General features: G+C 39.8%; 2 protein-coding genes and 2 pseudogenes across 3 annotated transcripts; 2 read left to right on the top strand and 2 right to left on the bottom strand.

Moving 5' to 3' along the window:
- The first annotated feature begins 220 nt into the window (after positions 1 to 220).
- Positions 221 to 76528, top strand: NUP153 (nucleoporin 153). Of its 2 annotated transcripts, XM_067006727.1 has the most exons (23): positions 221 to 875; positions 21375 to 21600; positions 31236 to 31484; positions 31624 to 31763; positions 31845 to 31973; positions 38182 to 38298; positions 38385 to 38429; positions 38537 to 38593; positions 40815 to 40961; positions 44035 to 44087; positions 44351 to 44477; positions 47739 to 47876; positions 48760 to 48858; positions 49937 to 50024; positions 59504 to 59629; positions 61504 to 62121; positions 64923 to 65117; positions 67061 to 67201; positions 67388 to 67942; positions 69866 to 70222; positions 70903 to 71175; positions 74430 to 74598; positions 75163 to 76528. In XM_067006727.1, the coding sequence occupies exons 1-23, from the start codon at positions 765 to 767 to the stop codon at positions 75245 to 75247; spliced, it is 4245 nt and encodes a 1414-aa protein (XP_066862828.1). In that variant the 5' UTR covers positions 221 to 764; the 3' UTR covers positions 75248 to 76528. The 2 variants fall into 2 exon arrangements, with proteins under 2 accessions (XP_066862828.1, XP_058932750.1); XM_059076767.2 differs by having other exon boundaries at positions 67061 to 67942.
- Positions 76529 to 80840: 4312 nt separating this feature from the next.
- Positions 80841 to 88901, bottom strand: FAM8A1 (family with sequence similarity 8 member A1). Its single transcript, XM_059076774.2, has 5 exons — positions 88098 to 88901; positions 86884 to 87004; positions 85101 to 85224; positions 84135 to 84274; positions 80841 to 82461 (listed from the first exon to the last, which is right to left on the bottom strand). Exons 1-5 carry the CDS (start codon positions 88810 to 88812, stop codon positions 82317 to 82319), a joined length of 1245 nt encoding a protein of 414 aa, XP_058932757.1. The 5' UTR covers positions 88813 to 88901; the 3' UTR covers positions 80841 to 82316.
- An 8536-nt stretch (positions 88902 to 97437) lies between these two features.
- Positions 97438 to 101287, top strand: LOC131763231 (small ribosomal subunit protein uS2-like; annotated as a pseudogene).
- LOC131763229 (actin-binding LIM protein 1 pseudogene) lies at positions 98791 to 100330 on the bottom strand (annotated as a pseudogene).
- Positions 101288 to 106908: the final 5621 nt, after the last annotated feature.

Below are 106908 nucleotides of genomic sequence, written 5' to 3' on the forward strand. Positions count from 1 at the left end.
CGCCTCTTTCGAAGTCTACGTTTGCAGCGACGAGCAATAAAGCGAACGGAACCCCTGGCTTTGTGCCTCTGCGGCGAACCGCCCATCTCCTTCCGCGTCCAGAGAATTCGCCTTCTTCCGCTGAACTACGTTTCCCAGCGGCCCGCGCAGCCGAGCGCGGGCTCGACCCGCCCTTCCTTCCTCCTTGCCTATCACCCGGTCGCAGCGTGATGATGCAAACTCGTCGGGCGCTGACGAGTGACGACCTTCTGGCTCACGACTGCAGCGGCGGCCTTAGCAGCGGCAATAGACGCAACAGCGGCGACTGCAGGGACGACGACGACGGCTGGGCGGGCGCTGTGCGCAAAGGGGAGGGGTAGGCGGGCGGCGCCGGCGGCTTCAACTGCGGCAGCTACGGCTAGGGCGACGGAAGAAGAATCCCCATCAGCCGGCGGTCGAGTTAGGCCTAAGCAGCGCCTGGAGCCGCTCGCACTGTCCTCTGCGGGGGAATCTCCATAGAGACGGTGACATACACAGAGGCGGGGGTCCGCGGGAGGCTGCCGGACCGGAGCCAGCTCCTCGGCCTCTGTCGCCGCCACCCCCTTCCCTGCCGCCAGCGCGCGTTCTCTCTCCGCTCCTGCTCGCAGCCCCGCGATTCCCGGTGTGCCTGTGCCCCGCTGTGTGGGCAGCGCGTGCGTACTTTTGGGCTGGGGCCGGGCGGGGGGGGCTCTAAGGCCGTCTCTGCCTCTCCCGCCCCGGAGGGGGAAGCCGCGGAGGCTCACGCCATGGCCTCGGGAGCTGGAGGCATAGGAGGGGGCGGTGGCGGCAAGATCCGGACTCGGCGTTGCCACCAGGGGCCAATTAAACCTTACCAGCAGGGGCGACAACAGCACCAGGTACGGGACCCCGGCGCCGTGGGGGCCTAGCGGGTCGGGAACTGGGCGGGAGTGGACGGGTGGCGAGGGGCCCCGGCGCCGCACGTGGAGCGGACGGGAGGGCCTGAGCGGAGGCCCAAGCGAGGCGGCGGGAGCTCTGGCCGCTGGGGCGGCGACGGGAAGTGGGCTGAGACGGGCCAATCCTGCGGCGCACACGTGTGGTTCGGCCGCCTTTCCTCAGCTCTCTCCGCCTGGGGCTTTCCCCCGACCGGCGCAGGGCGGGAACAGAAATCGTAGGCCACGCTGGGCCTAGAATTCTTACGTTTTTTGGCGGGGATTGGGGGTTTGGGGGTATTACTCACGTCCGCTCGAGGGAGAAGGAAAAAGATGTGGCTGGAGGCCCCTACGTCTGCTGTTTGCTGGTCTCCCGCGTCTTAGCGTGTGTGGGGAGGGGGCTGCCCGGAGGAATGTGCCTCCGGGGCACCCGAGGGTTGTCGGGGGCGCTGTTAGCGCGGAAAGTGGAATAACTTACAACGCGATTAATTAATTCTCTATCTCCCGGTGTGTCCCTCCCCGACCTGAGAACACTGGCCTCGATTTTGTTTTGTTTGTTTGTTTCTTAACCGGCTTATAGTTAGTGGCACTGGGGCATTTTGAAAGTCCCTCTCCACACTTACGTCTCTTTTCCGTCGCGAGACTCTTTCCTCCCCACTTTTGTCCAATCGCCCCCCCGCCACCCCACCCCCCCTTTTATTTTGGAAGCTGGAATTGGCCATTCTGCACAGCTGACCGGGACTCCAGGTCTGATCTCACGCACAAACTATTTTAATGTTACGGGGTGTATTCTAGAAGTTTAGGTACTTTTGACACTCCAGGAATGTTGGTGGTCTTATAATCTAAGCACCCTGTGCACTCGTGGGTGTTTGAAATTACGAAAAGGAGTTTATCCTAATTGTAACTGAGACTTTTGATTCTGAGACAACTCCGTTTTTAAAATTTTACTTGTTATGGGGATTGAGTAGGAATATGTTAAGAATATTCTAATAAAAGTCACCTGTAACTCTTTTCAGGGATACTAAGATAGAAGTAAGTGTGGGTCTTAAACCTATAAAAAGCACAAAGGTATAGCAAAAGGGTCTGATAACTTGTCGCTTACTGTTAAGGGTAGACTTCCTAGATTGCCTTATTTTGGATGATGATGAGTATTGAACACTTTCACATGTTTGTTTGGTGCTGGTGTTAAACTGTATCATTAAAAACAGAATTTTAAAAGATTTCAGAGAAATTTCTTAATAGTAAAAACTGTGGTTTATAATATTAGGTAGCTCTCTCCTTATGGTTACAGGTCTTGGCCTTACTTTTACCTTTTTTCCCCCGGATATATACCAAAAGAGCTTGGTTTTCAGATTCCTTTGTGAGGAGCAGGGGTACTTGCAGGCAGATTTAGGATGAGAATTCAGGTCACAAGCCTGGCCATTTAACCTAATCCTTTGGTTGAGTGGAAGTTAAACACACATGCTTTCTGTTTTTCCTGAAGAATAAATGTCTTTGAGTGCTTTCGTAGATCTCCTCAAAAGAAAGTTACTACATAAAGAAAATTGTAAATACAGATCATTGGATGGTCTGGAGAGTTTAGAAAGGAGCTCATATATTCTGAGTGGCAAAAGCCAAAAATTACACCTTATTTTTAAATGTACTTAGATAAAAATCTAATTTGGGGGAGATGATGCCTTAACGTAACACCTATGATCCAAATTGTCTTAGAGCTGGTATGATTTCAGACTGTGTGGTTTTGTTTTAAAACCTGATAGTTTATCATTTCCCCCTATCTAAAGTACTTTCAGCTTTTGGCCCCACCCATTTAATTGACAAAGAAAGTACATTTTTACCTTTTGAATTGGATCAAAGGTGTTTGGGGGTTTGTTAATCAACACTGCAGGTATTAATATTGGCAGATACTACCAAAGAAAAGTATCCAGGAATATGCAAAAGAATACTTTAAAGATTTTTTTTAAAAAAAATCTTAAAATAAGGACTTTCTTTAATCCTCACTGGAACTTCTGTGAACGTGTAGACTACCTGCTTGCTGTCAACTGTCCTAGGCTGCCACCACTCTGTTTTGCAGCAACTGCTGAGTCATCATGAATAGCAAGGAGCTTCATGACATGGCATGTTTTGTACTCATGTATTTTGATTAAATGTCCAGTGGTTTCTGGGCAAAAATGAAGTTTTGGGGTTGTGTAGTACAGGCTTGAAAGAAGAACGAGCGGTCTGGCGCTGTTGGTTAATGGATGTTTGCCATTGCTTGTCAGGCCAACTGGCTTGTGCAGTCACGCAGTACTTGCGACAGTACTTTCGCATGTGTTCAACTGACTTGTAATTTCCTGTTTTGACTTATTCTGGTTTAGCTCTGCTGAGGTATATCTAAAGTTCACATTTTTTTCCTATTAACTTTTGATCTTTAAAATGGCATCTTGCTTCAAGTTGTGGAGACAAAAATCCATTGTCTTATTCAACTAACTGAAGGGTAGTAACTTAAGAATTGTAGAAGCAAAAATGAAGAACAGCACCAAATGATTAAGCTGATCATTTTCACTTGCCTTCTTTGGTACCCCCTAACTCAGCCCAGATGCATTTAGGAAATGGTATCATTTTTCTAGTGGGAGTGAACAGGTCAGTAAAGAGGATGTGCTTAGTTCTTGTCACCTGTTCAGTCTCCTTTCCCCTTTCCTTTTTGTGCAGATTGTCAGGCCCAGAAAGTCAGCTCTGGAGAGGTCAAGCTGCTTTTCTTAATAGCCACCACAAAAATCTTGAGCCCATGGGCAAACCAGAACCTTGCCTCTGGAAGAATCTACTGCCACCTCCTGGTGAGAGGGGAACTACTTATTTTTGCCCTTTTTTGGGGGGTGTGCTTCAGAGGTTTTGTCTTCTGGTTTGGAGCTAAGGGAATCCACTCATTTTATCTTCCTAGATGCAGTTTGTCTTACAAGTCAGTTTCTGCATTTAGCTGTTTTTTTAAAAGCGGGGGAGGAAACCCCTTTATCTATTGAGTAGCTTAAATCAGGAGTCTGCAAACGTTTTCTGTAAAGGACCATATAGTAAATCTTTTAGGTTTTGTTGCTGCAGCTTCTTTGTTTTGTTTTTATAACCCTTTAAAAAATGTAAAAATGATTCTCGGCTTTGCCGCCTGTATGAAAACAGGCTGAGGGCTGAATTTGGCCCACAGACCATGGTTTGCCTAATCTTGGTTTATAGGATAGTGTAGTTTTTTTGTTGTTTTGGTAGCTTCTATATGATACTTTGTCCCAAATAACTATGTCCTTCTTGGATTCTGATGGCAAAAGAGTGTTCTCAGTTTTGAAAAGGAGGGATATTTAATGGCTGAATACTTAACTCATTCCACAAGTCGCTGAGTAGTTGTGACTTTTATTTTATCTTTATTTGCTTTATCCTAGATATTTAATTAATACTGTTAGTGAAAATAGAAATGGAAATAGTTGATAGGAAAAAAATGTGCTGTAATACAGTCAGAGCCTCTGGGTTTGAATCCCTGTTCTGCCAGAACTTGGACAAGTTCTCTCTGCTTAATTTACTCATCTGTAAAGTAGGAATTGTTGGGAGGGGTTAAATGAGATAATGTAAGGAAAGCTCTTAGAACAGAGCCTGGCATATAGAGTAAGGACTCATTTGAAATTGTTGTGATTAAGTAGAACCTTTTGATTTAAATGTTTTATTGTCTGAATTTTGCTGCCTCTTAGTAGAGGTATTTTTCTTTTACGTACCAAAGTTCAATCTTTTGTAGGTTTGTACTAGATTTAAAAACTTGTTTTCTGAGTGATGAGGCCAAACCTTTAAACTACCTTAAACTACATAAAAATAACATTATTTTTAACATGTTCCCCTTAGAAATGCCAGTCATTTAAGTGTATAGGAAAATAAATCCAAGTGTTAAATTATTTAATGCATAGTAGGTATTTTTGTTTGTGATGAGAGGCCCTTGTGTGTTATAGTTTATCAATTTACTCACCAGTTTTTCAGATAATGACAAAAAAGCCCAGGGGTTGTCTCCATTTCCTGGAAAGTCCTTTGATGAGTCAGTTACCTATTACTTGAAGCAGAATTGTCTGATGTCATTAACTAAAACCATTTCATTAGGCACAGAATATTATTGCAAAGATGTGATGACCTTGTATTTTCAAAAATGTTTTATTTGTAGCTACTTGGCTAATGGTCATGGTTGTTTTATATAATATATATATACACACACACACATATATTTCTTTTAAATATCTGTTTTTGTTTTTTTTAAAGATTTTTACTGGACTATATTTGCTTTACAATGTTGTGTTAGTTTCTGCTGTATAACAGGGTAAATCAGCTATATGTATACATATATCCCCATATCCCCTCCCTCTTGCGCCTCCCTCCCACACTTGCTATCCCACCCCTCTAGGTGGTCACAGAGTGATTTCCCTGTGCTATGTAGCTGCTTCCCACTAGCTGTCTATTTTACATTTGGTAATGTATATATGTCCATGCCACTCTCTCACTTTGTCGCAGCTTCCCCTTCCCCCTCCATGTGTCCTCAGTACATTCTCTACGTCTGCGGCTATATTCCTGTCCTGCCCCTAGGTTCATTAGAACCTTTTTTTTTTTTTTTTTAGATTTCATGTATATATTTAGCATACGGTATTTCTTTTTCTCTTTCTGACTTACTTCACTCTGTAAGACAGACTGTAGATCCATCCACCTCACTACAAATAACGCAATTTCATTTCTTTTTATGGCTTAGTAATAGTCCATCGTATATATGTGCCAAATCTTCTTTATCCATTCATCTGTCGATGGACAATTAGGTTGCTTCCATGTCCTGGCTATTGTAAATAGTGCTGCAATGAACATTGTGGTACATAACTCTTTTTGAATTACAGTTTTCTCAGGGTATATGCCCAGTAGTGGGATTGCGAGATCATGGTAGCTCTACTTTTAGTTTTTTAAGGAACCTCCATACTGTTCTCCATAGTGGCTGTATCAATTTACATTCTCACCAACAGTGCAAGAGGGTTGCCTTTTCTCCACACCCTCTGTAGCATTTATTGTTTGTAGATTTTTTGATGATGGCCATTCTGACTGGTGTGAGGTGCTACCTCATTGTAGTTTTGATTTGCATTTCTCTAATGATTAGTGATGTTGAGCATCTTTTCATGTATTTGTTGACAATCTGTATCTTCTTTGGAGAAATGTCTATTTAGGTCTTCTGCCCATTTTTGATTGGGTTTTTATTTTTTTGATACTGAGCTGCATGAGCTGCTTGTATATTTTGGAGATTAGTCCTTTGTCAGTTGCTTCATTTGCAAATATTTTCTCCCATTCTGAGGGCTGTCTTCATCTTGTTTATGGTTCCCTTTGCTGTGCAAAAGCTTTTAAGTTTCATTAGGTCCCATTTGTTTATTTTTGTTTTTATTTCCATTACTCTAGGAGGTGGGTCAAAAAGGATCTTGCTGTGATTTATGTCATAGAATGTTCTGCCTGTGTTTTCCCTTAACAGTTTTATAGTGTCTGGCCTTACATTTAGGTCTTTAATCCATTTTTAGTTTATTTTTGTGTATGATGTTAGGAAATGTTCTAATTTCATCCTTTTATATGTAGCTGTCCAGTGTTCTCAGCACCACTTATTGAAGAGGCTGTCTTTTCTCCACTGTATACTCTTGTCTACTTTATCAAAGATAAGGTGGCCATATGTGTGTGGGTTTATCTCTGGGCTTTCTATCCTGTTCCATCGATCTATATTTCTGTTTTTGTGCCAGTACCAGACTGTCTTGATTACTGTAGCTTTGTAGTATAGTCTGAAGTACAGGAGCCTGATCCTCCAGCTCCATTTTTCTTTCTCAAGATTGCTTTGGCTATTCAGGGTCTTTTATGTTTCCATATAAATTGTGAAATTTTTTGTTCTAGTTCTGTGAAAAATAGCAGTGGTAATTTGATAGGGATTGCATTGAATCTGTAGATTGCTTTGGGTAGTATAGTCATTTTCACAATGTTGATTCTTCCAATCCAAGTACATTGTATATCTCTCCATTTGTTTGTATCATCTTTAATTTCTTTCATCAGTGTCTTATAGTTTTCTGCATACAGGTGTTTTATCTCCTTAGGTAGGTTTATTCCTAGGTATTTTATTCTTTTTGTTGCAGTGGTAAATGGGAGTGTTTCCTTAATTTCCTTTTCAGATTTTTCAACATTAGTGTATAGGAATGCAAGAGATTCTGTGCATTAATTTTTAAAAATTAATTAATTTGTATTTTTGGCTGCTTTAGGTCTTCGTTACTGCACGTGGGCTTTCTCTGGTTGCAGCGAGTGGAGGCTACTCTTCGTTGTGGTGCACGGGCTTCTCATTGCTGTGGCTTCTCTTGTTGCAGAACATGGGCTCTAGATCACAGGCTCAGTAGTTGTGTCTCAGAGGCTTAGTTGGTCTGCAGCATGTGGGATCTTCCCGGACCAGGGCTTGAACCCGTGTCCCCTGCATTGGCGGGCAGGTTCTTAACCACTCTGCCACCAGGGAAGCCCCTGTGCTTTAATTTTGTATCATGCTACTCTACCGTATTCATTGATTAGCTCTAGTAGTTTTCTGTTAGCATCTTTAGGATTCTCTGTGTATAGTGTCATGTCATCTGCAAACAGTGACAGTTTTAATTTTTCTTTTCCGATTTGGATTTCTTTTATTTCTTTTTCCTCTCTGATTGCTGTGGCTAAAACTTCCAAAACTATGTTGCATAATAGTGGTGAGAGTGGGCAACCTTGTCTTGTTCCTGATCTTAGAGGAAATGGTTTCAGTGTTTCACCCTTAAGATCAGTGTTGGCTCTGGGTTTGTCATATATGGCATTTATTATGTTGACGTAGGTTCCCTCTATGCCTACTTTCTGGAGAGTTTTTTATCATAAATGGGTGTTGAATTTTGTCAAAAGCTTTTTCTGCATCTATTGAGGTGATCGTATGGTTTTTATCCTTCAGTTTGTTAATATGCTGTATCACATTGCGTATACTGAAGAATCCTTGCATTCCTGGGATAAACCCCACTTGATCATGGTGTATGATCCTTTTAATGTGCTGCTGGATTCTGTTTGCTAGTTTTTGTTGATGTTTGCATCTACATTCATCAGTGATATTGGCCTGTAGTTTTCTTTCTTTGTGACGTCTTTGCCTGGTTTTGGTATCAGGGTGATGGTGGCCTCATAGAATGAGTTTGGGAGTGTTCCTCCCTCTGCTATATTATGGAAGAGTTTGAGAAGGATAGGCGTTAGCTCTTCTCTAAATGTTTGATAGAATTTGCCTTTGAAGCCATCTGGTCCTGGGCTGTTGTTTGTTGGAAGATTTTAAATCACAGTTCCAATTTCAGTGCTTGTGCTTGGTTTGTTTATGTTTTCTATTTCTTCCTGGTTCAGTTTTGGAAGGTTGTGCTTTTCTAAGAATTCCAGGTTGTCCACTTTATTGGCATATAGTTGCTTGTAGTAATCTCTCATGATCCTTTGTATTTCTGCAGTGTCAGTTGTTACTTGCCTTTTTTCATTTCTAATTCTATTGATTTGAGTCTTCTCCCTTTTTCTTCTTGATGAGTCTGGCTAATGGTTTATCAATTTTGCTTATCTTCTCAAAGAACCAGCTTTTAGTTTTATTTATCTTTGCAATTGTTTCTTTCATTTCTTTTTCATTTATTTCTGATCTGATCTCTATGATTTCTTTCCTTCTGCCAACTTGGTGTTTTTGTTCTTCTTTCTCTAATTGCTCTAAGTGTAAGGTTAGGTTGTTTGAGATTTTTCTTGTTTTTTTTTTTTTTTTTTTTTTGCGGTACGTGGGCCTCTCACTGTTGTGGCCTCTCCCGTGACAGAGCACAGGCTCGGGATGCGCAGGCTCAGCGGCCATGGCTCACAGGCCCAGCCGCTCCGTGGCATGTGGGATCTTCCTGGACTGGGGCACGAACCTGTGTCCCCTGCATCGGCAGGCGGACTCTCAACCACTCCGCCACCAGGGAAGCCCTTTTCTTGTTTCTTGAGGTAGGATTGTATTGCTATAAACTTCCCTCTTAGAACTGTTTTTGCTGCATCCCATACGTTTTGGGTCATTGTGTTTTCCTTGTCATTTGTTTCTAGGTATTTTTTAATTTCCTCTTTGATTTCTTCAGTGATCTCTTGGTTATTTAGTATTGTGTTGTTTAGCCTCCACGTGTATGTGTTTTTTACAGTTTTTTTCCTTTTGTTGATAACTAGTCTCATAGCATTGTGGTCAGAAGAGAAACTTGATATGATTTCAGTTTTCTTAAATTTACCAAGGCTTGCTTTGCGACCCAAGATATGATCTCTCCTGGAGAATGTACCATGAGCACTTGAGAAGAAAGTGTATTCTATTGTTTTGGGATGGAATGTCCTATAAATATCGTTTTAAGTCCATCTTGGTTAATGTATCATTTGAAGCCTGTGTTTCCTTATTTTCATTTTGGTTGATCTATCCATTGGTGAAAGTGGGGTGTTAAAGTCCCCTACTGTTATTGTGTTACTGTCGATTTCCCCTTTTATGCTGTTAGCATTTGCCTTATGTATTGAGGTGCTCCTATGTTGGGTGCATAAATATTTACAGTTGTTATACCTTCTTCTTGAATCGATCCCTTGATCATTATGTCGTATCCTTCTTTGTGTCTTGTAATGGTATTTATTTTAGTCTATTTTGTCTGTTACGAGAATTGCTACTCCAGCTTTCTTTTGATTTCCATTTGCATGGAATATGTTTTTCCAAACACTCACTTTCAGTCTGTATGTGTCCCTAGGTCTGAAGTGGGTCTCTTGTAGACAGCAGATGTATGGGTCTTGTTTTTGTATCCATTCAGCCAATCTATGTCTTTTGGTTGCAGCATTTAATCCATTTACATTTAAGGAGATTATCGACATGTATGTTCCTATTACCATTTTCTTAATGTTTTGGGTTTGTTATAGTAGGTCTTTTCCTTCTCTTGTGATTCCTGCCTAGAGAAGTTCCTTTAGCATTTGTTGTAGAGCTCTTTTGGTGGTGGTGAATTCTCTTAACTTCTGCTTATCTGTAAAGGTTTTAATTTCTCCATCAAATCTGAATGAGATCCTTGCTGGGTAGAGTAATCTTGGTTGTAGGTTTTTCTCCTTCATCACTTTAAATATGTCCTGCCACTCCCTTCTGGCTTGCAGAGTTTCTGCTGAAAGATCAGCTGTTAACCTTATGGGGATTCCCTTGTATGTTATTTGTTGCTTTTCCCTTGCTGCTCTTAATATTTTTTCTTTGTATTTAATTTCTGATAGTTTGATTAATATGTGTCTTGGCATGCTGCTTCTTGGATTTATCCTGTATGGGACTCTGCGCTTCCTGGACTTGATTGACTATTTCCTTTCCCATGTTAGGGAAGTTTTCAACTATAATCTCTTCAAATATTTTCTCAGACCCTTTATTTTCTTCTTCTCGGACCCCTGTAGTTTGAATGTTGGTTTGTTTAGTGTTGTCCAAGAGGTCTCTGAGACTGTCCTCAATTCTTTTCTTTTTTTTTTATTCTGCACTGCAGTAGTCATTTCTGCTCTTTTATCTTCCAGGTCACTTATCCGTTCTTCTGCCTCAGTTATTCTGCTATTGGTTCCTTCTAGAGAATTTTAAATGAATTTCATTTATTGTGTTGTTCATCACTGTTTGTTTGCTCTTTAGTTCTTCTAGACCCTTGTTAAGTGTGTCTTGTATTTTCTCCATTCTGTTGCCAAGATCTTGGATCATCTTTACTGTCATTACTCTGAATTTTTTTTGGGGGGGGTAGGTTGCCTATTTTGTGTTCATAGGTTTTTACCTTGCTCCTTAGTCTGTAATGTATTTTTTAGTTGTTTCTTCTTTTGGGGGGTGGTGCTGTATTCCTGTCCTACTGGTTGTTTGGCCTGAGAAATCTAGCGGGTGAGTTTGCAGGCAGTTGGATAGAGGTAGTTCTTGATGCTGAGATGAGGACTTCCAGGAGGCCTCACCCCGATTGATATTCCCTGGTGTCTGAGGTTCTCTGTTGGTGGTTTGGACTCAGAGCTCCCACCACAGGAGCTCAGCCCTAATCTCTGGCCTGGGAACCAAGATCCTGCAAGCTTTGTGGCAGGGTAAAAAAAAAAAAAAAAAAGAAAGAAAGAAAAAAAAAAGCAGTACAGTATCAAAGAATAAAAAAGAAAATAAAATTAGAAAGATAAAAAATATATTAGGAAAAATAAAACTGTAGTTGAAACAACTGTAACAAGGTAAAATAAAACTACAAGAGAAAAAAAGAAAAAAAGGGGGGGGCAGAAACAAGCTAAAAGGAGAGAACAGTAAGGTATAAAGAATAAAATAAAATTGGAAGAATAAAAGATTTATTAGGGAAAATAAAAATATAAAAGAATCAGAACAATGCTTCAACAAGGTAAAACAGAACCCCAATCTAAAAGAGGAAAAATGAAAGTAAAAAAGCCTTGGCTATGGGAGTCAAAAAAAGCTTGGCGGAGTTTGGGGGTGGTGGGGTGGGGGTGGTGGTGGAACTGAGTCAGGAGCGTTTAGCGTTGGGCAGGGCCTAGGCAGGGTGACTGTTCAAGTGTGGGGCGGGGCCTCTGCTTAGGACCTGCTCGGAAGGGGAGAGGCAACATGTGCAAAGGAGGGCCTCCAGAGTGTGGAGTTCCTAGGGCCCTGGTTAATGGTGTGTGGGAGGGGTTTAGGCCCAGCACGTTGGAAGGGGTCTCAGAGGGGATCTCTGAGGGTAGAGGTGGGGCCCTGGGTGGGGGGGGCAGGGGTGGGGCTTGGGCTCTGTGCGGCAGGAGGGAGGCTCTGAGGGCAGATGATTAGCTCCAGGAGCCCAGCAGGCGTCCTGGTGCCCAAGTGGACAGGGAGAGCACGGCCCTGTTCCCTTCCATTCCTTTGCGCCTCTCCCCCAGCGTCTCCCCTGTCGTTGCTGGACCCCTAACTGTGTGTGGGTCCCGTTGCTGTAGGAGCCCCTCCCCTCCCTCAGCCACACCTCAGGGGTGCTGGTCCCAGAGTTCCGGCCTTTACTTTTGCTCCCCCTTCCCTCCCTCCCACTCCTTCAGGACCTGTGCTGCTGGAGGGGGCCTCGGTGGGCAGAGCATCAGGCCCAGGATCTCAGCAGGCTCCCGGGGGCCCAAGTGGGCAGGGGAAACCTGGCCACGCTTCTGTTTGATCCTCTGACCTCCCACTGGTTCCCCAATTTCCCTCTTCGGGTGTGGGATCCCTTCCCCTCCCCCAGCCGCCCCTCAGGGGCACCAGTCCTGTCCCACCTCTACTTCCCCTCCCCCTTCACTCCCCCCACACCCCCCCGTCCTACCTGGTTGCTGGGGGTTCCTCCCATCCCCTCAGGTGTCCATGGTCCCCCACCGGTGCCTGGTAGGTGCCCTAGTTGTGAGGAGACGCGAATTCTGCATCCTCCTAGTATGCCATCTTAACTCCGCCCTCTCTGTAATATATTTTTAAAGGATTCTGCTGTGTTGCTAAGCCCAGTTGAAAGTCTTGCCACCAGATACAATTTACTCTGTTTACTATTGGAAAAAGGATGGTAGAACACCTGTTTTGTCTAAAGATATTTCAGTTTCCCTGCCCCTTTGCTTGTGACTTAAAGAATAAACTTTTACACCCAGTTTTCAAACAGATTGTGAAAGGAAAGTGACAATATCTTGTAGATAACTTTTAGTGGATTAAATTGCTGTAGGCTTTTATTGTGTCTCCTATTGCTAGTTTGAAAGGTCTCTTAGGGACTCCTTTTCTTGTCCTTGTTGTTTGATTACTGTTAATTATCTATTAATACCATCTCTATAATGTAGATCTTTAAAAATAAGAGACTAAGCCAGGTCATGTTTCTCCTTTCTGAATTAGTGTTAGAGTCTTAAAGGACGTTGAAAATTGTGGCCAGTTGTAATTTAAAATTTTATTAGCTACAATAACTATTATGCTCATGTTTTTTAAAAATTAATTAATTAATTTTATTTTTGGCTGCGTTGGGTCTTTGTTGCAGCGAGTGGGGGCTACTGTTCATTGCGGTGGCTTCTCTTTGTTGCGGAGCGCGGGCTCAGTAGTTGTGCCTTGCGGGTTCTAGAGCACAGGCTCAGTAGTTGTGGCACATGGGCTTAGTTGTTCCACAGCATGTGGGATCTTCCCAGACTAGGACTCAAACCCGTGTCCCCTGCATTGGCAGGCGGGTTCTTAACCACTGCACCACCAGGGAAGTCCCTCTATGCTCATGTTTTTTGAGTTAATCTCTTGATGCTGAGAAGAGAAATGAAAAGTATAAGGAATGGATTTTGTGTGGCTAGAAAGATCTGGACTGGGTGGTTAGGAGAAAGTTGGCTGCTAAATGATTATCTGTAGGTTGTAAAATGTGACAAATAATAGCTTCGGTTAAATTCAGATTATTGAAACTAGATTCAGTATAACTGCAATAGAATTTGAATATTTTATAATAGAGATGCATTGTTAAAATAAGTAATGTTAGAATGGATATATTAAAAAGCTGGAACTAACTGAAAGATTAGAATAGCATCTAGGTTTTTACTATTTAGTGTTTAAGATTTTTTTATACTTAGATATTCTTTAAGTCTCATATGAAGTCTTGGGTTCTTAGCCCTTGTTCTTCACTTGGGCTTGGATGGAGCAGGGGGAAACTGATTAAGGAATCTATATGAAATGAGATTTCCAGAAAGTGTGGAGACACTAGTGACATGGGAGTTGAGTGGGTAAGGAGAGAGTTCACAGACCCCTGGAAGAAAACTAAGGGTCAGTGACAAGCTTCAACAAAATAAAGGCAGCCAAAAGAACAGACAGAAATCAACACAGCAGTGTATTCTGGGAGAATAGGACCTCAGAACCTTAAAACTGAAGATGGGTTATGTTTGATATTTATAGTTAGCAATCCGGTAAAGTTTACATGAGAAAAGAGATTTTATAATCTGAATACTACTATTTAGGAGAGGGTAATGTGAAGAGAGAGTTGGGGGAATTCCCTGGTGGTCTAGTCGTTAGGACTCTGCTTTCACGGCTGAGGGCCTGGGTTCAGTCCCTGTTTGGGTAACTAAGATCCTGCAAGCAACACAGTGTGGTGCAGCAAAAACAAACAAACAAACAAAAAGCAGCTGAATAGAACTGAAGTCAAAAGTCAAGTAAACTAATAGGAATAGAGAGCATTATATAAGAAGGAAGGCTATATAGTATTTATAAGGAGAGGTGTCTCTGGTTATTATGATATTACAAATTGGTGAGAAGATATATAGGAATTCTTTTTCCATTACAAATGAGTTCTGAGTTAGGATTGTAGAATTTGAAAAGCTAATTATATTCACAGTACCTTACAAATTGGATGTGCTTGATATGTGTATAGTATTGAATTGAATTTACTTTTGGCCCCCAAATTGAGTATGTATTCTAGATCTCAGTGACATTTTGATAGTGTTTTTGTTGTTATTGTGGGGTGTTTTGTTTTTGTTTCCTTTTTGCCATGTTTGCCAAATGAAGAACCGTTAGTTCTTGAGGAGAAAAAAAATCCAATCATTTTAACCAGTCCAGGTTTAAAGATTTACTCCTGTAATCCTTGAACTTAACTTCATTACTCAGGATCATCCAGTGTAGACTTTGCTTTGGCTACGAGGTGTTTTTTTTTTTTAATGGAAATGCATTTCTTTTATTTATTTATTTAATTTTACGGCTGTGTTGGGTCTTCGCCTCTGTGCGAGGGCTTTCTCCATTTGTGGTAAGCGGGGGCCGCTCTTCATCCGGTGCGCGGGCCTCTCACTTCTCGCGGCCTCTCTTGTTGCGGAGCACAGGCTCCAGACGCGCAGGCTCAGTAGTGTGGCTCACGGGCCCCGTTGCTCCGCGGCATGTGGGATCCTCCCAGACCAGGGCTCGAACCTCCTTCCCTTGCATTAGCAGGCAGCCTCCCAACCACTGCGCCACCAGTGAAGCCCCTATGAGGAGTATTTTAGAGATTTTAATGCCTCGTTTGTTTTGTTGCTTTTTCTAATAAGCCCTTCATTAATTTTTCTTTCTTTGACTACTTTTCTGCTTCTCTTCATTTAGTTGGCTTTGTGTTATTTATCATTCCAGAGGATGGTTCAGTTTTCCCATGCTCTTGGCTAACTTCACAAGTTGTTTTTTGGAGGAAGGACTATTAGTGTGGCAACAAAAATACTATTTGTTTAAGCTGAAGCTGTTATACCAAGCAAACGTATTATTTATTTTTTTGAATTCTAGGATTATTGATGTCCTTTTTTGAAACTTGCCACAGCATATTCGTATGTGGGAATAAAAAGCTGGTTGACTAGTGCAGCTGTAGAAAATTTAAAAATCATGCACCAGCTAATCTGCGCTGTACAGACCTGTTGCCTGCCTTCACAGAGCTGGTCCTCCAGGGGAGGTGATAAGACTGTAATTACCATCCCATATGACAGATTGCCTGTAGGAAGTACAGGGTGCTGTTGGTGCATGTAAGTGAGTGACTGTCCTAGACTTGGAGGATCAGAGAAGATTTTCTGTAGGAAAACTTTAACATCAAGTTATAATGATGGCAGTTATGCTTACCACTGAAGCCTGTGGAGTGGAGAGAAAGCTGTTCTGGTAAAGCAGGACTTGAGTATTCACTCCTTAGTAGACCTTTACTCAGTGTACCTCTTTCCCCCTCAAGGTTGGTTGGTTTGTTTGCTTGCTTATTTTTAATATCACAAAACATTCTTTCTTCAAGTCCATATAGGAAGCTGATTTGCCCCATTCCTGTAAAGACCTGAAGCATAATATCTTAATAACTCTTGAAAAGGTAGACCGTCTTTGGTGATTGTAAAAGGAACCTTATCTTCCATAAGAAAACTATTTTCCCCCTTTTCTAGCTTCCTTCACTTTTTCTCAGTTTTCCGTTAGTGGCTGAAGTACTTCGAAACTTAAAAATTGCCCGCCAGGGAAGTACTTCTCCAAATCTATATGATAGACAGGGTCCCTTACGTCTTCAGTCTACCCTATTCTGTGCATAATCAGGGGATTTCTTTTCCCTAACAGTTGTTTAAACTTCTAATATCTGGTAGTTGGTTATTTACTATAAATAAGCATGTTAAGTCTTTAACTGGAAATAAAAGAGATTCAAAGGTAGTCTTTTACGTTTTACTTCTGTTTACTTCTATATTTGATTTTCAGAATGCATATTATAAAGTAGGTATTTATGAAAGTTGGTGTAATGGTATGACATCTTTGATGAGATAATCTTGGAAACAGTTTATTTTGTAGTTAAGTTTATACTCAGGGTTATGTTTATCGTGGCCTTAATTGGGAAACTTGTCAGAGTTTATAGATGATTTTAGTACAGTGGTTCTCAAACTTTAATTGGCGTAAGAATCACCTCAAGAGCTTGTTAAAACAAATTTACATTTCTAACATGCTCTTAGGTGACACCAAGGCTGCTAGTCTGAAGATTCCAATTTGAGAACCACTTCTTTAGGCTTTTTTATAGTCACTAGATGAGCCACAGAACAAAAGGTTACACGTACATTCTCACACATACACGTACATGCACACACACATGATTAAACGGGAATTTTGAAGGATCAAAATAGTTATTTCAGGTCTATCAGATTTTGCATTTATTAACAACGTTACGAGAAGTTTGGATGGCACGTGCCAAGGACATTCCTACATTTGAGTCTTTTGCTTCCTCAGCCTATAATACTTCTCTGCTAGAAACGTGAATGCTCATTTCTCACTTTTTTCAGGTCTTTGCATATATAAAATGACTATCCCCATTTGCTTCCCTGCTTTATTGTGGCCCATAGCACTGAATCACCATATCATGTGTTACATGTTATACTAATTTGTCTCCCTAACTTAGAATCTAAACTCCAAGAGGGCAGGAACGTGTTCCCTGTTTTTTATCCCTAGTGTTCTTGCCTGACATGTAGTATGTGATCAATAAGCATAGATTAAATGAAGAAAAGCAATGTTTGCCTTTTACCTGTGTGAGCTAAATAAGATTTTAAAATATTCATCAGGGTAAGCCTCTTTCCTGGTCCGTTTATGTACTGTTTTACAGAGATAACAGTTGGATGTAACTTTTGGATAGTAAGTGCTTCCCCAAGTGTGGTATATGTGTTCCATTGTTGCTAAAGATGAATCTAACTGATACGTGGACTGACTTTATTTTTCATGTTAATTAGAAAACAAATTTAACAAGTACACTGAGGACCCAACAGGAAACAGGATAGATGGTTCAGCTGAAATATCTTTAAGAAAGAGTCTAGGGCTTCCCTGGTGGCGCAGTGGTTGAGAGTCTGCCTGCCGATGCGGGGGACGCAGGTTCATGCCCCGGTCCGGGAAGATCCCACAGGCCGCAGAGCAGCTGGGCCCGTGAGCCATGGCCACTGGGCCTGCGCGTCCGGAGCCTGTGCTCCGCAACGGGAGAGGCCACAACAGTGAGAGGCCCGCATACTACCAAAAAAAAAAGAAAGAGTGTACTCAAAGATATGGTGGTGATTAAAGGAATACAGGCGGGATGGCAGGATAGCCAGGGCCTAGCAGCAGTGGGAAGCTGCTGCCATGCCTAGGACTGGATGGATACAGGGAAGAAACTGTAATGGAGTGGAGGAAGGGCTGCCTGGCTGGAGCCGTGGTTTTAGAGAAGGGGCGCTTGAGCGGAGGGAGCGCAGAAAGAAAGGCCCTCTCCTCCACCCTCTACTGTCCGGTATCTGCCAGAATCTCTCCTGGGCCAATCCAGAAGCCAGGTGGTTGAGACAGCCAGTCAGAAACGGTGTCAGGGCGGCGCAAATGAAGACCAGTACAGCATCAGATTGGTGAGTTGGTAGATTTTATTGTGTAGGAAAAACTGTTTATTAAGAGAAGTAAAATAAATAGAAAGGAAACCATTAAATAACAACAGGTAAAAATCATGGCTAAAGTTTGGGAAACACTGGGGAAAAAGTTATTAGTCCACATGGTATTCAGCACAGTCCACTATAAAATTTGTTTTTCTGATTCATTAAATAGTATTTTAATATTGTGATATATTTTGATTATTGTCTGATTAGTACTCCACATGTGTGTTTTCCAGATAACTGAATATTAAGTATACATAATTTTATTCACGTCTTGTAGAGGGATTTTTTCCCTGAAATGTATTGTGATTTCCTGAAATGTATCTAATTTCCTAACCTTTTAAATTAGATTAGTGGTTCTCAAACTATAGCGTATACATCAGATTCAACTGGGAAGGTTTGTGAAAACAGGTGAGCCCTATCTCCTGAATTTAGTAGGGCTGGGATTGGGCCTTAGGTAATGCAGATATAAATGGTGAAGGGACCACATCTTGGGAACCACTAGTACTAGGGTATACTGAGTTTAATTTAACTTTTCTTGATGACTTAGGGTCATTTACCCTATAGAGGCATATTGAAGTAAGGGGATATTTCTTTTTTTTTTTTTTTCGGTACGCGGGCCTCTCACTGTTGTGGCCTCTCCCGTTGCGGAGCACAGGCTCCGGACGCGCAGGCCCAGCGGCCATGGCTCACAGGGCCCAGCCGCTCCGCGGCATGTGGGATCTTCCCGGACCGGGGCTCGAACCCACGTCCCCTGCATCGGCAGGCGGACTCTCAACCACTGCGCCAGCAGGGAAGCCCGATATTTCTTTTTAATAACGGTTCCAGGTCAATTTTAGCATCTGTATTTAATTTTGGTGTCAAGTGCATCATGCTGTCATTCATTGTGCCACTAGTAATTCCTCTCTCACTGTAATTTTTTTTAAATTTTATTTTATTTATTTATTTATTTTTGGCTGCATTGGGTCTTTGTTGCTGCCTGTGGGCTTTCTCTAGTTGAGGCAAGCGGGGGCCACCCTTTCCTGTGGTGCAGGGACTTCTCATTGTGGTGGCTTCTCTTGTGGCGGAGCACAGGCTCCAGATGCACAGGCTTCAGTAGTTGTGGCCCATGGGCTCAGTACTTGTAGTGCACAGGCCTAGTTGCTCCACGGCATGTGGGATCTTCCCGGACCAGGGCTCAAACCCATGTCCCCTGCCTTGGCAGGCGGATTCTTACCCACTGCGCCACCAGGGAAGCCCTCTCACTGTAATTTTGTACTAAGCTGCTCTGGGCTGAGACTAAATAAATTGGTTACATTGTAGTTTAGAAAAGAGAAGGTCTCCAAGCAAAGTTCATGAATTTCAACGAAGGAGCTTTTTTTTTTTTTTTTTTTTTTTTTTTAAATCCATTTGACTGTTCAATTTTTGCTGATTATTCTCCACAATACCTAATGCCACATAAGTGACCTTTGGTTAAGTACAGTGCTAATTTTAAGTTGTTCTGTACTTGCCTCCTTCAGTGAGTAGAGATCACAGGAATCTCTGATACTTTTAGTAGCTAAACACCTTAGAGGAAGTCTACGAAAGATTTATTTTACACTAAATTCTTGCTATAGTGCCTTAACATCGCTTTCTATCAAGTGTGTCTTTGTTTTTTTTTCCTATTTAAACTGTGTTATGTATTTTTTTTTTTTTTTTTTTTGCTGTATGCGGGCCTCTCACTGTTGTGGCCACTCCCGTTGCGGAGCACAGGCTCCGGACACGCAGGCTCAGCAGCCATGGCTCATGGGCCCAGCCGCTCCGCAGCATGTGGGATCTTCCCGGACCGGGGCACGAACCCGTGTTCCCTGCATCGGCAGGCAGATTCTCAACCACTGCGCCACCAGGGAAGCCCCTGTGTTATGTATTGAAGGCACTTTCAAGTCTTGGAATATGGGGAGAGGGTAAATAAATATTTAAATATAAGTAATTAGCAAAATAATAAACATGAATGTTTCTATAAATATTAAATCTTGGAGTAGGTATAGAATCTTTCTTTCCAAAGAAACTAATACTGTGTAACGTTGGCATAGAAAAGGGAAACAGTGAATTTGTGTTTTTCAGTAGTGAGTACTCTAGGGTTGCTGGCTTCATGTGTTAGAGATCTTACACAATGTAGATCTGTTCAAAGTTTCTGTTTGGAGGAAAAGTAATTTATTCCCAGTTGTTACCTACAGCTTTTCAGATAATCAGGAAAATACTATTCAAGTGCTCATATCAGAGGTGTCTTCCATCTTTCCTATTGACAGAATTTTTCAAGGCCTCTTTGTCTTGGGTTTGCTTTCAAGGTTTATGTGTTCTGCCTTAACTTTACTGTTTTTTTTTGTACCTGCTGATTCATTCTTTCCCTTCCATGACTTTCTGTCTGAAATCCTATTCTGTGAAGGGAATTGTTGCCTAAAACTGATTACCTCACCCCAGCTTGTTTCTAATTTTTTTTTCTCATTAGTAATAAAATTATCAGTGTATGTTTCTGTTAATATTTAGTAAATTGTGAAGTGCTTTCACATTACTTCATTTGATCTTCATTATAATTCCTATCAGGTAATAGTGGGAGAGAGTGTTTCTTATTTTACCTAGAGTAAATCATAGTACAGCCTACCAACCCTGAAGTCTATGCTTTTACTCTATCCTAGATATACCACAGCAGTTGTGTTTGTACCTGGGCAAGTTACTTAACTTCATTGTCTCTCTTCATCTGTAAAGTGGCACGGTTAAAACCAATTTCATAAAATTATTGTGAGGATTAAATTGAATAATATGTTTAAACTGCTGAGAACAGTGTCTGTTCTGTGATGAATGTTAATAATGCTGGTAGTTGTTATACCACATCTTTTTCTCCCTTTAAAAGTTACTGTAATAAAATTCTTGGTTTTCAGGCAACATTTGATATAACAAAATTTTACCATCAAAAAAAAAAAAATCTTAGGGCTTCCTTGGTGGCGCAGTGGTTGAGAGTCCGCCTGCAGATGCAAGGGACACGGGTTCGTGCCCCGGTCCGGGAGGATCCCACATGCCGTGCAGCGGCTGGGCCAGTGAGCCATGGCCGCTGAGCCTGCGCGTCCAGAGCCTGTGCTCTGCAACGGGAGAGGCCACAACAGTGAGAGGCCCGCGTACCGAAAAAAAAAAAAAATCTTAGATTATTTCTTGAGTTTATTACGTTGGATTAGTTGTCTTATTGCCTTTTTAAAATTTCTCATTTTTATTTGACTAAATTTTCTTAAAGAATGTGCAATAAAATATTTGAGGAAGCTGTTGAAGGTATTTATTGCCTCTTTTAATATGCTGGGATCAAGATGGATGCCTTTTGTCTGGAATTGTAACATTTTAGTGCATATCTTATTACTAAATCTAAAATTTATATTGCTTAGTTGAAGACCTGTGGGAGTTTTTTAAAGATTAGAATAATATGGCCATTTGGGACAATTATTGGCTCATGGACATATGCATATGAAAGAAAGAAAAAAGTAGGAATTTCATAAAGTTTAGAATTTGTAAAATACATTATGTCAACATTAACTCATGTAACTGAATTTTAGGAAACTTTGTTGGAAACAGTTGTGTTTTGCTTGGCATGGCTTTCTGTAAATAGGTACTTATTTAAAAGATAAATTTCTAAAACTGCCTTACATGTCTTCCCCCCAACAGGGCATTCTCAGCAGGGTTACAGAATCTGTTAAGAATATTGTGCCAGGATGGCTACAGAGATACTTCCACAAGAATGAAGATGTATGTAGCTGTTCAACAGACACAAGAGAGGTGGCACAGTGGCCGGAAAATAGGGAAGATGACCATATAGTATATGCTGGTGAGGAGAACCCTAACATTCATGATGGGAGACTCACTCCTGAGCCAACAGTCAGTAATACAGAAGGTAAATAGAATGTGGGTGTTTTGTTGTGAATGATAGGTTTTCATGCCTTAATTTAAAGTATGTTTATGTTACCTGGCTGTGGTAAATCTAATCATGTAGTACAGAAATGATGTTGGAGGAGGGTGGTGATCACCTTCAAATTAGAAATCTTTTTTATTTATCAGCTTTTCTGTTTATTAAGGGAGGCTGAAACACTGTATCAGTTGAGAGTGCCAGCTCTGCTGTTAGACTTTGGGTTTAAATTTTCACACCACCGATTGTTAGCCATGTGGCTTTGGTCAAGATAATCTTTGTTCTCCTCTGTACCCTCAGAAATGGTTTTGAAAAAAGTAAAGGTGAAGCCCTTTGAGTAGGTCATGGCACTAAGGAGCAGCGTGGCGGTGCTTCCCACAGCACACGGACTTGGGTACGGTGTCACTGCCGTTGTCTCCTGTCCTCTGCAGCTAGTGCAACTGGGCCACTTCATTAATCTTACCGCTGAGTGACCCCGCATTTTAAATGCTTGTTTGGATCCATTTATGGCATTTTTGTGGGTTTTACAAGTATTAAATAGCTTCAGTGTAACCCATGAATGTGACATATTTGGGACTATTACTCTGTCATTTCACTTTATATATTATTTACAGCTTTAGTGAGATGTACTTCACATAACAATAGGACTCACCCATTTAAATTGTATAGTTCAGTGGTTTTGGGTATATACAGAGTTGTTCAGTCACCACAGTCAGTCTTAGAACATTTTAATCACCATCCTTCCCTCCCCATCACCGCAGAATCCTATACCCATTAGTAGTCCCTCCCCGTCCCTACCCCTCCAGCCCTAGGCAACCACCAGTCTGTATACTGGACATTTCATATAAATGGAATCATAACATATGTGATCTTTTGTAACCGGCTTCTCTCACTTAGCATCATGTCTTCAGGGTTCATCCATGTCATAGCGTCTGTCAGAACTTCCTGTTTATTGACAGGTAATAGCTCATGGAATGGAGAAACTACATTTTATTTGTCCATTCATCCGTTGATGGACATTTGTGTTGTTTCTACTTTTGGGGTATTATGAACAGTGCCACTTTGAGTGTTCCTGTGCACGTTTTTGTGTGGATATGTTTTCTCTTGGGTATATACCTAGGAGGAGAATTGCTGGGTCATCTGGTAATTTTACATTTTGAGGAAAAAGTATTTTTCTAAAGTGGCTACACCATCTTACCTTCCCACCAGCGGTGTATGAAGAATGCAGCTTCTTTACAACCTCACAAATACTAATTTTCCTTTTTTCAAAAACATAAATTATACCTGTTTTGGTAGACGTGAAGTGGTATCTCATTGTGTTGATTCGCATCTCCCTGATGACTAATAATGAGCATCTTTTCATGCTTATTGGCCATTTATACATCTTTGGAGAAATGGCTATGCAGATCCTCCTTTTCCATTTTTAACTGGGTTATTTGTCTTTTTATAGTTGAATTGAAAGAGGTCTTCACATATTCTGGATATAAGCCCTTACCTATATATGATTTGCAAGTATTTTCTCCTATTCTGGCTTCTTGATGGTGTCCTTTGAAGCACAAAATTTTAAATTTTGATGAAGTCCACTTTATCCCTCAAGTATATGTTTCTTTCTGTTTATATATTTTTTCTTTCACTACATGTTTTGACTTACTTATAATTATAAAAAATTTTTTCAAACTCTGAAATCTTGTCTTGCCTAAATAATTGATGTGGATATGTGCCTATTAATTTTGGTATACTTAGTAACTTATTTTCCTGCCTGATTTGCTTATAAGGGAAAACTAGTGAGGGTGAAATGGGCTGAAAGAGTGATTCTTATTTGGGAGAAATGGCAAATCTAAGTTTTCTTAGTGATATTCAGTTTGGCTTAGTCTTCAAATCCTTGCTTATTTTTATTAGAGTAACTTAGGGAGTTTTAATATCTGTACTGTTCAAGGTTTCTTTCTAATACATTACCAGCAATCATCTTGAGTTTTTTTTTGGTAGATCTCTAAGGTGACTGCTTCTATATTGTTCTCTTTTCTGGACATCAGATGGGACCACAGCTTCTCTCTTTCTTTTGACTGGAGACTTTTAGTGTGCAGCAGCATATATCTACAGTGACTGAAACCTTCTTTTGCATCCTAATAAGTATGCTTGTGGGGATTAACTAACTTGAAGAATTTAATTCAGGTGTGAGATTAATGGCGTTACTCATTGTACATCTGTAAAGTTCTTTTTTGTTTGTATTTTCATTGAAATTATGGAATTAATTCAGTGGTCTGCCAAGGTTAATTCCAACTTGGATTTTATTCATTATATTATTAGGTTTGCAAGGTAGCTTTTCTGTTATGTGTATATTACACACACCTTTGTGAATAACTCCTAAATTTAAATTATTGTGGAAATTTTCAAACTACAAAAGTAAGGAGGATAGTCCAATGAACCTCCATGTACCTGTTACCCAGCTTCAAAGACAACCAGCTTATGGCTGACTTTGTTTTCTTTATCCCCACATCTATTCACCTACCTTCTCAGTCTAACTCCCCTGATTTTTTAGAAGCAAATTGTGAACAGCTTTCTGATACTAACTTCAAAAACTTGATGGCATTTTCCCTCTGTCTTGTCTAAGAGCTGACTTCTGCTCCTATCTTAAAATCGGTAAGTTCCAGGCAGTTCTCTTCTCACAATCTGCCTCCACCTTTCTCAAAGGATTTATTCAACAGTTGCGGTCACATAATGTGTGCCTACAGTACTGTTGATAACTCCCCAGTATGATGAATATAGATCTTACTAGATGTAGCAAATCAGTTTATGTTTACTCTGTGAAACATTACTCTTAAATTTGACAATGCATTCTCAGAACAACTTAGATATACTTGCTCTTACAGTAGTGTAAAATTATCAAAAGTTTAAAATAATTTAGATATAACAGTCCTGAGTGTTGTCTACTAAATAGTAATTTCACCACTGTAACTTCTGTGTTAATAGTAACTGGAGCTGGAGAGTATAGGACATTCTTCAAATAGCACAGTGCAGTACGACAGTTATAGAATCTGTGGCCCCTTTCAGATCTGTTGTCTGCAGCTGTCTGCTTATATGTACCTCCTTGTACTGACTGTCTTAATGATGGTGAGCCATTAGGTGTCTAGATTTCTTCTCCTAGGGTAATGAAATGGATCAATGAGGAGAACCTCAAATAATGTACATGTTAGATTTTTATGGATTCAGTAAGAGTTCAGGCCTCTGAGAGCCCCACAGTGACATATCTAATATGCTAGTCAGCAGTAGATTGAAGTTGTAGACTACATTGGCTGATTGATACTGTGTGATCATAAGTGTCCTCCTAGAAACTGGGCATTTATGGCTGATGTGAATCTGTGGATGATGTGGCCTTATTTAGTCTTATGATCCCAAAATGCGTCCTTTATTGAGCCTGATTTGGAGGCGTTAAGGAAGCTCTGTAAATATAAAAAACTGGCTTTGCTATTAGCAGCATACCTTCCAGTTGAAATATCATACTAGATTTCTTTTTTCTCCATAGCTTCTGTATATACTAGATTTAGTAAATGTCTGCCAATATCTAGAAAGTTGTCCTGTCACTTTTATCCTACAGGATAAACTGCTGTAGGGGTGAGAGAATGGGTAAGTAAAAAGCACTTTTAGGGGGCTTCCCTGGTGGCGCAGTGGTTGGGAATCCGCTTGCCAATGCAGGGGATACGGGTTCGTGCCCCGGTCCGGGAAGATCCCACATGCCGCGGAGCGGCTGGGCCCGTGAGCCATGGCCGCTGGGCCTGCGCATCCGGAGCCTGTGCCCCGCAACGGGAGAGGCCACAACAGTGAGAGGCCCGCATACCACAAAAAAAAAAAAAAAAAAAAAAAAAAAAAGCACTTTTAGGATATAACATACTACAAAATTAGAATATTTAATACTCTAAGAAACATTTCAGCCTGTATGTATATGAATCCTGACTGCAGAGAAATTGAAATATGATCATCTTGAGATGCCAGTAGGTTTAAATGCCAATGCCAGTAGATTTCGAAGCTCCAGACAGTTTCTGTCTTAACTTGAGCAAGCTTGATAAGAAATTATTACATATACATTAAATTCTAATTCCCCATTCCTGCTCCACCCCAGCCGCTGGCAAACACCATTGTAGTTTCTCTATGACTTTGACTACGTACCTCATATGAGTAGAATCATACAGTATTTAATCTTTTGGGACTGACTTATTTCACTCAGCAGAGTGTCTTCAAAGTTCATTCACATTATTGTAGCATATATCAGAATTTATTTCCTTTTTAAGGCCGAAGAATATTCACTGTATGTATTTACCACATTTATTTATTCATTCATCTGTTGATGGACACTTAACGTTACTTCCACCTTTGGCTCTTGTGAGTAATGCTGTTAGGAACATGGTTGTACGCATCTCTTTGAGACTCTGCTTTCAGTTCTTTTGGATATATACCCAGAAGTGGAATTGCTGGGTCATATGTTAATTCTATTTTTAATTTTTTGAGGAACCACCATACTGTTTTCCACAATGGCCGCACCCATTTTACATTTCCTCTCAACAGTGCACAAGGTTTCTAGCTTCTCCACATCCATGCCAACATTACTTCCTTTTTTCCTGATAGTAGCTGTCCTAATGAGTGTGAAGTGGTATCTCATTGTGGGTTTGATTTGCATTTTTCTGATGATTAGTGATGCTGAGCATCTTTTCATATGCTTGCTGGTTGTATATTATCTTTGGAGAAATGTTTGTTCAAGTCCTTTGCCCAGTTTTTAATCAGGTTATTTGATTTGTTGTTATTGTTGTTGAGTTGTAGGAGTCCTTTATATGTTCTAGATATTAACCCCTTATCATATATATGACTTTCAAACATTTTCTACCATTCTGTAAGTTGCCTTCTTACTCTTGATTGTGTCTTAGTGCACAAAAATTTTTAAGTTTTATATAGTCCCACATGTCTTTTTTCTTTTGTTGCCTGCCATATCTAAGAAATCACTGCCAAGAATAATGTCTTGAAGCTTTTCTCTGTTATTTTTCCTATAAGTTTTATAGTTTTGGGTCTTACGTTAGGTCTTTAAAACAGTTTGGGTTTATTTTTGTATATAGTGTAAGGTAAGGGTCCAGTTTCCCTCTTTTGCCTGTGGGTATCCAGTTTTCCCAAAATTATTTGTTGAAGAGACTGTCCTTTCCCCATTTATTGACTGGTCTTGGCACTGTGTCAAGGATCATTTGACCATGTATGCAAGGGTTTATTTCTGGGCTCTCTATTCTTTTCCATTGGTCTACCTGTCTGACTTTATGCCAGCAGCATACTTTTGATTACTGTTTTGTAATAAGTTTTTGAAATCAGGAAGTGTGAGATCTCCAGTGTTGTTCTTTTTCAAGATTATCTTGGTTATAAGTGGTCCCTAGAGATTCCATAGGAATTTTAGGGTGGATTTTCCTATTTTTGTCAAAAAAAAAGTCATTGGTTTTTTTTTTTTAAAGGAATTGCATTGAATCTGCAGATCACTTTGGGTAGTATTGACATTTTAACAGCATTAGGTCTTCCAACCTAAGAACATGGGATGTCTTTCTATTTATTTACATCTTCTTAAATTCCTTTCAGCAATGTTTTGTAGTTTTCATCATGCAAGTCTTTCACTTCCTTCCTTAGTTAATTCCTAAATGTTTTATTCTTTTTGAAGCAATTAATAATGGAATCATTTTCTTTATTTACTTTTTAGATTGTTCATTGTTAGTGTTTAGAAACAAACCTGATTTTTGTATGTTGATTTTGTATTCTGCCACTTTGCCGAATTTGTTTATTCTAACACTTTTTTTGGTGGAATATTTAGGGATTTATGCTTATAAGATATATCATTTGAAAACATAATTTTATTTCTTCCCTTCCAATTTGGATGAATTTAGTTTCTTGCCTTATTACTCTAGCTAGAGTTTCCAATCCTGTGTTAAATGGATGGGGAATGCAGTCATTCTTCTCTTATTCCTGGTCTTGGAGGAAAATCAGTCTTTTCACCATTAGGTATGATGTTAGCTGTTAGTTTTTCATATATATGGCTTTTGTTATGTTGATGTTTCCTTCTAGTCTTATTCGAGTGTTTTTGTCTGCACTTTTTTTTTTTTTAATGTAATAGCACTTTGAAACTAAATAATCCAGAATTATTTTGCATTGCTTAAGCTGGTAAATATTTTTGAAGACAAACTTTTAGAAAGATAGTATTGATACATAGAAGAAGATTACAGAGTAATTTCAAGTAGCAAATACAGTCAAGCACCACAGTAAAGAATAGCAGACTCTTCTTACTCTTACTAATTGGGGACAGTTAATGTAGGGATGCAAGGAATCATTAATCATTAGGGAATTATTAATATAATTTAGCATGTCAATAGGTGAAATGAGGTTGTAAATTGTTTCTTTCAGGTAGATACTAAATAGGCATTTGCTAAAACTTAAAAATCTATTGTTCTTTATTTCTACTTGGAATATGGAAACCACTGCTTAATATGTCAGTCATCCACAGGCCAGAAATCATGTGTCATGGTGAAACAATAGAAGCATTTTTTTAAATGTGATTTTTCAAGTGATTTTTGACTAAATTATTTTGTAGAATATGGGTGGAGATTCTGGGTTCCGTTGTCTTCCTCTGGGAAGTATTGATTCTTGTTTCAGGAAGCAGTTGTTACTGAATGATCATTTTGAACTCTTACATGGTTTTATGTTTTATTAATGTCCATCTGTGGAAAATCCAAGGTGTGTGTTAAGTCCCCTAAAGTGGTGGGATTTAGCCTCCAAACTCTGTCTCCTCTGTGGCTTTTTAGGTGGGTTTGCAGCAGGTCTTGTTCTAGGACATGGCCCTTAGTCTCAAGGGAAAGCTCTTCTGGTATCTCAGCTGAATGTCAGGGATTTAAGGAGGTGTTTATGGGATCTCTAAATTCTGGCAGTCTTGGAACTTCACTGTCCTCAGCACTGCTTTTTTCCCCTAGCACTGGTCAACCTTCTAGTAGCTGTTTTCTCAATTTCATAGCAGCTGCTATTTGGTAAGCCTTAGGTGGTCTTGCTCTGTGTATGTATAGCCCGTCCACGCTCTGGACACTCCTGTGTAGACTTCTGGAGGCCCCTTCCTGTGTAGTTTTCTACTGTCCAGTGCCCTTAATTCTGATTTGTGCCTACTGTATTTTGCTTTGACTCCATCTCTCTCTGCCAGGTCTGGAAATGTTCCTAGACAGCTGGGTAGTGATAGGGCTCACTGTAAGTTTTTCTTGTATGTTTTCTGTTGTCTGAAAGTTGTTACCTCATATATATTGTCCACTTTTATAGTTACTTACAGTAAGAAGGGCTAGTCTAGGGCCCCACTAATTCCAGCCTAACTGGAAGAGAGTCTTTTGGAAACTTGACAAATGATTCTAAAGTTCTTAAAAATACACCAGAAAATGAATAGAGAAATCCTGAAAAAGAGTAAGGGAAATGTGATGTAAGTCAGAGTAACTTTTATAGGCACTAAATGTGTTATAAAGCTATAGGATTTAAAACATTATGGTACTGGTATAGATATATATCGTTGGGGAAGGCCTCTTCGAATTTACTATGTGGTAGAGGTGGCTTCTCGATCAGTGAGGAAAAGATGGCTTACTTAAGAAGATTATTTTAGAATATAAACAGACTAACCATTTGGAAAACAATGAAGATAAATCATTCCCTCGCTACTTCATCATAACTAATTCCATATGGAGTCAAGATTAAACATTATATTGAAATAAAAGCAATACTACCAAAAAGAAGAGAGTAAAATTTTTTATTTCTTAGTCTTGGAATGGTAGAAGTCTCTGTTAAAATACATATTATTTTCTGTATTACAAAGGACACCATCAAAAAAATACTGGTTTCAACCAACAGTGAAAAAAATTAGTTGTGATATTTCAGGTCATGTCACACTAATCTTACTGATCAAAAAGAAACTAGATTGGACTAATTTTTTTTTAACATCTTTATTGGAGTATAATTGCTTTACAATGTGGACTAATTGTATTAGCAAGATAAACTATATTAATGAGTAGTTAACAGAAGAAATATAAATGACCAGTGAATAGGGAAGGGTGCTCAATATGTCATTTAAATAAATGCAGGTAGTAATGATGCCATTGGACACAGTAGATTGACAGAAATCAGAAAAGGTTATTATTATCCAGTATTGGAGAGCATGGGGGAAATATACATTGTCATTTACTGTTTATGCAGTAAAGCTTAACAGAAAACCTTTGGATCCACAGTATCTCTCATAAGCAAAAGTGAGCATGTACTCTGATCCAGTAAGACAGGGCAGTTCCACAAATTATTGTTTATCCATTGATTCGCAGGATACCTTGCACTACTTAGGCTGCTTTATGGGCCCAATTTCAGACTTACAGAGTCAGATTTTTTGTGGGTCACTTAGGCATATTTCTTAAATAATTTCTCCTCGTGTTTCTCTTACATATTTAAAGAACCATGGATTTATCCAAAAAGAATACAGTCTGCAAATATAAGTGTTTGTATGTTTGATAGAATATTGAGAAAACAATTACATAAATAATTATGCGAAATCAGTCAGATAAAATAGAATGTGGTCTTCACATGGAATGTGCTCTGTGTGTGGAGACAAAATTATACGATAAATGAAAAAAACAAGTCACAGAACATAATGCATAAGCATGATTATGTGATTAGGGAAAATGTATATGCATATAGAATGTCTGAGAGGATATACAAATTTTTTTGAGATATAATTGATTTACAGTATTATATGTTTCAGATGTACAGCATAGTGATTCACAGTTTTTAAAGATTATTCTCCCTTTATCATTATTGTAAAATATTGCTTATATTCCCTGTGCTATACAATAAATATGTCCTTGTAGTTTATACATTTTATATGTAGTAGTTTGTATCTCTTACTATCCCTACCCCTGTCTTGCGCCCACCCACTTCTCTCTCTCTCCACTGGTAACTACTAGTTTGTTCTCTGTATTTGTGAGTCTGTTTCTTTTTTGTAATATTCATTAGTTCTATTTTTTAGGTTCCTCATGTAAGTGATATCATACACTGTTTGCCATTTGCTGACTTATTTCACTAAGCATAATAATATAATACTCTCTAATACTCTCCATCTCCATCCATGTTGACGCAAAATGGCAAAATTTCATTCTTTTTTTATTAACTGAATAACATTCCATTGGAGGATATACAAATTTAATAGGGGTTGTTTCTGGAGGGATGGACTTACCTTTTTGTTTCATGACTTTCTTATATAGCTTCGTTGCTTTTATTTTTCCATGAGCAGATTTTATTGTTTTTTTTTCTTATTGAGCACATTTTATAATACCAATTTGAGAGAAGTCAAGAACCTTGTACTTTTAGAAGTTTATTTGATAATGAAGTATATTTTGACACTAGGTTAGGTAAATATCAGTTAGTTGAAACTTTGGCTAAAGAATATCTTAAATTGGGCTTATGGGAGGCTTCAGTGTTTTGAATTGAAGCTATATTTATCATACAGTATATTTTCTTGAAACAAACACTGTTTTGTTTTGACAGTGTATTGCTTTTTCTAAGTTGAGTATTCATAATATTAATGCTTTTCTTTTGAGAACCCTCAACAACTAGTACTGCTTCAAATTATCCAGATGTATTAACAAGGCCTTCTCTCCACCGGAGCCACCTGAATTTCTCCATGTTGGAATCTCCTGCATTGCACTGTCAGCCCTCCACATCTTCGGCATTCCCAATTGGCAGTTCTGGATTTTCCCTCGTAAAGGAAATTAAAGATTCTACCTCTCAGCATGATGATGATAACATCTCAACCACCAGTGGTTTTTCTTCAAGAGCTTCTGACAAAGGTATTCTTGGCATTTGGTAGTAAAAATAAATTTCGTGGGATAAGTTTTCCTCACTTGGTTGTCATTTTCATTTTCTATTTATAAAAATATAGGCCTTGTAATTAGGGGCGTTACTATGCATTGCATATTTTTGTTTCAGATATAGCTGTTTCAAAGAACACTTCAGTGCCACCTCTGTGGTCCCCAGAGGCTGAACGCTCTCATTCACTCTCACAGCACACTGCCACCAGCTCAAGAAAACCAGCATTCAATTTGTCTGTCTTTGGAACACTTTCTCCTGTGAGTAGTCATTTGATTTGATTTAACCACGTTAGTTTTGAGTGTTTATTGCTTATAATTTATCATTATGTTTTTGTGCAGTCACTTGGGCATTCTTCAGCTCTTAAAACAAGTCAGCTTGGAGATTCTCCTTTTTACCCTGGAAAAACGACATATGGTGGGGCAGCAGCTGCTGTAAGACAGTCTAAACTACAAAACACACCCTATCAGGTTGGTTTGAATAGGAGGAGGATTCGTAACCTTTTTTTTTTATATATATAATCAATAAGTAACTATTGGCACTCAGAGTTTTGGTTTAGTTATTCTTTGGTGAAATGATAGAACTCTGGATTACACTCTTTTCATTTAAGGGCTATATTAATATTATTTGAGACCCAAGGGAACATTTTATACATTATTTGTGATTTATTTATTCATTCACTCATTCATTCATTCATATATTTATTTATGGCTATGTTGGGTTTTTGTTGCTGCACACGGGCTTTCTCTAGTTGTGGTATGTGGGCTTCTCTTGTTGCGGAACATGGGTTCTAGGTGCGCGGGCTTCAGTAGTTGCAGCACACGGGCTCAATAATTGTGGCCTGTGGGCCCTAGAGTGCGCGGGTTTCTGTAGTTGTGGATACAGACTCAGTAGTTGTGGCTTGTGGGCTCTAGAGTGCAGGCTCAGTAGTTGTGGTGCATGGGCTTAGGTGCTCTGTGGCATGTGGGATCTTCCCCAGCCAGGGATTGAACCTGTGTCTGCCACATTGGCAGGTGGATTCTTTTTTTAAAATTTATGTATTTTTTGGCTGCGTTCGGTCTTTGTTGCTGAGCGCGGGCTTTCTCTAGTTGTGGCGAGTGGGGGCTACCCTTCGTTGCGGTGCGCAGGCTTCCCACTGCAGTGGCTTCTCTTGTTACAGACATGGGCTCTAGGCACACGGGCTCAGTAGTTGTGACTCGCAGGCTCTAGAGTGCAGGCTCTGTAGTTGTGGTGCACGGGCTTAGATGCTCCGTGGCATGTGGGATCTTCCCAGACCAGGGCTCAAACCTGTGTCGCCTGCCTTAGCAGGCAGATCCCTAACCACTGCACCACCAGGGAAGTCCCTGTGTGTGTGTGTTTTAGGAAGTATGATGATTAATTCCTTTTTTAAAAAAATTGAGGTATGGGCTTCCCTGGTAGCGCAGTGGTTGAGAGTCCGCCTGCTGATGCAGGGGACGCGGGTTCGTGCCCTGGTCTGGGAAGATCCCACATGCCGCGGAGTGGATGGGCCTGTGAGCCATGACCACTGAGCCTGTGTGTCTCCGCAACGGGAGAGGCCACAGCAGTGAGAGGCCTGCGTACCACCAAAAAAAAAAAAATTGAGGTATAATTTACATGTAGTAAAATTTACCCTTTCCACAGTATTTGAATTTTAACTAAACACATACAGTTGAGTAACCACTTCTGCAATCAAAATACTGAATAAGCATTTCCATCACCCCAGAATATAACCTTGTGCATCTCTGTAGTCAGCCCTTCTTCCTTCTTCTACCTCTTGGCAACCACTGATCTGTTTTCTTTCCCTGTAGTTTTGTTTTTTTCCCAGGATGTCGTAAATCTAATCACATACTGTGTAGTTTTCTGAATGTGGCTTATTCTGCTTAGCATAATGTATGTAAGATCAGTCTCAGTATTTGCATATATCAGTAGTTCCTTTTTATTGCTGAGTTATTGTTTATCTGCTCACCAGTGACAGGATGCTTGGGTTGTTTCTAATTTTTGTCCATTGTGAATGAAGCTGCTATAAACATTAATTTTCATTTCTCTTGGGTAAATACCTAAAAGTTGGACTGCTAAGTCACATGGTAAATATACATTAATTTTATAATAAACCATGAAAGTGTTTTCCAAAGTGGCTGCTACCACTTTGCATTCTCACCAGTATTATAAGTGTGTTCTGATCAGCACTTGTTATCGTTAGTGTTTTGTTTATTTCAGGCATTCTAGTGGGCGTGTAGTGATAACGCTAACTCACTGTGGTTTTGCATTTCCCTAATGACTAATGATGTTGGGGCATCTTTCCATGTGCTTATTTACCATCAATATATCTTAGGTGAAGTACGTGTTCAAATCTTACTGCCCATTAAAAAAAAAATCTAAAAACATTTTTCACTGAGTTATAATTAATATAGAATATTAGTTTTAGATGTGCAACGTAGTGATTTGATATTTTTATACATTATGAAACAACTGTATTAAGACCAGTTATCATCCATCACCATACAGAGTTGTTAAAATATTACTGACTATATTCTCTGTGTGTATGCTACATCCCTGTGACTTATTTATTTTATAGCTGAAGTGTACACCTATTAATCCCCTTCACTTTTTTTGTCTGTCCCTTTTGCCCATGAAAAAAAAATTTTTTTTTCTTATTAGTGAGTTTTGAGAGTTCATTATTCAAGATGTAAGTCCTTTATTAGATATATGTTTTGCAAATATTTTCTCCCATTCTCTGGCTTGTCTGAACAATATCTTGTCAAGAGCAGTTTTTACTTTTGATGACATTCAGCATATTGTTTTTTCTTCCTTTTATGGTTCACGTTTTTGGTGTCATATCTAAGAAATTTTTGCCTAACCCAAGGTCACAGAGACTTCCTTCTGTTTTCTTTTAGAAGCTTTATAGTTTGAGGTTTTAATTTGGATCTGTGATTCATTTTGAGGTAAAATGTTTGTGTGTGATATGATGTGTGGATCAAGATTCATTTTTTTAACATATGGATTTTCATTTTTTCTAGTCCTATTTGTTGATAAGACTGTACTTTCTCCATTGAATTGCCTTTGCACCTTTTATGAAAATTAGTTGACCATATATGTGGCTCTATTTCTGGACTTTCTGTTCTTTTCCATTGATGTGTGTGTGCGCGTGCACATATGTATGTGTGTGTATATATATATATATATACACACACACACACACACCTATCTTTTGTCAACACTATCCTTTTGGCTTGACTACTATATCTTTATGTTAAGTCTTTTTTTTTTTTTGGTGGTACACGGGCCTCTCACTGCTGTGGCCTCTCCCTTTGCGGAGCACAGGCTCCGGACACGCAGGCTCAGCGGCCATGGCTCACGGGCCCAGCCGCTCCGCGGCATGTGGGATCTTCCCGGACCGGGGCACGAACCCGTGTCCCCTGCATCCGCAGGTGGACTCTCAACCACTGCGCCACCAGGGAAGCCCTATGTTAAGTCTTGAAATCAAGTAATCTGAGTCTACCAAACCCCCCTGCCCCCGCCCAAGATTGTTTTGGCTTTTCTAGTTCCTTTACTTTTTCATAATTTTAGAATTACCTTATCAGTTTCCACAAATCTGGGATTCTGATTGTGATTGCATTGAATCTAAAGATCAATTTGGGGAGAATATACATCTTAACAAAATTGAGTCTTCCAATCAGTGAACACAGTATGTCTCTCCATTATATAGGTCTTTTTATTTCTTTCATCAGTGTTTTGTAGTATTCATCACACAGACCTTGCACATATTTTGTTGGATGTATACCTAAGTATTTTATGTTATTTGGTATTAGTCAACAATAAATAGCCTGAATAGTCTATTCAGTCAATTGAATTCATAGTTAAAGTACTTTCCACCCAAGAAAACTTCAAGCCCAGATAGCTTCCCTGGCAAATTCTACCAAACATTTAAGAGAAAAATATTACCAATTTCATACAAACTTTTCCATACAATAGGAAGGCATACTTCCCAACACATTTATGAGGCCAAATTACCCTGATATTAAGCCGGACAAAGACATTGCAAGAACTCTACAAACCAGTATTTCTCATGAATTACCTACACAAGCCTTTTCAACAGATATTTGCAAATTGCACCCAGTATATATAAAAAGGATACTACATTATGATGAAGTGAGGTTTATCCTGGGAATGCAAGGTTGGCTTAATATTTGAAAATTAATGTGATCTACTATGGAAACAAACTAAAGAAAAAAAACTGAATGAACATCTCCACAGATACATAAAACACATTTGACAAAATCGAACATCCATTCATGGTAAAAATTTTCAGTGACCTAGGAATAGATGGGAACCTACTCAACCTGATAAATTTTATCTACAGAAAGTCTTCGGCTAGCATCGTACTCATGGTGAAAGCTTAATATTTTCTTCCTAAGATCAGGAAGAGGGGCTTCCCTGGTGGCGCAGTGGTTGAGAATCCGCCTGCCGATGCAGGGGACGCGGGTTTGTGCCCCGGTCTGGGAAGATCCCACGTGCTGCGGAGCGGCTGGGCCCGTGAGCCATGGCCGGTGGGCCTGTGCGTCCGGAGCCTGCGCTCCGCAAAGGGAAAGGCCACAACAGTGAGAGGCCCGTGTACCACAAAAAAAAAAAAAAAAAAAAAAAAGATCAGGAAGAGAACAAGGTTGTCTGCTGTCACCGCTCCTGATCAGTGCTGTGCTGCAGGACCTAGCGAAAGCAAGAGCACAGAAATACAAGGCACCCTGATTAGAAAGGAAGAAGTAAAAATGACTCCTATTCGTAGACAACGTGCTTGTCTACATAGAAAAACTTAAGAAGCACCAAAAGTTGTCAGAACTTACAAATGAGTTTAGCAAGGTCACAGAATAAAGGTAAACATACAAAATCAGCTGTATTTACATGCGTATATTAACAGAACAATTGGAAATTGATAACTTTTTTAAAAACATCAATTTAAGGTAAATTGCATCATTCTGTGCTTTGTCCCAAGAGCTACTTGATCATAAAAGTCCGGTTTCATGTGTATGTTGTCATGGTGCTTACATTACAGGTTTTGACCTTTTAAAGATGGAGGTGTAATAATACTTTAAGCCTGTAGGCTTTTGGAGAGGGAGATCCTTTTGAGGATGATAATCCATGATATAGAAGTGACACAAAAGCAAGTATATATGAAGATTGTGTTTCGTCCTTAGGAGTAGTTTCTTTCTTAAGTAGAGGATGCTTCTATATGTAATTGACAGTAATTATGAGTCTTATTTCTGAGTGTGTTGTTCATGAAGGGCAATCTTTTGTTTCTTAAAGTGTTAACTGGATGTTGGAGTTACACAGGGAGTTTCTTCTAGAGCTTAAACTGGATCATATTACTCTTTTTCACAAAATTTTTACAGTTAAAATAGTTCAGCGTGTATTAGAAGATAAGATGAAGTATGCCTGTGATTCATGGAACAGTCCAAGTCAGAGTATATTTCTGCTGCTTCCTCCTCTGTTTCTCGTATCAAATCCTGTACATTTTAATGCTGAGTCCTGACGCACCCTTAGAATCCTTGTCAGCATGAGCTTCCAGCTGTTCATCATTGATATTTGGGGTTAAATCTACTTCCTGTTCCTTTCCTAGGGTGTTAGAGCTGGGAGGTATATTGAAGATTCTTTAATTCCGTTCCATTTTATTGATTTGTGAATTGAGGCCCTGAGAGACCACTGACCAGCAGAATCCAATGACAGACTGTCATGTTTTCCCCGAGGATTTTAATGTTGCCTCATGTTTGCCAAAGCCTCTGGCCTGAACAGCAGCCCTAAAACAGTGCACCAAGTTCTTAATAAAACTAACGTAGAATATTGCAGCTACTCTGAAAATAAAATGAATATTGGTATCAGAGAAATTTATTTAAAGTAGTTATTATGATTCAAGTTTTCAGACATTATGAGCTATTTATAGAGTTATATTTTGATTGTGAGCATATATATTTTTTATATTAAGCATTTCCACACTGCATTTGTGGTAGTCACTTGGGTGTTGGAATGTTATAATGCGTTCATGACAAAAGGAAATGTTTCTATTAGAATTTGTAAACATTGTGTGTTAAAGGATACATATTTATTCTTTATAAGGATTTTTCCTTAATTCCAATTTTAAGAATGTTTAAAAGTCATTTATTAAGAAATAGCCTGAGTATTTAAAATTTTTCTTATATTAAAATTTGAGAAAAGTCAGTTTAAAAATTTTAATTTCCATGTCAATAAAAGTTTATAGTCTTGTTTAGCTCTCTTGGATGTTACTATAGTTAGAAGTTATTTAATACCAAAAATAATTAATACTAATGCAGTTCTCATTAGTGTTCTTTGATTTAAATATCAGGGACAAATTGATCCAGGTGATACTATAACTTTTTACCAATTGTCTCATTTTTCACATTTAACATAGCTGACAGGTCTTTAGAGTAGCATGTGCTCTCTTATCATTTTTATCTGATTGTAATTTCTCAGAGAATTGAATTTTCAATAAAAGCATAAAGAAAAAACGTTGAACATGAGCTTAATGATACCACCCAGAGATAAGTTGCTGTTAACAGTTAATCCTATTTCACTTCTCACATTCATTCTATTTTGTAAATATTTTCGTTGCCTGAAATACGTGCTTTATGGTTTACGGTTCCAACAAATAACTCAAGGTTTACATTATAGGCACCAGTCAGAAGACAGATGAAAGCTAAGCAGCTGAACACACAATCCTATGGTGTGACTAGTTCAACAGCTCGGAGGATATTGCAGTCTTTAGAGAAGATGTCAAGCCCTCTAGTGGTAAATTTTTTAAATCACAAATTCAGGAGTGTAACAGAATTTGAGTTTAGTGAAAAATCTTAATTTTGTTATTTCAACATTAACAGGATGCAAAAAGAATTCCATCTGTTTTTTCTTCTCCTCTGAATTCTGTAAGTTGACTTTTAAATCTTTTTAGGAGATATATTTTTATATATTGGTGATGAGAGTCATATTTTTTCAGTTTCCCATCCATTCTAATAGTGTTTTATTTTTTCAGCCTCTTGATAGGAGTGGGATAGATACCACCACAGATTTTCAGGCCAGAAGGGAAAAGGTAAGACTTCTTTAGCATTTATTTAAGGTATTGGCAGTTTTGTTGTATTTATTTTTAAGTTGGCAGATATACAAATTACCTTTAGTTGATGGTCATTAGGGAACATGTTTGAAAAAAATAGATTTTTTTACTTGGACATTGTAGCCTCTTGTGAGGGCCTTACCACATGCTGTATATGTAGTAGATGCTCAGTGAATATTTCTTGGTTATTTGGCATTTCCATCTTCAGTATCCTGACAGTCATTTTTTTTTTTTTTTTTTTTTTACTTTATTAAAAAAAATTTTGGGGAGTGTATAGGTGATTTACAATGTTTTGTTAGTTTCAGGTGTATAGCAAAGTGAATCAGTTATACACATGTCCACTCATTTTTTAGATTTTTTTTCCCATATAGGCCATTACAGAGTATAGAGTAGAGTTCCCTGTGCTATACAGTAGGTTCTTATTAGTTATCTATTTTATATATTCCTGTCAGTCTTTATGAGTGACTCTTTTGATAAATGAAAATAGGAGTGAACAGAGTTTGATGTTTTTATTAATTAGAAGTTCAGTGAACTAAAGCCCTCATTGAACATAGTTATCTTTGTAAATTTTCCTCATAAACAAACATTATGTCAAATTTGTTATGTGTGATGGGATTTCTAGTTGGCATATCTTCCATCAGTCAGCCAATGTACTGTTCCAAGATAGCAGAGCTAATAAAAAAATACAATATAGATTATACATTGATAATCTTTTTTAGTGTGTTCTATTTGGTTTAAATTAGCTGTGGAGATTACTGTGGGGGGAAAAAAATGCTTGATAGTTAGAGTTAAAGAGATATATTTTTTGTCAGTTATATTTGTGGCTAGTTAAATATCCTTCAGGCGAAGCAGATTCCCAGATCATTACTTGTGAAAGCATTTATTATGACACCGAGTTCCCCCAGCAGTAATTGATTAAAATTATCATAAATCTCTGAATTAATTGTGGGAACTATATTCAAGATATTGGTAAATTATAATTATTGTTACTGAAATTCTGAAAGCTTAATTGAGTCTTTTCTTGGGATAGCATTGCTTCTCAGTTTTCCGTAGTACCCCAGACATTTGTAATAAGGCAAGAGAGAATTCATTATTGGCTGCTGTGATGGGATTAATTTAAGCCATTAGCTGCTTTTCTCAGACTCACTTATATCAGATTGCTTAGAAAGATATAACATTTAAAAATTGTGCCATAAGAGAAGTTCTCATCAATAAAAATTTTATTAATGGTTGAGTATAGTATCAGTAAAATTTTGGTAATGGGTGCTGGGAAGTATAAAGACCAGAATACTGTGTTGTAGTTCAGGTTCTATGGTTGTAATCAGAACAGTCTACAAAACAGACTTGTTCATTGAATTATAGGATCACATTTGTGATGAGGATTTAGGGAAGAGCTAGTAACTATACAGAGGCTTTGCCCTGGAAACCAATGTTGTTCACAGCTGCTGCTGGGGGGAAGGACTGTATTCATAGTATTACAGTCTTTGGACAGAGTAGAAGCTCTTGGCTTTATAGTTGTTTTACACCAACAGGATTTTTACTGTGTTTCAGTGTACCAAAAGAATGTTGACAAAACACTTGTATACTTAGATAATGAAGCCAGTTCATCTTAAGATTTTGAATTCTTCACAGTGCTTTACTAATTAAATTGTATGACTTTTGATTTGGTTTTTAAGTAACAATGGAAGAAAATTTACTTGGAGAGAGGTTTGCTCATTTTTTAGCAATTAAGGTATTTTCATAGCTAGTTAAAAAATATAGCTGAAGAGAATGTAGATAGTAATTTGGGGAAAATGTGGCAAAATCAGTTTTGGTTCATATGTTTGAAATTCATCCTGTAAAAGCTTAGATTATTCAGAATGCTCTGCAATAGTTTCCATTTTGTGTGTGTCACATGTGTGTGAAAAGGCAGTAAGTCTAGAATAAAATAGTCTGAAACTATTTTGAAATTATATGTGTATATGTAGGTATATGTCTAAATAAATAAATACATACATAAATTAACAATATAAATACACACACACCCTTGGTTCTTCACTTTCAGTTTTTCCTCCTAGTATTTGTTTGCACCCACTGGGTATTTCTCTAGGAAGTACTCATAGTCTCTGGGTTACATTAGCTATTGTCAAATAATTTTTAGATATGCATCGCTGATATATGAAAATAAAAGTTTGTCTTTTGATTTCTGCCTGTCTGTAAGGTGGACTCTCAACACCCGCCTGTTCAGAGACTCATGACCCCGAAGCCAGTTTCCATAGCAGCAAATCGAACTGTTTATTTTAAACCATCTCTGACCCCATCTGGTGAATTAAGGAAGACTAATCAAAGAATAGATAAAAAGCACAGTGTGAGTATGTGTTTATTTTCACTAGTCTTTGAATATCGGTTAAAATGAATAAGAATAAGTAAAGTACCAGTAACCTACTATTGCAGTCTAGCAACTAGAAAATGCGTAAAGTTTGTGAATTAGTGATGATTACGAATTGGTATGGCTTTAAATGTTTGGCACCTTGGTCAAATCCTAAATTAGTGTTTACTAGTAAACATTAGTGTATATTCATTGTTTAGATTAAATAATTTTGCGACACTAGCTTTATTTGTGTGTTTAGTTTATGTTGTTGAACTATTTGAAAATAAATTTTAGACACCGTGACTGTTCACCCCAAACTACTTTGGTATAGATCTCCTATGTTGTCATGTCTAAGCAAATTACTGTCAGTTCCTTCCTGATATTATCTAATATCTAGTTCATATTCATATGTTATTTATAGCTGTTTGGGTTTTTTTTTTTTGCCATGCCATGCATCTTGTGGGATCTTAGTTCCCCAACCAGAGATTTTTTGTGTGTGTGTGTGTGGTACGCGGGCCTCTCACTGCCATGGCCTCTCCCATTGCGGAGCACAGGCTCCGGACGCGCAGGCTCAGCGGCCATGGCTCACGGGCCCAGCCGCTCCGCGGCATGTGGGATCTTCCCGGATCGGGGCACAAACCCACGTCCCCTGTATCGGCAGGCGGACTCTCAACCACTGCGCCACCAGGGAAGCCCCCCAGCCAGAGATTGAACCCAGGGCCCAGGTAGTGAAAGCGCAGAGTCCTAACCACTGGACTGCAAGGGAATTAATTCCCTATGGCTACTTTTTTGAGCCAGAATCCAAACAGGTTTCACATATTATTTTTGGTTTTGTCTTTCTAGACCTCAAATCTTCATGCTCACCACATTGTTTTTGTTTTTAAATAACTTCCTTATTGAGATATAATTCACATACCTTGCCATTCACCTATTTATTTAAAGTTTACAGTTCAGTGGTTTCAGTATATTCACAGTTGTTCGTCTACCACTACAGTCAATTTTAGAACATTTTCATCACCGTCCCCTCACCCTCACCCAAATCTCACATCCGTTAGTAGTCACTTTTCACCTATACCCCTCAAGCCCTAGGCAACCACTAATCTATCTATAGGTTTGCTTATCTGGACATTTCATATAAATGAAATCTTAAAATAAGTGGTCCTTGGTGTTTGGCTTATTTCACTTACATTTTTGAGGTTCACATCATATATTAGAACTTCAGTCCTTTTTATGGCTGAATAATATTTCATTGTTTGGATATACCATGTTTATCCATTCATCAGTTGAGGGACATTTGGGTTGTTTTCACTTTTTAACTGTAATGAATAAATACTGCTGTGAACTTTTGTGTGCAAGTTTTTTTGTGGACATCGGTATTCATTTCTCTTGGGTCTTACAGCTTGGAGTAGAATTGTTAGGCACATTGGTATTTGAAAAGGCCAGGTCACTTGTCTTATATGATGTGTCTCGTATCCTGGGTTTGTCTGTTTTCCTGTGTCATTTAACTAAAGTGTATTTTTTTGTATTTACATAACATCTTCCTATTTGTGCCTTTGTTTATGTTTAATTTCATTCAATCTTCATAACAACTCAATTTCTTGAAAATTTTCATACTGAAGTTGAAAGAATAGTACAATATTTACCCATTTCCTTTAACTTGACCCACCAATCTTTAACATTTTGTCATGTTTGCTTTATCAAACTTTAAAAAAATGATTTGAGCATAGTTTTGGACTTGCAAGAAAACTCTTAAGAACTCCACATTTTACTACATTTCCTTCATGTTTTTCTGTGTTTTCTACAAACAAGGAATTCCCTCACATAACTGCAGAACAATTACCCAAACTGGAAAGAAACTTGACATCGGTGCAGTACTATTATTTACCGATTTTATTTAGATGCCAGTTATCCCCAAAGAAAGAAAATGCAAGACCGTGTCTTGCACTTAGTTGTCATATCTCTTTATCTCCTTTAGTCTAGAACAGGTTTTTAGGGTTTTTTTTATTTGTTTGTTCTTACTGGTATTTCATAACATTGATAGTTCTGAAGAGTAAAGTAAGCTGCGTGTTCAACGTCTCCTCATGATTAGACTCTGGTGTGGTACTTTTGGTAGTAATACCACAGAGTACAGTCTGAACTCTCCTCAGTGTGTCATATTAGGAGGCACTCTCTACCAGCTTGTCCCACTTGTGACACTGTGATAATTAGTTAAGGTGGCGTCAGTGGGATTTCTTCACTGTGAAGTTACTATTTTACCTTTCGTAATTTAATAAGATAACTTTGAGAGGATAAATATCTTTTTCACCCACCAGTGTTAACATTATTGATGATATTTGCCTGAATCTATTATTTGTAGATGCCAAATGGTGGTTTTCTAATTACACTATTTCTTTTACCTTTATGAAGTTGGTTTTCTACTGTAGGAAGTTTTCTTTTCTCTTTTTTTGTGTGTATTTCTCTATTTAAGTCAGAGAGAATTCTTATATTTCATAAGATTATCTTATTAGCATTATTTATTTTGATGCTCATATTGTCCCATATTTGGCCTTTGAACTGGCTCCTGTGTGTCCTTTTAATATTTCTCCATCATTTTTCAAGCACTTAGTTTCTTTTTGATACTATAAAACAACCCAGGCTCATCTTGTGAGTTTTCAGCCCCACCCCTGTAATAAGCCATTTCTCCAAGGAACCCTGATTCCTTTAGATGGAGGAATTCTTAAGCTGCAGAGAATCATTTCAAAAGGAATATCCTTGTAAATTTGATTGCACACTTAATAGGCCATAATGAGAGATAAGTAAAAGTATTTTTGTGGTTGGTAAGTGTATTAAATTTGTACGCTGCTGTTTTGTTGAGAGGACAGTTGTGCTTAGTGACAGTTTATGTGTATAGTCACACTGTAGCTCTTGGTCATCCTTCAGGAGACAGGGTATAGGCTGCAGATTTTAGGATTCATTAACTAAAAAATCATCAAATTCCTGATTCCAAATATTAAAATTCACAGAGAGAAGGGTGGTGTTAAGAAAATTAAATAAGCAAGCATGTAAATACATTGTGTTTATTCTTTTCTAGACTGGATATGAAAAAAATGTGACACCAGGACAAAATAGAGAACAACGAGAAAGGTAATGTCATCTTTATAGTGAAGCTTCTTTATACTCGTTTGTAAGGTCTGTATTTGATTTGTATCTGCCTTTTTGAAGATTAAGAAGGTTAAAAAAATAGAAACCACACACACACACACACATCTTAGCTTTTAAAATCACATTCAGCTGAACATTTATTTTCTCAGTTGTTAGCAGTTCTAATTTTTCGGTGTTCAATTAATTAACAAGTTATGGACCAGAGTAATACATCATTGGTTTTAATTTTCTTTTTCTTTGCCTAGCGGCTTTTCTTACCCAGATTTCAGTGTGTCTGCAGCCAATGGTTTGTCTTCTGGAGTAGGTGGTGGAGGTGGGAAGATGAGGCGAGAGAGGACGCGCTTTGTGGCATCTGAACCTCGAGAGGAGGAGGTAGGGTTGTACTCTTAACTTGTGTTCTGAAGCACCATAATACCTTGAAGTTTATGATTAAAAGCTTTGGTGTGGTGGTGAGGGGGAGACCTGGAGGTCCCCTGGAGGGGTGGGGTTTGGGGAGACCCAGCACAAGAATAATCTGCCATTGAAACAGTTCCTTAAAAGTGTGTGTGTGTTAAGCTGTCAGGCTTTTTTTTTTTTTTTTTTTTAATAATTTTTGGCTGCGTTGGGTCTTTGTTGCTGCGTAGGCTTTCTCTAGTTGTGGTGAGCAAGGGCTACTCTTCATTGCAGTGCGCTGGCTTCTCATTGTGGTGACTCCTCGTTGCGGAGCACGGCCTCTAGGCGTGCGGGCTTTGGTAGTTGTGGCGCGCGGGCTCAGTAGTTGTGGCTCGCGGGCGCTAGAGTGCAGGCTCAGTAGTTGCGGCGCACGGGCTTAGTTGCTCCATGGCATGTGGGATCTTGGTTTCCCCAACCAGGGATAGAACTGGCATCCCCTGCATTGCAAGATGGATTCTTAACCACTGGACCACCAGGGAAGTCTGGAGAAATGTTTCCACCTGTGTAACCCAAACCCCTATCAAGCTGTCAAACATTTCCATCACTCCAGAAAGTTCACTCATGCACCTTCCCTGTCAATGCGCATTGCCTCCAGCCCCAGGGACAGTCACTATTCTCATTTGTTCCATCATATATATGGTTTTGCTGGTTCTAGAACTTCATATGGATACAGTTAGTCAGTGTGTATTCTTCTGTTCCTGACTATTGTGAATAAAGCTGCTGTGAACATTCTTGAACCTTTTTGTAGACATAAGTTATTTCTCTTAAGATAAATACTTAGAAGTGGAGTTATGAGGTTATATGATATGTGTTTAACTTTTTAAGTAACTGACAAACTGTTTTCCCCAAAGTGATTGTAACATTTTACACTCCCACCAGCAGTGTGGGGCTTTTCTTACTCAATCAACTACTCTTTATCAGTAGTTGACTGTCATCCTTTAAATTTTAGCCATTCTGCTTTGTGTATGATGGTGTCTCATTGTAATTTTAATTTGCCTTTCCCTCTTGCTTAATAATGTGTTCTTCTTTATGTGTTTATTGGCCATAATATCTTCCTTTGTGAAGTGTCAGTTAGATCTTTTGCTCTTTTAAAAATTGGATTGTCTTACTATCGTCGAGTTGTAGGAACTCTATAAATTCTAGACCCAAGTACTTTGTCAGATACGTGTCTTACAAATATTTTCTCCCAATTTGACTTGCCTAATCCTTTTCTTAACAGTATCCTTTGATAAGCAGATGTTCTAACTTTATGAAGTCTGAACTTACCCATTTTTTCCCATTATTTTTTTACTGTTCTTTGTGTCCTAAGAAACCTATCCCCAGGCTGCCAGAAAAGTCTCCTATGTTTTCTTCTAGGAGATTTATAGTACTGCTTTTATGTTTTTCCTAATTTCCTTTTTGATTGCTTATATGATCCATGGATTATTAAGAAGTGGATTTAGTCATGATTTTAATGTTTTGAAGTGTATTGAGACTTGTTTTGTAGCCCAGCACATGGTCTGCTTGATGAGTCTTGACGAATGTATATTCTGTGGTTGTTGGGTATAGTATTCTCTAGATATCAGTTAGATAAGATGACTGATAGTATTTCTAAGATCTTTGTTCTTGCTGAATTTAGGAGGGAGTTGGGTGGGGAGATGTCTGTTTACTGTATTGTTGAGATATGAGTTAAAATTGTCAACTTTTATTAGGTGAATTTGTCTTTTTCCCATTTATAATGTCAATTTTTGCTTACTTATTTTGAGGCCCTCATTGGTGCATACACCTTATATCTATTGCAGCTTCTCAGTGATTTGCTCCTTTTAATGTTACTAACTGTCCTTTAAAAAAATCTTTGGAAATATTCGTCTTGAAACCTGCTTTAGCCAGTGTTTAATACAGCCACAGCCCCTTTATTACTGGGGTTAACCTTCTTCTGCTTACCAACTGCAAGTTATATCTTTTTCCATCCATTTACCTTCAATCTGTGCCTTTCCGTTTAACGTTAAGTCTCTTAGTAGACAGCATATAATCGAGGCTTGTCCTTTTATCTGTTTTCTGCCTTTTAATTGGAATGTTTACTTATATTATTGGTATGGTTGGATTAAGGTCTACCTTTTTAAAATTTTTCCAATTTTTACCACTTGTTTTTTGTTTCTCTCTTGTTCCTTTTGAAAGCTGTCTTCTTTTAGGTTAATTGGAAAAATTAAGAGGAAAAATGGATATTTACCTCACATATTCTCCACTTCTTCCAGAAATCTGAATTTCAATTTGGTATCATTTCCCTTCACCCTGAAGAACCTGTAGAGCAGGTTTTATGGCGACAGATTCTTAGTTTTGTTTTCTCCAAATGCCTTTATTACACACCTGTAGTTTACAGAGATTTGGTTTGCCAGAGGTTTAGACAGTTTATATGCAGACTTGGGACTCCCTTCTGTGGCTCTTCGTTCCTGCATCTCCCCTTATTTTCTACATACCGTGATCACCCGTGTGTGTCCTTTAAATGCCTCGACCAACAGATTTGCAGTTTTCTTTCTGAATTTGAACTGTCCAACTGACATCAAATCAAAGAGAGCAGGAAGCTCACTCAGAAGAAGCCCTTCTTCTAAGTATCTTCTTCCCTCCAGTATCTGCTTGCTTTGGGTTGATTTATAGTGTTTTCAGATGGATGTGTTTAATATATTGTCCAGCGTCTATAATTCTTATCTGTCAGAGCATTGGTCAGACACAAGCTCCTCCACCATTAGCAGAAGTGGAACTCTTTTTGTCTGTTCTAATCTGGGTCATTTGAGACTAGTGGTGGTCTTTGCTATATGGAGTTAAAAAACCAAGACAGTTCACCAGACTTACCAGTGCTGACATTTATTAAATGCTTGTTGTACATGCCAAGACCAAAAGTGACTTTCTTTCATATTAATACCACTATGGTATGTTAATTTTTTTTCTCATTTTCACCAGTTAGGAAATTGGTACTGAGGACAGCTGGGTTCACAAAGTCTCGTGGCTGACTGGTGGCACAGCTGGGATTCAAATCTTGTTTAGTTTTTTTTTTTTTTATTATTCAAGAGCTCACATTGTTAACACTGCATAGTGCTACCGTATCCCTGTGTATTTTAAACTTACCTGTAACTATTGATAGATTAGTTCTACCTGAAAATAAGTAGAGACAAAAGTATGACATGAAAGATGAAATATACCATTGTAAAACATGTTGTGTTTTAGGAAATGGAAGTCCCAGTATTACCGAAAATCTCTCTACCCATCACCAGTTCTTCACTGCCTACCTTCAGTTTTAGTTCTTCTGTGATCACAGCTTCCTCTCCATCACCCACTAGTCCTTCACAATCATTAACAAACCAGGTAAAAAACCATAGTACCAAGAGAGGTGATATTTGTTTTTTCTCATTCTTTATTTTTAAGAAAGCTAATCTGTTTAAAGCAATGATTAATTTTCACCATGGAAATTAACAACTCATTAAGATGAGAAAAATGGAAATAGTGTTTTGCTTTTTTTTTAATGTACATCATGATGGGAGCATTCTTCAATTCTTATGAATGCATTAGAGGAAGAGTTGATTATTAGTTTGTTTCCAAACAGTGTTTCCAGTTAAAATACTTTTTTTTTTCCAGTGAGAGTGGATTTATGTTTTTGTTTCTCAAGTAGTATTAACATTTTTAATCTGCTCCTGAAATTTTTATGCTTTTTTTCCTGACTTTTACATCTTCTGAACATATTCTTTTTTTTTTTTTTTTTTTTTTTTCTTTTTTTTTTTTCTTTTTTGGTACATGCGCCTCTCACTGTTGTGGCCTCTCCCGTTGCGGAGCACAGGCTCTGGACGCGCAGGCTCAGCGGCCGTGGCTCACGGGCCCAGCCGCTCCGCGGTGTGTGGGATCTTCCTGGACCGGGGCACGAACCCGCGTCCCCTGCATCGGCAGGCGGACTCTCAACCACTGCACCACCAGGGAAGCCCTGAACGTATTCTTATAGATGTTATTTTTTCCCCTTTAGATAAATATCTCCCTCTAAGGTAATGTATATTCCTCTTCCAAGAGGAAGCAAGATCTTATAGCAGTTAACTGTTAAGTAGTTTGCAGAAGTTAAAAAGTGATTTTTAAATTCAAAAGAGGAAAAAATTGCTTTTGACTTCTTTGTAATAATTAATTTTGCTTAGTCTATTTTATTGTCAATTTCTTTTCTAAAAAACTCTTTTTGTATTGTTTCTTTAATAATTTGGAAAACTAGGTACAAATGACCTCTCCAAACAGCACTGGCAGCCCCTTGTTTAGATTTTCATCTCCAATTGTAAAATCTACTGAGGCAGATGTACTACCTCCGTCATCTGTAAGTAGCAAGCAAGTAATATTTCATATTTATTGATTTCAAAGGCATACTGTATTTTTAAAATCAAATCTAAGATGCCATTGGTAGTAAGAAATACCACTTTTCTTACCAAAAAAATTCCAATATACAGAAAACTTTCAGTGAACATCTATATATTTTTCACTATATATGTGTGTGTGTGTGTGTGTGTGTGTGTGTATATATATATATATATATATATATATATATATGCATTTTATTATGTACCATTTGAAAGTTAGGATGCAGATATCTTGGTACCCTTAATACCTTTCCGTGTATCCCCTAAGAAAAAGGATATTCCTTTGCATACCCACAATACAGTTATCCTATCCAAGAAATGTAACATGATATAATAGTAATAGTGTTCATGTTCAGATCTACCCATCAGCCCCAGACTGTCCTTTAATTGCTGTTTGTTTCTCTTGGTCCTAGATCCAGTTACAATTAGGACTAATCTAAGTCATACTGAATTTAGTTAACATGTCTCTTGAATTGACTTTAATCTAGAAAAGTTGGAAGTATTTATGTCCCACAGTATGTATTTGTTTCTTCATAACTAAGAATAAATATTTTGACTAAGAATAATACATACGTTTAATGTTCAAATTGCCCAACCTGTATTTGGCATGTGTATCATTTTAACATGTTACCTTCTGTTTTTCACTGTGTCCTTGTTTTCTGTCACAACTAGATGTTCCAGATCATTTTGTAACTTCCCTGCCACATGCCTGAAATGCACTTGTTGGCCACAAAGTCTCACGCTGTTTATTAGGAAATGGCATTTAGAAATCCAGAACTGGGCATTAGGAACACATTATTTTATGTATTGCTTTAAATGAAAAAATGCTTCAGAAATTTAAAATGCTGTTGTTAAACTGTGACACACCATTCATTATAAGAAGCACACCAATTTTAGAGATTTAAAATAGGAGAAACTGTGAATCTTAAAATATGTGAAATTCAGTATATTTTTTTGACTTGGCATAAAATAGAGCTTTATATTTGATAATCATCTGAAGCTAAATGGACACTGAAAAGACACCTTCTCTTTCTACAGATTGGATTTACATTTAGTGTGCCCGTGGCGAAGACAGCAGAACGTTGTGGCCCTAGTAGTGACTCAGAGCCACTTACAAGGAGTTCAGGTAAGGAAACATTTCCATAATATTTCACATAAAAATACATTAGATTGATATTTTATAAATTTATTTTATTTATTTATTGTTTTTGGCTGCATTGGGTCTTCGTTGCTGTGCATGGGCTTTTCTCTGATTGTGGAGAGCGGGGGCTACTCTTTGTTGTGGCGCACAGGCCTCTCATTGCGGTGGCTTCTCGTTGCAGGGCATGGGCTCTAGGCATGTGGGCTTCAGTAGTAGTGGCACGTGGGCTCAGCAGTTGTGGCTCGCGGGCTCTAGAGCGCAGGCCCAGTACTTGTGGTGCACGGGATCAGCCGCTCCGTGGCACGTGGGATCCTCCTAGACCAGGGCTCAAACCCATGTCCCCTGCATTGGCAGGCGGATTCCCAACCACCGCGCCACCAGGGAAGCCCCAGGATTGATATTTTAAATTATCTTTTACCTTTGGCAGTTCTTGTAAATGGTTTTGTTTGAATACAGTTAGCTCTCTAAATGTGAATGGTTACAGTTTGGATGTGAAAGGGATGGTCACAATAACAAATTTATCCACTGTCTTTGTTTAGTCAAAATAAAGTGATAGTTTATTATAAATGAAATCATCCCTTTATTTTTTTAACATCTTTATTAGACTATAATTGCTTTACAATGGTGTGTTAGTTTCTGCTGTATAACAAAGTGAATCAGCTGTACGTATACATATATCCCCATGTCCACTCCCTCTTGCGTCTCCCTCCCACCCTCCCTACCCCACCCCTCTAGGTGGTCACAAAGTCCCAAGCTGATCTCTCTGTGCTATGCGGCTGCTTCCCACTAGCTATCTGTTTTACATTTGGTAGTGTATATATGGCCATGCCACTCTCTCAGTTTGTCCCAGCTTCCCCTTCCCTGTGTCCTCAAGTCCATTCTCTCTGCGTCTTCTTTCTTTATTCCAGTCCTGCCCGTAGGTTCTTCAGAACCTTTTTTTTTTTTTTTTAAGATTCCATATATATGTGTTAGCATATGATATTTGTTTTTCTCTTTCTGACTTACTTCACTCTATGACAGACTCTAGGTCCATCCACCTGACTACAGATAACTCAATTTCGTTTATTTTTATGGCTGAGTAATATTTCATTGTATATGTCGATGGACACTTAGGTTGCTTCCTGGCTATTGTAAATAGTGCTGCAGTGAACATTGTGGTACATGGCTCTGTTTGAATTATGGTTTTCTCAGCGTATATGCCCAGTAGTGGTATTGCTGGGTCGTACGGTAGTTCTATTTTTAGTTTTTTAAGGAACCTCCATACTGTTCTCCATAGTGGCTGTATCAATTTACATTCCCTCCACCAGTGCAGGAGGGTTCCCTTTTCTCCACACCCTCTCCAGCATTTATTGTTTGTAGATTTTTTGATGATGGCCATTCTGACAGGTGTGAGATGATGTCTCATTGTAGTTTTGATTTGCATTTCTTTAATGATTAGTAATGTTGAGCATCCTTTCATGTGTTTGTTGACAATCTGTATATCTTTGGAGAAATGTCTATTTAGGTCTTCCGCCCATTTTTGGATTGGGTTCTTGTTTGTTTGTTTGTTTGATATTGAGCTGCTTGTATATTTTGGAGATTAGTCCTTTGTCGGTTGCTTCGTTTGCAAATATTTTCTCCCATTCTGAGAGTTGTCTTTTCGTCTTTTTTTATGGTTGCCTTTGCTGTGCAAAAGCTTTTAAGTTTCATTAGGTCCCATTTGTTTGTTTTTGATTTTATTTCCATTTCTCTAGGTAATGGGTCAAAAAGGATCTTGCTGCTATTTATTAGAGTGTTCTGCCTATAGTTCAATAGTGTCTGGCCTTACATTTAGGTCTTTAATCCATTTTGAGTTTATTTTTGTGTATGCTGTTAGGGAGTGTTCTAATTTCATTCTTTTACATGTAGCTGTCCAGTTTTCCCAGCACCACTTATTGAAGAGGCTGTCTTTTCTCCATTGTATATTCTTGCCTCGTTTATCAAAGATAAGGTGATCATACGTGTGTAGGTTTATCTCTGGGCTTTCTACCCTGTTCCATTGATCTGTATTTCTGTTTTTGTGCCAGTACCAGACTGTCTTGATTACTGTAGCTTTGTAGTAATAGTCTGAAGTCTGGGAGCCTGATTCCTCCAGCTCTGTTTTTCGTTCTCAAGATTGCTTTGGCTATTTCAGGTCTTTTGTGTTTCCATACAAATTGTGAAATTTTTTTGGTTCTAGTTCTGTGGAAAATGCCATTGGTAGTTTGATAGGGATTGCATTGAATCTGTAGATTGCTTTGGGTGGTGTAGCCATTTTTACAATGTTGATTCTTCCAATCCAAGAATATGGTATATCTCTTCATCTATTTGTAACATGTTTAATTTCTTTCATCAGTGTCTTATAATTTTCTGCATACAGGTCTTTTGTCTCCTTAGGTAGGTTTATTTGTAGGTATTTTTATTCTTTTTGTTGCAGTGGAACATGGGAGTGTTTCCTTAATTTCTCTTTCAGATTTTTCATCATTAGTGTAGAGGAATGCCAGAGATTTCTGTGCATTAATTTTGTATCCTGCTACTTTACCAGATTCGTTGATTAGCTGTAGTAGTTTTCTGGTAGCATTTTTAGGATTCTGTATGTGTAGTATCATGTCATCTGCAAACAGTGACCGTTTTACTTTTTCTTTTCTGATTTGGATTCCTTTTATTTCTTTTTCTTCTCTGATTGCTGTGGCTAAAACTTCCAAAACTATGTTGAATAATAATGGTGAGAGTGGGCAACCTTGTCTTGTTCCTCAACTTAGTGGAAATGGTTTCACTTTCTCACCATTCAGAACATGCTGGCTGTGGGTTTGTCATATGTGGCCTTTATTATGTTGAGGTAGGTTCCCTCTATGCCCACTTTCTGGAGAGTTTTTATCATAAATGGGTGTTGAATTTTGTCAAAAGCTTTTTCTGCATCTATTGAGATGATAATATGGTGTTTATCCTTCAATATGTTAATATGATGTATAACATTGATTGATTTGCATATATTGAAGAATCCTTGCATTCCTGGGATAAACCCCACTTTTTATCATGGTGTGTGATCTTTTTAGTATGCTGCTGGATTCTGTTTGCTAGTATTTTGTTGAGGATTTTTGCATCTATGTTCATCAGTGATATTGGCCTGTAGTTTTCTTTTTTTATAACATCTTTGTCTGGTTTTGGTCAGGGTGATGGTAGCCTCGTAGAATGAGTTTGGGAGTTTTCTTCCCCCTGCTATATTTTGGAAGAGTTTGAGAAGGATACGTGTTAGCTCTTCTCTAAGTGTTTGATGCAATTTGCCTGTGAAGCCATCTGGTCCTGGGCTTTTGTTTGTTGGAAGATTTTTAATCACAGTTCCAATTTCAGTGCTTGTGATTGGTCTGTTTATATTTTCTATTTCTTCCTGGTTCCGTTTTGGAAGGTTGTGCTTTTCTAAGAATTCCAGGTTGTCCATTTTATTGGCATATAGTTGCTTGTAGTAATCTCTCTTGATCCTTTGTACTTCTGCAGTGTCAGTTGTTACTTACCTTTTTCATTTCTAATTCTATTGATTTGAGTCTTCTCCCTTTTTTCTTGATGAGTCTGGCTAATGGTTTATGAATTTTGTTTATCTTCTCCAAGAACCAGCTTTTAGTTTTATTCATCTTTGCTATTGTTTCCTTCATTTCTTTTTCATTTATTTCTGATCTCATCTTTATGATTTCTTTCCTTCTGCTAACTTTGGTGTTTTTTTATTTGTTCTTTCTCTAATTGCTTTAGGTGTAAGGTTAGGTTGTTGGAGATTTTTCTTGTTTCTTGAGTAGGATTGTATTGCTATAAACTTCTCTCTTAGAACTGCTTTTGCTGCTTCCCATAGGTTTTGGGCTGTCATATTTTCATTGTCATTTGCTTCTAGGAATTTTTTTGATTTCCTCTTTGATTTCTTCAGTAATCTTTTGGTTATTTAGTAGTGTATTGTTTAGCCTCCATGTGTTTGTATTTTTTACAGTTTTTTTTCCTGTAATTGATATCTAGTTGTATAGTGTTGTTGTTGGAAAAGATACTCGATATAATTTCAATTTTCTTAAATTTACCAAGGCTTGATTTGTGACCCAAGATATGATCTATCCTGGAGAATGTTTCATGAGCACTTGAGAATAAAGTGTACTCTGTCATTTTTGGATGGAATGTCCTATAAATACCAATTAAGTCCATCTTGGTTATGTGTCTTTTAAAGCTTGTATTTCCTTATTTATTTTCATTTTGGTTGATCTATCCATTGGCAAAAGTGGGGTGTTAAAGCCCCCTACTGTTATTGTGTTACTGTCGATTTCCCCTTTTATGGCTGTTAGCATTTGCCTTATGTATTGAGGTGCTCCTGTGTTGGTTTCATAAATATTTACAATTGTTATATCTTCTTAGATTGATCCCTTGATCATTATATAGTATCCTTCTTTGTGTCTTGTAATAGTCTTTATTTTAAAGTATATTTTGTCTGGTATGAGACTTGCTACTCCAGCTTTCTTTTCATTTCCATTTGCATAGAATATCTTTTTCCATCCCCTCACTTTCAGTCTGTATGTGTCCCTAAGTCTAAAGTGGGTCTCTTGTAGGCAGCATATATATATGGATCTTGTTTTTGTATCCATTCAGCCAATCTATGTCTTTTGGTTGGATCATTTAATCCATTTACATTTAAGGTAGTTATCGATATGTATGTTCCTGTTACCATTTTCTTAATTGTTTTGGGTTTGTTATAGTAGGTCTTTTCCTTCTCTTGTATTTCCTGCCTAGAGAAGTTCCTTTAGCATTTGTTGTAAAGCTGGTTTGGTGGTGCTGAGTTCTCTTAGCTTTTGCTTGTCTGTAAAGGTTTTAATTTCTCTGTCGAATCTGAATGAGATCCTTGCTGGGTAGAGTAATCTTGGTTGTAGGTTTTTTCCTTTCATCACTTTTTTTTTTGCGGTACGCGGGCCTCTCACTGTTGTGGCCTCTCCCGTTGCGGAGCACAGGCTCCGGACGCGCAGGCTCAGCGGCCATGGCTCATGGGCCCAACCGCTCCGCGGCATGTGGGATCTTCTCGGACCGGGGCACGAACCCGTGTCCCCTGCATCGGCAGGCGGAGTCTCAACCACTGCACCACTGGGGAAGCCCCCCTTTCATCACTTTTAATATGTCCTGCCACTCCCTTCTGGCTTGCAGAGTTTGTGCTGAAAGGTCAGCTGTTAACCTTAGGGGATTCCCTTGAATGTTTTTTGTTGCTTTTCCCTTGCTGCTGTTAATTTTTTTTCTTTGTATTTAATTTTTGATAGTTTGATTAATATGTGTCTTGGCATGTTTCTCCTTGGATTTATCCTGTATGGGACTCTGTGCTTCCTGGACTTGATTGAAAACTTCCCTAACATGGGAAAGGATATAGTCAACTATAATCTCTTCAAATATTTTCTCAGTCCCTTTCTTTTTCTCTTCTTCTGGGACCCCTATAATTCGAATATTGGTGTGTTTAATGTTGTCCCAGAGATCTCTGAGAGTCTCGTCAATTCTTTTCATTCTTTTTTCTTTATTCTGCTCTGTGGTAGTTATTTCCACTATTTTATCTTCCAGGTCACTTATCTGTTCTGCTGCCTCAGTTATTCTGCTATTGATCCCTTCTAGAGAATTTTTCATTTCATTTATTGTGTTGTTCATCATTGTTTGTTGGCTCTTATTTCTTCTAGGTCCTTGTTAAACGTCTTTTGTATTTTCTCCATTCTATTTCCAAGATTTTGGATCCTCTTTACTATCGTTACTCTGAATTGTTTTTCAAGTAGACTGCCTATTTCCTCTTCATTTGTTTGGTCTGCTGGGTTTTTACCTTGCTCCTTCATCTGCTGCATATTCTTCTGTCTTCTCATTTTACTTAACTTACTGCATTTGGGGTCTTCTTTTCGCAGGCTGCAGGTTCGTAGTTCCCGTTATTTTTGGTGTCTGCCCCCAGTGGGTAAGGTTGTTTCAGTGGGTTGCTTAGGCTTCCTGTTGGAGGGGACTGGTACCTGTGTTCTGGTGGATGAGGCTAGATCTTGTCTTTCTGGTGGGCAGGGTTGTGTCTGGTGGTGTGTTTTGGGGTGCCTGTGAACTTAGTATGGCTTTAGGAATCCTCTCTGCTGCTCATGGTTGGGATTGTGTTCCTGTATTGATAGTTGTTTGGCAGGGGGTGTCTAGCACTGGAGCGTGCTGGTCGTTGAGTGGAGCTGGGTCTTAGCGTTGAGATGAGGATCTCTGGGAGAGCTGTCGCCGATTGATATTACAAGGGGCCAGGAGGTCTCTGGTCGTCCAATGTCCTGAACTCGGCTCTCCCACTTCAGAGGCTCAGGCCTGACACCCGGCTGGAGCACCAAGAGCCTGTCGGCCACACGGCCAGGTATGTGGGGCGTTGCTAGCGTTTTGGGAGGCCTGAGGTCTTCTGCCAGCGTTCAGTGTGTGTTCTGTAGGAGTTGTTCCACGTGTAGATGTATTTTTGATGTATTTGTGGGGAAGACGGTGATCTTCACGTCTTACTCCTTCACCGTCTTGAAGGCCGCCCACTGTATTTACTTTTATTACACAGTTATTATTATTCTTCTCTTGGTAGCATATTTGATGTATTGTTTCAGGAATATCCTGATGGTTATAAACTTGTCCTCAGTTGGAGGAACCAAGCAACAGGGAGCTGTGCTGACGTTTGCTCCTGTCACTGGAACTACTCCTACTGCTGCAGCTTTCCTCCTAGGCCTCCACTCACCAGATCTAGGCAGCCTTCCAGGAGCCATGACTGCTGGTTACTGATCCCAGGCTGCCCACCAGGTCTCACAGAGGTGTCTGGTATTAACCTGTCTACCAGTGCTCTTGGTACCAGACTCGCCTCTGTGCTAAGCAGACATCCTCATCTGAGCAACAGGAGAGCTCCCTCAGCGGGTTTCTCGCCGTGGAAGCTCTATAAATGAAATGTTACAAGAAGTTCAAGGGTGGTCTACCTTGTAATTACAGTGGATTCCATCTGTAGGTTTACTCTTGAGTTCACAAGCATTTTTATGTGTAAGGGTTATGCCGGCCTCTGCAGATAGTGATATATAATTTCTAAACTCAAAAAAATGGGCATAATTGAGGGAAAGAAATGAATATTCAGATAATTAAATCATAGGCTTTTGCTGTGGTGGTGGTGGTTTTGTTTCAAGTATTGGGTGTTTGGGAAATGAAGAATCATCTGGGCTGAGTTACTCAGGTCAGGAATTCTGAGTAAGGGCATTTCTCACCCAAGAAACAGCCAAATGCAAGAGAACAAGAGGAAAATCATGGCATACTTGGAAAATCACAAATAATTTGTCACGAGATTGAGAGGTAACTTTAAATTCTAAAAATTCTCTGAATGCTATGCTCAGTAATTGGATTTTAATCTAATGTGGTAGGAAAACATTGGGTGGCTTTTATAGGGGGTGAGATGGTGCCTTGGAGTAACAGCAGTGTGTTGAGTGGGCGTGTGGGTGGGATTGGGGTGTCATATGCTGAGACACCAGTTAAGGGGCTGTTGGCTTATTCAGAAGTGTTTCGTTGACTATCTGCTGAGTTTGGGAATTTTTAAAAACTAGCTCCTCCCTCAAAAGATAGGTTTATAAAACTGTCAAAGACCCAGGACCTATTAGCTAAGAAAGTCTTTGTCTTTGGATGATCTGGAAGGCAAGAGCATGGGTTATGAGAGTGGCACAAAATAAGAATTTGACTGGTATGTTCTCAATCCTAATTTTTGTTGAATAAAACAGCCCTGTGTAAGAGAAAGTAATAAGCATATTTTCGGTGTACTTAACACATGATTTTTTTTTTTTCTTTAATGTTACTGTGAATTCAAGAAGAATCAACGGATTCAAATTTCATTTTCATGCCTGGTTATGAGGGAAGGGCATTAAAGGCCTTCAGTTTTTATTAATGCTTTACTAATGGTAACTGAATGAGTAATAGTTTGTTAAAACAACTTTTGTGTTTCATTACATCTGGGGAAATTATCCAGATTTTTCAGGAGTTTATTATGAGTGGCATATATAGAATTGTTCTTAAATTGAAATTGTTCTTAAACTGAAATTTTAGGTCATTGATTTGTTTGTCACACACACAAACACACCTATAATTTTGAAACAATCCCAAACATGTCATCTGTAAACAGAAATACAGTGACAAAATGATTATTGTACTCACAATATAGATCTCTTATTTTAAGTATAAGGATATGTTTGTTTTAGCAAGTTTGGGAACTATGAAAAGTAAAAAACATCACTCTTTAGATGTAAACAGTCAAAATCTTCTGGACTTTCTAACCTACTCTTTCCCATAACTATGCTTCTGAGAATGATTTTTTTGTGGCTGCATAGCATTCCATCATGTCAGTGTTCTGTAATTTATGTAACTAGTCCCTTTTATTAAGTATCATCCAGGTTTTCAGTATAATAACTGAAAGATATTTTCAATCATAGGATGAATTTCTAGAAATATCTGGTTTAATTAAACATTAATTTTTTTAAACATCTTTATTGGAGTGAAATTGCTTTACAATGATGTGTTACTTTCTGCTTTTCAACAAACTGAATCAGTTATACATATACATATGTTCCCGTATCTCCTCCCTCTTGCGTCTCCCTCCCTCCCACCCTCCCTCTCCCACCCCTCTAGGTGGTCACAAAGCACCGAGCTGATCTCCCTGTGCTATGCGGCTGCTTCCCACTAGCTATCTATTTTACGTTTGGTAGTGTATATATGTCCATGCCACTCTCTCACTTCGTCCCAGCTTACCCTTCCCCCTCCCTGTGTCCTCAAGTCCATTCTCTATGTCTGCATCTTTATTCCTGTCCTGCCCCTAGGTTCTTCAGAACCTTTTTTTTAAGATTCTATATTTATGTGTTAGCTTATGGTATTTGTTTTTCTCCTTCTGACTTACTCCACTCTGTATGACAGACTCTAGGTCCATCCACCTCACTACAAATAACTCAATTTCATTTCTTATGGCTGAGTAATATTCCATTGTATATATGTGCCACATCTTCTTTATCCATTCATCTGTCTATGGACGCTTAGGTTGCTTTCATAAACATTAATTTTTAAAGTTTTTTAAAAAATCAGTGTTGTAAATTGCTGTGTAATCAAATACATATTTCATACAGTGTTTGAACTCGCCCCTGTTGCCGTATCCTCTTCAGGGTTTCAGATTGATGAAACTGGTGAACTTACTGGATAACAATTATAGATTATATATAGTTTATATAGTTTTTTGTCCTTCTGGAGGAGAGAGATGTACAGTATGGGAAATAGTATTTTTTGCTTCCTTGTAATGGCAAGTTAACCCTGTACTTTAAGTCATTTGTTCATTATCTTTGAATTACAGTGACTTTTTTGGTGGTTTTTGTTTTTTTAAGATGTTGATTCAAATTGACTTTGAGAGATTTTTAATACTTGTAACTTGCTTTTTCTTAGCATAATGTCTCTTACAATTAAAAAAATTACAGCTCAAGATATCACTGCAGTGAACAGTCCAAGCTGTAAGAAGAAACCAGATGAAGATTGCAAGGGCCCTTTCAAACCTGCAAAAACCCTGAAGGAAGGAAGTGTCCTAGATGTTCTGAAGAACCCTGGTAAGATAGGCTGCCCTTGAGATAATCTAAAATCTTAATTGCAAAATCATGATCTCATCTTAATATCATTTGTTAATACTTTGTTGTACTTCAGGCTTTTAAAAAATGATGTCTAGTTTGATAGGAGATTGGCTTTTGAATATAGATGTCGTCAGATGTAACTTTTTGGGTGCAAGACCTTAGAAACTATTTCTTTAGAATTTAAGGACTCTGCACTAAAATGGACTCTCTAAGGGGCAAGTATAGAAGGAGAAAATGTGAATTGCCTGTTAATTAGAGATGGGCCAGTAACTGGAAAAAAGTAAACCTGATGATATACCTGGACATGTCTCTCTCTCTGAGAGCATTGAACTGTCTTGTTCTTCTCAGATTATTCCCCAGTTGTGGGATATATGTAACAAAGCCAAGTGGAATGGAAACATATGCTGACTGTAACACACACACACACACACACACACACACACACACACACACACACACACGATAGTACTCACTTCAAATAAATAAGATATGAATGTTAGTGGGTAAGAATTTGAAGATTAGTTCTCAAATATGAATAGGTTTTCAGTTTGAAAATCAAAGAGGATAGTTTAATTCCAACTGGGATGTATACTATAAGAATATAAAAGTGTTTATAAGATAAGCTAGTGGCTCAGAAAGAATTTAGATTTATCCAGTACATGTGTTCATGTATAACTGAATATGAGTTTCAATAATAAGGTTGGATGCTACAGCAAGATTTAGAGGGATTAGGTTTTTTTGGTGTAGCTCCCATTTTATAGATGAGTCTACTGCCTACTAGAGTCTCAATATAGACAGCTTTATGCAGTTACGGGCAGGACTCCAGAATGCCTGTGTTAGGGTGAACTGAGTGCTAGTCAGTCAGCATCAAATGCATATAGGTTTTCTTCATAGAAGTTACACTTTGCATTCATAATGCCCGCTCCTTCCCTCTTTTAAACTTTTTTTAAATAGCAAAAATTTGGAGAAGTTACATGTTCTCTTGAGGGAAATCAGGAAAATCCAAAAAAGTGGGAGGAAAAGAAAACTTGTAACACCTTGAAGTGGTTACTGTTAAAATTTTGCCAACCTTAGTGACTCAGGTTAATCGTTAACAAAATAGTACATTGTCCTCCTTTGGGAGTAGCTGAAGTATGTGGAGTTGTTTTATCTTTAGGCAAAAAATAGCTCTAGGCTGGATTATTTCTTCGTACCACTAGAAAACCTCTTTAACAACCTTCTGTACCATCTTTCCCTCTGATTTTCTTTTCCCTTCACGCTAAAGGCTAGAGAAATGGGTGTTTTTTTGGTGTATGTAAAATTAAAGTTAATTGGTCCAAAGTAAAGGATTGGAAGGTCATTTCTACAAATAAAGTGTAGTTTGAGTGAATCAACTCAATGTTTATCAGTTTGGGTAGCACAAAGGCTTTTCCTCGTGGTTTTTTTCCCTTATTTCCAAAGACTTTTCCTTATTTCATGGTTCTATGTGCATACCTTAATTAAGTCTCAAATTAGGTATTGGTTGAACTACAGTAAACAGATTCCTCGAGGAAGATGATATACTATAAACCAAACATCTTTTGTAGACTCTTAAGTAGGTCTGTCACTTATTAATTATGTGATTAGTACTAGAAATATAGCTTGGGTGAAAAACTACTTTTAAGTAGTCCATCTTGGATTGTAATAACTGTAATTAAGGTAAAAATGTTTTCTCCCAGGAATAATGTTTTTATTATTAACAGTTATTACTCTATAATTATTATTGTCTATATTAATATTTTAAATATTTATTAATGATTAATAAATAATAGGCTTTCCAATCAAAATACTGACTCATCTTTCCCTTCCCACTCCCCTCTTCCCCCGCATTGTAGGTTTCACATCACCAAAGGCAGATTCTCTTGCTGCTCAACCTACCACCACGAGCCTGGTAGTTTATTCAAGACCAGCAATAAGTAGCTTTTCTTCTAGTGGAATTGGGTTTGGGGAGAGTTTAAAAGCTGGGTCATCGTGGCACTGTGATACCTGTCTACTCCCGAACAAAGTTACAGACAGCAAATGCGTAGCCTGTCAAGCAGCAAAACTGCCACCAAAAGATACTGCTAAGCAGACGGGAACTGGGGCACCAAGTAAAGGTGGCAAAGCAGCTGTTTCTGCGCCAGAGACAGGCTTTGGAGACAGATTTAAACCAGCAGTAGGAACCTGGGATTGCGATACCTGTTTAGTGCAAAATAAACCTGAAGCGATAAAATGTGTAGCTTGTGAAACACCGAAACCGGGAACTGGTGTAAAGCGAGTCCTTACGTTGCCGGTGGCTTCAGAAAGCGCTGTTACTGTGGCTGCCTCCTCCTCCAGCTGCACTGTGACCACTGGTGCCTTAGGATTTACAGATAAATTCAAAAGGCCCGTGGGATCTTGGGAGTGTCCAGTGTGCTGTGTTTCTAATAATGCAGAAGACAATAAATGTGTGTCCTGTATGTCTCAGAAACCAGGTACGTTTATGGCTGTTTGGAATAATTTTGTTCATTTCTTTAATAGAACATTTTAATTTATTCTCTGTAAAACAGATAAGGATAACCTCCATATTTTAGATGTTTCAAGATGAGCATTTCCTCATACGTCTTAATTTTTCTGAACTGTCTTAAAATTAAAATGACTTGCTTGGGCCTGGAACTGCATGTTCTCTTAGGAGAGGCTGTGTGTTAAAATCAGTCCAGTATTTGCTCTGACCTCTTTTTTTGTATGTAATTTTATCAGAAGCTTCTGGCTCTTCAGGATCATTTTCAAAGTTGGCTAATATAGATGCAAAGGTCTTAGAACGGGACGATCTTTCTCAAACCTTTACACAGAATAAAATATTCCTTTGTCTCTTTTCCTCTAAGTAGAAGTGAGGATGGCTAGTGATCATTTACACAGCTGGTTTCATTGCATTATGAGACGGCTGTGGCTGAATGTTAATGGTGATACCTGTACCTGTATGTGCTATCTGCCAGAGATATTGCAATGATCATAAATTACTGAATCATTAATGAAAAGTTCTATTAGGTGACCAGAAAAATGAAGTTAGAGTTGAGTTTTTCCTGTTTCTGTTCAATTTTGAAAGAGTTACTGAAGATTTACATTGATTTTTAATTCATTTGGAATTAATTCGTTTGACTCTGCTGTGTTTGTAATGCTATTATATAACTATTTGGTACAGATATATGGTAACATGGATACTAAATAAAACATGTTATGAGTATCCTGGGAATTATACTTCCTATTTTTATTGCATCATCATGGATGTGTGATTTTGTGTCTGCAATGGAAAGCTCTTGAGTTAATAGCCCACATCCCTCTCTTAACACCAGGGGTGAGCCATATTTCTGATTCTTGCGAGACATCTCTACAAGAATAGGATTTCAGAATCTTTATTCTGAAATATTTTTCTCTTTCCGTCTGGCATTCTTCCTCTTCCCCTTAACAAAAAAAAGAAAGAGAGCTCTTGATGCGTGTAGGAATCCAAAATTGATTCTGAGTTGATGGGTCAAACTTATATTTTTGATAAATCACCTGGTGGCTTTTTGGAGGATAGATTTGAAGGCAACAAAATTTGGAAACCAGAGGACAGGTTAGGAAGTTGATCAATAATATAAGGAGAGGTAGTAGTGATATGTACTAATAAAATCAAATGGGGTATAGAATAATGTACTGTTGAAGATACGTTGATTTCAAGCTGCTGAAGTTGACAGATATGTGTGAGGCCTTTGGATATACTGATAATGGACCCTCTGGCCTGGAGATACAGACTTGGGAGTCATTAGCCCATAGTTTTCAAGGAAGTCATGGGAGTGGAGGGTGGTATAAGGTGAGTGAGCAGAGCAAATAGAGATGACAGCCTAAAACTGAACTCTGCCAACTTAAGAGAGTAGCAGGAATAGAACTTTGGAGCAGTTAATCTTTTAAATAAATAACCAGAGAGGAAAAACAAAAACCACGTGGTACTAGTTGCTTTTTGGAGGATGGATTTCAAGGGAATGAAACCAGAGGTCTCAATAACAAGGCTATATTAAGCAAGAGATGAGGGGGCTTGAACCAGAAGAGCAGTAGAAGGGTCAGAGAAAGAGAGTGAAATAGATTGGAGAGATATATAAGGGAAGAGTTGCCATCTAGCTAAGGTAACCAGGTGGATAGTGGAACTACCGACAAAGAGATACCACAGGGATGAAAGCCAGGTGGGTCTCAGGTATGGATGGGAAAGATTTTGTTGGTGATTCAAATCATCAGAGTAGATGAGAGCTCATGAGAAGGGCAGTGGACCAAAGATGGCACAATTTTATTGGCAAGATGGAAGAGAACATACCAGTAAAGCACAGATCAGGTAACTGGGAAAAGTGACAACAGCTGGAGGACATTTAGAGAAGTGGGGTTACCAGAATGAATGGCTCCACTCTCAGCACTGTATTTCTTCATGCAGCTGTGCCTTGCTGAGCCAGCCTTCCTGTGCTGCCGCATCTGCCCGCACAATTGCTAGTTCTGCTTAAAAATGTAAATACCACCCCTGTGAATCCTTCTCCCATCCCATAGTAATTTCTTCTCTGTACTCTTGTTTAGATCATTTGCCACTCTCCGTCTTAGTGATGGTGCTGCTATGCGTTTATGTTTGTTTTGCTTTCCCCCCTTTTAGACCAGAAGCACCTTTAGAAGTTAAGCAACATTTTATTCATCTTGATATCCCCAGAACCTAGTTATGGTGCTTAATAAATGTCTATTAAATGGCTACCTTATAACAGAAATGCCATGAACATAATAGGTGGTGTTGAGTTGAATTGCAAAGTGGATAAAAGAACACTTCTGTGCAAAAATAGTCATTTCAAAGTCAAGAGATCTGTGCTTTGAAATCTTGACATTAATATTGCCTGGGCTGTGTGTTTTTATGAGTCAGGCTGTTGCCTACAATTTAGAACTTATGTTTTATAATCTGTGATGTTTAACGAAATTTGACAGATTATTAAGGAAAATTTAGTCTTTTAGGCTCTGATTTGTGAGCATGATTCTTAAAAACCATGGCTGTTCAAACTGGGGATAAAAAGGGGGCTCATCACTGAGCAAGGTGAGTGTGAGTTGCTCTTTTGTAAGATTAAAAGAAAGCTGAGATGTCTGTACTGTTTTTTTAACAATGTGATGTTTAGATTTCTGGCATTTTCTCTTAATAGGAAACACATAAAAATTGTACATTTAGACTTAGTGGTGTCATTGAGATCTTGACATAATGTAAATCCGGATTTTCCTGTATTTCCCCATTATTTTTTAGGAAGTTCAGTACCTGCTTCAAGTAGCAGCACTGTCTCTGTCTCTCTGTTGTCTGGAGGCTGCCTAGGATTGGACAAGTTCAAGAAACCTGAGGGAAGCTGGGACTGTGAAGTGTGCCTAGTGGAGAATAAAGCAGATTCTACCAAATGCGTAGCGTGTGAGAGTGCAAAGCCAGGCACAAAGTCTGAGTTTACAGGTAAGGTGTTGGTAAAGTGCCTCCTTAGATTACCACTTTAAAGTGAAATATTTACAGACAGCTTTGGTTTTAAAACTATTCATTCTCTGTTGAAACTTCATGTAAAATGAGCTTTTGTCCTGGACTTTTAGCTCATATCTGTCTCTGAATTACTATGCAGTTGAATTGTTTGCTAGTTGGCAGTGAAAGTAAGTACATTTTCTATTTTATTTGTTTTCATTTGAGAAGGAAAATGCTGGTTGCAGCCACTGAATTAACATGGCTAAGGGGATACAACTGGTGTGAAAAACAGTGCACTTGGGTTTTGGAAGATCACTGGAGTGCCTTCTCTGGCTGCTACTTTATGGCCCCCTCCCGTAGTACAGTAATCACCATACCTTTAAACCTTTTGAGGCAGAAGGGCCTTTGAGATCCTTTGAGTCAGAGGTGATAACTAGTTAATTATTGTCTTTGGCACCTTTATTTTTAGCTTTCTGTCTTATATCACTTAAGGTATTTCAGAGACCGGGTGGATATCCATTTGCTTTTGAGATTTTTTTTTTGGGGGGGGGGTGCGTTGGGTCTTCGTTGCTGCGCGCGGGCTTTCTCTAGTTGCGGCGAGCAGGGCTACTCTTCGTTGCGGTGCACAGGCTTCTCACTGCGGTGGCCTCTCTTGTGGAGCACAGGCTCTAGGTGCGCAGGCTTCAATAGTTGGAGCACGCGGGCCCTAGAGCGCAGGCTCAGTAGTTGTGGCACTTCGGATTAGTGGCTCCTCAGCACATGGGATCTTCCCGGACCAGGGATCAAACCCATGTCCCCTTCACTGGCAGGCGGATTCTTAACCACTGCACCACCGGGGAAAGTCCTGCTTTTGAGATTCTGATATAATTTTTCAAATAAGTTTCTTATGGAAAGAAAGTGGGGTGGGTAATCATTAAAGGGGGAATCTGGAGACAAGCACTTTTTATAAGCCCTTGGCTGTCACTTGTCTTTATTTACATGTGGGTAAACAGAGTAATGGGTGAATACCTTGGCACCGTTTAATGATTTCTGTGTTGAGCCCGTCATTCCAGTGCTTCGTTTCTAGTTTATTCCACTACGGAGAAGAATTCTGAAACCAAGACTTTGACCTTGTCAGTATAGTATTTTTATTTTTTAAAATATTGCTTCCACTCATATAATTCTGGTTCTTTGGTGCTAAAAATTTTAATTCTTAAGTAGATAACACATGTACTCACAAGATTTAAAAAGCAAATTATGACAGGATTCACAGCGAAAAGTCCCTGTCTCGTCCCTATTGGCTCATTTTCCATCCTTGCTGCTCCAGCTGTCTGTGGTTAGTTTCCTGTAACTCTTTCAGTGTTTCTTTTTGCACATCACGAGCAAATATACTTCTCTTTTCTGTATTCTGACTTCTCTGTACCTCGTTAGAAAAGGTTGTATAGCACACCGCCCTTCTGCACCCTTGACATGACCACAGATGAGCTTGGCCTTTGTTCTTCTTTTACAGCTGCCTGGATTGCATATGGCATTCTGCATATCTTTGAGTTTATCATTCAAATAAAGACTCGGCTGTAGACTTGCTGGGTCAGAGGGTGCGTGTGTCTGTAATTTGGGGTAAATAGTGGCAAGTGGCCTTCCACAAATTTTGTGCTGATTTACACGCCCATCTGCCGTGTCTGGAGTGCCTGCTACTCCCTGGGCTCATCACCAGCATGTTTTCTCAGACTCCTGTGACCTCTGTCAGTCGGACAGATGAGACGTGGCCCGTCCGTGTAGTTGTGAGGGTCGAGATGCTGAATATGGGCGACCTGGTTCACGTTTACTGCCGTTGGTAAACTAATACTCTTCGGAGTAGGCCTTTGGAGCGTCGTCCCACGTCCCTTTACTTTTCAGCGTTGACATTCTGTTTGAGAGAGTAGTATTAATGCGTTGTCTTTGTGGTGTTTCTTATATTTTTGAAGGCTTCAGCCCATCCTCCTCAACTTCGAACCCAGCAGCCTCGTCCTTCAAATTTGGTATCCCATCGTCCTCTTCTGGGCCTTCTCAGACTTCAACAAACGCTGGAAATTTTAAATTTGGAGATCAAGGAGGCTTCAAAATAGGTGTGTCATTAGATTCTGGGTCTGTAACCCCTTTGAGTGAAGGCTTTAAATTTTCTAAACCAGTAGGAGATTTTAAATTTGGAGTTTCATCTGATTCTAAACCTGAAGAAGTTAAAAAAGATAGTAAAAATGATAATAATTTTAAGTCTGGACTTGCTTCTGGTTTAAGCAACCCGCCTTCTTTAGCTCCATTTCAGTTTGGGGTGTCTAGTCTTGGGCAGCACGAAAAGAAAGAAGAACCGCCTAAAGCTTCACCTGCGGGCTTTAGCTTCGGTTCAGGTGTCATTAACCCTCCCCCTGCTGCTGCTGACACCACAGCGACCTCTGAGAGCCAGAGCAGCTTCAGTTTTGGAACCACGGACACCAAGAGCGCCTCAGTGGCTCCTTTCACGTGTCAGACGTCAGAAGCAAAAAAAGAAGAATCCCCTGCCTCCAAAGGAGGGTTCCCTTTTGGCAGCGCGGACCCTGCCCCCCTGCCACCTGCCTCGTTTGTTCTGGGAAGGACAGAAGAGAAACAGCAAGAGCCTGTCACGTCTACATCTCTAGTGTTTGGGAAAAAAGCCGACAGTGAAGAGCCAAAGTGTCCACCAGTGTTTTCCTTTGGGAACTCAGAGCAAACCAAAGATGAGGGGTCTTCCAAGTCGACCTTTAGCTTCAGTTTGGCAAAACCACCTGAGAAGGAATCTGAACAGCCAACGAAGGCCACTTTTGCTTTTGGAGCTCAAACCAGTACTACGGCTGGTAAGTATTAAACATTGTTGGGTTTTGTTTTTTTTTTTACAAGATGTCAACAAATGTAGCAAGTCAAGGAATGGTTTATACTGGAAATAGTTGAGGGAGTACCAGTACTAGAAACTCTCTGGGAAGGAGCCACGGATTCCGCTCCTTCAGAACCCCCCGTGATGCTGACGAAGTTATATCTACGTGTCTGATTTTGAGAGATACAGCTCTAATGGAAAACCACAATATTTGCACATTTGTCCATGACTTTCTCCCTTCTGTTTGGGCTTTTATAATCAGAATTGACATATACTGTTCGGGAAAATAAGCATCTTTTCTTAAGCTCATGAAATATTTTTTAAACTAATAAAATCTTTATGTACAGGCCTTCATTTACAAATAGAGATAACCAGTCTTCATCTGGCATTTAAGGAACGTAGACAACAAATATGATAAACCCCTGAGAAATAGAGGTGATTATGAAAACTAAGATCTGGAAGAAAAAAATGCAATAGCATTTTTAAAAGTTAAACATGGTTTGTGAAATAAAATCATTGTGCGGACTGAGGAGGGTGGGGGAATAGCTGATAATTGGATTAGTGAACTGGAATTTCCCAGAACACAATGCAAAAGAACATGAACACTTCTGAATAATAAATTAGAAACACAAGGAAATGAAAAATTAACCTGAAAAAAAAGTTGTGTGGAATTCAACACATAGGTGTGAGCAATTTTTGTCTATAAAATTCTACTTAAATTTTAAAACACCCTTCAAAGGAAACAAAAACCAAATTCGACGTTATTATTTAGAAAGGAATAAAAATGAGATGGGGTCTAATCGAATTTAATCCTGGTATCACTATACTGTTTCCATTGAAATAAACATTTTTAACGTCCTATTAAACCACCTGAAAGTGAGCTAACATGCTCCATTTTCTGTAAATTATACCAGTGCCCATACCACAGCATGACCAGCCCTGTCTAGAAAATAGTGTTGGAACTGAGATATTATTAGAACAAGTTTTTTTTTAAAAGTCTTCTACTGAAGGTAGCTGGATCCATGGGTCACCATATAAAAAATCATTCTCTTTTCTCCAAATCAAGAAAAGATAGTTGGACAGCACTTCCCATTTGTATTTACTAACATTTCCAATTTGTATTTTATAATATCAGCAGAACCTGCAACATGCTAAAGAATTAAGGGAACATGAAAGGTGTGTTTTATACTTTGTTCCTGAGTGAGAATACCCTTTACTCGCCACCTCACTCCCAATGTAATTTCGGTTGTTAGAGGAGTTTTTGTGGAGCTCGACAAGTAAAATAATTCTAAAATTCACGTGGAAGGGAAAATGTATAAGAAATTTTGGGGAGAAGGGCACACATACAGTCAGGTAGGTTTGCCCTACTAATATCAAACAATACTACAACGCTACAATATTTAAAGTAGTCTAGTAACAGTGACTGTAGAGGTTTGGAAGTTCAATACGTTGTAAAGGTAGAGTTGCAAATTAGCAAAAGGGTACACCAGTCAATAAAGGCGGCAGAGAAAATTGGCCATTGTTCAGATAAACTGAAGTTACAATCCTGCTAACATAAATTGCGAAATCAAATTTATAAAAGTGTAGCTATATCCCATTGTCTAAATTTGTTATCTGGAGTGTCCAGTTAGATTTGGATTTAAGGAATATTTTTTATTTTTATTAATCTGAATGCCAAAGGTTTTGCTATGTTAGGCAAAATTCATAAGCCATAAAAGAAAAGATGGATGTGTTTGACTACATCAAAATTTAACATAACAGATGTCCATTCGATGAATGAATCTATATTAAAAACTTAATGATTCTGTTTTCTAATGGACTCTTAGACTTTAGGCTAGGAAGAAATGCTTTCTGGTATTACTTGTTCTTAAAGGTTCTTGTTTATTTCTTAATTTCTGTCTTATAGATCAAGGTACAGCAAAGCCAGTTTTTAGTTTCTTGAACAACAGTTCCTCTAATTCAAGCACACCAGCCACTTCAGCTGGTGGTGGCATATGTGGTAGTTCCACCTCGTCCTCCAGCGCGCCTGCGGCGGCCTTTGTGTTTGGACAGGCCAGCAGTCCTGTGAGCAGCTCTGCCTTTGGGAACCCTGCCGAACCCGGTACATCTCAGTCTTTGCTGTTTTCTCGAGAGAGCAAACCAGCAACCACGTCGAGCGCGGGCACAGCCGTTGCCCCGTTTGTCTTTGGTCCGGGTGCCAGCAGCAGCGACACTGCCGCCTCTGGTTTCAGCTTTGGAGCTCCCACCACATCGAGCTCTGCAGGTACGTCTAAAAAAGAGGAGACATGTTAGTTTGAATGGCTCTCATTGTAAGCAGATGAACTCTTAGCAAACAATAAATACCACAAAAGAGCATGGCCACTTTTAGGTCGTCTCTACCCAGGGTGTTGTAGTTATTCGCTATGTGGAGTGATGTGCATTGTGTGTATAGTGTAAGTAACTCTTGGAAGCAATATTTCGAATCTCATTAGGAGTATAATCTTTAGTTTTTTCAAGTGTTTTTTGTCTTTTTTGTTTTTTTTTTCTTTGCAATGTTAATTTGTAAATAGCCAGACACTGAAGATTATTTTAATAGACATTAGTCCGCATTATGCAGCGGATACACACATCGCAGCATTAGCTGATGTTTGCAGCGTGTCACACTTCTGATGGCAGATCAGTTGTCTTCTTAGATTTATATCTTTAAAGACCTAAAAATTGGGGCTGTTAAGATAGGAGTCTTGTTAATAGAAGTTTTTGTTTATTTGGATTTTATATGGTTTTACTAAATAATGGTAGAATTGTATTCTTAATCAGTATTCAAAACTTGTCTCGATAAGATCTGTTCAGCAAGGTAAGAGTCTGGAAAGAAGCTTGAAATTTGCTTCTTAGTTTATAGACCTTTCTTGAGGCTTATCTCATTTTAACCATCATGGTAATCTCAGTATTTCTTTGGGCCTCTAGGACCCTCCTTTGTGTTTGGCACTGGACCTCCGGCACCATCTGTCAGTCCAGCGTTCGGTGCTAACCAGACCCCAACGTTTGGACAGAGTCAGGGGGCCAGCCAGCCTCAGCCCCCAGGCTTTGGCTCTGTATCGTCTTCAGCAGCACTGTTCTCTGCCGGTGCCCAGCCTGCGCCACCCACTTTTGGGACAGTGTCAAGCAGTAGCCAGCCTCCCGTGTTTGGACAGCAGCCTGGTCAGTCTGCATTTGGCTCTGGGACAGCTCCTAATTCCAGTAAGTATGTAGTAGTGACGTCCTTTGTTTCCATACTTGGGTTCTCTATGTCTTAAATATAATTGTTTTCTTTGAACTTTGAAACCATGCATGTCTTTTTTTTTTTTTTTTTGGCTCTTGTACTTGGCAGAACAGAGATGTGTATGTTTAGATTTACCTATAAACAGCAATCCCAACTTTCACACAGTTAAGCACTTCTTTTTGGCTGCATTGGGTTTTCGTTGCTGTGTGCGGGCTTTCTCTAGTTGCGGAGAGCGAGGGCCACTGTTCGTTGTGTATGGGCTTCTCATCGTGGTGGCTTCTTTTGTTGCGGAGCACGGGCTCTAGGTGTGTGGGCTTCAGTAGTTGCAGCACGTGAGCTCAGTAGTTGTGGGACGTGGACCCTAGAGCGCGTGGGCTTCAGTAGTTGTGGCGCACGGGCTTAGCTGCTCCTCGGCACATGGGATCTTCCCGGACCGGGGCTCGAACCTGTGTCCCCTGCATCGGCAGGAGGATTCTCAACCACTGCGCCACCAGGGAAGTCCCCCTCAATTTACTTTTAAACACACCTGTTGAGATTTTACTTCCACTGTATTACTTTTTAATTTCTAAGTGGTCCTCTTTGTTCTGTGGACGTTTCATTTTTATATCCTTCTGCTTTTGTTTTAGAAGTGTTATCTGTTGATCTCCTGAAGATATTAATGATGCAGGGTTTTTTTTTCCCCCCTTCTTAAAGCGTTTGCTTAGTCAGTTTTCTCCAAATTGCTTTTCTTTATTATTGTGTTGGTCTTAGTGTTTCTTTTTTTCTTTTTTTCTTTTTTTTTTTTGCGGTACGCGGGCCTCTCACTGTTGCGGCCTCTCCCGTTGCGGAGCACAGGCTCCGGACGCGCAGGCTCAGCGGCCATGGCTCACGGGCCCAGCCGCTCCGCGGCACGTGGGATCCTCCCAGACCGGGGCGCGAACCCGCGTCCCCTGCATCGGCAGGCGGACTCTCAACCACTGCGCCTCCAGGGAAGCCCAGTCTTAGTGTTTCTTATGAAATACTTTCCTCATGTGTTTGGTGCTTCTTCCCTCTCTACTTGTAGTGTTTGGGTTTTTTTTTTTTTTTTTAATTGTAGTAAGAATGTTTAACGTGAGATCTGTCTACTCTTTCAACAAATTAAGTGTGCAGTGCAGTGTTGTTAACTCTGGGAACAGTATTGTGCAGCAGAGTTCTAGAATGTACTCATCTTGCATGACTGACACTTTATACCTTTTGAATAGCAGCTCCTCATTTCTTCCCACTCCCAAGCCCTCCTTTGCAGCCACCATTCTTGTAGCTTCTGTGAATTTGGTTATTTTCGATTCCTCATAGAAGTGAAGTCATGCAGTACTTGTTCTTCTGTGATTGGCTTATTTCACTTATGTCCTCCAGATGCATGCATGTTTTCCCATATTGCAAGATTAATATTCCATTTTATGTCTATATGTCATTTCCTTTATCTGTGCATCTGTCTGTGGATATTTAGGTTGTTTCTACATCTTGGTCATTGTGAATAATGCTGCAGTGAATGAGAGAGTCCAGCTATCTTTTTGAGAGCCTAGTTTCAAGTCTTTAGGGTAAATACCTAGAAAGGGATTGCTAGATCATGTGGTGGTTCTATCTTTAACTTTTTGAAGAACCTCCATACTGTTCTCCATGGTGGCTGCAGCGGTTTACATTCCCACCAGCGGTGCACGAGGGCTCCCTTCTCTCCAGTCCTTGCCAACACTCCTTACTTCTTATCTTTTTGATAATAGCCATTCTAAGAGGTGTGAGCTGATGTCTCCTAGTGGTTTTGATTTGCATTCCCCCCAATGATTAGTGAGGTTGAGCATCTTTATATATTTACCCATGTCTTGTCTCCGGGGAAATGTCTATTCAGGTTCTTTGCCCGTGTTTTTTTTTTTTTTTTTTTTTTTTTTTTGCAGTATGCGGGCCTCTCACTGTTGTGGCCTCTCCCGTTGCGGAGCACAGGCTCCGGATGCACAGGCTCAGCGGCCATAGCTCACGGGCTTAGTTGCTCCGCGGCACGTGGGATCTTCCCGGACCAGGGCACGAACCCGTGTCTCCTGCATCGGCAGGCGGACTCTCAACCACTGCGCCACCAGGGAAGCCCTGCCCGTTTTTTAATTAGGTTATTTGAGGGGTTTTTTGGTTTGGTTTTGGTTTTTGTTTGTTGGGCGGGGGGAGGTTTGCTCTTGAGTTGTAGGAGTTCCGTATGTATTTTGGATATCAGCCCTTTATCAAATATATGGTTTGCAGATATTTTCTTCCATTCTACTTATAACTTTATGAGTGCAGAACACCTAAATACCATTCGATAATTCATTGTATGTGGTTAGGGCTTGCAGATCTTGAATACCATTGTAGGTTTATCTAACTGGCTTGTTCTCTTGGGAAGGACTGGATGCTAGTACAGTATCTTTAGGTCTTTCCTTTCAGACTGCCAGATTCCCCGGAGAAGATTCTTCCAATCTCCTTCCTGAAGGGTATATATACCCCCGATGGCCAGTGTTCTGGGAGCCGAGTCGGGCCCGAAGGCTGCTGCTCTCAGTGTTCATGGTGTCAGCCTCCTCCGAATCCTTCTGTTTTCAGTATGGTATCCCGGCTTTTATGTGCGATGTCCCCTGGTCCAGAGGCCTCTCCAGAGACGAAAGTTCTATTCTCCTGCTGGGTACAGGAGATTTATTATCCTGTTTGGTGCTGGGGAGGGATTGATCTAGGTATCTGCTTCTTAAACAGATACTCTACCATTCTGCTGTGGTTTTTTTTTTCAGTCACACCTTCATTCTCACTTCCAGAAGTACCTGGAACCTAGACCTTCTGGGTATGTTTAGTGTAAACGGAAAGACTTCTGTGCTTTCTCTTGCTGCTAGTTTAGTGCTTGGCTCCAGTTAGCCTTCCAGATTCAGAATTTTGTTGTGTTGTCTCCTCTCTCCATTTATTGTAGAATTCCCTTTACTGTTACTTTAACGTAATTTTTAAAGGAGATACAGAGGTGAGTATGTTTGTCGACTCCACGGTCTTAGCGGAAAGTCCACTCTGCCCTTTTTTCCTTTTTTCATGGGTGAGTTGGGTCACTTGTTTGAGGGTGTCAGGTATATATTGTGTGAGTGGAGAAAATACTTAATTTTCTTTAAGTGACCATAAGAGCTTTAACCCTTTACAGGTTTTTGTATGTAAAGGTCAGAGTCATTACTAGAAGAACCATCATTTTTACCTTAATAAAGTTTTTCTGCTTCATCTATTGCAGGTTCTGTTTTCCAGTTTGGCAGCAGCGCTACAAATTTCAACTTCACAAACAATAATCCATCAGGAGTGTTCACGTTCGGTGCAAGTGCCAGCACACCTGCAGCCTCAGCCCAGCCCTCTGGCTCGGGGGGCTTTCAATTTAGCCAGTCTCCAGCGGCATTTACTGTGGGGTAAGAGAGCTTTTTGTTGAAATGGAGAATTTAACATAATGAAGGTGTGTGTGTGTGTGTGTGTGTGTGTGTGTGTGTGTGTGTGTGTGTGTTTAGAAATCACCAAGGTGCAGCATAGTTGAGGTAAAATCTATGTTCTCCATCAATTTACTGTATTACAATTTTGGAGGATCATAGCCTAAGAAAAGAAGCAGGAGGGAGAGAGGGAGAGAGGGGGAAAGAGAGAGAGAGAGAGTCTCGGGTATGAGGTGTAGCAGAAAGCAGGGTGTGTGTGTGTGTGTGTGTGTGTGTGTGTGTGTGTGTGTGTGTGTCTCGGGTATGAGGTGTAGCAGAAAGCAGGGTGTGTGTGTGTGTGTGTGTGTGTGTGTGTGTGTGTGTGTGTGTGTGTGTGTGTGTGTCGGGTATGAGGTGTAGCAGAAAGCAGGGTGTGTGTGTGTGTGTGTGTGTCGGGTATGAGGTGTAGCAGAAAGTGTCCCCCACCCCATCACCAGTCACATTTAGTGTTACGATTATGAACTTTCATCTGAGCATCATGTCACATTACAGAGTTTCCGTTTTCCACAGGTCAAATGGGAAAAACTCATTCTCTTCTTCTGGAACTTCAGTTTCTGGTCGCAAGATAAAGACTGCTGTTAGACGCAGGAAATAAAGGTCTTGATGGTGTTATACACACTGTTTTAACAGCAGCTGGTGCCCTACTTTCAGATTCTGGTTTGTACTATGTGCTGGGTTATCTGAAGTCAGATCTTTAATTTTGGAATTTTCCTCCTTTTTTCTTTACAGAAGCCCCAACTTCACCTCTCCCACTCCCTTTAAAAAAAATAATAGCTAGACTGGTGACTGATTCTTCAGCAAAAATGTTTTATGATCCGGCAAATTATTCACTGGTTTGGCATAGGCTGGCTGAACCCAGGCATCAAGCCCGCTCAAGAGAATGGCTTTGTACACAACCTCTTTGTCTGCACCACCATGTGCGTTGCTATGCGTTTTATGGAACGCAATGAAATTGTAATTATATCTGAGGAGTTCTGTATAGATTAGAGAATGTTGAAATGAATGGTTTCTATGCCGAGTTCGTGCTGGTGTATGTGTGAAGTGAGTGAGTTGGGTGTATTGTGCACTAAACTTTTCTGATAGAGGAAGCCTGATTAAAGAATGGTCCATGCTAAGGACTTGTTAGATCTAGTTCATTCTCCATTTAATAATTATATGCTATTTCTATATTGGCATTCTTCTGACTATCACCTGTCTTGCCTTTTTCATTATTTTATTATGAAACTTGTGTAAATACAGTTTTGTTTCTGTACTTTTTTGGCATAACACGAATCTGTGAACTTGAAATTTTAATTTTGTGTTAGAAAGGTTTTTTTGTTGTTTAGTCTTGTCTCAGATTTTATTATGTAAATCCCATTATTCAAAGTTGCCTAAATCCATTTGGAAATCTTTAAAAAAAAAAATTGGGGATTCTTAAAGTGAGTTTATTGGCTTTTCTGATCCAGTTTTTGTTTGGACCAAAAACCAGTATTGTACAAAGTATTAAGCATATATTTTTATATTTACTGAAATGGACTGTGGTGACTTTGGATAATAAGGAAAAGTTTAATATTAAAGCCATGTTTATTACAGTATAATTAACATGTTAAACCATGGGATAAATGCCATCAATAAAAAACTATGAAATACGTTTTGTTCTAGTGTTAAATCCTAGTGAAGGTATGAGTGTTAGTGGAAGGGAACCTTTTTATGAAGGTTAACAGTGGTCAGTTAGAAGGAAAATTCTGAAGAACACATTGAAGTGATTTGGACAACTCCTCAGTGAAGGGGAAGCGTCTGAAGGTAACCCTGCTTTATGTCTGGTGCTATAGGAATCACACCTACTTTGCATATAAATTGACATACCTTTTTAAAAGTTGAAACTAAACACAACGCAGCCATTTCTGTTCGTACTTGTATCTTCCTTGATAGGTGACTAGACAATGTTTTATTGATAGAGTTCTTGGAGATGCATGCCCAAAATAGCCCACAAAAACTTCAGTAGTCATTTTGTGGAATTTTTTGGATTATTTTAACAATTTTTTTAAACTAGCTTTCTTTCCTGTGGCCCATAAAAGTGCTCTGGGGACAGCGTTTGATAATTGTATTCTTGACTTTGTACATACGATTATTCTGTGGCGACTTATTTTGCTGAACTTGTGGTTAAATTCAGTACTTTAAAATGTTTAAGAGCTTTTCTGTGTTTCCAGTGACATGGTTTCTCTTACTGAAAATGTCTTAGCCCATCATCAAATGCTGGTTTCGGAGTAGGAATTTTGTATTTATAATTCTCACCTTATTAAACAGTACACATTTGACATGAACCTCTTTGGGGGCAGATGATGGTGAATGCTAAAAGAAGTAAACTGGAAACCTGTGGGGTGTTGATGCTGAGAACCTGATGCCTAACTAAACTGCATGTTCGTTCACTCTTAGCCATTCTTTAGGTCGATATGGATGGGACTATTAGGCTTTCTATTCTGGGAAAGATTTTTCATTAAAAATGTGCTGGAAATATTTCACTTTATTTAGTAATTTTTTTTTTAAAGCAAGTAACTGAAAACCAAACTTAGGGTGGCTTATCTTGTAAATGAAATCTCCTGGCCCCCAGAACTGAGATCTCTAGGGCTAGAGTATTTGGGACTTAGGTAGGACTTGTCTTTTCACCTCAACTGCTTTAACTCTCAGGCTGCACACGGCAGCTATAGAAAACATTCGTGGTAGCAGCTCCATCCTCAAATCAGTCCCTGCTTAAGCTCAGCAGAGGTATCTCTTCGTCGGACTGGTGCAGGCTGTAGACCCACTCCCTGTGGCTGTAATAGCAGCCTTGGGTTCCATGCTCCATACACAAATGAAAGTCAAGCGCTGTTTGTGGAAGAAGGGGAAACGTTATGGAAAGAAAACAATAAAAGCCCACTTCTCGTGCTGGATCAATGAGGAATTGTTTTTAACTGAAAATAATCTCTGAAGGTAAGAAAGGCATATGCAGAAAGATGGAATAATCAGGTATGTTTATATAATTTGGTTGATTTCCAAGAGGGTCCGTTGTTCTCAATGTACATCAACATGCTTGGTGAGGTGGGCCAAATATATATCCTGGGACCTGCTCACCAGAGACTGATGCATCACTGGGTCCAGGTAGGGCCCAAATCATTACATGAGCACCTGGAAGACTTCTGGTGCACGAGGTCCAGGCAGGCCACTCTCAAGTGGTGGGTTGTTTTTTCAGGAATGTACAGTTTGGGGCATTAAGAAAAAGAAGTACAATTCAGACAACTGAAATTAAGGCTTTAACTATTTGTTACAAATTTCTCTTGGAATTATTCATGGAATTAGGATTTTATTACTTGAAATAAGTGGACTAATTTTAGCAATTTGTAACCAGGCCATAAACTTCCTGCTTTAGCCTGGGGAAGAACTTATGTTTTCTTTAATTGTATCAGTATGTCATGTGCTGGGCCTGTTTGGAAACTGACAAATTTGGTACAGAAAAATTGAGAAAGATGGGTGTGTTGGGTCTAGCTACACACACCAGCTATATATACCATGTCAGAGCTTTCATTTCCTTGTAATATGGGGCAACTTTTATAAGCTTACCTCAGACATCCACTGTGGTTTCCAGGATGTGTAGTAGTTCATGGCTGAGGTCCTAACAGCACATTGTCTACAGGATTCAGACCATGCCACAGTTTAACTACATTTAAGTTTATCCTTTATTATCTTTGTGTTTCTCGAGGAACCTGTGGTGTGTCCTGTTCTAGTTTTGTTTGTAAAGGTCTGAATAGGGAATGCTTACAAGACCAGACTAGGATTAAATTGCCCAGCTCAGTCTTCTACTAGCTACGAGACTCTGACTTCTGGTTCCTCAAGTGTAATGTGGGTCCTTAGTATCTTGCACTGTGGTCGGAATGGTTAACAGCTTTAAGGAACAGACGGGATTAGTTTAACATTAAAAGCTTAGTCATCTACAGCCAACTTCTCAGTGACTTGCTAAAAGAATATATCTCAAAATGGATGATTTTTTTTTGATAGACCTCTATTTCTGAAAGCATTCATCTCCTGAAGGCAGAGAATGCTAGAGCAGCTGTATTTGGAAGCAAGAGATTCTGGAGCAAACCTCAAAGAAACAGGCAAAACACAAAAGCATTGGCGACCAGGTATTTATTGAGACAAAGAATACAAATTGGTGGCAGATTATTAAAAATAGAATGTTTAATTTTCATTTATAGGCAGGCCATCAGATACTGTTTGTGGATCAAGCCATACAATAATGAACTGCAAAGATACATGCACACAGCTTGAGATGAGGAACCTTACCCAGGCAAGCACGTATTGCAAAGACTTTGGCCTTTGGTATGGGGTGCGGGGGGGTGGGGGTGGGAAATGGCGAGTAACTGAAGTATTTGCCAGATTTTAGGAATACTGCTATTATTTAGGAATATTCTTTAAAAGGAACAGCAGCCTGTTTTCATAGGGATAAGTGTAGAATAAAAAAAGTTAATACATTCCCATCACAAAGCCCTTTATTCCCAAGTAGTTTAATTTTCAACTCCTGTCTTCCTTTTGCTGGAAATATTTTATGCCTAAGTGAAACGCCCAAACAAGTCACTTAAGGGAAAAAAATCCTTCTTTTAGAGTTAGAACAATTTTTACTGTCATTTGAAACATTAAAGACTTTAATAAATTTAGACAAAGCCCTCAAACATGTTTTTTCAATCCTAAATATTTGGGAGAAACTAGGTGACTGTTTAGGGAGAAGTCACTTCGGAAGCAGCGCCGCACGAGCACTACCCAGGTGCTGGCCTTCTGTCGTCACAGACTCCCCAAAAGCACACCTGCTCGCCGCCGCTCCCAGTCACCTAGCTCAGCCCAGCGTGCGTTCAGTAAGGCAGACTTTTCTCAAGGTGCAGGAGCCACGCAGGCTGCACATTTCGTAACAGGTAGAGTTTCTAGGTGCCTAAATTAACCGCATGACATGTGGTTTTATATACGGTATGTTCACTGAAATAGTATTCTCAGCATGACTCCTAATTTTTGTTCCCTTATTATCTTATAAAAGTGATGAAGAATATTAATACTATGAAGACAACTTTCTTTTTGCCTTCTTAGGCTGTAGAGCTTCAGTATGAGAACTCCGTCTTGACACAGAAAATTCAGCATTTCTGTAAGTGAAATATAATAAAGTACTGAAAACAGGGAGGCCCCGGCCCCAAGAGAAAAGTGTGGCTCCCCCTTCTTCCCCATTTTGTCATTTTCCCCCCCAACTTGGGAATCAAAAATCTCCCTAAGTGCTGAATTCATAAACAGACTTGGATTTTGTTGTAAAGGCAGACAAAGTAACACTTTTTACTTGATAGGGCTACATAGTGTAACGAATCCTGAGAAATACATCTACATAGATATTAAAGTATAAAACAAACTGGACTACATATTTCCTTTTGTTTTACTGTATAAAAATAGCCTAAGTGGTGAACCATCAAGGAAATTTTACATTAAAGGTGTATTCCAGAGCTACATGTCAAGGGTACATTTCAACTCCAATTCCCAATCAGGGGCAAAGGGGGTGTATACACTGATGCTAATGTATACACTACTAATTGGTAAGTTTATGTAACATTTCCTAATAATTTCTCCTCCAATTTAAGAAGTTAGCTGATGGTTTGGGTTTGTTTACTGTGAAGGGCCATAACACTTTATCTTCCCAGAAACAGGTGAATAATCTGTTTAGGTGTTTTTTTTTGTTTGTTTGTTTGTTTTTTTTTTTTTTTTTCAGTACGCGGGCCTCTCACTGTTGTGGCCTCTCCCATTGCGGAGCACAGGCTCCGGACGCGCAGGCTCAGTGGCCATGGCTCACGGGCCCAGCCACTCCGCGGCACGTGGGATCTTCCGGGACCGGGGCATGAACCCATGTCCCCTGCATCGGCAGGCGGACTCTCAACCACTGTGCCACCAGGGAAGCCCTGTTTAGTATTTTGACATTTAACTAATAGGCTTTCTGTGATGGATTTACTATAAAATTATTTTGTAAAACATTGTTTATGAAAACCATAAACCATGGCTCATGGTTTCATGAAATTATAAACCATGACTCATGGTTTATGAAATTTTACAATAAGAAAGGGCATTAAGGACACTGTTAAGGTTTCTATAAACAAATTGAAAATATTCACACCTTTTAAATGTTAAAAAAAAAAAACCACTGTAAAAACTGATACAGTAATAGCAAATGTATTTGCTGTTAAGACCAAAATAAAGCCTAGATTGATCCTGTAAGCACCCTAGTTACAAACTGTTCAACACAGTTTAGTGTTTTGGGGAAAATAACAGAGATGCAGAAAATGCCTAAGAAACAAAACTTTTAGTTCAGATATACCTCAGCACAGCTAACTGGGCCATCTAACAAAAGCACATACACACACTTAAAACTCTACAACTATGCAACTGATGAATAAATTAAAATGGCAATACACAAAGTGTTACTTAACATTTCCCTCAAAAACATCATCCCTGGCAGGCCCCAAATGAGCTGCTGGCCCACAGAACTGAAGAACTTGGAATAATGCCTGGAAATGCTACTCTTCCTTGTTACAGAGAGCAGTCCCTAAGGGGAAAACTGGTAAGTATTTCACAGGCTACTAGTATTTAATCATGAAATGCTATTATTTAATTCCTTGATGCTTCAAAAGTTATGGAACAATATAATATTATAAAAAGAAACTAGTATGTGAATATCCGTATATAAAGAGAAGTTATATTTAAAACATTGAAAAGCACTAGTACTTCATGCTGTGCACATACTGGGAACATTGTTTTACGGTAAATATGCAAGTTTGTTAGGACTGCTTTTCCCCACATATTTATGGTTTGATTTAGGGCACTGAAAACACTTGCACATGAGTTTCAATTTAAATTTACAGTGAAAACTTACCCTCCCCCTCAACCCCATTAAAAGCAATCACTAACTTACCTTTTTCTTCCAAAAAAAAAAATAGGATAAGATAGCAATATGACTTAATACTTTTTCATCATCATGCAAAATCTGCCCCCAAATACATGTTTAGGCATTAAGAATAGTTATAAAGTTACATCATTCCTGCAGTAAACTGCAGTACAGATTTAAAATTTTCAAGTCAGGGAACTGCTAGGCCCGCCTCACTTTCCCCTCTCTTGCAGCTAACTCACCAGCTCCTGGGATGGGCGCTAAGTGGCTTATCAAATGTGTGTCCCCACTCCCTCCCCCCAAAAAGCAAAGACAAAAGCTTCCTCAAGAAGTGTTAACTAAAAGATGAGTGTGTTCACAAAACACAACTGGACATTTTCCATCATTTTGGGATAAACCAAAATAAGTTTTTAAAGCTTCATTTGGAGATTTCAAAGCTGAAAATGCTTTCAGCAAGTTCTAATACCTTAGATCTTAAGTATATACTGTCCATTATTGACTATGACACCACTTGCCTTCGGTTCAATCTAAAAATTTTAACGCTTAACAGGTTTTTCTTCTGGAAAAGTTCTTTGACATTGAAGTAAAATCAATACTTTCAGCATAGTCACCTGCATCACAATGGAGCAGCTGCTTTAACTTCTAAATCATCAGTTAATGTAACCCAGGGATACTGATGGTCTTGATATATAATTTAGTCTTGTCATTATTCCAGAGAGTATGGAATTCAGGGTTTTTTGGGGCATCATCTGACCCCATTTCTTTTTACCACAATGGTTCCTGCTACAATGTCATAGGCTGTTCGATTATGCTGAAAAAACAGCAGTGTGATGAAAGCAGGGAAAAAAGAAGCAATAGAAAAATTCTTGATCAAAGCTCGTATAGTGGACCTAAAAAAATTAAAGCAAAAAAAAAAAAACCAGATAAGTCGTATACCAACTACATGTAGATTAATAGTATTCTATGAAGTTCAAGATGTATTTAAAACATATTCAAAGTATAATTAACAGAGTTTTAACCTTTGATAACCGAATTACTTTCAAGTAGCAAAGTATGATCAAACGACCTGGGCTAGTTCTAAAGACTTCATAACATAAAAGTTAGACTAGAACTTGCACATGAAAAGCAATAATATGTCTTAGAATGTGAACTAAAAGTTTACAGTATTTTCTAGTATTTTGACAGAAGACTAGAATAACTATTCCCTTTACTTACCCTTTCTATAGTCACATTACTTTTAGTACCTCTACACTTTTAGTGTGTTTTCACTATCTTCTAAACTGAGTACACTTAACGCAGCCCCATTTTCTACCTTCTATGAAGAGCACCAGCATTTCAATCAGATCTCTTCTTTCTTTGTGGGTGTCTGTGATTAAGGAAAGCTTTAAAAAGTTTTCAACAGTAGCTCAGAAGGGAGAATTGTCCTACTAACATTAGATTTCTGCCTTTCAGTGCACTGAACGGTTATAGGATAACACAGCAGCTGAGTGTGTGCTCTGAATCCAGACTGCTTGCTTTCAGATTCATTTTCTACCAACTACTAGTTGTGTTACACATCTGTAATAAGAGGATAATAGTACCTATAGTACCTATCTTAAATTAGTTAATACATATGCAATGTTTTTAAAACAGTGCCTGGTTAATGAGGTGCTCAATAAATATTAGCCATTATTGACTCTCATTAAAGGTAATAGCCAGGGCTTCCCTGATGGTGTAGTGGTTGACAGTCCACCTGCCGATGGCAGGGGACACGGGTTCGTGCCCTGGTCCGGGAGGATCCCACATGCCATGGAGCGGCTGGGCCCGTGAGCCATGGCCGCTGAGCCTGCGCGTCCGGAGCCTGTGCTCCGCAACGGGAGAGGCCACAGCAGTGAGAGGCCCGCGTACAGCAAAAAAATAAAAAATAAAGATGTGAGCAAATTCAAGGCTTTTTCTAGAGTCTCTTGTTTAAACAACCCAACTCTGAATCATTCTGGCAGCAATTCCAGCCAGTATCCTGTTTTGCTCAACTGATTACCACCTACTCACCTCCACAACTTCCATTATCACTATCTGTACCTTCCCCCAGAGCCAGATGCCAACAGCTAGCCATGAGTACTGGAAGTATTACAAGCTCTATCACTTAGGAGCAGGACGCACACATGTATAGCTGTCAAAATTCTTATTGCCTATTCAAGATGGGATAATGACAGGTATTACCGAATGGAAGCTTCAAGGCAGAGCAGTAACTAAACTCCAATATCCACAGATCTAGAGAATAATAAAGCTAGGCCTGGAGGAGTGATATAGAGAGCAGCCATGCCCAAATCCTCCTCTCATTGAGACCTACAGTTCATAAAATGCTTACCTTTGAAGATGTATACTGAAGGAGGAATCTATAATCATTGAAAACATTCAAACTTTGTTTTAAACTTAATAAATGTAAGCCTATTATATGCCATGAAGAACCAACATCCTAAAGATACTTTTATCAAATGGTATAACTTATGAAAATAATTTTTAAGTACAGTAATCAATACAATTCATAAGTACATAATACATTAAGCTAAAAAAAAGAACTTACGTTGTAATGCTAACATTGGAGGAAGGAATCACTAAAACCCGACTTGGTGCAATAAGCACTGATGTATCACATGTCACAACTCGAAGCCCTAGCAGGAACTTCCCTGGGGTGGCTCCACCTGCTCCCCAAATGCAAATTATCTAAGGAAAGAAGGATAATTTTGAAATAATTTACTGGCTCAACTATACCAATTTTAAAGGTAAATTTTCCTGCCATATGATTCATGTTTTAAATTTTTCAAGTTGGAAGAATTTCATAGAATACTTAAGGGTTAACCTTTTAATGCATTTCTGCAGGTCTCTAATCTTCAATACCACAAGATATCTACTGTAATATTTCTCTATGACCCATTATATTTTTTAGCAAGTTGCTTCTATGGAAAGATGCATTTCAAGTTCCACAACCAACTTACAATATATTTTTGGACAAGACTGAAATGTATTACAAAGAAACTGAAAAATGTCTCCATTCTGAAAGTTGTAACTTGGAAAGTATTATGTTAAAGGAAATTTAGAAAAAAATAAATACATGATTAAAAAAAAATTTCCACTACTTTTTTGTCTTGGGCTGATAATCTAAAATTAGATTGTTACAGACTTACTAGAGCATGGACTTGAGGATATGAGGAGGGGGAAGGGTAAGCTGGGACGAAGTGAGAGAGCGCCATGGACATATATACACTATCAAATGTAAATTAGATAGCTAGTGGGAAGCAGCCGCATAGCACAGGGAGATCACCTCTGTGCTCTGTGACCACCTAGAGGGGTGGGATAGGGAGGGTGGGAGAGAGGGTGATGCAAGAGGGAAGAGATATGGGAACATATGTATATGTATAACTGATTCACTTTGTTGTAAAGGAAAAACTAACACTAGTGTAAAACAGTTATACTCCAATAAAAATAATAAAAATAATAAAAATAAAAATAGATTGTTAAATATTAATATTTGCTGAAGTCAGTAGCTTACCTCATAAAAACAAACTAATAATCGGTATATAAGCGCCACAACCATCATTTTCTGCAAGTCTTCCATTGATGTGTCTTCATCTATTTCTTCTATTATATAATGCATAGCAAACTTAGAGATATCCCTACAAAAAAATAGTTTTTGGTTACAAAGAATTAGTTACCAGAGCAGTTGCACTGATTTCTTTTTCATCAGTGTAAATAAAAAACTTTAATTGAAATTATAAACTAATCTTTAGGTTTCCAACTGTCTAGTTTCACAAAACATTCATGAGCTTATTCGACAAATAAGTAGCACTACCATGAGCAGGCGCTGAACTAGCCCTGGGGATAAAATGGCACGTGAATTCAACATGGTCTCTGCTTTCACAGAGTTTCTAACCCAGCAGGTAAAGCAGAATAAATAATAATGAAGTGGGAAATGGGCTATAAAAGAGAACCATTGGGTACTTGGAGACATGTACCAGGCACACTTAACTTAGTGGAGGCTTCCCAAAAATGACATTGAAGGTGAGATCTGAAGGATGAAGAGAGGTTGGCCAGACTAAGAAGGGAGAAATTTCAGAGAGGGATTAATGAGAGAAAGCCTTTAAGCAAGAATATGATGGAAGCTGTAGGCAGGTCAGTGTGGGGCTCAAATAACTAAGTGTGAGAGGTGAGTGATTAGGAAATAAGGGTATCTGTTAAAATATATGAGGACGTTAATAAGACTTACCCTGATGGCAGTGAGAAACTACTGAAGGATTTTAAGGCAGGAGAGTGGCAGAATCAGAATTTATGATCTCTTTGGTTTTCTATCAGAGACTGAATTGAGATAAAACAGGAGACAGTAAACTGAGATACCAGTTAGAAGACTTGTGTTATAAGCCAAGCAAGTGATAGCAGTGACTGGACTAGGGAGAAGCAACGATGAAAAATGAAATTCTGACAGTGAAAAGGAAATGGTAGTGGTTGAAGGTTATTCAAGAGACTGAACAGAAAGGAGTCAGTTGGTACTTGATTGGATGTGTAGGGCGAAAGGGAGGGAGAGACAGGGAAGAATCAGTACATTCAGGCTCCTGGCAGGGGCCCTGAAATTTAATTACCAGGGTCTGAACTTGACTGTCACTTACTGCCTTTGTAAATTCTGGGCTTAACTTTTTTGTAAGCCCAAATTTCAATCTCTATAAAACGGAGATATTTTTTAAAAAATTAAAAAAATAAAATGGAGATATTAACCTCTACTTTATGGTGGTGGCAAGATTAAAACTCCATACAAAGCCTAGCACACGGAAAGTGCTTAGCAAGTGATAACTATTATAATTGTTAATCTGAAGGGAAGATTATTCAAATAAATAGCTCACTTTGCAGTTCACTTGGAACTTGCCTGACAGTATACGCAACCCCATTTGGAAATGCCATCTAGCTGATTATTAATAGTTCATCTACCAAAACCTCTTTATGCCTTTGTGTTTGGATACTCCACTCTGAAAACGACTTTAAGAGAAAAATTTGCAACTGGCCTAAGAAAATAGTGAATAAAATCAAACCAGGGTTGGAGGTTCCTTTCACCTACTTTTGACAGGTGAAATTCCCTACATCTTGCAGAATTTATTAAGTGTTTTTCTTTCTTTTGTAGTTATTTCTTAAAACCAACAAGAAAGCAAATCTGACAAAGCTCCTAAAAAGAAATCATTGACACTGGCACACATTATCCATATAGTCACTTGCAGGCATGAAAAAAAAACTAAAGCAAGATCTCGACAGTGGACATTAAAGCCCTTCTGCAAATGGCCTTAACTTACTTTATTCCACTAAGGTGCATAATGCTTAAGACAATGGTTGCTTTTATAAAGAAGAGAATAAAGAAATCCACCATCTCTGCCATGAATCTGTGGGCCAAGGATGGAATAACATACTCTCTACCTGTAAATTTAAAAAAAAAGAAAAAAGTTAGGAAAACTAATCGTTGCACATAACGCCTTGGAACCCAAGCTAGGTAATGAATGTAAACTCAAGGTACAACTTGCTGATGAAAAAATTTTATAACTGCAACAATTATTGGTATTGACTTTCAATAGGGCATGTTATTAAAACAGCAACGCTACTTCACTGTTTACTGAGTTTAAAGCTTGTTGTCACCCCCTTAATGTTTAGAAATGATTTCACAGATAAATTTCATTATTTCAAGTACTCAATACATTTCACTAGGGATTCAAATAAGGAGACTCCAGGTGATTACAAGCCTATGACACAAAATTAAACTTTTTTTAAGCAAAATATCAAGGTTAAGTGTAGACGGTACGAAGTAAACCCCTGTGCCTCTCATCTTACCCCTTATTCATTTAGTTTGTCTTGCTTTCTATGTAACAAATCCAGGGATTATCAAGCTGCCATCCTAAATTCTGAATCAAATTCAGGTAACTAGGTCTTGTCCCATATTATCTGTGGCTGGATAAAGTAAACAAAAAGTCTAAATAATACACTAAAAAGTGTAAGTGATTCAGAATATTCTAATTCCCATACAAAAGTAAACAGACAACACACAAGATGAAGCCAAGGCCCAAAGGTTCATAATTCCATTTGCATTCATGAAAATCTCCTAAAATATCCGTCAGTTCCACTGTCCGTAATTCATAAAATTATCATATTAACTATAGATAATATAGTTAATACATCCATGTCTGGATTCTTTCCAGCATCACCGGTCAAAACTTCCCTCCCCCCAAGCCAGGTTTGCCGTCTGAGAGTGAATTAAGCTTCGGATCTCCACATCGTGGAGACGAAGGCTAAGAGGACGCTTTGAGGCGCCAAGACTTCTCTGCACGTGGAAACGACCAGACCGGGGAGCCAGGGAACCGATTCGGAGCGCTAGGTCTACGGGAAGGCGCACGCAGGGCCGCGCGGTACACCCTGCGAGCTGACAGACGCGCAGACGCCACGGCGAGCGCGGCAGCGGTGACAGCGGAGAGGGGCCCGCCGGCCCCGCCCCCAGGTCGCTCCCCGAAGAGCCTCTCACCTGCCTGCCGCCCGGTCTCGCTCGGGACTCGCGAGGCGGCGGCGGGTCCTACCCTCGTCGCGGTGGTTGCCCGGGCCGGCGGCTGCACGTGAGGCGCGCGGGCTCCCGGGCCGGCGACCGGGGCCGAGGCGGTGAGGCCGGCGGAGGCCGGCGGCTCGGGCCCGGCGGCCGCGGCGCTCAGGAAGTAGAAGGGGCTGTAATAGCCCAGCTGCAGGGGCGGCGGCCCGGCGGCCGGAGCAGCTGCGGCGCCCGCGAGGTAGCTGGGCGCGGGCGGCTGGGGGCTGCAGTAGGCGGGGAAGGCGGCCAGGCCGCTGTGCCAGGTGAGGTAGCCGCAGTAGGACTGCCACAGCCACTCGTGCACCTGCCGGGAGTACTCGCGGGCGCTCAGCCGCGCCGGCTTCTCCCGCGGCGCCGCCGCCTCGGGCGCCTCGCAGCCTGTCGGCGCCTGCAGGCCCGCAGCGGGGCCGGAGCCAGAGCCCGCCTCCCTGCCGTTCTCGGGCTCGCGCGGCGGCTCCGACTCCTCGGCGGCGGCCGCGGGGGGAGCGAGGCCCGGGGCTGGGGGCCGGCCCGGAGCCTGGGGTTCGGCCTGCGGCCCGTCCCGGGGCCGTGGGGCGGCGGCGGGAAGGCCTCTTCGGGAAGGAATGGGCTCGTGGTCCCCTCCGCCGTCGTCCTGCCCGGGAGGGCGGCCTCGGGCTTTCTCCGGCCCCTCCGCCATCGTCGCCTCAGCAGCACACTCGGCGGTCCTGTCACTGCGCCGTCTCACTCCCCCACTGGCCCCTCCCCAACGGCCCGGTAGCCACCGCCGCAGCCTCAGGCGTCAACAATCCGCCACCGGAAGCGGAAACCCACCCCCTCGTCGGCGTCGCCGGGGCGGAGCAAGGAGGCGGGGCGTGAGAGTGGGCCTTGGTGCTCAGAGCCTGGGGAGGCAGTAGGACTCCTCCTCGGCTGGGCGTCGTGGGCTTATCTCTTGAGGGGCCCAGGCTATCACCCGTCCCCCAGACACACACCTCTGGTGGTTTTAATGAAGTTGGAGTCCCGAGGCTTCTCCAGATAATCTCACGGGATGTGGACTTAGGCTGCTCCGGGCGGGAGAAATAGCTGGTGGAGGAAGAGGATTTCAGAGAGAGGTCCCAGGGCTCGGCGCCGGCCGCCTTTTCTGTTTGGGGCCGCGACAGTTTTGGTCTTTAGGCACAGGGCCTGTTACTTGTTTCCGCCTGCGTTCATTCCAGTTAACTGGTCCTCGCCCATCTGTACTCAAGGTGATACGAGGCATATCCCCTTAGAGGATAAGAAATTAATAACCAAACCATACTGGGATCTATCAAGATAGTATGGCTCAGCGGCAGAGATCTTGATTGTAAGAGAAAAGAGGAGTTACGTTGATTTAAGAGCTAGACTCTGTCCTTATCCTGGAGCTGACCTGTGTCCATAGTATCTTAACTCTCCACTGCTGCAGACACAAGCCTCCTTCAGCAAAACTGTGCCTTTCCTCATACCCGTTGTCTCAACCTTCGGTGCCTGCCTTTTATTATCTGTTAAGGCAAGGCTCCGTTCATATCCCGGGGCTTTGGAGCCTCCTCTGAGTACCGAAGCCCAGGCACGATTTCCCCTTCCTCTGAACTATATGTGGCACCTTACATATGTATAGTTTAATACACCTTCCTATGTCCTTAAATTGGTTAAGCGATAGGAATATATCTTTGTATCCCCAGTCCCATACAGGAGATCTACAGGGGCCAGGTATTGTGGGTTACACTTGTTAATGATTCCCATAATCACTCTTGACTTTGCTCTGGGAGATGAAAGTAAAAGGCTTAACTTTTGTCCTGAAGAAGCTAATGATTTGGTTAAAGGGAAAGACTTCCATGAAACACTCGAAGACCTATTTAAGACAATACCAATATAATATGAGTCCAAAATAAGGGAAAGATAATGGTGGCCTATTGCTAGAAAGGTTACCCTTACAAATGTGATTTTTAAAATCAACTCTGGGACTTCCCTGGTGGTGCAGCAGTTAAGAATTTGCTTGTCAATGCAGGGGACACGGGCACACGGATCCCTGGTCCGGGAAGATCCCATATGCCACGGAGCAATGAAGCCCACGAGCCGCAACTACTGAGCCCACGCGCTGCAACTACTGAACCCGGCACTTCTAGAGGCCGTGCTCCACAAGAAGAGAAGCCATCGCAATGAGAAGCCCGCGCACCGCAATGAAGAGTAGCCCCTGCTCACCACAACTAGAGAAAGCCTGCATGCAGCAACGAAGACCCAATGCAGCCGAAAATTTAAAAAAAAAAAAAAATCAACTGTGAAAAAGTTGTAACATTTAAATATGCATTCCAAGTTTGGGTAGGGGAGGAAGGAGAAGCAGGAACAAATAAATGAAGACAGCATGAAATGAGTGTAAAATATTGTGGTTATTGGAGACACTGGTCTGTGTTTCGCATGTACCACTGATTAGGTAGCACCTGGCATAGTACCACTCACATAGGAGACATTTATATTAATCAGTACTCTTTGCTGCAGTTATCAGAAATCCAACTGTAACTGATTTAAGAGAGAAAAACTAAATGAATTTACTGACTTGCATAGAAAGTTCAGGAGTACCTTAGGTTTCAAGGATATCTAGTTATAGATAATCATAATGGCTTCAGGAATCACCTGTTTTTCTCTTTCTTTGACTTCGCTTTTGAGAAAGTAAGAGTGTTTCTGTTTCGGTGATAAACCTAATTCTAACTGGCTTAAGCAAAAATAAAATTACTGCCTTTTGTAATCAACAAATTCAGAGGTTCTACATAATATAAGAAGGTTCAACAGTACATCTAATAGGCATTCCAAAAGAGAAAAAAAATAATGGCCAATAATTTTCTAGAATTGAAGGAAGATGACTCTTTACATTGAAGAAGCACATCAAGTCTTAGAAAATAGCATATACATATAACACATATATGATGAATATAAGCAAAGAGAAAAATAATGATCTTAAATAGCAGCAGTTAAAACGTAACCTAACTAGAAAGAAATGACATTTATACTGGAAGCCATATTGTCAAAAGTAAAAATATGCCAAAGATAGTGGAACATATATAGTACAGAGTATATAACTATATATGTATAGTTATATATATATGTAACCTAGACAACCTAGTAAATCATCACTCAAGAATGAGGATGTGATGTAATGCACCACTGCTAATCCAAACAACACCCTGATCAACCCTAGTCCCTTCCCATCATACTCAGCCAAGGACTGAAGACTCAGGGATATAAAAAGGGAAGTATTCATGAGTCAAAAATATAAATGGGGGCTTCCCTGGTGGCGCAGTGGTTGAGCAGGGGACACGGGTTCGTGCTTCAGTCCGGGAAGATCCCACATGCTGCGGAGCGGCTGGGCCCGTGAGCCATGGCCGCTGAGCCTGTGCGTCCGGAGCCTGTGCTCCGCAACGGGAGAGGCCACAGCAGTGAGAGGCACGCGTACCGCAAAAAAAAAAAAAAAAAAAAATTAAAAAAAAAATATATATGGATTCTGGAAAGAGGGCAGTACATGAATTTTGAATCTCCATGAATCACCACATCCAAACAGACTGTATAGTGAAACCAAAAATGCATGGGGCAACATTTACAACTAAACTAGGTAACAGATAACTCCACAAACCCCCAAATACAAGTGTGGGATCAAACCACAAATGCAAAATTGCATAGTGCTAATGCCGAAAAAAGTCAGATAAAAACTGGGAAAATATTAAGAAAATTATATAAGACATGAAAGAAAAATCAGAATAGGGACTTCCCTGGTGGTCCAGTGGTTGAGACTCCATGCTCCCAATGCAGGGGGCACGGGTTCCATTCCTGGTTGGGGAACTAAGGTCCCGCATGACGCAGCCAAAAAAAAAAAAAAAAAAAAAAAATCAGAATTAAAAAAACCTCAGAAATAAAGTAACAACTTGGGAAAGAATTATAAGTAAGAGAAAAAGTGGTTTCAGAAAATACTGAACTAGAAGGAACGCAGGAGTAAATACAGATGGTGCCCAAGTGAACTAGAATTTGAAAATGAGATTTTAAATAAATATAGAAACAGAAATGATTTTAGAGAAAAGATAAATATTGAAGATAGGTAAAGAAGATCCAGTGTATGGATTAAGAGTTCTTGCTAAAGAAAACCAAAGCGAGCTAACAGAATACAACGCATAATTCAAGAGAACTTTTCCTGAAGTAAAATACATATATTCTATTTATATATATTCACATATATATTCATATATACATTTATATATAGATATATATATATTCGAAACCTCACACTGAAAGAGTATACTGTGCGCCTGAAAGCACTGAACATGAACAAGATGTATTCTAGTCAGTAAAATCACTAGACTTTACATTTTGAAAAATGGTCATTTAGGCCAAAAAAAATTTATGAGAGAAAATTGGATTACCATGAGACTTCAACATTAACACTTTATGTGAGGAGAAAATGGTGAAACATTTAAAATATTCAAAAAAAGAAAATGAGAACCAAGTACCCTGTATCCAGCAAAACTGACTTTAAAGTATAAAAGCCTACTGGTTATCAAAATGAAAGAACTCAGAATGTTACCTGAGTTCTTCCTGAGGGGTGCAGCTCGGGAACCACAATTACTGACAGTGACACAAAGACAGTTAGCGAAACTTTCAATATTACTTGTCGAACCAAGACTAAATGAGGCTTTGTTTCAGTCAGGGTCAAGAGATAGAAACTACACAATAATTTGAACAGAGGACATTTACTATGAAGAATATTAATGGAATAAAGGGAGGCTGACTAGCAAAAGGCAAAGAGAATTCTTACCATATAGGAACAGTAGATACAGGGAACAGCCACCACTCCTGAACTGAAATAGAATGGCCAAGAAGCACCCTTGCCCCCATGCCCCATCCACCTCCTTGTTGGAGAGGGCATAACTGTGGCTCCCTGCTGTGGCCTCAGTGCGCACCATTAGTTAGAAATCCTCTCTGGAGTTCTTGGAGAACTAGCCACAGCAAGGTCCCTTTATCAGAATTCACCGCAGAGTCCCAGAGAAGCCACTTACAGGAAGGTACTATGCCAGCAGCACTCCACTCCATGAAGCCATCTAAAAAACGGTGTACTGGGGGAAGCTGCCCGGGGAAGCTGCAGCTTGTTGTTGGCTACTGGGCACTGCTGAAAGGAACCACACACTCTGCAGGAGCCCAGGGAGATAAGTACAGGAGAATCAGAAAGAGAAGCCTCTTCCTCCTCCAGTGCCTCCCCGCCCCTACTCTGGCCCCGCCCCCTCCTTGCAACAGTACCTTCTGCTAGCAAAGCCTAACATTAAACCAGCTGATATGGGAGAAGTATTTACAGAGTTCAGCTCTATTATTGCATAGCAAGCAAAGATTTGGAGCTGAGAGCCACACAAAGTATAACCTGAGATGGATTTGTATTCTGAAATATTGGTACAAAATTACTGTAAAACTGGAAAGGAGTTTGGGAGGAGCATCGGCAAAAATTTAACTTTTCAGTACATTGACGGTGGCAATATTAGTATTTTGAGAATGTATGTGTAATATGGGGTAAAATGAGTAATTATCATTCGTATGAACTACCTATCTGGTTTCCTGCATCTTTTCAATAGCAGTGCTCATTCCTATCATCTGGAGCGTGGTTTTGAAATACCAAGTCCCACTTAAAGAAACAAAGGCTACTTGGAGACATAGGTGATTCTAGATCTGGGGCAGGAAATGTATAGAATGAGCATAAAATATCTCGACATACTGAAGAGCAGAGGAACTATTAAAGACTTCTAGGGTCATGTCCAAAGGACCCAGGAGCCAACTTGAAGAGACTTCCCATTGGCCAAAGATGGGACAGTTTGAGTTTCAATAAGGGTAATAATTCGAATGGACTGAAACCCATTAAATACGTTAAAATACATAAATTCATAATAATAATGTAGTCTTACCAGAGGGATTAAACCTGAATCTGATCAAGTTGAATCTGATCAACTGCCAATTTACAGGAAATAGAGGACAAAGACACATTGAAATACACCATGAGTGTGCAATCTGCAAAATCCAGACTGTGGGGAACCTTGCAATCAGACAGCTGAGTTCAACAGATAAATTGTAAGAAAAAGAAGGTGGAGAACCATTAGATTAAAGGAGACTTAAAAGACATCAAATTATTCTAAATGATACATTAGAACAGTTAGACTAATTGATATTTTCAGGACACTAAAATCTGGAACAAGACAAGGATGCCCACTCTCACCACTTCTATTCAACATAGTATTGGAAGTCCTAGCCACAGCAATCAGGAAAAGAAATAAAAGGCATCCACCTTGGAAGGGAAGAGGTAAATTTGTCATTATATGCAGATGACGGGATATGATATATAGAAAACCCTAAGACGCCACACAAAAACTACTGGAACTGATAAACGAATTCAGCAAGGTAGGAGGATACAAGGTTAGCATACAGAAATCAGTTGCATTTCTTTACATTAACAATGAAATATCAGAAAGGGAATGTAAGAAACCAATCCCTTTTAAAATTGCGTCAAAAAATAAAATACTTAGGAGTAAACCTGACCAAGGAGGTGAAAGACTTATATGCTGAGAACTATAAAATATTAATAAAGTAAACTGAAGATGACGCAAAGAAATGGAAAGATATCCTATGCTCTTGTATTGGAAGAACTAATATTGTTGAAATGGCCATATTACCCAAAGCAATCTACAGATTTAATGTGATTCTTACCAAATTACCCATGAGATTTTTCACAGATCTAGAAAAAATAATCCTAAAACTTATATGGAACCATAAAAGACCGAGATTCGCCAAAGCAATCCTGAGGAAAAAGAAACAAGCAGGAAGCATAACCCTCCCAGACTTCAGACAATATTACAAAGCTAACAGTAACCAAAATAGCATGGCATTGGCACAAAAACAGACATATAGATAAATGGAACAGAATAGAGAGCCCCAAAACAAACATACACAGACCTATAGTCAATTACTTTGACAAAGGAGGCAAGAATACACAAAGGAGAAGAGATAGTCTCTTCAGCAAGTGGTGTTGGAAAAGTTGGACAGCCACATGTAAATCAATGACATTAGAACACACCCTCCTCCCACCATACACAAAAATAAACTCGAAATGGCTTAAAGACTTAAATATAAGACACGACACCATAAAACTCCTAGAAGAGAACACAGGCAAAACACTGTCTGACATAGATCGTACCAATGTTTTCTTAGGTCAGTCTCCCAAGGCAATAGAAATAGAAACGAAAATTTTAAAATGGGACCTAATCTAACTTACAAGCTTCTGCACAGCAAAGGAAACCATAAATTAAAAGACAACCTACAGGCTGGGAGAAAATATTTGCAAATGATGCGACCGACAAGGGCTTAATTTCCAAAATATTAAAAGAGCTCATATAACTCACTATCGAAAAACAAACAACCCAATCAAAAAATGGGCAGAAGACCTAAATAGACATTTTTCCAAGGAAGACATACAGATGGCCAAGAGGCACATGAAAAGATGCTAATGTCACTAATTATGAGATAAATGCAAATCAAAACTACAAGGAGGTACCATCTCACACGGGTCAGAATGGCCATTAATAAAAAGTCTACATATATGAAATGCTGGAGAGGGTGCAGAGAAAAGGAAACCTTCCTATACTTTTGGTGGGAATGTAAATGGATGCAGCCACTATGGAAAACAGTATGGAGGTTCCTCAAAAGGCTAAAAATAGAGTTACCATATGATCCAGCAATTCCACTCCTGGGCATATATCTGGACAAAGCTATAATTCAAAAAGAAACATGCACCCCAATGTTCATAGCAGCACTGTTCACAATAGCCAAGACATGGAAACAACCTAAGTGTCCATCAACAGATGAGTGGACGAAGATGTGGTACATACACACAATGGAATACTACTCCCCCTTGTGGTTGCCAAGGGGAAGGGTGTGTAGGGGAGGGAAGGACTGGGAGTTTGGGACGAGCAGATGCAAACTATTATGTATGTAGGATGGATAAACAAGTGTCTGACTGTAGAGCACAGGGAACTATATTCAATATCCTGTGATAAACCATAATGGAAAAGAATACGAAAAAGAATATATATATGTCTAAATGAATCATTTTGCTGTACAGTAAAAATCAACACATTATAAATCAACTATACTTCAACAAAGTATTTTTTTAAAGACATCAAATTAAAGAGTAAGACTAAATTATAGTGTCTAGAGGTACACTTAAAGACATTTTTAAAAGTGGTGACTATCAAAGTCAAGATAGTGATTACTTTTGGGGGAGGCAGGGGGGTTGTGATTGGAATGGAGAACACAGGCTTCTGGTGTGATTGACAAAACTCTTGATTTGGGAAGCGAATACAAGTATGTTCACCTTGTAATAAACCATCTGTTTATTAACCAAGATGTTAATGAAACATTTTAACCAAGCTGTTAATGAAAGTGATAAAAATGGAGAATTTTTCACTCAAACACCTAAACTCTATATAGAGTACACTTTAGTAAGAGGGAGATGGAACTCAAAAGCAAGGAATGAGATGCAAAAAGAAATGACTGAGTAAATTAGATCCTGAAAGGATATAATTCCTGAGTTAAATGAATTTGAGAGAGAGAGTCTGGAAAATTATAGTGAATTGACCACATTCACTCATTTTCTTTCCAAAACACCCACTGAAGTGAAACAAAGGAATAGTTATAAACCAACAAGGTGGATGCAGTTTTGCAAGACAGTAGGTCACTGATTTGAGGAGAGGCTCAGAACTTGGAGGTATAAGGTACTTTGGGAAGTGGAAAGTGCTTACAGGAAGCTGATGAGTAAAAATCTGTATGCTGAATAATGACTCCTTATCCCCCATTTCTTTTCCCATTCCTCTTTTTGAAATTCCATCAGCCAAACCCATGCCTCCTAAACTAGATATTGGAGTATTATTCTTTTGAGAAACTGAAAGGTCCCAGAGAAAGCCTTCTATATGTTGCCATTTGGAGGCCCAAGGGCAAAAAGTTTGGTTTACCAGCTTATCACTCTCACCTGAAACCTATTAGTACGTAAAGATAAGTGTAGAAAGAAGTCCCCCAAACAAAAGTGAAATCTATAAATATGAATTGCGGAGAATAATATTGATGAGTATTTGACAATTAAAAAAATAGTTGGATAGGTATACAGAAAACCAAACAAATTTTTAAAAGAAAGGCTATCATTAATATCGGGAAAAGCAAGCCTTTCTGTGTTACCCAAAAAGGGGTCCATATGGCATTGTTCTGATTTCCCATCTTAACTCAAAAGGAAACTATCACAATGTCCAGAGCCCCTGATAGCCTGAAAATGAAGGAGCAGGGTGTCCTCAAATTCCTTGCAGCAGGAACTTACCTTGGTGGCATCAACCTTGACTTCCAGATGGAATACAGCATCTGTTACCGAATCGGGTTCATTTTGCGGGATGTGCAGCAAGCCGAAATGCTGAGACACTGCAGTTTGCAGCCAAGAGAGGGTTTATTCACAGGGCAACCAAGTGAGGATACGAGGATATGGGAGGACAAATCTCAAATCCGCCTCCCTGAAGGAGAGCAGGGCGGTCTGAGGTGTGGGGAGAGTGGGGAAAGGTGATTGGAAAAAGGTGCGGTAATCGTCGTTCTGCGCAGGCGTAATAAGCTACAGGCCTCCCCACGTTCCAATGAGGAGGCACTCAGCACAATCTGAGGGTGGAGTCCTCAGCCCTCTGATGTCAAAGGTCACCGAGTGGGCACTCGTGCATGCCCTGTTGGAGGGTGGGTGGTCCTAACCAGTTCGTTTGTTTGTTTTTTTGAGAGGAGACAGAACTTTTGTTTTTGATCAAGACTGCGGTGGCCTTTGGACAAAACTCACCTAACAGCATACAACTGGGCCAATCTGGAGACAATCCCCCTTTCCTTTCTTTGTAAGAGTGGAGGGCTGCGGGGCTGAGACATCTCCTGTCCTTGGTGGGGCAGAGCACACTTTCTGAAGTAGGAAAGGGTTTAAGGAGAATTTTCATTCACTCCCTTTTCCTCTCTTTCTCTTATTTTTTTTTCTTTTTAATAATAGGCTAAGTAATTTGCCAATCAGGTCCGAGCAAACAGTAGGGGACAAGGAGCATGTTAAAAATGACTTTGGTGGCTATTGAAACAGAGCTGCCGGGGGCCGCGATTCTGCTTTCCCTCGTGCTGAAGCCCAGGCAGGGCTGCAGGAGGCCAGTGAGGAAATGGAGGGCAAAGGCTGCTGCCACATGGATCTGTCCCTCGGGCTCTTCCTTCTCAGCCACGGCGCTACATAATAAATATACTCGTACTTTGGAATTATTACAACTGCTTTTGTCCATGCGGGATCCTAAGGGCACTTGCTGGCTCTTACCCATACAGTCACACTACTATTGAATAACAGTTGAAAGAAAACAAAAGTAGCTCCTGCTGTGCACACAGGTGATGGAAAAAGGTCACACGTGAACACTGCTGTCGAGGGGGGAACACAGACATTTCTACCCCGCTGCTTCTGGGCGAACGTTGCCATGGGCTGGCCCAACATTTGGCTCATGGGTGTTTTAATCAGATTTTCCCTTTTGGTTGTTGCTAAGGGACAGTAGTTTGCAAATTCTCCAATCAAGTTTGGACCTTAATACCACGTCCTATGTGTCGCCGCCATGGTCAGTCCTTTTTCTAACTGCTGTCTATGTGTGGTACTCAGAAGAGTTTTGCTTTTTTCTTCATGTCGTTACGTCTCCAAAGAGGTAACTTGTCAAAATCCTGGATGGACATTCCAAAGATTTCCCGAAACACTTCTGGGGCTAAGTGGCGCTCTAGCCTGGTTCTGTCCACATCTCTCAGGATTTTGCTGCGCCCTCTGTTGGTCAGCATCAGCATTTCATGTGGAAATATCTTTGGTTCCAACATGTTAGGCGTGGAGACACCCCGGTCCATCCTCATTCCAGGCATGTGGCCATCTGGGAGGGTCTGGTAGTCTCGCACTCCCCAGCTGACATCCCCATAGCTGTCGTACTGAGCAGTCTGTAGAAACGGGCCGGTGAAGCCCATTTTTCCCATAGCCTGGGAGAGATGAGGTTTTTGATGATAGAGCATGTGAAGCTGAGTTGACGCAAGAATCATAGCACCCGGCGGCCAGGGAGGACCTCTCCAGGCTCTCCCTCTCCTTCTCCATCTCTTCTTTCAGTATCATCTGGCCCAGGCCCGAGTCGAGCTTCATTGATTGCTCCTCTTGCAGCTGCCGGCGCCTCAGAAGCTCCTTGTCATCTTCCTCTCTGCCGCTAGATCTGCGTCTCATGTCAGCTCCTATGGTGGCAAGTGGCGGGGGACAAGGCCAGTGGTCCGTTTCAATCTTTGGTATCTCGCTGCGGTCTGGAGCCTGGGCTGCTGGGAACTTGGAAAATTTGATGATGTCTTCTGAAGACTTGTCCTGGGCTGCCAAGGCAGCATGCTGTTTGTAGATAGGTGGTTTTCGGCACATGTTGATCCCTTGATCAGGTCTGTGAAAATGCTGGGGAGAGCGAGACGTGGTTGGAGTGTAGCTGTGACGGCTGTACACAGGGGAGCTGATGGAGCCCTGGCTGGCGGACCGGTGGATCACGCGGTCCCGCCCATCCTGGTACCCTGCTGCTGATGGAGTAGGAGACAAAGTCCTTGGAGACTCTCCCAGGCTCTGCCTCTCCTGTTTGTCATCATAGCCCGAAGAGTAGAAAGGCTCATAGGTAATAAGATCTGGACATTCAATGTCATAAATTGCCTTGACCTTGGTAATGGCTGCTAAATCCTTGTAATCCAGGATTTCATTGTCCACTTTTGCATAGATAGTATGACCTGGGGACCCAGGGATACTGGAGCCTGGTCTAGAATAAATGCTTTCGGAAGAAGTCCTGGTAGGCCGCAGTTTTTCCTCGGTCTTGGTGGATTGCTTACAGCTGGGATGCCAAACGGTAGAACCTTGAAGATACATTTCCCCTCCTTCTGTGAACATCTGGTTGCATCTGCTGCATCGTGCACAGCTAGGGTGGTAATGTTTGTCACCTGCCTTAATCCAGGGCTCCTTTTCTTCTGCTTCGGTTCCTGGTTTTGCTAGGCAGGGAACTCTGGGCTTCAAACTCACAACACTGCAAAGAGGCTTGAAAACGCCAGACCTCAGCCCGACAGACCAGGGCTCCCTGCCCGCCTGGGGGACGCAAGTGGGCTCCTCTCTGAGGCAAGGCTAACGAAATGCGCCCCTAACCAGTTTTAATCAGCTCAGATGGAACTAGACATAGCTGACTCCAAGTCCTAAGTTAGGCTACCTGCTGCTTGGAGGACATGCAATTAAAATAACCTTGATTAGTGAAGGCAGATGAAATGTATTTAACTCATGATTACCTATAGTTTCATATCTGCAAAAAGTGATGGCATCTACATCATAAATCTGAAGAGAACCTGGGAGAAGCTTCTCCTGGCAGCTTTTGCTGTTGTTGCCATTGAAAACCTGGCTGATGTCAGTGTCACGTGAAATACTCCAGGAATACTGGCCAGTGAGCTGTGCTGAAGTTTGCTGCTGCCACTGGAGCCACTCCTCTTCCTGGCTGCTTCACTCCTGGGACCTTCACTGGCCAGATGCGAGTGGCTTTCTGACTTCTAGTGGTTACTGATCCCAGGGTTGACCACCAGCCTCTCACAGAGGCATCTTATGTCAACCTGCCTACCACTGCTGTGTATAACAGACACTCCTCTGTGCTGTGTGGACATGGCCGCACCATGCATCAGCAGGAGAACTCACTCAGCTGGTCTGATGTAGTGGATGCTGCTTCAGGAAGTTCTGCACGTGTACGGCACCATCTTCTGTGACCACCCCTTGGGGGCGTCAGGCCTGATCACTACTTCTGCAGAGATCCTGAGGAGAGTGAAAAGGAAGAGCAGGCTGCTGCTGAAAAGTCCGGGACCCAGGGAGAATTTCAGGGTGAACGGACCGCTCCAGCTCCTGAGTTGACTGCTACTCAACCTGAGGTCACAGACTGGTCTGAAGGAGCCCAGGTGCCCCCGTGTCTGTCCAGCAGTTCCCTGCTGAGGACTGGAGCGCTCAGCTGGCCACCAAAGACTGGTCTGCAGCTCCCACCACTCAGACCACTGAATGGGAAGGAGCAACCACTGAGGGGTCTTAAGCTGTTCTACAGACCAGCTGAAGACTATTTCTTAAATAGAAAATGGAAATAAGGGTGATGGAAAATAAACAGTTAAATAACAGAAAAGCAAAAAAAAAAAAAAAATAGGCCCAGGAAAGGAAACATTAATCATAATTACTACTTGACTTATTATTGAATAATATTTACAGTCATAATAATATCAATTCTATTATTTTAACCAAAATTTGTGATGTATTTACTATGAGAGAACAGAGGAAGAGAGAGAATAGAGGAAGTAGGGAAGAGATAAGTCGGCTAAATGCTGATCTCCTTATTAATAGAAGTCAATAGTTGACATCTAAAACTGATATATAAAAAAATCAAAGTAAACATATTCTTTAGAAATACAGAAGCAATGAGGTACCACATCACACCAATCAGAATGGCCATCATTAAAAATCTATAAATAACAAATGCTGTAGAGGGTGTAGAAAAGGGGACCCTCCTACATTGTTGATGGGAATGTAAGCTGATACAGCCACTATGGAAAACAGTATGGAGGTTCCTCAGAAAACTAAAAATAGAATTACCATATGATCCAGCAATCCCACTCCTGGGCATATACCCAGACAAAACTATAATTCAAAAAGACACATGCACCCCTATGTTCATTGCAGCACTATTACAATAGCTAGGTCATGGAAGCAACCTAAATGCCCATCGACAGATGAATGGATAAAGAAGTTGTGGTACATATATACAATGGAATATTACTCAGCCATAAAAAAGAACAAAATAATGCCATTTGCAGCAACATGGTTGGACCTAGAGATTATCACACTAAATGAAGTAAGTCAGAAAGAGGACAAATACCATATGTTATCACTTATAAGTGGAATCTAAAATATGCCACAAATGAACCTGTCTACAAAACAGAAACAGAATCATGGACATAGAGAACAGACTGGTGGTTGCAAGTGGGAGGGGATTGGAGGAGGAATGGAGTGGGAGGTTGGGGTGAGCAGATGTCAGCTTTTATATGTAGAATGGATAAATGACAAGGTCCAACTGTATAGCACAGGGAACTATATTCAATATCCTATGATAAACCATAACGGAAAAGAATATAAAAAAAGAATGTATATGTATGTATAACTGAATCACTTTGCTGTACAGTAGTAATTAACACAACACTGTAAATCAACTATACTGCAATAAAAAATTTCCAAAAACAGAAATATAGAAGTAAACGTCAGATGAAATAGCTAAAAGAATGCAAGGTACATAGGGTCACCTTGGTGGAAACTAAATGAAGGCTCCCCTTCTCCAAGACACATAAACCTGTAAGAAAGTTATTTTAATATCTTGATTTTGTAAAAGCAAAACCAAAAACACTATCGGACTTCCCTTGTGGTCCAGTGGTTAAGACTCCATTGGGGCTGGGGGTTCGATCCCTGGTTGGGGAGGTTCTGCATGCCACGCAATGAGGCCGAAAAGGAAAAACAAACAAAAGAAACAAACAGACAAAAAATCACTGCTATTTGCAAGAAAATTATGTCTGTGCTGTAAATACACCTGCAAGGTTTACGCAGTGCACTCCCTCTACAGCAACAAGCCTGCTTCCAGGGAGCAGAATGGGGTCTGCAGTGGGGAAAGGTAGGCAGAGTATTTCCAGTTTTCCTCTACAGTTTGATTTTTTTAAAGTATATATATCTATTACTCTGATGGCAAAGAAAGAAAAAGTGAAGGGAAGGGCTGGCTTCAGGTATGGCTAAATAGAGAGGATTCAAGTAATGTCATCAGGATCTGGATTCTCTCAGCAACGCAAGCACTCCTGTTAGGCTCAAAAGATTGCTTCAGCCTTTACTTTCTCTCTGTGTTCCTAGTCTTGAGAAGGAGTGAGCTTTCTGGGGGTGAAAAGTTGTGGGTCAATAAATGGAGCCTGGACCAGTTAAGTGGCAGGGAAGTCACTGAAAGAACAAGACAACAGCAGGAAAGAACATTAACAGAGTCAAATAGGAAAAGAAGATTCAAAAAAAAAGGAAAACGTTTAAAATATAGCAGGAAAGTCGAGGAAAAGGAAGATGGAGAAAAGACCAGGACATTGACGAGGGCATTTCTGACTTTGAGAGGATAGTTCCATGGTGCAGTGGCAGCCCAGTCATTTTGTTACAGTGGTTTTCAAAGTCTGCTTCCTGGACCAGGAAACAATAGCAACACCACCTGGGAACTTGTTAGAAATGCAAATTCTTGGGTCCCACATCAGACCTTCTGAATCAGAGACTCTGGAGCTGGGCCCCACCAAGCTGTGTTTTAATAAGACCTCCAGTTGCACGCTAAAGTTTGTTGGTGGTGTGAATTGGTAAAAATCTCGATATAGGACAATTTAAGAATATTGGTCATAATTAGAAATGCATATACCCTTTAACTCAGGATTTTCACTTATAGCAATGTACCGTACAGTTATTTTCATGCAGACAAAATGACTTATATACAAGATTGTAGCATTATTGATTGGAAACTAAATGTCCATCAATGGGGACTGGTAAAATCTACAGTGATGCAGCTATTCTATACAATGCTATGTAGCTATAATAAAAAAGAGGAAACTCTTCATGCACTGATGTCCCCCAAATAAATTATACCCATATCTCCAGATTAAGTTGCAAAAACAAGGTGCAAAATAGCAATATATATATATATATATAATGCAATGACTTTATGTATGTTGACAAAACCTCTGGAAGGACAAATAGGAAATAATATGGTTATCTGTTGAGGGCGATGGAAACTAGGTTATAAGGAAAAGGGTGAGAGGGTGCTTGAACTGTGGGACATTATCACTTAATCAAAAAACATTTATTTTGAAATTCTCCAATGAATTCAACCCTGTATTACTCGAAAGCAGGTTATCATCAATTTTATTTTTTTGGCCGAGCCTCATAGAGTGTGGTGGGATCTTAGTCCCCCGACCAGGGATCGAACCTGGCCCAGGCAGTGAAAGCGTCGAGTCCTAACCACTGGACCGCCAGGGAATTCCCATCATCAATTTTAGTGTAGACGCTACAACACTGCCTACAATGGCCTCCCGGCCTCCAGGCTTCTCTGGTCTTGACCTGTTCCAATTCATTTCCTACACAGTTATAGGAAATGTTATATCTGCCTCTAAATCCAGATAATCAATCAAGAGAAAGACAGAGTCTTTGATACCTTACCCGAGTCCAGCAAATCCTCTTCCCGAGGTGATCAATGCTGGAAAAGATGAATCCCCAGCCAAGGTGACCAGGTCTCTGTACAGATCACACATGTGGAAACCTCAACAATATAACTGCATTAGAAGGCAGCACAGAGTTATACACATAAAGTATCAAGGGGGCCATTTTATTTCTTCTTCTGTAATTGTTATTAAATATTTTAAATTTCAGATCCAAACTAGAAAATTTTACTTTAAACACATTTGATATTTTTAGTTAATATGTAACAAGATCACAGAAAATAGGCTTTATATCTTTACCTGACCCTTCTTACTCTGGCATCTGAGGTTTGGGAGCAGAGGGAGAGGAGAACAGCTAGTGTTTGGTTGTGTAGTGACAGCTTCTGTGTGTGTGTGTGTGTGTGTGTGTGTGTGTGTGTGTGTGTGTGTGTGTGTGAAGAACACTTAACGTGAGATCTACCCTCTGAACATTGTAAATGTACGATACGATATTGTTAACTATAAGCACGATGTTGTACAGCAAATCTCTAGAACTCTAGTCTTGCACAACTGTCTGTTCTACCTGCAAGAAGTGTGGATCCAGAAGGGCTTTATATAGGAGGTGATTTTGAGCTGAGTTGAGTCATAAATTTATGTATTATAAGGACATAGTAGGGAAGGCTACTCCAGAGAGAGGGAGGAACAAGAGTAAATTCATGCAGAGAGCTAAACTGATACCATGGTCTGGAGTAAAGGTAAATCTGGCAAAGTAGGGATGGGCTGGATTATGAAGGGCTTTTATTCCTTAGGAGGGAGTTTATCCTGTAGACAACAGAAGCTGTTGAAGACTTTTTTTTTTTTTTTACAGTAAAATATGCAGATCTTTATTATACAGTGCAGTGAGTTTGGGCAACTGTGTACACCAAAGTAACTACCACCCCAGTCAAAGTACAAAACATTTCCATCAACCCAGAAAAGTCTCCTGGGTCCAGTGGTGTGCAGGAGATAGCTCCCACACAGGCAATTCCAGACATCTCATCCCCATATCCTGTTGTTATCTTAAAGAGGGCCATGATGGGAAATCAGCAAATACTACAAACCAGAGATTCCCCCAAGAGCCAGTTTTCCAGCAAACTGTCACTCATGCCCCTTCTCAGTCAATCCTCCATGCCCAGAGAGGCAAATCAACATAGGTTTACTTTTGCTTGTTCTTGAACTTCACGCAAATGGAATTACATTTGGCATCTTGTTTTCTTCCATCAACACGATGTCTGTGAGATTCATCAGTGTTGTGATTTATTAGTAATTTGTTCCCTTTCTGTTACTGGGCACCATTCCAATGTACAAATAAACTGTATTTTTTCTAATTTCTTGTTGAAGGACATTCATTTGTTTCCAGTTTGGAACTATTAATTTTTATTTATTTTTTCCACCTTTATGGAGGAGTAATTGACAAATAAAACTTTTATACTTAAAGTGTATAACTTGATGATTTGATGTATACATGCATTGTGAAATGATTACCAAATTCAAGTCAATTAACATAGTTAACTTTTTCGTGTGTGTGCTGAGAACACATACAGTCTACTCTCAGCAAATTTCAAGTGTACAATTCCATATTATTAACTATAGTTACCATGCTGTACATTAGATCCTCAGAATGTATTTATCTTATAACTGAAAGTTTGTACCCAATTTTTAAAAAGCTCCTGTGGACATTCTTATGCAAGTATTTTCAAGATCATGTTTTCATTTATCTTGGGCAAATACCCAGAAGTGGAATTTATGGGTCATAGAATAGGTTTATTTTTAACTTTGTAAGAAAGTGCCAGAAAGTTTTCCAAAGGGGTAGTAGTGCACAAGCAATGTATGAAAGTTCTGGTGGCTCCAGATACTTGCCAGCATTTTATGTCACAGTGCTTTTTTATATTTAACCATTCCAATGTGTGTGAAGTAATATAACTTCATGGGATTTTGATCTGCATTTCCCTGAAGACTAATTATATCACACATATTTTTGTGGGCTTCTTAGCTATTCCTTTAACTTCTTTGGTATTGTGTCTGATAGAATTTTGCAGAGTATTTGATAGAATTCATCAGCAAAATGATCTGGGCTTGGAGGTGTCTTTGGGGAAGGTTTTTGATAATGAATTAATAGCTTTAGTAGATATTCAAGTTTTCTAATTCATTTTATTAGTATTTGTAAGCTGTGTTTTTCAAGGAATTTGTCCATTTTTTTCTAAGTTGTCGAATTTATTAGCCTAATGCTTTACTTTTCATAATATTCCCTTATCCTTTTTTTTAAATGTTTGCATTTTATTCTATTTACTTTTTTATACAATAGGTTCTTATTAGTCATCAATTTTATATGCATCAGTGTATACAAGTCAATCCCAATCACCCAATTCATCACACCATCATTCCCACCCCCTGCGGTTTTCCCCCCTTGGTATCCATGTTTCTTCTC

This window comes from Kogia breviceps, chromosome 10, assembly GCF_026419965.1.
Source record: "Kogia breviceps isolate mKogBre1 chromosome 10, mKogBre1 haplotype 1, whole genome shotgun sequence".
NCBI classification, from domain to species: domain Eukaryota; kingdom Metazoa; phylum Chordata; class Mammalia; order Artiodactyla; family Physeteridae; genus Kogia; species Kogia breviceps.

Excerpts from the sequence above, each read along its gene's own strand:
- NUP153 (XM_059076767.2), top strand. The coding sequence starts at position 765 with ATGGCCTCGGGAGCTGGAGGCATAGGAGGGGGCGGTGGCGGCAAGATC. Across the intron at positions 876-21,374 it reads AGGGGCGACAACAGCACCAG|GGCATTCTCAGCAGGGTTAC; the intron begins GTACGGGACCCC and ends TCCCCCCAACAG. Across the intron at positions 65,118-67,060 it reads CACAAAGTCTGAGTTTACAG|GCTTCAGCCCATCCTCCTCA; the intron begins GTAAGGTGTTGG and ends ATATTTTTGAAG.
- FAM8A1 (XM_059076774.2), bottom strand. The coding sequence starts at position 88,812 with ATGGCGGAGGGGCCGGAGAAAGCCCGAGGCCGCCCTCCCGGGCAGGAC. Across the intron at positions 84,275-85,100 it reads TATTAGTTTGTTTTTATGAG|ATAATTTGCATTTGGGGAGC; the intron begins GTAAGCTACTGA and ends TTCTTTCCTTAG. Across the intron at positions 82,462-84,134 it reads TCCAATGTTAGCATTACAAC|GTCCACTATACGAGCTTTGA; the intron begins GTAAGTTCTTTT and ends TAATTTTTTTAG.